We start from the raw sequence: 132,750 nt of genomic DNA on the forward strand, positions 1-132,750 counted from the left end.
TATGTGGATGAATCTCATGAAATGATTAGCAGCATTGCACTCATACTGCAAGAGTTTGAGGGCAACCATCTATTTCTGTGAAAAGATTTAATTTTCTGATCACATTATAGAGGCACAGCTTCCGGAATTCATGAGGTTAAAGGTTGCCATTTGTTTTCTTACTTGAATAATATTATGTATGAATGCAAATCACCTTTAAATTACGGAACCAGAGGACCAACAGATTAAAGTCCTTTCCTAGGGAAGTGGTACTGAGCATTAAACCCAAGACAATGGTGCTCATGTCCCCTTTATTATTCTCAAGGGGGGGACAAGGGCGGTCGTTATAACTTACAAGTCTTACATTAAAATGATCATGACAATTTATGCAGTATGATATTACAGTCTTTACAACTACATGTATATTTATTTTTTGAAGAACTGAATCAATGATTTGTTATGATCATTTGTACATCTCGAGTCTCAAAAGAAAAAAATGTAACTTGACTTTTTTCATATGGGACAATATATTTGTCACTTGTCACAAGCAGGTCACATTCTTGTCACAAGCAAATCATATTCTCATTATTACTTTACTTAATAACAATAACCTTGCAAGCAGTGGATCTCCATAGTATAAAGTGTGGAAGTCAATCAATTCTTCCTTCAAAAATTATTCTGAAGTCCTTCAATCTTGTATTGATAGCACCATAGTGTTTATCATGTCGATTAATCTATCAATCAATCTAAAATTATCTATAAAGTCAATAAAACCTCATTTGTGAACATACATGTGGTAGGCCTAATTCACAGAGGAACCACTGGTATAGCATGAATGGACAAACTCCAAGTCCATGTGCTAACTGCAATAGGCCCAATACAACAATTCACCTGAGGCTAGAACCCCCCCCCCCCCCACTGTTTCTTTACATATTTACACTGCAAAAACTCTGGTGTTGATATTTAACACCATCCCAGAATCTATATATGTCCACACCAGAGAAGAATTGAATCAACACCAGTTTGGAATCAAACCAATGCTGTTTTAATACTAATTGGTGTTGTATAAACACCTATCTGGTGTTAGACCAAAAAGAAACTGGTGTTGTTTAACACTTCTCTGGTGTGGACATATATAGATTCCAGGCTGGTGTTAAATGAACACCAGAGTTTTTGCAGTGTACATGTGTCCCTCTTTCCTTTCTCTTCCCTTTCAAAGTGTCAATCCCCCCCCCCCTCTCCCCTCTCTCTGTATGTCTGTCCCCCACCCCCCTCCCCCCCCAAAAAAAAAATATATATCCTGTACTGGTTTGTACCCAAATCATTTCAAGGTGGACCAACAGGATAACTCAATGTGACATGCCAGACATCTGAACATGCCCATCTCACTCATTTGACAGATCAGCTATGATCAAAAAAAAACAGTGAACAGACAGACTACCCCTCACAAACTTCCTAAATATAGTCCAAACCACTCATAAAACTCGGTGACATATGTTCAGGAGAATGGAGATGCTGACGTAAATGGCTGGAAAATCACCTAAAAAAATCCTGTGGACTCTATGTGTGACGTTAATTTGAATCACCTTTCTGAGAAACCATGCATTGTTTAATGCCAAATTACATCCTGCATTTTTTATTACAAATTTGTTTCCTAAACAATAAACTAGAGCCAATATATATATATATATATATATATATATGTGTGAAGCTATACATGTACAACAGCTTTGGCAACTCTTTTATTTAAATATTGTAAAGAAATGGATGAAGAGAACAATGGTAGACGTAGCTTAAATCAAGGTTCCCCAGAGCTATCTACCCTTTGGAAAAATTGGTTATGCCGAAAAAATGTCTCCGCCGGGAATCGAACCCGGGCCCCCAGCTTTGAACGCCGGTGCCTTAACCACTAGACCACAGAGACGGGCTAGTGGCTAGGCCGACCGAGATCCGATTGACCGTCAGAAAGACAGATTTTCGACACTATACCAATTACCTTTGTCGGGTGAAGGTGGGTTTTGAACAATGACAAGCCGTCATGCCTCAGCTGGATCAAAGCTATTGCTTCGATACAGTACACGTATGTGAGAAAGTATACAAATGTGTGAAGCTATACATGTACAACAGCTTTGGCAACTCTTTTATTTAAATATTGTAAAGAAATGGATGAAGAGAACAATGGTAGACGTAGCTTAAATCAAGGTTCCCCAGAGCTATCTACCCTTTGGAAAAATTGGTTATGCCGAAAAAATGTCTCCGCCGGGAATCGAACCCGGGCCCCCAGCTTTGATCCAGCTGAGGCATGACGGCTTGTCATTGTTCAAAACCCACCTTCACCCGACAAAGGTAATTGGTATAGTGTCGAAAATCTGTCTTTCTGACGGTCAATCGGATCTCGGTCGGCCTAGCCACTAGCCCGTCTCTGTGGTCTAGTGGTTAAGGCACCGGCGTTCAAAGCTGGGGGCCCGGGTTCGATTCCCGGCGGAGACATTTTTTCGGCATAACCAATTTTTCCAAAGGGTAGATAGCTCTGGGGAACCTTGATTTAAGCTACGTCTACCATTGTTCTCTTCATCCATTTCTTTACAATATTTAAATAAAAGAGTTGCCAAAGCTGTTGTACATGTATAGCTTCACACATTTGTATACTTTCTCACATACGTGTACTGTATCGAAGCAATAGCTTTGATCCAGCTGAGGCATGACGGCTTGTCATTGTTCAAAACCCACCTTCACCCGACAAAGGTAATTGGTATAGTGTCGAAAATCTGTCTTTCTGACGGTCAATCGGATCTCGGTCGGCCTAGCCACTAGCCCGTCTCTGTGGTCTAGTGGTTAAGGCACCGGCGTTCAAAGCTGGGGGCCCGGGTTCGATTCCCGGCGGAGACATTTTTTCGGCATAACCAATTTTTCCAAAGGGTAGATAGCTCTGGGGAACCTTGATTTAAGCTACGTCTACCATTGTTCTCTTCATCCATTTCTTTACAATATATATATATATATATATATATATATATATATATATGCATTGAAAACTTTGAAAATTGTCACAAATTTTGGAAAGAAAACCATGATCTGATTATGGTGTTTCCACACATAATACACTATTTAAAACCAATATATTTAAAGAGCAACCAAATATTTTTTTTATATTTTATACCTGAAAATTTAATAGATTCATATTGTCATATTGTGAGAATTCGATACATTACTAGAATAATAATAGTCTTTTTACTGCTGCTCTGTTCAAAACTGAACATATCACATGAAAAAAAGAGAGAATTTCATTCGAACATTTAAAAACACTCCTGTTTTCCAAAAGAGCAAGTTTCCATCGTATTTCCTAAAACAAAATTCAAAGTATGTAAGAAGAGGCTTTAGTATCAAGACTAATTCTCCACCACATGAATCTATAGCTCTAGAGAGATGACAGTCTCCCTTATATCTTGGCTCTCTTGGGTGTTTGACCAGACAAGCCGCAATCTGTTAATCACCTAAACCCGGGACCCTATGCCTAAACCAAGAGGTTTATGGACGTGGGCCAAAAAACATGCGTGACCAAAAAAAGAATGTTTCAAGGATGGGTTTTTTTTTTTAGTGTTGGACGCGGGCTGCGCGTGCATTAGAATAAGCATGGACCCTACATGGAATAAGGGTATCATAAACACCTTTTATTTTTAAAAAGGTGGTTTTGAAAGACTGGTCAGTAGTCAATCTCAGGGTCAAACATATTTAGGGTAGGCCTATGTTTTGTTCCAAAGCCATTTTTTAAGACTAGCATGTTTAGGGTTGTCCCCCCCCCCCCCCTGGGGCTTTTTCCCACCTCGTTTCTAAAGAGTGTTCGGGTTCTTCCCAATGTACAAAATTTGTTACGGGGTCATATTCTGGCGACAACTTGTTTAGGGGCCAAAATATGTATGAAATGAAGCCTGCCAAAAACTTGTTTAGGGGATTATTTTGCACACAGAGAAAAACTTGTGTAGGGGGTGTTTGGAAATAATTTGGTCACGCATTTGTACAGCAATACATTTGACTGCTCCCCCCCCCCCCCTGGGCCTATAAACCTCCAGAGACAAAAATCTTCCTTTAAAGGTCAAGTCCACCTCAGAAAAATGTTGATTTGAATCAATAGAGAAAAATCAGACAAGCACAATGCTGAAAATTTCATCAAAATCGGATGTAAAATAAGAAAGTTTCGCTTATTTTTAACAAAATAGTTATATAAACGAGCCAGTTACATCCAAATGAGAGAGTTGATGATGTCACTCACTCACTATTTCTTTTGTTTTTATTGTTTAAATTATACAATATTTCAATTTTTACGAATTTGATGATTAGGACCTCCTTGCCTGAAGCACAAAATGTTAAAATAATGGAATTCCACGTGTTCAGGGAGGAATGAAACTTCATTTCACATGACAATGAGAAAATCAAAATATTTCATATAATAAAATACAAAAGAAATAGTGAGTGATGTCATCAGTTCCCTCATTTGCATACTGACCGAGATGTGCATATAACTGTTTTGTGAAATGAAGCGAAACTTTAAAATGTCATAACTTTCTTATTTTACATCCGATTTTGATGAAATTTTCAGTGTTATGCTTGTTGAATTTCTCTCTTTTTATTCAAATCAAGTTTTTGTTGGGGTGGACTTGTCCTTTAAGGTATCTTGGCTCTCCTGGGTCTTTGACCTATGAAGAAACAAGCCAATATCACTCATCCAAACCAAGAAGTTTATGAATCAAGACTAATTCTCAAGCACAAGAGCCTACAGACCTCTCCAGAGATGACAATCTCTATCTTGGCCCTCCTGGGTGTTTGACCTATGAAGAAACAAGCCAAACTCTATCAATCCTTGCACTATTATTCATCTAAACCAAGAGGTTTATTAAGCGAGACTAATTCTTCAGCACAAGAGCCTACAGACCTCTCTAAAGAAGACAATCTCCCTTTAAGATATCCTGGATCTCCTGGGTGTTTGACCTATGATGAGAAAAGCCAATATCAATCTAAACCAAGAAGTTTATGAATCAAGACTAATTCTCAAGCACAAGAGCCTATAGACCTCTCCAAAGACGACAATCTCCCTTTAAGATATCTTGGCCCTCTTGGGTGTTTGACCTATGAAGAGACAAGCCAATATCACTCATCCAAACCAAGAAGTTTATGAATCAAGACTAATTCTCAAGCACAAGAGCCTACAGCCCTCTCCAAAGATGACAATCTTCCTTTAAGATATCTTGGCTCTCCTGGGTGTTTGACCTATGAAGAGACAAGCCAAACTCTATCAATCCTTGCACTATTAATCACTAGATGACACGTGAAGGTAGGTAAAGTCGTCATTATCATCACTGCCATGCAACAACATGCCTCGGCGATGGTGGCGGTGCTTCGCGCGGAACAGGCAAGTATTACAATCTATGGGGCAGAGACATGATCGAGCGGTGATTACCTCCAATGCTGTGTTCATACTTTCCTCTATCTGAATCTTGTATGTAGTATGAGCTGAATGGAGACAACATAACCCTTTATTCAAGTTAATGGTCTATTGATGTCATTTTGTCATCATGAACCGTTAATTATTGACACATGAATGCTCTAAAGTTTCCTCAATTTTGCCTCTCTCATTATCTATAATTTTATAATAATAATAATATAGGTATGTTTACCCAGGGTAGCCACTTCAGTTTCAAAAACTGTTCTACCAGCGGGCCCTGCTATTATTATTTCTCCCATGTAATTACCGGTAAACTCTTTTACAATTTTCTCCTAACAATTCCTTTTTATGCAACTGTTAATTATCTCTGTCATCCAAACAGTGTACATATCCAAGCTTGACTTAAATACACAATGTGAAAATACAAAGTGGTTCCTACATGTACACGTTGTGAAGTAGGCATAGATTATTAAAAGAAAACTGTAAATTATGTATGTAGTGAGCATTAACTATATAAGGTTACAGTCTTGTATTACAGTGGATTTGGTGTAAGTTTAAGAGAGAAAGCATTTATTATATTAAAGTTCAAAAGTAAAACAAAATGTTAAGTTTGTAGTAAACTTGTACTGGCATGGGTATATATTTAGAGTGAAGTACAAAGAAAGAGTTAATACGTTTGAGGGAGAAAATTGTGAAAACAGGTTTACAGTAATAATAATAATGATGATTATATTGTAATCATTGTTTTTACTATATTAGTTAGCAAATACAGGAATAGATATTCCTTCCATGTACCAAAATTACATACAAGGGTCAAGTGCTGCCCAATGTGGATGAAAACCCTTGCTGACGAAAATTAACGCCATTGCTGGGGCTCAAACCCATAACCCTCTGATAAAACGGCAAGCGTCAGAACCACAAGGCCACAACTCTTCCACTCTTAAAATGGATTAACCCAGAGTACATACAGGTATGAACAAGACAGCGCAATAAAGGAGACTGTATGTAACTGTAATCACGGCTAAATGTCACAAGCTAACGAGATGCAACAAATATTCTGTACTAAAGGTTATTTAATGTATACAGAAACCTGCATTTGTGAATGTGATGGAGAAAATTATTTAAGATCAGTGCATGCTATTAATATTTCATATCTTGGACAACTAAAATAATACATTATACATTTTATTTCTCACATTATCAGGTAACCCACATTTTATATTCAACAGGCTCTATATAATGTACTGAAAATGTTTAACGCCATTTGTCATTGATTAAACAGATGGTTATAAAATTGAGAGCACATGAGAATTTATTTTTTTAAATGTAGATTTTTGAGAAAATGAGCAGATATCAAATGGAGTGGAGTAGGAAAAAGGTAAGAGTTTCTATTTGGAAGCCACATCCTCACGAAAAACTCATCAGGATGGTTAATGCATTGCTGATCATCACGTTGGGATTTTTTTTCAAATGCCCCATTTACACAAGAAGGAAATCTACACAAAGTTTTGATGTGTATATAAAGGAATCTACAAGCAACGATTCGCATAAACTTTACAGCAAACTGTCAACAAAAAACATCAGGAAAACCATAAAAAATTCTGAATAATTCCTGGGGTTGCTGTTCACACCCACTGTGCCCATGATATACCCAAGATTATTCCCATTTTAATTTTGCATCATATACATAATATCAATGGGTGATTTCAAGTACGGTGTTGACCGTTTGGTGTTGGAGTTAGGTCAATTTTTACACGATTATAACACCAAACATAAAATGAAGATGGTCCTGAAAAGTAAGTCACTAGTTGATGAGGTGATAATAATGTGTACTGGATCACTTTTGCAAACTCTGAATAAGTTTTGGAGCCAGGGAAGCAATCCAAATTTCAACACCAACACCAAGGCCAACACCGGACTTGAAATCACCCATTGAAATAAAACAAGGTCAGTGTCACTTTGGTATTGGAAACATTTTCAGCAATGAAAATATAACTGATATTAGAATTATTTTCAAAGATTAATGTGTTACGTTTTTATATCACATTATATTCTAGCATTTCATTTCCAATTTTGTGATATGGTAAAAGGACTTGTAGAAGATTAATGTGTTACGTTTTTATATCACATTATATTCTAGCATTTCATTTCCAATGTTGTGATATGGTAAAAGGACTTGTAGAAGACAAATTTATTGGACAGACTGAGTGTCTCCATGCTGAAATGACATAAAGTCAAATGAAGTGAAGTACATAAAATGCAAATGATATTTTTTGCTCACCTAAAACTGTGAAGAAAATCTGGATTTAAATAAAGACGGTCTGAGTGTACCTCATGTACATGTAATCTAATTTGTCTCCATGTTCTGTCTCTAATGAATTATTGAAAGAATATACCGTAAAAACTGACAACTCATTCAACCTGGTGCAGGATTAAATCAACAGTTGGCTCGGCAAATCACATTTATATAGAGGATACCTGGGACCATGGTAATTTATTCACTTGCATTATTAAAGCTAACCATATCCTGTAAGGTATCAGTACATGTAAAAATTTCCCAGATTTTTATCATTCCGATGAATATCATATATTTAATATTGTATAAGGTTTGACTATCTTTAATAAGCAAAAATGTGGAAAATGTAGGGGTTCTTATAGAAGTATAACCGTCATGGATTTTAATGGCGTATTTTCATTTTATATAGATCTAGGTCTAGTGAAATAAAGTCAAGCATCTTTTCTATAATGTCAATACTCCCATAAGGCCCTCTCCAATTCATTACAAGCGGTGCTCCTGCAGCCAACAAAGTTTGAATACAACAGTGGTCTGCAAACTTCAAGTGTGTGTTGATTGGATTATTAATAAAACATAATCCTATTATGACTCAAGTCCACCTTGAATCTATCTCTTCCAAGGTTTGTAGCTGTGTCCAAAGTTGGTTATGACAAGGAACTCTAATACCCCTTTTATAAACCCAATTATGCGGATAATAGCCACATAAATTGGTCGTAAAATCGGAGGAGGACCAGGGTTATCCGCAATATTTCGATGCTGCTATTATCCGAATAATAGCAGCATCGGGACCAGATTTTGACTTTATGAACGCATTTCCAAAGTAATGCGGACAATTGCCATGGTGCGGTCACAAGGTCACCCTTTTCCAACGCAACCCCATCAGAGGGGGCGTGTGCAGTTGCCATGACAATTATCTGCCTTTTTCTGGTCGGGAGCTCGTAAAAAAAAGTGTGGATTATTTTCGTAGTTTTTTAACGCAATTTTTATTGAATTATCCGCATAACTCTTAGTCGGATAATTGGAGGATGGGTTTATGAAAGGGGTATAACACCGACTAACTCTTCAATTACGCTCATCAAGACCTATAGAGGGGGTCTATTAGTGCATTTTTAGTCATGTTCTATGAGAAACAGTATTGATAGGACCATATTCTTTACATTGGAGCAAAATTGGAGTTTTCAATCAAATAAATTGGCATGTCTCTATTATATTGGCTAATTTGGAAATCTTAAGAGTTAATTGTAAACTCAGATTATGATCGCAAAATGAATCAAAACACAATAAATTTTGGAAAGTACAGGTTACCAACTAGTGGGTATTTTCTTTCACGGATTATACGAGTACATAAATGTATCATACACATGTGTGTACTCATACAATCACTGAAAGAAAATACCCTTGTACATGTATGTATAATCTGCTTTATACTGGCTAAAATGTGCCTGGTATTTCATGATCGGAGTAGATCAGAGAAGATATCTTGATACCAGGTATTTTAAGTTTTTGAGTGGGTCTGGAAACATCTTATGAAAACTACACTTACAATACAGTAATGAAAACATCCCTCTATTAAAACACATGTCGTGTATGTATGTGCTGCTTTCACATTTTTCTTATCATAATGGATCACAAAAATACATTACATCCTTTCATCCTAAATAAATTCAGATATGTTCAATTATGAGCCCACACACAAAGCTATCCCAACGTGTATGAAAATCTCTGTAGTAGTCTTCCATTAATGACAGAAAAAAATGCTCTTGTGGACAATATTTCAGTAACTGTATGCCCAAGTCCACCTAGAATATACTTAACTTTAGAATTGGTTTTAACTTTATATGACTGAAGAATGAAAGGATATTAAACAAACTGATCACTTTATGAGCTGTAATGTATATAGTGTGTATAATCATAATTACTTGACTGTAAACTAGAAAAGTCCTTTTAGTAATGTTAAAATACTTTTTATATTTTGTTTATTTCTTGTTGCTTTCAGGATCAATATTCCTAACTTTTAATTTTCTAGCCAATGTCTGGAAGGGAAGACCTAAACTACTGTCCTGATTATACATGTAGGTCCATGTAATGAATGACTGACCATAAATAGATGGCATGCAGGTAGGGAATTGTTAAGTCACTCTCATCTATTTATTATCATAACAATCTTTGGCTTACCATACACTATAGTAGCGACATTGAGTCATCCTAATTGGTGAGAAAATTTGTTGAGTCGGCCCCTCCCACTGAGTAACAGGTGACACGCTTACCATACCTCATGCAAGGCCATATCCTGGTTCAACACAAAGGTTGACCATGACTATATCAAAGTCATTATGGACAAGGATTTTATTTTGCAGTATGATGTCATTCTAATGGTACTGTAGTTCATATTATTAACATTGAGAAAATAATATAATAATGGCTCTAAAGTGGTTTACTTCCCTTTTTCGTATTCATCAGATATTCACATTGACATTGCTGCGTAATAATGATCAAAATTTACCAAAGTACGGTGAGTGTATATTTCTGCAATGGCAATGATTTAAGGTAAATGCTAGTTTTGGTAACGATATCAAAATGAGTTCGTACAGAATCCAATGAAATGACCATCAAAGTGTCTGTTTTTATAAATAAAACGTATGTGCCAAAGGATTCTGGAAGAAATTGTGTAATTGCTGAGAAATCAGCAAATAAGCACAGGATTCAGGTAGAGCGTCGGGCCCGACATTCAAAGCAATAATTATACACTGTCCCACGTGCGCTTATCTGTGTTGGGGATCTTCAGTCTGAACATTTTTCAGCGTAGATTTCAAGATTTCACAAAGTTCAGTTTATGTAACTGTACCAGATCTAGATCCTCGATGATATACTGACAATTAAGCCTTGTTTTACAGACTTTCTCATAAAATCAGTGTTTACTGCAACTACTGGAATTTCTCTTTAATATCAAGATCATGCGTCTATTATAAAGGCTGCATTTTCTATTTTATAATTTGAATGTGGTTTCTAAATTGACCCTGTCCAGGAAGACAAGTTTACTATCCTAGGGGGAATTCAATGTTGATTTCCAAATTTAAACAGCAACATGAATCATGATTCAATATGCAATTACACAACACAACACAAACACGATTAACAACTCCATAATAGTGTAAAAAATTATGAGCTGGAATATGTCAATTGTCTTCAAATCCATCTCTCACAAAAAACTAACATCAGCATAGCTTCCACTGTGCAAGCACATTTCAAAAACTCAATCATATTCAGTGTTACATTTCATTGCATTCCAAATGCTAAAGCTAATAAAATCTATGATAATCGAGTTTCAAAATTCATCCTTTTTTCAGCATTTAAATTTTCCTACGAATCTACATCTGAAAGATGTTTACTTTGAACAGGAATGGGTGACACTGAACACACCCTTTGTTTTTAGGCATCTCTTAATTGCATTTTGAATTATGATTCATGTTGCTGTTTAAATGTGAAAATCGATATTGAATACACCCTACAAGGTACGTAGTCTCCCTTTCTACCTTTTAAAGGTTTCAGAATACACAAAGAAATAGACCATAAAAATCATGACTTTGACAAGATTTATTTTCAATAATAAAAAAAATAATAAAAGGCTCTACATTCATATCTTCAGAAGATAAAGAATTAGAATCGTTGAAACAGGAATTTCCTGTTTCCTTTACTCATTCCAACATAAGAATTAATGTTTTGGTTGAATTTACTTTACATAATGATCTATAAAGCTTAAAGGTATGTTCACGTACAGGAGCTATGACCAAAAATTATTTCTAAATATCAAGGAATGTGATATTGTTCTATATATATTGTTTATATAGGGTATAAAACTACCCAATGGACTTAGGGTCACTTGGTCATGTACATTTGAAACTTCTAAGATAAATTCCAGTTTTGGTAACGATCTCAAAATGACTTTTCACAGAATCTAATATAATGACTACCCAAGTGTCTGTTTGTATGAATAAAAAATATGTGCCAAATGATTCTGGGTGAAATTGTGTAATTGCTGAGAAATAAGCAAAATAAGCGCGGATTCGGTCACTTCCGTCGGGTCTTTATTCCAGCAATAATAATACACTGTCCCACGTGTGCCTATCTGTGTTGATGATCTTCAGTGTGAACGTTTTTCAGCGTAGATTTCAAGATTTCACAAAGTTCAGTTTATGTAACTGTACAAGATCTAGATCCTCGATGATATTCTGACAATTAAACCTGGTTTTACAGACTTTCTCATGAAATCAGTGTTTACTGCAACTACTGGCGTTTCTCTTTAAATGAAGGACATACATGTAGCAATAAATGAGGTGAACAAATCATTTCCAAAATGCATTTTACTAATTTCAAATACACATGTACATGATAGCATGAATATGAACAGCAGAGAAGCTTGATTTCTTGTCTACATGCAGATGTTTATAGACATGGCCAGGAGTGTCTCTAATATGAAAAATGATACTAAAACACGCAGAGCCCCAAATTAATTTATTTCAAGCAATTACATAAAAATTTATGTGAAATTTTAAATGTCAATCTCTGACTGTCATTTCTATACATTTTATCCTCAATCAATCTTCATCTAAACAGAATTCAAAGGTCATCACTTGACTTATTAATCTCTTTTAATCTCCTGCAAAGTATCATATTAAAAGATGCTGTAGCATTCAAGAGGTTAATGTTTGCTATGATTGTAATCTCTGTCATCATTGAAATAAAGCCAAGAGAGTACAAGTCTTGATCAGTTACTTCCATGGCAGTAATATCTCGAGATCCAATAATGTCACATGATGCCTGTATTACGCATGCATGTAATCAATCAAGTGTGTTTTATGGAACCGCAGCAGACATGTGTGTAATTTATTACATTTTTATACACAATTAATGATACCAAAGAACCATTATGAAACTGGAGGAATGGCAATATCAAAGTATACAACAGGTTCATTCACTCAAACCTGATACAAATGCATCTTTACAAGGGTTGAGAATTCAATATAAACTCAAAACTAAACACTATTTGGGGGTGGCACCAATCCAGAATTGCCTCACTCCACCCGGGTGTGCTAACCAGGTAATGTACCTGGCAGGTGCTGTGTTAATAGTGATTGCTGGGCCTTCTGGTGGAACCATGATGCTGCTATGAAGTTGTAGCCCAATTCACAATAAAATGTTGGAAAGTCTGACCTCTGTTTTTCAGCAGGAATTCTGCAAACATCTTTTTATCACTAGTATTTTCTCAAATTTCATCATACACAAAACAAAAGAATAGATCTGTAATGCATGAAAGACACTTAAGCAGAATTCTTGCACAAAAACACGGAACAGACTTTTGTACCTAGATGCCTAATCAAGAGGATCAAACCTTGATTATTATACTACAAAAAATAATCACTCAATTATGATTTTACATCAACTCAAAATTCAGATTCATACTATAAGTCCACAATTCATACATTCAACTGCTCAAAATGATGCTTTAAGACATGTATGTTTAATGCGCAAATCACAAATGTCTTAAATTCTGAGGATCATTTAATATTTTCTTTCTGCAAAAGTTCCTTAGATTGATATTTGATAGATCTGCTTAAATCTGCTTAAATAATCACAATGCACATGATGCAAACTGCATTACTGCAACAAACTAGTTTCTTTCAAAAAGGGGGAATTTCCCCTACAAATTCATGAGCGGCTATTGATCATAATCACATTACTCCCCAGACAGTTAATCCAGGGGCTAGATTTAGTAGAAAAGATATAACATTTATTTACTTTGGGAAGTCTTTGAACATAAAGTTTCAACAAAATCTTGAAGAGGGAATGTTGGCACATCTAAATCAGAACTTTAGATTACCTTAATTTTTGTAAACTTGTACATGCCATATTTAAATGACGATTAAAATTTTTACTCACATTGCCAAATAGCATAAAAAATACTATAGTATCTCTGTCTTTGGAAAATGTAAATATTGAGCATCGGTTTCTAGCTCCTATTTCCTAAATTTATCAAGTCAAAGCAAAGCAAAATTCTTTTCAAATTCACCAAACACCATGAAAATGATTGCGATTCTTATACAGTTTACAATATCGGGGTTTCAACAAGATTTATTCGAAAGGGAAGAGCTTTAATAGCAATTGTTAGATTTACATACGGTAGCCTTCAAATCAAATGCATTATGCATTATGGTAAAGGAAGATATGTATCAGATACCTATGCTGTACACCACAGGAAATAATGTTTTCTTGATGGCTTGTAAAATGCAAATGTATTTTTCAAGACTAGTCTTGCCTTTCAATATTTTGTGTTTTCAACCTTTTTTCCCACAATGGGGCAGTCCCTTTCTATAAGGGTAAAAAAATATATACATGTACCTATGCATTCTTTAATATAGAAAATAGAAACATAAATCCATCCCTTTGTGCCTTAGTTATTTTCATACATAAGTAGATCCTTGTGTCAAGGACATTTTGGAGGAAAATGTAATTGAACATGAAGTCACATTCACATCTCACATGCTGTGTGAATATTTACAGTGTTACTATAAACATGCAATGATTCTGAGATTCTACTATACAGTAAAAGGCACTAGTCAATTTCACCATGGATATACATGTACATGTAGACCTAAGTATATTCCTTGATCATTAAGACAAATTTTATTCAAAGGAATATCTCTTTCTATCTTCTATCATCATCAACATCAAAATCACATTTAACTGGTCTGGTAACAGGATATCACATTACAAATGTTCATCTACACTATCTCCTGTAATTTCACTCTCTTTTTTCTCTCTTCAGACATCCAGGCACGTAGGGAATGAACTCCAAATGAAGTCACTCGTTCCCTCGAGTGCTAAACATAAAAATTTTCATCTTCATTGTTCTCTTTCTCCCTGGCTAGAAAGTAATGAGATATGGAATAAAACTCAAGGAATTTCAGCGCTCCACTTCTCACCTCCCTCAAGGCACCAAACAATTTAATTTCTGCTCATCGCTTTGATATCCTCCATTCAATGGCCATGTTCTCACTTCTTCAATTTTTCACAAATCAAACATTGTATAAGAATTGATGTTGTATAGCAAATATTATACAAATACAAGCTATATGTGTGCTGAATCATTTTGGATTTGTTACAAGTGTATTATTTAAATGTGTTTATTCTTGGTTTACAACAATTCCAATGCTCAACAAAAGTTATGCAAGAATTGTATAACTCAAAAAGGTAATGTAGAATCTGTCAAGACAATCATCTACATTTCTCATCATTGCTGGTCATGTAGAGCCCGTTTGCAATACAAAAAGATTTTATCTAATAACTAATAGTTGGCAACTAAAATTATGCATGTATAGCAGTAAATGGCATGAAATCCCAACAAAATATTTAGTCATGTCACTTTTACTGTCCAAAGAAATCCCTACAGCTTATAATTGGATTTTATCCTGGTTTCACAACAGAAAATTTGCTTGGTAAGAGACGACTGCTCTATCAAAATAATTGAGTTTTTAGCCTTCATATCTCTTGCAGATAAAGACAAACATTAAATAATACATTGTAGCTGTAAAAGATGCCTAGCACCTTATAGGGGATTCCTGCAAAATAAATCTTGATATTTAATATTTTCACATGTGCATGAGTCTCATTAAGTATCATCAAGTTCATTCTGAATCTCCAAGAACATTCTAATTGCCCTTTCACATGGTAAAAAAATCGTGATTTGAATGATTCCAGTGAAAAATAAGGCTAATGCCACTACTAATTAATATGAATGTTTAACACGTGTGAAACCAAAAGAATCAGAAACGCGACAATCATGAATTCAAATTCTACTCTTGAGGCAAAGTCCAGTCAAGTTTCACTCAAATTACGGTACAAATTTTAAGTGTGAAAGGCTTGACCTCCACAACATCTTTTGGGGGCGGAGCTAATGCGTCCTTTCAAGCACTTCCGTAGATAATACAATTGTCATGCACTCCTCATATCGATGCAGTGCTTTGATTGAGAAGTCAACAAGGACACATACCGCCTTCGCTCAGGAATTCAAATTCAAACCACAGTTTTTGAGTGAGCGTGTGAAGGGTCCGATGATTCTTAAGACGAATTGCAATCATCAATAGCATGATGATTAAAGATTCAAGTGTGAAAAGGCCCTAAATCTCCAAGAAAATACGGAAAGAAAATTTTAAGTGTAGATGCATCTTTTTCACATTTCTTGTCTGCTGTATGCTGCCTATATTCCACCTGACTCTTTCAAGTTGATTACCAAGACCCTGGGATTGAGATGGTCTTTTGTCAAAGATCTTTTCTTTATTTGTTCTGTATGTCTTGGCAAAGCTACATATACATGTATCTCCCTCTCTGTTTCTCTATTTCCCTCCCTCTAGGGTCGTCAACCTGCACCATCCCAAGTTTTCAAATTAGCGCGCTATTTCAGATCCAGCAAATTCTCCCGATCTGAACAACCTCAAGATTATTTGCAATGGAGACGCAATTATCGCGCTAGTTCGTAGGATTAATCTCGAGATTGGAATCCCAAGTCAACTTGGGATTAGTTGCAAAATAGCACGCTATTTTACGAATTATCACACTACTAGTAATTCGTAGGTGCAGACGCACTCGGGGTTATTTATTCATGGCGTCAGACCATAATGCATCGACGCCTCGCTCGAGCAGTAATCGCTCTTCTTGCGAAGATGGAGACGGGGTTTCTTAAATCTCGAGATTAATCGCGAAGAGGGCCTATCGGGCTGAAATCTCATGATTGCACAAACTCGGGATGGTGCAGCACCGTCTTCTCTCATTCTTTCGCAGCATGTATCTCCCTCTCTCTCTCTCTCTCTCATCCTCTTTATCCCTCCTTCTCCAGACAATAATGCAGACACTCTTTAGAGCCTATTGAATAATCTCAACGATGCTTTAAACACTTCTTCAAGTACCATTGAAGGAGCAGTAGAGGCAGGACGTCCTGATATCAAGGGACAGTCCCGTATCTCAGCAATTTGTCTTGCGACCCTAACGACCCATTTTTCAAATTTTAAACACATTAATATGACAATATGTATAAACTAAAGTGAAAAAAAATTAAGAAAACCATGATGAAAATTTCCTAACTTTTTCTCCCCCTTCATCCTCAGTACGTCACTGACAGCGAAAATTGTGAATTTGTATTAAAAGTAATGAAAGTGATCTGTTTCATTACAAATGTTATCACAAATATTTTCAAGCTTTTAGAGCTTAAGATGCTCCATTCATGTATATATATATATAAAATGATTGTACTAATATGAATATAATGTAATGTTTAAAATGATGTATATATATGAATAAAATCAATCAATCAATCAAAAATATTCACATCTGTCTTGACTTATTCTAGGCCATTTAATTCCCATCTATTAATCATTTTCAATCACTTAAATATATAGACAGCAACCCAGACAGGTTGAATTTTCACCTCAAGCATGTATTTCACGTCAAAATCTGGTGACCCTAAACTTGTAGCTACATGTATGTGCCTTAATAAGGAGGAGATAGTAGTCCGACCATGGACTTCTTGATGTTTCTCTAATTTCCAATATACCTGTAATAGTGTAATGCAAAAAAGAATCCACCGCCTCTCGCACTTTCACACCATTATTCGGGGGGGGGGGGGGGGGTTCATGAAACAAACATGCCAGTGATTCTCACTGATTGTTACAAGGTATCCTTTCATTGCATTGGCTCACGGCAAATATGAGTGAAAATCACAGACTTATTTGTTTCCTGAAGCACTTCCCTTGTTTACGTCTATAAAGATATGTAAATAATCATGATCCGTTCATCACACATGTGACACACAGTAAATTCATGTAGCTTTTTTCATAAAATTCAGTAACATGAAAAGAACAAGAATGTTCAAGGTTAAGGCCAACAATAAAAATCTCCCAATTTAAAGATGCAATGACAAAAGTGTCATTCAGGCATTGCGGTGAACCCAGGTAGATGACGTGAAGTATTAATTTATAATTATCATAATTCTCTATATGGTTGATAAAGGCCTATACAATTTGCAATACAATACAACACATCCATCACTTTCCGATACACTTGACCATTACAGGTTGAAAGCAATCTCTAATGAGGCTCGGTTACCATGGTTTTTTGTAAGTCTAGCTGAAGCATCCAAATACTCCAACTCATCACATATAACATTTGGAGACGGTCATGTACATGTAGATATTATGGCAAGAAAACAATCCTACATCGACACATGATCGGCCATTCAAATGCTTATGACTTCTCAGACAGGTCCCTGGAATAACTCTTGAGAATAATTGCAAAGGCTCTAGAATTTGTTGGGTTTTTTGGAGAGTCACGGTTACTATTTCAGACACTATAGAGTGGGATAAGGATAGGAAATATTTTAAGGGTGTTTTCACATGGGGGTAATTGCTGAATTTTTCTGGCTATCTACATGTAATTTCAAGGAAAAATGAAGACTGTGATCTATCTTCAAACAATACAGTTCTTCTATTGGTAGTGCTGTAAAATAGCTGGCCATTTGAATTGGTTGCATGCACACATGTCGGTATAAACCAGGCCCTTGGAATGAAATCCATTTGCAAATGAAATAAAAAGATCCCTCGTAACTCGCCCTCCATCTTGCCAAAATGAGATTAAAGAATCCATACAAATCTTGTTAGTGGATCCACTACGAGCTGAATTAATGTCATTGGGGTGAATGTTATGCATCCAGCGTTAGGATTGTTTCATGTTTTGAATGCATACTACTCTGAATCAATCCAAAACCAAGCTAACACAGCTGAAGACAAACAAAAACAGTGAAGTGGAAAATATTTAAATTCCACGCTTTATTGGGTATTTCATGGACAGCTTGAAATACAAGGCACTCCTTATATATTAAGGAAATAAAATCATTTTAATGGATCAAAGGTAAAGGTAATGTTACTTATTAACATCTGAGCAAGACAAATTTCTAGAAACAATAAGACAGGTCCAAAATAAATGAATGAAATCATGGAGCGATGTAGAGCAAAAGTTTCAAAATTTAATACTCATTTCCAGAATTAAAGATTTATGTCTCCTCATGGTGCTACGAAAGGTTTATTTGAGTGAAATTAACTGGATTTTAAAGATATGTCGAAATGAGTGAAAACTTTATATTCAACTCATGATTTCCATAAAAATGTCAGTATATTTCTGAAACGGGTGTACTCCACTTCTCTTGCACCTTTGACCTGGACAAACTGACACATGGCTTCTCAACCAACAATACCATACATTGTACATACATCTAGCAATTAACAGAATATTTGTTGACAAAAAGATCTCTCATTTGCTTCAAGGATGCACAATGTGAATTTAATTCCAATCCATGTTACTGATAGCAAGGAAACAATAGGTCTGGCCCTTTTCTGTTTCACATTTGGTTAATATTCATGACTAAAAAAAAAATTGCTGAATGTCATTTTGGAAATGGCTGTTCGAGCATGGCAGTCATAAGCAAGTTTCAAGATTGGGTTATATAAAAGAATATTCAAACAAGCAAACCGTCTTGGCACTGGCAGAGTTAATGAACATCCGGGCATGTTTCATTGTCCTCTTCATCGAGGGTATAGTATGAGCTACCTTGGATGACCCACTTTCATCAAAGCCACATCTTTGATGGATAGAATACACACCCACTCTACCAGTATACATTAGTCTGCATGCACAGACCCTGATTTGGAACTTTGATCCACAAGTGGGTCTTCATACAAAGAATAGAACATAATGGTGTGTTGGCTCAGTTGGTAGAGCGTCCTTCTCACAACTGGGAGGTCGGGGGTTCAAACCTCAGCCGTGTCAGACCAAAAGACGTTAAAAAGATAGGAGTTGCTGCTACACTGTTTGACGTTCAACAGTTAAAGGGATAGAGTCTCGTCGATCTGGCTCCGCACAGAGGCTGCCGGGCCAACAATCAATTGGGCAAAGTAAATTTTAGGAGTACTTCATTTCATGTCTATTTCAAACAATAAAATATGGATTTTCATATAAAACCTGCTTCAGTACATAAGGCATTGTAGGTTGCATATTCAGACCCCTTAATTTGAGTGAAAGGTTTGCAAAGCAGACTATCTACCAGTCTCCATCCATGCAGACATTAATTCAACTTTCTACAGATTAAAAACCTTCATAAAATCCACAATCTTGGATGTGTGTTTATCTGCTGTTTTATTACTTATCAAAATCAATATAAAGAAAGATAGAGGATTTCGGAGGAGAGAGAAGAGAATGGAATAAAACAAGGGATGCATGAAGAGAAAAAGACAGTGGATATGAGAAATCTATTGATAAATCAAGAAAGAGAGAAGGGGACAATGATAGGTGAGGATTGATTGAACTCTAATGGAAGAGATATACATAGACAAACAGACGGACAGAAAAAAGGCAACAAAGGTAAATGAACTACAATAGGGAAGGATTGAGTTTAAATAATGACATTATTTTCTTCAAATAAGAATCATTAATCACTGAAGCTATAGGCCTACACTTTAAAGTTTACTGGGGATTCATTATAAACATTTCAAATCAATTCTAAGTGATATTGAATCAATCTCCTGAGAATGAATTGATTTTGGTAGCTCATGAATCACCACCAACTCTGTATGTGTACACAAAGCTAAACCAAACAATGAACCCTGGTAATCTGACTTTTCAAAATGTAGGGGAAACTCCCTTTTTGTAATTCAACTCCACATGAACTATTCTGGACAGAAGGCCTGTGAATATTTATAATAATACAATATCTTAGGCTCTAACCTGAAATACAGTGGTGCTTTTTATAGTGAACCCAACAAGAAATGAGCATATTTAGTTCTGCCATGTTTTAGATATATTGGGAAATCAGGTGATAAAATATTACATTTAAATTTCAATGAAGTTTTTATCTTTGGGTTCAGCGAACATTAGGTGGTTTCAAACGGCCTTGATCACAAGAATCCCCTTTAAATTACGAGAACTTTTAGGCTAAAAAAACCCAATAATTTATTCCTGCATTCACACCGCCCTGAACCATACCCTTCGGGATAAGTTCCTGAAGTTACGAGCATGCGCAGTATGGTCTGATAAACAGGCAAGGCGCGAGATTCAAAATCACTAGCCCAGCAGCCACACACGCCGCCACGCCCAACGGGATAAAAAGTTCTGCGGGATAAAAAGTTCCCGTAAATTGCTTTCACATTGCCAAAATACCTGCGACCTTGGAAAAATCCCCACAATAGTTCTTGTAATTTCGCCAAGTACCTACTATTTAGCGGGTATTTTCTTTCGGGTTGAGTGCAGCACAATGTGGATAAATTTCTTGCTGAAGGAAATTACGCCATGGCTGGGATAAGACCCCATCCTCATCCACAGATGGTTTCCCTTAATCCAGTTTAAGAAAATAGTTGTGTAAGATCGCTTCTCTAATGTCCACATCCCAATCTCTTGAACTATTTTCCAAAACCACTTCACATTTTGGTCTTCTTGGTATGGGAACACTCTTGGTGGAGTCACACATTCTGCACGAAATTTGAAACCACAGTGTAGACATTCTACAGACAGTGTATACTGAGTAGTATGCCCAACAAGCGCTTATTCTCGTACTTCAGTGCGAAGATCGCTTCAAGAAGAATTGTTATGTCCTCACCTACTTGCTTAAATCAGTAATGCAAAACAATCTTGAAAACCACATTGAAAGGTGGTCTTCTAAAATTGGTTTGGAAGACAACTTAATATTGCTTCCGAGATCACTTTGAGCGTCCTCAACTGGTTTCCACGATAGTTTAAGGACATATAGATGAGAACAGGGTCTAAAGTTTTCAGATGTGAACAGGGTGGGCTAGTGACTTCTAACTAATCAAATCTGATTCAAGATTTGGATTAAGAGTTACACCCCTTGATGTACCTCCTGGATTGTTTGAGGGGTATACTTGCGGGGTAGATCAATGGATAGCTATAAGCAATGATGAATGCCAATTTTAATCTCCTTCAATCAATATTCAAGGAAAACATGCTCACATTTTCAAAAATGTCATCTGTTTAATCTACTTTCATCATGACGCAGAACAAACAGTACATCATGATTTAAAAGGGAAATGGAGGATAGGTACATGGACCACAATAATCTCACGCTTTTTATTGTGTTGTTTGAAATGAGTGAATTCCCTGAGTGGGATAAACATTGGTCACCTTAAAAAATATGAAAAAATACCTCAACATTTTGTCTTGAAGTTGCTCACATATTACCAAGGTATTTGATCAATATAAAATGAAACAAGTTGTCAAATTGTAAATCAAGTCACTTCATCTTTCTAGTTGAATGATCACTTCTTTGTTCACAAAATGGTATCATTGATTCCTCAAGCTCTTTATTTAAATATCTTGGCAGTGTGTACATTCAGATGGCATTGTGGAATAGACACAACAACCACCAATATAGAAATCAATTAATTCATTACTTCCTGCAATTAAGGCATACTGGCAGACAGAAAGGAAGTTTATATCAAGATCACTTTAAACTTATCATATAATTTTCCTCATCTAATTTGATATGATTTTCTGCTGTCAATAACCTATGACGTCTTTGATCAAAATATGCTTCCTTTACAACATACATAGTACCTCCACAGAATAAACTTTAACCATTTTTTATTGTTGATCCCAACAATAAACATTACATGAATGGCATATCCAGTAGATATAGATGGTAATACAGCACAAAAATATAAAATGAAATGAATTTCATGGATTATAGAAGCAATCCTTGAGATCTAAAATGAAATGTCAGTGCATTCCATATTCTTGCAATAAACTCTCTACATTCATGGATTCTCGCAATGCCAAGGTTTAATCAATTTTGATCACGGTAGCTACCGAATGATTTTCAGTGATGTTGAAGAATAAACCTAATTTGGGCCTTTTTTCAGAGGGATGTGAATGTACTACATTCATTATCAAGAATTGAACCGATACTTACATGTACATGTATCAAATGCAAATAATTAATTAAAGAGCTCACAGAAAAATATGCCCTACAATGTTGCAAAAGTGCATTCCCTTGACTCATCACAATTAAGTTTCTACATAAAAAAAATGGGGGGGGTATTGGGGTCATTCTCACTCTCTCTCTTCCCTCTCAGAGAAAAAAATCATTGTTATATACAAATGGCTTACCTTAATTAGATGCATGGTAGGGTACAGCTAATTTGTCTGTACATGTACATCAGATCAGACTGGAAATTAAGGAAATTCAACATGAAGTTATAAAATATGAGTTAAAAAAAAGCACACATGAATAGACCTACAGTACATTTTGTATGAGTTTGCACATTTTATGAGCACATAAAGCATACTGCTTTACATCTTCAAGTAATCCAAGTAATAAAATGAAAATAACTAAAATTCACATCTTAAATTCACTGTGCCTTTCATTTGCCTTTGATATGTTTTCACCATTTCAATTTGTCCCATTTGTGCTACTGTATGTGCCTTACGCCCTATAGAAAATTAGTTTTGCCCTAAATCCTCTGGCTTGAAATGAAACTCCTTTCTCTTTGTGGATAATGTTAATACTACAGGTATATGTTTTGAGGACCTAATTTTGACTACAAATTTTCAAATTGGATATCTGTGTCATCAAATTGTTTGGTGGCTGATGAAAATTGCATTGCAGGCCTCCAACCATTCTTTCAAAGCATCATATCTGGCACAAGAACCAGTTTTTTTCGCCTCCTCTTCAATTTCAATACTAGAATAGCCAAGAGAATCTAATATCAATCTCTTCTTTCAAATCATAGGATATGAATGGCCATGAGATTCTTTCAAATCATAGGATATGAATGGCCATGAGATTGTCTAGTCTGTCTCCACTCATGATCAAATGGAATCTTACATGAAAGTACAAATCTGACAGTCTGACTCTTAAAACCGAGCCCCCATCTTAGCAGAGAGATACAAGATAGAGATATCGCTGGCAACTTTCCCAGTTTTCCCATTTTATTTTGAAAAGATGATGTCAATTTGTTTACTCCCACTCATGTTCTACATGTATCTAATCAGTGACTTCACACCCACAATTTAGAGTCTTGAAAAACAATAACCAACTTTTATTCATCTCACATAATCAATGCTTAGTTTTGGGAAATTAAGTTCCAAATTGGTTCCAACCTTTTTTGAATGAATGAATTAATTTTTTTGCCTAATAATCAGACATTTGCTTATCACTGGTAATCAACCAAAAAAAAATCCCCGCCAGTGATATTTGGATGGAACATGTACATGTACAGTATTCAATATTTTAAAGCCAAACTTTAAACAAAATATAAATAAGAGTCAATTACCTGAATTTTATCTAATTATCCCTATATTTGTTTTTTTTTTTTATTCATCTATTCATTCATTCAGTATTTCATTTAATTTTATCTATTTGATTTATTCATTTGGTACTTTATAGAGAAAACATTAACTTGTCTATTACTTGAAAGATTTTAGTTACCTCTGTGAAATGTTACAGGCCCTTTGAACTACACTCAGTATTTATTTATAAATGAAAATTGTACCATCCAAATAATTTACCCTTCCCATGCAATTAAACAAAAAATATATAGTAGAAGGCGACAAAGGAAATAAATATTTTTCAATTCCAACTTAAACATTTTGTTTTAAATAATCACACTCCCCTATTAGGAAATAAAGCTACATGTAAGAAGAAAATAAGACTATAAATGAAGAGCAATTTCCATATTCTTGAACCAATGTGATATCAACAAATAGAACTTCAACTACATCGATTACAGATACTTTGGTAAACGCAAGCATGGCAAACGTTTTTAATTTTTTCCACAAGCAGTTTTCATGCACATATGGGAACATGCCTAAGGAAAAGTTTAATGCACTGGATCTGATTCATACCAAGATATTAACCACCCATCCATCATCAAGATGACATCAAGCACATTAACATCTTGGGCTCTAAGAACACTAAACCTTGCACAATCTCTATGGGACTTTATAGAATCCAGCAGGGGACAGGTTAATGCTTCCTAAAATTAGCACCAAGAACAAGAAGCTGTGTCACATTCATTGTTGCTGTCATCAGACACTGGTATTACGTGTGAAACAGGGGGATTCTGACGATCCCCCTCCCGGCAACGTTCTGACGCATGGGATGCTGCGATCCTGGTGAATAAAGAAGATGTCAAGGGATATTCTTAGTCTTCTCTTCCTCCCCTCGTGAGGGAATCACCACGGTGACAGGATTCTGATTCTGGGCAAGCATTGTTGAGGAATCTCTCTCATCATCGTGTATTGCAGGGGATAGAGAATGGTAATCTTGCACTGTGTTCAGAAAAACTATAATATAAGAGGGAAAAATCATATTTGAGAAGATATATAGTATCTTCAAAATAGATATGCCATGAAACAGAATATTTGTTTCTTTGTTTAGCAGCTTAGATGGGTTCTTGTGCATCACACACATGCTATCCGATGAAACCAAGAACCAAAATCTTGATTAATATTCTCTGCCTTAATCGTTTTCAGGTAGAGGATCAGAGGGTACTAATACTCATTCACAGTGAAAAAAAAGAACCATTTCTTCTGAACCTGTAATTATTACTTTTTTTATATCATCAAGCTACAGATGAACACAGCCTCAGTTCAGTTCGGGGGAAACTTTGCCTTGTAGAGAACATTTTGGATGAGTAGTGTAGGGTAACTTCCCCCTGCTCAGCTGAATGTGACTTATAGATAGAGACGCCCTGTCGCGCTTGATGTATAAAGCACACACTGCTAGATCAACCGATGAAAGAACATTTACAGAGACTTTAGTCTGACTCCGAGACAATCCAGAGAGGCCAGATACCGTAAGTTCTCTCGTAAGATTAAGAAAACTTCCCAGAACCACTTCGTTGTATGAAACTTTTTTTAAAGTCCAATGAAACATAGAACGGAATGAAACAAAATATATGGTAACCATAAAACAGCGTTAAGAGGTTGAGTTAACATTGAAAACACAAAAGCTGAAAGAAGACAGGTTCTGAAAATTATGAACGGAATACTATCTAATCCATTCATACATACATGCAAGAAAAAAGCAGATCTGGAACTGACATTGATTCTTATTGAGAGTTCACACAAAAGTCCTATTGCATTTGAACTTCATTTTGAAGTTTTGGAGAAGCATGCAGGTTGGGAAAATGCTGGTATGATATCCTCCGATTCAAATAAACATATTAAAGCAATAATCTTAGGGTCTGATGAGGAGTCTAAATGACGGAGTGAGTCAGGTCCTTTTCTCAAAGCTTATCATGTTCCCAGCATGGCAGGTTGAAAGCTATGGACTCAGGGGTATATTAACCAGTGTTGAAAATGTCACTGTTTCTTGAATACAAGAAATTCACAAGATAAATTTAGAAACTTTTTTAGACAAGTGTTGAAGTTTTGAAAAGATTTCAGGCATTCTAAAACAAGCGTTACAACATCGATCTCCTTCAGTCTACTTCTTATCAAAAGGTTCAAATCATATTACAGTGTCAGACCTGTGCTCAAGTGCAGCGAGATCATTATTTGTTTTTGAAATCAAATATATGTAGACATACTTTTCTTATTCTATTTTTTGTACAACTTTCAAACAGCTAATTTCATCACCTTGAAATGAATTAACAAACCAAATGAATAGGCCTAAATTCAATCTAATGCAATTATAAAAATTGATTTTCCATCATAATTGTACAATATTATTATAAAATGATATTAAAAGAAAGCAAATATAGCAAATTGAAAAAAAAATAAAAATGTAATGATTTAATGAAGAAAAATCTTGGTTTTGTTTGTTTTTGTTATTATATATCTTGTGTTGTGATTTTTTTACAGATTTAGACAAAACATAAATTTTAGATGCTATCAAATAAGTTTTATTCTTTTTTATGTGTCATGTTTCTTTTTATAACAAATTCATACCAAAAATATATTGCTGATGCTATCAAAGCAATATCTGTGGTCTACCTTGTAGGGAAATATAGGTCTGGTATTTTCAGATAGAATTGAAAGGTATTGTCTGGGAGAAGTAAAGAATGACTCATTCCAAAAGCATACATGTATGCAAAGGAAACATTTGCACAAATAAAAGAAAGTACATGAACTTGATGCCCTGCTATTCACAAAGAATAAAAGTAAACAAAAGGAAATGCAGTTCAAAGAGTTCCAAAAGGACTCATTCAAACATGAAAGAAAGCAGATTAAAGATCAATAATGCAGATTATATCAACTCTTAGTCCAACATTCTAAGTTTTAAAAAGTGCAGTACGTTTTCGTTTTTTTATCAATTGATCTTCACATAATACACATTTTAATTTGACTAATAATTAGCTTCTCTTAGGGTAAAGTTATTTGCTAATATTTTCAAAAATTATGTTTGAATCTGTGGCCTGAAAACGGAAATAATGGTTTATGAATTTTTCATGCATTAATTATGTTTTCAAAATGCATACACTGAAACAGAGTCAATAATTCATTCATTTTTTTGTCACTTAGTGCTGATTTTATATTTTTTTCAATTCCATGCTTGAAAAGTAATTTGAAACAAGTTCCACCAATTCCTTCAATTCAGATGATTTTGCCACTCCCCCCCCCCCAAAAAAAAACTAAATAAATAAATAAAAACTATCCCATCTTTCCTACAATACTTGTTTTGGATAGGTCCTAATGTTTTATTTTACAAGTCAACGAAATATGAATTCTGTAAATCTACAAAAGTACATTCTTATTTTTCAATATCGATTACTAAATCAATACCTAAAATGAGCAGCATTAGTTTATCATCAAAATCTCCACACAGAACAGAAAATATGCTTCCGGGTTCATTTTATTTCGGTACTGTATATTTACACTGTCGGTGCCTTTTCATATTCTACAAATGATTCAGTTGAATTCTTTTAGCATAGAAAAAAAATTTCCAGGTACATAAAATACAATCAGACCAGTCATGTCAATACTTTGAAGCACAAAGGCTTGATACATGTATTGATGCATGAATCTATGACTACGTCCATGATGGAAGTGATAACATTATGGCAGCAATTTATAATACCCTTTATGGAATCATGTAGATATACAATGTATTTCCATTAATCACCAAAGATTAGAAGGAAAGCATTCTGTTATATACATGTACAGGATGGGTTAGGTTTGTTTTAGTTTTACAGTAGTGTTCAAATATGGGCACAGGTGGAGGAAATCCCAAACTATTAGGAGCAACATGTAGTATGTAGGAATGGATCTGTTTCAAATTATCACATCATTCGTGTGAAAACACAATGAATTACCTTTGAAGAAGGAAAAGTGTATTTCCTGAAAATGGGGGAAATAAAGACTATACAAAGCAAAATCTTGGATCATCCTCATCAAAATGTCATGCCCAAAGATGAGAAAAAATTTGCACAATCTGAATCTCAGATGTTGATCACATGTGGAAACTTCTCTCCCATAAAACTAACAAAGCAATAGAATTCTGTCAGCTTAGTTATAGTATTCCACATTGAACGATGAATATCAATCATGACATGATCTTTAACTGTAATGGTTCAAGTCAAAGAATTTTACCCCTTTCTCTAAGTTCAGCTACATGTACCCTCCCAACCATCCGACAAAAAATAATTGGCCCTCTGCTTGCTTTCAGGAATATTTTTTTTAATTACTGTAACTGAAAATAGAGTAGCAAAGCTACTATTAAAAGCAACATTATATTCCAATGATCTTAAATAAACCATGAAAGATAAAGCAAACTAATGATAAACATTCAAACCTGAAAATGACTTGTCAGAGCAATGCATATTCCACTTTTCCTTTTATCGGGTGACAACCTTTGGACTCGAGACGAAATGGGACTGAAGAAATACTACCAGGTCACGTCTAAACTTGGTACAATGGTTGGTCCCTTTCTTATAATTCCTTGTCCACTTTCACTGTCTTACAAGAAACTTCAGAAACTTTGAACAATAGAGAGCCAGGATGGGATCATCTTCCTGACACTCTTCCCAAGCTGAACTGTCACCGAGGTCTTGATGAAACAAGCAAGAGAGACTGAACGTCACTAGTCCTCACTCACGTTGATGGGAAATGAGTAAAGTCAAGAGGAGGCAAACAGCTCTTAACCCTTAGAGACTGACTTCCACCATATCACTACCTTCCAGACTGAAGTCAATGCAATGACAGACACAACAAAACAATGAGAAATGCTCTCGTTGTTGCTGATGCTACTACTGCCCCCTAAACCTTGCTGACATTGTTTCCTCCCTTCCCCTCCACCTACGCAGAAGATGTAATCTCTGTTCATCTTGTTCTATGTCTTGAAGATTTTCTTTCTGTCATGAAGATTTGTCTGTTATAATAATAGTTCAGCATCATCACTGCAAGAACATGAATAACATTAATCCTTTCAACATGAATTCTCAGGGATTCTCAAACGGCATGGTCAAAGGGTTGACTTGAAATTCAAAGTACTGCAGGGATACTCTAAACATTAAAGGTGGGCATGAAAATCATTCTTCAAGTGAAAGCTGCAAACGATTGCACACACCTATTAAAGTGAAAATTGCAGAAAACCAGGGACACATTATTGATAATAATAATAATATGCAACATTTATATAGCGCTTAATACAAATGTTTCTAAGCGCTGCATACTATTACCCCGGCTTTAGCACGGCTACCCTGATCGGGCGCATCAAGCATTCAAGGAATTTCTTCCTACCGGGTACCCATTTACTGCACCTGGGTCGAGAGTGGCAAATGTAGATAAACGCCTTGCCAAAGGACGCTAGTGCTGTGGTGGGATTTGATCCCCGGACCTTGTGGTTTACAGTCCGGAGACTTATCCCCTGAGCCACAACACCTCTACATGATATTGATACATGTAACTCCTATTACTTTATTAGAATTATCAAAGAATTAGGAATGTTGACTAATGGAAGAGTTTTGTGCTCAAGTATGAAATCATCAAATTCCCCATACATGTGTCTCTAGGCAATTAGAGAGACTGTATTACTCCTGAGAATAAAGAGCGTAAATATAGAGCCTTTTGTTTTTTTAACCAAGAAAGCTGGACTTGACACTTAAATATGAGCTACATGTACATGTAGATTTTGTTTCTCCTCAACTTTTGAGATAATAAGTTTCTTGATGAAGTTTCTTGATGAAAATGGACAAGGTCTTTCAATGAGCATCTATCAAGGTAGCGATATCAACACTGCAGAGACCTATCCTCAGAGACTCATGTTCGTATTTATCAGAGCCACCCAGACCAGACTACTAGGCCAGTATAGGGATGACAGACAACCAATTCAATCGCATAAACATGAATTTGCACTATGAAATATCAGCTTTAGGAATATGTATTAGTCATGCACCAACATACATGTAGATCTACTGCAGAGTTGCATGCAAAGATGTTTCGTATTCATACATGTACCAAGCTCATAAAGCTTTTCATGCAGCATGAATCAAAAATACAATTTACAAACCTCAAGTTTAAAATCTGAAAATCACATTATTTGACAATATACTATCGTAATTTGGCAAATTCTATATGGATTTCATTTACAAATTTTGGAAATCATATCTTGTGGGGGTTTCTACACTCCAGAAAGTCTCTGGGCAACAGAAATATACACTACATGGCATCATACATGTATCTTGGAATAATTGGGCAAATGCTTTAACTTGAAAACAAAATAAAATTCACCAAATAATGGTTAACTTACCAAATTCTCAAAGCATACACTGATATAAATCACACCATTACAAGGGAAAGAAAGCTGCCATAAAACTACTCTTGAATAAATCTGTTACAAAAAGTTGTATGAAAGCGGAACCTTCTTCGCTTATTCACGTCAAACCATGGCTACTGTTAAAAAGACAATAGACTATGTATCATTTGATCATGACCGTTATCGACCATTACCAATTCGAATGACAGTTTATTTCCTTCCTCATTTATCTCACAAGTAAAAGATGAAAACTGAGACCTAAAATTGATTCTGAGGTCTGCTACTTAAGATTTGCATTAGGATTCAACTGAGCACATAAACATGCAATTTATTTTCAGCTTATCAAAAAGTATTGAGAACTTACAAAATGATTTTTTTTAATTGCATCAAACACAAGTTTTTTGCAATGGGCACTTTTTCCTGACCTCACCTCCCTCTCCTAACCAGGTAAACTGGAAGGCTTTTCATTAACATAATTTGTCATCAGACATATCTTGTCAGACTTGACAAGTTTCTTACATAGTTTTGCCTGTCAAGCATAGGTGTTTGACTATCAGTTACTATGGTAACTGTTGGAAAATGACAACTTGTCAGTGCTAATATCTCTCATAAAATGGTAATTTTTCCTTTTTAAACCATGCTCATTTGGTTCTGTCAGGCATCTTAACAATTATCCTCATTACCAATATGAGAGGGGAAACAAGTTACAAAAAGTAACTGGGCCTCTGGTAGTCTGGTTGCTTTTAAAAATATAATATTATTTTAAAAAACAAACTAACAAGTACATTTTGGGGTATTAAGCTAAAGGGCAATTCAATAAAATGATCAACCTTTTCGTATGTCCGACCCCCATTTTTCTCAAATCTTATTTCATTTCATAAACTGATCAAGTCATGGTCAATTAGAGAACATTACAGACTGTCAAAAAAAATCGGAGACAAAAATTTCATGAAGGTCCCACATATAGGGGGTCAGACATACATAATTTATGGAATTGCCCTATAAATGCTTAGCAACATTTTTCTTAAACATTCTTGGAATATATTTTTATCCTTGGTATCAACATATGAAAGAATATCATAAAAAATACAAGTATAAACCTAAATGAATCAGCATTTATGGATAAATTACGCTTCAAGTTTCTCTTTCGGAAATAATAATCAAATATCATCTATCATCATTTGCAATGATGGATGATAATTAATGGGACTTTCTTTTATTTCACTTTCATTCTCATACATTGTCTTGAGACTGACTTGGCAAGGCTTGCAAGTAAATTATTGTTATAATGGCCGAACTAATTTTCTACTTGAGAAGTTGAAATGTTTTCATTCAAAAATCAAAACAAATCTTACTTTCAGGTGGAACTTTCAAGTTATTTTTCTGATATTAAAGCAAATAATTCTGAATACAGTTTGAAATTTGAACACATTTTGATAACAAAGTACATTTTGAAGCTGGTAATTTCCACTGACCTAAGATTAAGTGTATATACAAAGAACATAATATCTTCAACTTATAAATTGAAAAAAAAATGGAAAGAGTGGTAAGAAAGGACTGGGGGAAAGCTTGAAAGAACAAAAATGGAGGAAGTAGAAAATGGAAGGAAAGGGAAAGAGATTGAATGACAGAGGTTGGATATCAATTTTAAAATCATAATAGTTTTCACAGTTTCACACGTTTGCAAAGAGCTCTTCATATGAAACAGAGGGATTGGTCAGGTGGCAGAAAGTTGAAAGGAAATTGTTGAGGAAGTCTACTGGTATCCTCTCAGTTCCTCCCATAAAGCACATTCATCCGAGAGATATTGAAACAAAATTCAATTGGTATTGTTTTAAATTTGCACGCTTTGTTTAATACACGAAACAACCCAAGATCTATAGATTACTGCCACGTGAATGATACAATAATGGCTTGTTTATCGCATATGAACTTGAAGTCACAGGAACATTATAAAAGTTTATGATAATGTGAGTCAGTTTTGAACACTTTTTTTTCTTCATAAACTTCATATAGGACTACATGAACAATGCATGCAAGACATGTACTAAATTTTGAATCATTTTGTCTTCTGTTTATTTTGCATTTGCTCTTTTAAGAGAAGTCAAAAACTTAACCTTCACTCTCTTGTAAAGTTAGTCATGCCAGACTTTCATATAAACTTTCCTCTGAATATGAGACAGGTAGGTCCTAGAGTTTAGGCAATAAAAGGGAGGGTTCCCTGGTATGGAAGCAAGCACTTATTGGGCTTGTGAAATATAAACATCACTTTTAGGTACACCCTCCAAGGTTTAACCCAATCAAAATATGAGTCAGATTAGGGCCATTGACTGCTAGCCACAAATCCACTTCAAGCCCTGCCCTGATCACATTTGAAAGATTATCTTCAATGTGAACTTGACTCAGAAGCAATTCCCTGTTCACACGAAACCTTGGGATTATTTCATGGAGGACTTGCAGTTGCAGAATGGTTTCTAAATCTGAAAAAGTATGTATTATCTGACATTTATCACAGGAACTCCATGCGCTTCTCAGTTATTAAGCAAAATCAATGAAATATCTAACTTCTCAGACAAAAACTGTTCATAAAATGCTCCCAAGAGCTTCATGCACTACATGTATATAGGATTGCTTTCCTGTGGAGTTGATAATCATAACTTCACGAACTGTATGCAGGTCTATACCAATAGCTACATGATCCATTGTTTATAAGTACCATCAAGCAAAATTCAATTTGATACTTACAGTTACAAGTACGCTAAAACCAGGCTGCAAATCCAGGCAAAAGCTGCAGAGTCCATACACGTGTGTCACTTGACTTGCGTCACGAAATCATGTTCTGAGAGTAACAATGATGGAGGCATCTATTCATCATTATGGGCGCTATTCCCTGGACATTACTAAGTGGGCTAACTGACGAAGAAGGAGTCATGCCAATAAGATTTGCTTGTCCTTCGATATTTTGGGAAACACTAGATCCCAGAGATTATGAAGAGAAGGTTTCCTCCTCGTGTCCTCTCCCCCTTCTTTCCTTTTTTTCATGTCTTCTTTTCTTTTTCTTTCTCCCCCATCATCTAAACTTTTAAAAAGACCTCATTCCCCCTTCCTTTCCCTTTCCTGTACAATTTGTGAATGCAGACAAACATCCTTGCTTTTAAATTCTTTGCACACTTAGCCATATTCAATCTTTATCCTATAGCTATGTGATGCCCAAAAGTATTAATCTAATTTGTCTTGCTAATTAAAACAACAGCAATGACCAACTGACTGAAAATCAAGTTTGTTTCAGTTGTTATCATAGGCCTACATTGTATTATGTATCACTATTTATCATATTCTTCCAGACCTGTAGATTTATGATGCATTTTGATAAATGTTTTCTTTATGTAATGTAATTCAATATTTGTAACATTAGCACTTTGAATCATGAGTCTTGATTTTTCCTCTTGTGCACTCCAGGCTTAGATGTATCTTCTTAAAATAGATTGAAAGCTTTATCATTCCAATAATAGTATCCATCCCCATCCTCAAAGCTGACAATGTTTAAAAATCAAAACTGTTTTCTATGAAATATCTACAAACAAAGAATTACAGTTTTAAATAGCATTATTACATGTAAAGCACACATTGTACATTGTCACTCTGCATGTTACAATGTTTATGTATGAAATACAATCTGTGTAGACATGTATTAGGCCTAAGAATAAAGTGCATAATGTTTTTTTTTTCTTTTTTTACTGCATAAATTTCCCACATTTTGCGAGACTGACTTTTACAGGAAGAACCTTCTTATAACAATATTCCTTCATGGACATAAGTGTTTACATAAATGACATTAATAACAAAGCCATTGTTCTTTTTATTCTCCAAGATAAACCTTAATAGAAATAGTGCACTTTTACACTACACTGTAACTTGAGTAATGGGGTAGGCAGACAATGCCAATATTCACTTCCCTTTTAAAGTCCATGATCAAATTGACCAAATTAGCTGGATACAAACCCATAATTTCCAGATGTGATTTCCGAATGAACCTGCACTATGGAGGTCAAACTGTCATGAGATCAAAAGATGTTTTTGCACCCTTCACACTGAATAGGATGTTCCCTTATTTTTTTATTCTATTTTGGTATTATTACACTATACATAACAAAATATGTTAAAAATTTATTCTGCCTTTAAATAGGTATGTAAAACACAATATGATTTTATCAAAATGAATCATTATTGTCATTTACATATATGTAGTCATAGATTTAAAAAAATGCAGATGTGGCTTAACATACAATTTTAATCCATTTTTTTTCATTTTCCCCAATTTTGGTAGATATTATTCTCAAATTATGGAAATTCATACTCAAGTATTATCAATAACATTCCAATATTCCAAGTGTTGTTAGCATTGGATGTTTTTTAGCAGCTAGAATTCAAATTTGGCATTTTTTACAACCATTAAAATTGAATTTGCTTTCGGTTTGAATTTCAACTTCAAATATTTTGTGCATTAATTTAAGATTAAAAGGGGGAAGAGATGGTATTAAAGGGGAGAGCTCATTGTTCACTCAAATCACATACATGTATGCAAGAAGGTCATCTAACACCATTGACAATAGATGTCTCTTGAGACCTTCTTGCAGGTAATCAATGACCATATCTGATTGATGGCCTTCAATAAGTCATCTGGGAAATTAATTTGCTTTTCAAACTCTCACCCAAACCCAAGTACATGTATATAGAAAACCAGCAAGCACGTTAAGCCAGTCTGTATGCTGTAGAAAATAGTGCCTCTATCCAAGGAAACTCCTTGCTCTATCTATAGTTGACTAAATTTCACCTTGCTTTAAAAATCATAAGACTACGAAAAATACTGTTTTCATACAGCCAATGACAAAGTTACATTTTGAGAACAAAAGTGTTCCAAAGTGAGCAGAAAAATGCATTAAAAATGTAAATATTCTTTGAATTTGTAATTTAAAATCCATACACCTACATGTAGGCCTACATGTACAATGGCAGTACTGGAGTTGGTGCATTCATCTGAATTATATATATTGGTTTCCCTACAACTCAAAGTAAACAAACCAATAATTTGTCAGTTTTATCTTGAAACAAATGAATGCAATGACTGCGCACACACACCCACTAGAATAACCACAACAGATATTTGAATCATTTGTTTGTAGTTTGGGCATGTCAAGTCATGCAAGTTATATTATTTATTTGAAGAGGTAATATCTTTTGTTGATTTTATGATGATCATTCTTTTGTTTTTGATTGTGTCGATTGAAAAAAAAGATATATGTCACTGCACATTGACCCTGTTTATACTCATTCTCTATTCTTCTTTTCATAAACTAAGGTGTGCCATAAAGCTTAAATTGTAAATTGTGTGTAGCATACAGTACATGTATATGAACTATAAAGGTTTCATAATTAGTCTCTGTAGGTAATGAAAGGTCCTGGTAATGAATAGTTTACTACATTTAGTTCCATGAATAAAACAGAAGTTGAAAATGTGTTGAAAATCCACCTGAAGTACAATATAAACCACCTCATAATTCTGTGTTTCCGTGATCAAATAGTATTTCTGTATACAAAAGAAATAATGAATGCAGGTTATCCTCTCTCACTACTAACATAAAAAACAACTTTATGTTGATCATAATTCAGGGGTTTTGCATGATTGATTTTTTTATAATTTTAATAGCAAATCAATGTGTTGATATATTACAAATCTACTCCACCCACATACAAAAAATGTATGAACCTACAGATTGGCACATGTAGTCATCACAAGAAGGAGCAGCCCCCCCCCCCTTAAAAAAGAAATGTCAGTCCCTCTCCCTCTCTGGAGCCCTCCCTACCTCCCTCCCTCACGTGGCTTGGACCTAATAGTGGCTTCAATAGTCAGTACTCCCACACCATGGCATTTAAAAGTGAATGAGCTAATCATGCATACTTTAACAAAAATAAGATCCAGTTGCTTTTAAAATGTCTACTGTTATCAAGGGATCTGGGAGTGTGGGGGTGTTTCATCAAGAAGATTTCACTCCGTGGTTTCATAGTCAGCAAAGATGATTATGCCTGAACTCAATAAATTACAACATACATGTATGGAGACTGTTTCACGATCATTGCAAATATCAGATGAAAATTACAAAGAGTATGTGTATTTATGAGCTTTCTTGAATCATGGCCAGTAAAATGTATTGCTGTACAGACCTGTGGCCAAATTATTTCCAAACACCCCTAAATGAGTTTTTCTCTGTGTGCAAAATAACCTTATTTACAATTTTTGGCCCCTAAACAAAAGTTGTCGGCCAGAATATGACACCAAGGAAAAAGCTTGGGAAAAAAAACATACCCTAAACACGTTTGGCTAGTCTTAAGAAAAAAGCTTTGGAAAAAATAAAATACCCTAAATACATTTGACCCTGTGATTGACCATAGACCAGTCTTACAAAACTACCCCTTTTTTTTAAATCAGTGTTTTTGATAACCTTAAGGAGTGCACGCACGACCCGCGTCCAAAACTGAAAAAAACACTTCTTTTAACGCATTTTTTTAATCACGCGTGTGTACAGCAATATATTTGAATCCCTCCCCCCCCCCCCCCCGAGGGACCTACCATGCTTGAGTATAAAATTTAAAAAATAAAGACATCATTTATCACAACTGTAGAGAGTGGACCACATCTTGGAGGTCTAATGAAAAAGAACTGATATTATGGCAATTACCACTTCGTCACACTTTTTTCACATTGCAAGGACTTGTGTAGATACTCCCTTTAACTACTGTTCATTAATTCATAGGAAGTAATTATCTGCATCACACCCTATTCAGTTATGGCTGTCTAACCATGGAGATAGAGATTAAATATGCTACGTAATTGCTAGTGAATGCAAAACTATTTTACCTACAGTGTACTAGTGTTATAGATTCAGGTTCAGTTTCATGAGGAATGAATGTTTTTTTAATATAGAACAAACAGTATGTAGGCCTACATGTACATGTGCACCTGTATACTGTAGTAGAAATTGTCACTTTAATTTGTTTGCACATAATTTAAATGTCTCTTTTATGAATCAAGACAAAGTGCCTCTATAGTATGTCACTGTATTACAGCATGAAATGTTAAATTTATTCATGACAAAATAAAAATATCCACAAGTTTTAACTTCAAAAATAAAACAAAATGCCTATTATTGGGGAACTGAGAATACCATACAGTATAATTAATAAAATTTTCAGTGCACAGATGCAATAAATGATAATCAAAACCAAAGTACCAATACCACAATAAATGTCCAATATCTAAACTTGTTCTTGACTGTTGAAAGCTACATACAGCCAATATACATGAATTTATTACACTTGATCAAAAAAATACAGTACAAGGTGAATGGAAGGAAGATGGGAAGTATGGAATATATATATACTTGAATTGTTTTTCATACTTCCTCTTTTTCAAGGTGGCAATCCAAACAAGAAGACATCAAACAAATGATAAAAAGTATCATATACAGGTTGTTTTATTTTTAGCCTATTGTATGTAGGGTAGAGCAAATGGGATATGATTATGCAAAGTACATACTAGTAGTACATAAGTGCATTCGCATATTAACATCACCCATGAAATGATTAACAAATCTGTAGTCACTCACCATGAACAAATGACCTAATTTTTGTTTAAAAGAGGATATCTTAATCATTAATTAATTATTCTGTGTTTCAAGAAAACTTGGATGGCATATTGAAGGGAGTAATTAAAAAGTGCCAAATATAGACGGACCCTAAGAACGGAAATGAGTTTCTTTCCACCCGTCTCGGTTTGAGAACGCTTAGAATAACCAGATTAAGTTTGTTTTCCAGGCACAAGTCTTTCATAATCTAGATCAGGTTTGAGGGTCAGAAAGAGTTCCTAGACAAACTTCTTGCGACTGAGATGAAGAAAATATAGTCCTCCTAGAAATTAGTGACCATTTAATTGGCCTGTGGATGTTTTCTTCACCACACTGTATTTGTACCTCATTTTATAGTCTACATGTTCTAAAAAAGAATGTAATTTTATTGGTGATGGAATAGATAGAATTTGTTTTTTAAGAGGGTTCTTGTTGTTGAATTGGTGTTGCTTTCTCTGTGTACCAATCTGCTCTGCATATCAGTGTTTTGTGATTACAATAAAGTTAATGTCTTTCTCACATTACCAACTAAAAATATTGTCAGTTGTTTGAATTTCACTTATTTTTCCTTTCTTTTCTTCTTCAAATTAACAGGATGTTATACTCCTTTCATAAACCTATCCTCCAATTAGCCGCCTAAGAGTAATGCGGATAAGTCAATAAAAATTGCGTTCACAAACTCCGAAAATAAGCCGCATTATTTTTACGAGCGCCCGTCCTGAAAAAGGCGAATAATCGTCATGACAACTGGACACGCCCCCTCCGATGCGGTTGTGTTGGAAAAGGGTGACCTTGTGACCGCACCATGGCAATTATCCGCATTATTTGGAAATGCGTTCATAAACTCAAAATCTTGTCCCGATGCTGCTATTATGCGGATAATAGCAGCATCAAAATAATGCGGATAACTCTGGTCCTCCTCCAATTTTACGACCAAATTACACATGTACACATGTATGCTGCTATTAGCCGCATAATTGGGTTTATGAAAGGGGTACTAGAGTCAAATTTTTGTGAGTACTGTGACAGAGTGCCAGTCTTTTCAAGTCAAGTTCTCAATGAAACAGTGATAAGTATGACAGTAGTCATCATTTTAATTTGGAGTCTACTACTTAATATGTGTAATATGTTTTTGTAGTTTGTGGAATTGGAATTGTCACACACAATCAAATTCACTTTATAAATTATTCTTTGGATAATTCTATCAATCGGCAGTAATCAAAGATGTGTGGTCTTCTAAAGATGTATTATTTGGCTGATAAACTTATCATACCCTAAAAACAAACTACAACTTTGTTTATGGATGCCAGTCATGCAAGTTAAAAGCATGCGAATGATAATGATTAAACACATAAACACTGAGAGCAAACTCATCTGCTGTTCTAAAGACCTCATTCAAACATAAGTTCTTGCAATGTGTTACCTGTTTTCTTTGTCAATATCAATAAAGAGAAAGCATTTGACATTAAAAAACAATTACCTACCCTTCACAGTGTTACTTAGCATGGCACAGATCTCTACTCTCTAATGTGTAAAGTTGTAAACACTAGTTACAGTACAATGTACTTACAAAATCCCAATCCAATATGCATTTCCAGATATAAAAAAATGTTGGTGTTATAATATACTGTTTTTATTTGGATGTGCCTTCATCATTCTCTTTTTTAAATGTGTATTGTACTATTCAGTCAACGGCTCGATAGATACCTGGTTACCCCCAGTTCTACTGCTACTGAATAAAAATCAAAAATCAAGCTGAACGGCACTAGCTGAACCTGATTGGGAATAAAAAGTTCCTGACATACATGTACATACAGGTTATCTGCAGAGTATTTCCTCATCATTGTATCAATCAATGCACTATTCAACTAGTAGGTCCACGATTCAATGAACAACTGAACATTTTATAGGCCCTACCATTTAGTAGGATCATGGCTCTACATGTACACAAGTAGTTAAATAATTCAAAGAGAAATAAAAACTCTGTATTTAAAAGTATTTCACGAATTTTTGCCCATAGGGCTTTGTCAAGTGATTTATTGATTAAGATCAACTTTGAAAATGCGTCATGATCAACAGCAGTACAAAACATGAACATCTACGATCAATCCGACTTCACACCACAGGACTTCCAGTTGCTCATTATTTCAATCTTCCATGGCACTCCATCAGCAACTTCAGAATGTGTGGCATTGTGAGATGTTCTGGTGCTACAGATGAGGAGGAGAGGAAAATCCGGGAAAAACGTAAGATCCACCGCATGGGATGTCTCCAACCAAACGGAGTCAACGCAGCCTTTCGCTCCTTCCCTATGAACTCTTAGTTTCTTGTCAATTTTCTTTGCTTCTTTGTTTTCTGGTGTGTTGTTGTCATCTTTTCTTTCTGATATTCTTTCTCTCGCTCTATTTTCCCCTCCCTTTTTCTCTTTCGTTCTCTCTCCCTCTTTCTCTTCCTTAGCTGGTACAGTGTATATTCTTGCCTTTTCTTCTATTTTCTTTCTCCCACTCTGCCCCTATATTTGTCTCTCTTTTCTTTTATTCTTTTTTGTTTATCTTTTTCTATTTCCCCCCTTCTCTGTGTCTCCCTCCTCTCTCTCTTCTATCTCTCTCCTCTTCCCCCTTCTCTCTCTCTATTTTATCCATTTTCTGTTCATTCTACTCTCTGTTCCTCTTATGTTTGCTTTTTACCTAATGCTTCTTTTCTCTCTTGTTTCTGCTTTCCCGTTTTTCCTTTTCTTTTCATTTCTTTCGTTTATTCTCTGATCCCTTCTCCTTTATTTCCTCGCCTCCTTCCCTTTCTTTGTTACGTACGAGCGCCCTTCTGTCGGGTGCGCCTACATCAAGGAGCGCTCCTTGAGAGAATGCGCGCTTTACTGTTGTTGATCATGACGCATTTTCAAAGTTGATCTTAATCAATGAATCACTTGACAAAGCCCCATGGGCGAAAATTCGTGAAATACTTTTCATTACGGAGTTTTTATTTCTTTTTGAATTGTTTATTGGACCAACTCCAACCAGAACATTTCCACTTTGTTTATTTACACAAGTAGCCAACTTTCCAATAACTTTGCAGAAACGAATCTAGCAATATTAATAGCTGCTTTCATCATATTTTCACACTACTACCCACCCAACCAATTGGTACATTTACATGTATCAAAAGGACAAGTCCATCCCAATAAAAAGTTTATTTGAATAAAGGAGAAAATCCAACAAGCATAACACTGAAAATTTCATCAAAATCGGATGTAAAATATTAGAAAGTTATGACATTTTAGAGTTTCCCTTAATCTCACAAAACAGTTATAAGCACATCGTAGTTGGTATGCATATGAAGGGCCTGATGATGTCATCCACTCACCATTTCTTTTGTATTTTATTATATGAAATATTCTAATTTTCTCCTCATTGTCAAGTGAAACAATGATAATTCCTCCCTGAACATACTGTATGGAACTACATGTACATGTATATGGTTCAGTAAAGTTGGTCCTTATTGTCAAATCTGTAAAAAAAGGAAATATTGTATAATTCAAACAGTAGAAACAAAAGAAATAGTGAGTGATGAACATCATTGACTGACTCATTTGCATATCAATGAGTTGTGCATATCACTGTCTTTTGAAAAATAAGCGAAACTTTAAAATGTCATAACTTTCTTATTTTACATCACATTTTGTGGTGGACTAGACCTGTAATGTTTTAGCATCCAGTTAAATCTTTACTTTTGATACATTTGCATGTACATACACTTTACAGGATGTGAAAGTCTGTTTAAGTAATGTTTCAGCATCCAGTTAAATCTCTACTTTTGATACATTTGCATGTACATACACTTTACAGGATGTGAAAGTCTGTACAGGTTGCTACACTTTAAGAGTTTCATGATTTATTGTGTAGGCCTACATTTTACATGGTATCATCTTTCAGTATAGTTTCACTTTCAGAAAATATGACATCATTCTCACTACCATCCTAAAACTAGTTTAATGGAAACTACTTTTAATGTGGAAACTAAATAGCGTGTAATGAGAATGGTCAAAGCGGTCTTGGTAGCGATCTTCGATACTGGTTTCAGAAAACCACCTCGCGATGTAGTTTTCAAGTTCACTTTGCCTCGTTAAACTGGTTTTAGTGTGTGGACACAACCGTTCTTCGGGAAGCGATATTCGCACTGGGGCGTGTGGAGAATGCCTACGAGCTGCGGTTTCAAAGTTTGCGCGAAATTGAGAGTGTACCCATACATGTACCCAAACAAGATCGCTTTCCATGAAGTGGTTTTGAATACCACTTTCGGGTGATCAAATGGGAACGCTAGCAAAGCGATCTACCAAACTGGTTTCCTAAATCGGTTTCCAGTAAACTATTTTGGGGGTTTGTAATGAGAACAGTACCTATCACTCCTCAGTCTTCGAAGTGTATAAAAGTTACTCAATATACTTTATTTTAATAGTTTATTTCATTTTAATAACGAAATTAAAACAAAATGGAAGTCAAACTTCAGTAATAAAGTAGTGTATTTATATAGGACACCTGCTTTAATGTACATGTAATACAGCTGGTGTTACAATGAAAAACAAACAATACATGTATAAAACATCATATGAGCATGATACTATGGGGCTGGCTGGTATACCTTCATTAATCAATATGCACTAAGATCATATGATCAAAAAGACTGCACACAGTTGTTTGAAGGTAATCCACAGTTCAGCAATAGAGAGGAAGATCTTCATTAAAGGATATCCTTTGTTCAGTAAGATATTTCTAACCCAATCAATCTTATTCTACGGTTCTACGCATATTAGTACCATACACACACATACATGTACATGTACAAACACACAAGAGAGACTGAGTGACAATTCTCAAGTCTCAAAGAAATAAAATCAATTAAAAGTTTCTCTGGCAATCAAAGCATTATTAACATAATGTAACATTTTCTTGACAAATCAAATGCTTTCCAGACCAGTGAAGAGTTAGCTTTGGGGGGGGGGGGTTATCTCAACTTTTTTGGGGGGTGTCAGAAAAATTATTTTCCCCCATATTTGTTTTCCTTGGCCAAATAATGGACGACACCATACGTTCCATGGCCAAACAATGTTGCCCAAAAAATGAAAAAAATAATCTGCCCCCCCTTGAGAAATCAAATGCTGGATCTACCACTGTGCCAGATATAGAAACAAATAATACACAGATTTGAAAGTGATTCCAGATAGCACAGTCAAATTAAAATTCTAGAGATAAAGTTTCATTCCCATTCTCATCCCACACCAATCCCAAGTCTCTTTTCCCCCCTCAATTAAACTCTTCATTCTCCTTCAAATATTCTTCTTCGAATATTTTTTTTTCTTTCTTTTCTGAACTCTTCTACATAACAACCACCCTACATGTACATTATGTTTATTAAATCCACTGACAATAAGGAAAACTCAAGAAAAGCAGAGTTGTGAAAGTTGGGGATAGGAATAAGGAAGTTTAATGGAGCTCCTAAAAAATGGATAATAATGACTCTCTTTTAGTCATGTACTTGATTATCATCTCAGCATATTGTGATAAAGTGCACATAAATCTATTCTTTTTTTCCTTACATGAACTTAGTTGGCTTTCACCTGAATGCCTGAGGATTTCCCAAAATACACGAAACAAATTGAACTGCACTTTTTCTGCCTACCATATAGTGGGAAGTGAGGACTGTCTCCCCCCCCAAAAAAAAAAAAAAAATTGTAAAAAACAGCATTTTTAAATGCAGGTATGTATACTATGTCTTTTCAAGAGATTATTTATTGTGTGCCCAACCCCCTCAAAAAAGAAGACAATTTTAAGGGAATAAAATACACATTTTGCCAAAACCTAAAATCCAGTTGAATTCAGATGAAAAATAAATTCAAAGAAACAAATCAATGAAAATTTGAGGAAGATTGTTGAATGAAGAAAGCAATGAGCATTTGAATACTGAGTTCAATAATTAATGCTATGTAATCCCCCCCCCCCCCCCCCCTCTCCGGCAAAGACACTTATAAAACTTCCAAAAATGTCCATACTACACTCAAGTTTTCTCTGTTTTGTTGTCTGCCACAAGATCAGGGACGCATTTCATAAAGGACTTGCAACTGTTGTAAATTTGCCATAATGGCAACTACCATGGTAACAGGGCTCAGCAGCCAATCATAATCAAGGTTCATGTACAGCAAAATAATACATGAATTCTTTGGTTACAATTAAATGATAAAAAAAAAATTTAATGTGACATCACAGATCTTGTTTGCAGTTGCTAATGGGATTAGTGATCTGAATATTCAAATGCTTATAACTTTCATATTGTGTGTCCAATTTTACTTTGACTTTAATTGATGTTACTGCATGTATTTTTTTTTCTTGTTTGCTTTCACACTTGTAAGCTAACTTTTGCATGGTTTCATTCTCACATAGGACAACAAATTTTAAATTAACATGATCCCGTAACTGCTGTGTTTCTTCAATTTTTTTCCATCCTTTTTCCGTCATTCAGATTCACCAAACACGAATCGATCTAACGTTAGACCTATATTATAAACACATCAGGGGTCCTGTTGCAGAAAGAGTTGCCATAAGACACAACTTGATTGATGTTCAACCAATCAAAAGCATCTGAGTATTAATTTCAATGCAACTCTCTCTTCAATGGGCAGCTGATCCTGATCATGATTGGAAAAAGAAGGCACCCCGGCCCAGAGGCAGAGATTAGACAAGAGAAGCGCCGCCTCAAATAATCCCAGCATGAATGATGACCTCTAAAATAACCTGGTCTATTGACAAAGGAGTGTATCCATTTTTTTTAATGCTACAAGCTCTGTACAGATATTTGCTTTAGTTTTAGTGCTAATGCATTTCATAGTTCTTCAAGTTCTTCTTCAAGCTACACTGACTGCCTCCTTCAATTCTGAAGATTCTAGCAGTATTGTAGTACAGGGGACTGGTAGGTGAAATACACCAGGTGAACACCCTACTCTTTGATGAATAGTGTATTGGTTTTAACGTGGATAAGTTGTGACTCTCCTATGCACAGGACCTAAATTTGCGTCCTTTACGATGGACTGAGTGTTTTCCAACTGTATTCACACCCGCACTGAACACAGCACTGAGGCACGCTAACACACAATGCTAGCATCAGTTTTTTTTGTTAGACGTCTTCCGGCATGCTGCGGTAGTTGAACCCACACATGTAGAGATCTTATCTTATCTGGAACAGGCGCTCTAACCAACTGAGCTACGCTGCCTCCTCCTTACTTCAAAGACTATTTCAAGGCCAAGTCACCAGGGGGCTGTTTCATAAAGCTATTCGTAAGTTAAGAGTGACTTTATTAAACTTTAAGAATGACTGGTGAACATTTATTACTCACTAAACCATCGCCAATGAACCTTTCGGTGTAATACCACAAGAAATGATCACCAGTCGTTAAAGTTGCTCTCAACTTACAAATAGCTTTGTGAAACACAAATTAAGAGCAACTTTAAGAACGACTGGTGATTATTTCTTGTAGCTTTATGAAATGACCCCCCAGCCCAGGCCCAGGGCAGGGGCCTGTTGCAGAAAGAGATGCGTTTGAACGCAGTCAAAAATTTAAGCGCAAGTCCCGAATACGGGTGCTTCATTGGCTGAAAATCAAGTTGCGAAAGATATTTTGAGTTGCGTTTGATTTTGATCGCAACTCTCTCTCTCTGCAACGGGCCCCTGGTCAAGACCAGTTTTCAATTCATGGCGCATCAGTACACGGAGAGGGTCACGCTTCACAGTCACTCATCTCCCCCGATCCGTCGGCATGGATAATCTGCAACCTCCGATAAAGAGCTGGGCCTGACTGAAGTCACTGCGGTTAGCAATGTAACTGATCAGGTTCTCTGTTAATTTAACAGTTTTAAATGAAGCAAAAAAATCTTACCTTTCATCCAGTCCGCTACGTCTTTGGCTGACCATCTAGGGATATTTATGAACTCCATGATTCCTGATTATCAGACTCGATTCAAGCAGGAAGCTGCCGACGCGACGACGAGTTTGGATGATGATATGATTTAATTCGTGCGCGCTGCATGCCTCGCCTATGTACACTAGCGCTACGTGCGTGCGCGCGCTGGCCGAGCGCGGTGTGCGAGTACTGTCCAATTTCATTGAGTCCAGACGGGAATTCTAGAAAAATAATCAGTTTTATACCATATCTAGTATTCATTTTCCTTTCATTTTTCAAGGAGAATTGAACAACACATTTTTATAATTCATGATATATCACATATGACTTTATCATATAACCCAACGTCTCCGGAGTTATAGTTTTCTGTGATCCCATTTTTATCTTCACTTCAGTCCCATTCGTAGGAATTAGGATAGTGTGTACGGCCTACTGACGCCTTTAATTGACTCGATCTGGACTTCACCTTCATCAACAAACTGAGAAAGCTTGACGCAGTTTTTTTTTTCCTGAACCGACATGTCGAGACAAAGCAGTAGAGCAACAGACCCTCGTAAAATTGTGAGTAAATCTGAAGTAGACTAAATCTAGTTGGCCTTTTCTCCCTAATTAAATAATTAAGCCCATCTGCATGATCTGAAAAAAGTGAAAAACATTTTCATGATTTTTATCCATTTTGTAGATCAAGGCCTAGCCCTAGGGCCTAGCTAGGCCTACTTCTTTTCTCACTGTGTTTTACTTATTAGGCTCCTCCTTTTTAGCATACTTCCCACTTGTAAAACTGTGTGTTCTTCAAGATTAAAGGGCATACAAACCAGCAGCCTTAAAATAAAGGGATGGTCTGGGCTGAAAATATAGATCTATCTAAAAAGAGTACAATTCACAGAGCAAAATGCTGAAATTTTCATCAAAATTGGATAACAAATAACAAATTTATTGAATTGTGAAGTTTATCAATATTTTTAGAAAACAGGCCTATATGCACATTGGACATCATGAATATTCATTTGGTGGGCCGATGATATCACATCTCCACTTTCCTTTTTCTTATGTTATTACATGAAATCATAAAATGTTTAATTTTTTCATGCATGTGTAGATGATGCGTCTCCATAATGATGAAATAAGTTACGGCAGTAAATAACTGATGCATACATCAGTTTTAGTTCTTGGTAGAAAAATGTTGAATAAACCTAATTTCATAATACAAAAGAACAAGTGGGGATATGATATCATCAGCCCACCCATATCATATAAACCTTGTTCATTGAATGAGTGAGCCAACCTAATGAATATTCATATTCATAAAGACATGCTTCATCGGAATAATGCAAATCTTTATAATTCAATCAGTATTTGTTATCTGACTTTGATCAAATTTTCAGCATTTTTATTTGTGAATTTTACTCTATTTATTGAGATATGAATATCCCCAGCCTGGACCATTCCTTTAATAGCCCCACCTCAAGTCTACTTTGGCCAGGTTCCCTAACCATAGTGCAACATTCTGAATTGTTGTTCTGAACATTCTGAACATTGAATTCTTGAAAGTTGTAATATACAGACCCACTTGAATGATAACACACTAATTCACCACATTTATATTGCAATGTCAATGTTACCAAGTACTAAAATTTACTCTTCCTCTCAAAAAAAAAAACATTTTAATTTCTTCACAGAAATAAAATTATAGGCTATTTTATTATCTGTATTACTATTAAATAGTTATCTCAACTTATGTCCATACACACAGTCAGAGGCCACATTTTTGTCACAACTTTGATGTTAAAAAATATATTTTTAAGAATATTTGAACATTTTTGCTTTATATCTTTCTACATGGCTTAAGTTACAGTCAATCAATGAACAATCCATGGTTGTGGATGCCATTTTGCCCTTTTGATTGACCTTGCTTAATGCCCAGCCCCTATTGGTTTTCCAGGAGATATAAACTGCTCTTTTTAATTTATTTTTCCCTCATTTGTGCTGTAGTACACATTCACACTTAGAAAAGTTTCCTTGCTTGTGAAATATTGGAATTTTAAGATCTTTACTTATTTTGAATGATTTGTTGTTGGGGTTAACTTGAGTTTTGATCTTCAATTCTGTCCCTAGAGTCAAGAGCTGTTTACTCTCACGTATGGCGCCCTTGTGGCCCAACTTGTAAAAGACTACGAGAGCGATGAGGAAGTCAACAAACAGCTTGATAAAATGTAAGATTAGTGAAACTATATTCCATACTTTTCCCTGCTATTTTGTTCATAACCTTGTAAATGATGAGTTTTCTCAACAGAATACTCAATGGCGTGGGGTGCAGTCAGTCGGCAAGCCCCTGTGTTAATGAGCAAATGGGCAAGATTTATCCAAGTCCTCTCGTGGCTGAATTCATGTCCCTGCAAAATCTCGTGAATTGTGAGACTTTCTTTCTCAAAGAATTTAACCACTTTCTCCTGGAGTAAAATTGATTATTTTTGTACCATTGGGAAGAGTAAATGTTACTCTTTCATATTGGTTATTTCTTTTGAATAAAATATTTTGATAAATAAGTGAATTTTTTTACCAGAAAAGATGCATCAAACAGAATTTTTTAATTGTGCAACATTTTGTGTTTTAGGCACCAACATTATTTATATCATCAGAAAGCTCAAACTCTATACTTTCTTACAATGTCACTCTTGATATGTGGCATCTTTTAGATGGGTCAGCAGCCAGCTTTTTCCATTAAGATGCAAGACGAGATTTCTAAAATTTCTGAGTAACATAAAATCCAGAGTTCTGATTGGCTGAATAATGTTTTCACAACAACAGGCGCGGGTTATTTGAAGAGATTACCACATGGTGAGTGTGACCTTGCAGAGGCCCAGTGTGGGGAACATTGGAATTTGCGTGGGTGTGTGGTCTCTGATGACCAATCAGAGTGCAGTATTCTTGTTTTTGAGCTGCTAAATGTACTTGGCCTATGAAAAGCTGGCTGCTGACCCATCTAAGATACATCTTCTTATACAAATTATATCATATTAAAGCGTAGATCTTCAGCTTTATTATGATCTAAAAATCATTTGTGCTCAAACAGAAATCAAGTGTGAAAACAACAACATTTGTTGCATGAAAAAATCATTTTGTTTCATGTTTTATATCAAAAGTTTTCCCTATATTACAACATTTTTTAAAAATTCCAAACACATGACCTGAAAGAATGATTCTTCTTCTTTACAAAGATACCAAAAATATGATATTTGGTTAATATTTAGAGCAGCAATGGCAGAATAAAAAGAGGTGTTTTGGTTCGCACCAAGTTCATTGATAATGCAAAAATCCTATAGTCATGAATATCACTTGGATAAAAGAAGCTACTTTTTCAGGGCTTGCCGACTGACTGGGTGGGAGTAATGTATTTCATCTGTAAATACATGGTTTAGATAACAGAAATTTACTCAAAAAACCTTACCAGTTGTGCACCAGAATACTTCAAGTGCATTTCATAATTTCATATTTGTTTTAGAAAATACATGTACATGTAGGCAATCATATTTCCATTTTTGACATTACATTTTTATGGTATTAGATTAAAAGAAGTGAATTATTAATATCAATAATTAGTTAATTACACTTTATTTAATTATTGAGAGATGTCATACTGGAATGAGAAGAGCAAGAATAACAAAACATGATTTTAGAATACATCATTTTGAAATTTGACATGAAGTGTAAACAGCATTTCAAGAAATTATTAACAATTGATGCTGGTCATGCTATAGCTGTACATTTTGAGGCTTCACTTACATGTATTCAGCATCTTATTCATGCGTAAACCATAAATTCTTTTATTTGTGTAGGGGTTATAACATCGGCATTCGTCTTGTGGAGGATTTCTTAGCACGGTCCGGTATTGGTAGATGTAATGATTTCAGAGAAACAGCAGATATCATTGCCAAGGTAAAGTACATGTATGGATTACCAATGTATAAAAATCAAAGATATTTGAGATGTTGTTTTGTAAGAAACTTGGAAATAGACAAGACAAATTAAAATTTACTATTGAAACATGGATGTGAAGGTGAATTTGACATCAAGATGGTTTTGATTTAAAAACAAAAAACAAGAGGATTACATTAATGATGGTTTGGTTGCAATGGTAAATATCCATTGATCAGAAAATAACTGATTTTTTTAAATATATTCTTTGATTTTTAAAACATCATATTTGGCAGCTTCCCAATCTGTTGCATAATGAATTAAGCAAATTGCTCTTTTATTGTTTATAATAATGGTGTTTTTCTTGGAATCATGTCATGTTCCTGATTATTTATCAAATCATTGTCCATATTCTGAGAAATTTTCTTTTGATTATTGACATCTTGGACAGCATATCACATGTGATGTCACAAAATCCTTCACTCTGTTGTTCTTTGGTGGCTGTTGATCAAACCCTTAGAAAAACTTTATTTTCTGCTTTTATTGAAAACAAGATAAATTCCAGTTCCAGTAACGATCTCAAAATGACTTTTTACAGAATCTAATATAATGACCACCCAAGTGTCTGTCTGTACAAATAAAAAATATGTGCCAAAGGATTCTGGAAGAAATTGTGTACTTGCTGAGAAATATGCACAAATTCGGTCACTTCTGTCTGGTGTTTACTCCAGCAATAATAATACACTGTCCCACGTGTGCCTATCTGTGTTGGTGATCTTCAGTGTGAACATTTTTCAGCGTAGATTTCAAGATTTCACAAAGTTCAGTTCATGTAACTGTACCAGATCTAGATCCTCGATATACTGACAATTAAACCAGGGGCCTGTTGCATAAAACTTTTTACCTGAGAAAACTCAGGTTGTTTTTACCAGATTTTTTGCCCTGTATTAAAGTCAATGGCGGAAATAACACTAACCTTAGTTTTCAGTTTTTACCAGAGTTTTCTCAGGTAAAAAGTTTTATGCAACAGGCCCCTGGTTTTACAGACTTTCTCATGAAATCAGTGTTTACTGCAACTACTGGCATTTCTCTGTAATAAGCCAGTTCGGAGTTCCATTCTGCACATGATCAGAAGAAGGTCATTTCTACTGTAGGGTTGAAAACTAAACACCTACTTGAGAATAAAATAATCAGTTTTAAAGCAACAGCATTATTCAGGAACTTAACTGCAAACACAACATATCAGGAACAGAGAATAACTAAACAAAGAGACCGGATCTGTAGTGTCATATCTGTGCATCTGTGTCTGTGCATTCATTAAAAAACTCTCTATACCTTTGGGCCTTCCTCGGCCCCACATCAAAATTGTTGCGACAGAAACATAACATTATTTAACACTATTTAAACTAACTTAAATCTTACCAATGAAATTTAAGAAAATAGCAGAACCCAACTGAGATGTAGTAATCTAATTCATAATATAAACCAATGAGGAATAAGATGAAGGGGATAAATGATGTCTGGGTGATTATGTAATAATGGCATTAGAAACTATTAAGTGAGGGGTGGAATGAGTGGAACACCTGAATAGAGAAGGAATGAAGATGACAAAAGAGAATCAGAGGAAAAGAATCCAATCTGGAGAAGGATGAATGAAAACTGAATATAATTAAACTCAAATGACCTACATGTAAGTTCAGACTGCAAGGGCAGTGCTGAAAAGAAATGCCAATGAACTCAAGTCCAGAGGGAACATAATCAAGGTTTCTATGGTACATGTAGTTGCCATAATAGCAAAGTTACAACAGTTGCAAGTCCTTTATGAAACGGCCCCTGGTCTATGCAATTTCTGCATCCTGCTATGTAAGGCATGCATGCTTGAATAATATCTTGCTTTGAAATCTGTCTATCATGATGAAAGAAATGAAAGGTTATTTGACCAATATTGCCCATGATGTAACTTCAAACTGGTCTATTGTCAGGATGAACTTTTCAATACCCCATAAAAACAAAGAAGAATAAATATTTGCAATCTAATGAGCATTTAATAAATTTACTATACTCATTGCCAAGTGAAGTTATATTGTATCATTGGTTGATTAAGGAATGATTGCTTTTTAACTTATTTCCTGTGACCTTTCCATGAACTACATGTACATGTAATAACATAATAAAAAGCTATGAAACAAATGATATCTACAATAACACAATAATAGAAAATAGAATATGTAGTAAAATTGCATCCAGGTTATTTTTCATTTTGCTGTTCATTGTTGGTTATTGTCCTCGTTTGTACTAAGACCACAAAAACATTTTTCAATTGTAGATTGTAGGCCTACACAGTATAAAATACCAATACATGCAGAGATTAATGTTTCAGGGAATTAGACACATACCTGGATATAAACCTATTTCCATCTGAAAGACATACTTCCTGTAGGTCAGACTGGGCATCCTGAGTTTAATAGTACTGGTGATTACATTAAAATGTACGTTTGGTCTCGATACATGTTAATAATTGATAGGCCTGGCAACCAGAGATATTATCTTCTCTTGAGAGTAGTTGGTTTGATTGTAGAAAATAAAATGGTGTCAAACATCAAAATTGGATGATGCATCATGTTGTGAAACAGCATGTCATTGGCCCTGTTTTGATATGTACATGTAGTCTTCAATCGTATGAAAATCTATCTGCAAGAATCTCAACCTTGTCTTAAAGGGATGGTCCAGGTTGAATATCTAAATACATAGAGAAAATTCACGAAGCAAAATGCTGAAAATTTCATCAAAATCGGATAACAAATAACAAAGTTATTGAATTATAAAGTTTATCAATATTTTTTGAAAACAGTTGTATGCACATCATAATGTATATTCATTAGGTGGGCTTTCCTATTTCTTAATCAGTTGTCAATCCAATTGTTTTAGTTCTTGGTCGAAAATTTTGAATAAACCTAATTTTTTAGAATAAAATACAAAAGAACAAGTGGGGATATGACATCATCAGCCCACCTAATGAATATTCAAAGACATTCCTAGAACTGTTTTACTGGAAAAATGCAAATCTTTAAAATTCACTAACTTTGTTAAATTTGTTATCCCATTTTGATCAAATTTGCATTTTGGTATGTGATTTTTACTATATTTATTGAGAAATATTTCCAGCCTGGACCATCCCTTTGAATAATTAAAAAAATAAGGATTATTTTGACCCCCTTTGGTTGGCTGGCTGTGATATGTTAGTGCTACATCTCTCTTTTTGTCATTCAAATAAATTCAAGCTCTGAGACAATAGACCTCTGCTAGACTTACATGTAGATGAAAATTTGACTTAAAAAATACCACTTGCCAGGAAATAATTTTCCTGGTATCCCATCACAATTTGCTATGCATTTTTTTAATGACTGCAACATGTACATGAATACAAAATTGCTTTTGTGAAGAATTTGTTTTCGTACATATTTGAAAGCTTTTCTCTCTCAACCGGGAATGATGTAAAGTAAATTTGAGAAGTAAAATTATTCCCCGCATGCAAAGCATTTGTAATCTGATTTGAAGTTTTCTTCACCGTGGATGTGATTATTCAACTTATGTAGACTCAACTTTTATTTATGTTTCATTTATTTCATTTGTATTTCAAAAAAAATAAAATATGTAATCCGGCTTGTTTACATTCCACAGGCCCTTTAACTTTCAAAAGATAAATATGACGTGCATCATGTAATAGGGAGAGTAAATGAATTGTATATTATTTCCTTTTTCGTCTTCTTTTTCAATGATTAGTCTGGATTCCGCATGTTTCTTGGAGTGACTCCGAGTGTTTGTAACTGGAGTCCTGCTGGTGATGAGTTCTCTCTCCTGATGGATAATAATCCTTTGACTGACTTTGTAGAACTCCCAGATGATCATAGTAACCTAAACTACTCTAATGTCCTGTGTGGTGTCATAAGGGGTGCTTTGGAAACGGTAAGCTTTCAGGGGGCCCATCTTACAAAGAGTTACGATTGATCAGATCAATTGCAAAGTATGGAAAGCCAGCAAAGCCAACATATAAAATGCATGTTTGTTCAAAAACCTTCCTAGACTGTATGAATTCATTGTTTTCTTGACAATTTGGTGTCTTCTCCTTTGTTTACAAAGGACATTTTGCAAATTTCCTATATGAAAAATTATGACACTGATGGATTTCCATAGCGTTACTTCTGATTGGATCAGTCGTAACTCCATGTATTATGTAACAGAGAGGTTTATGTATGAGGAATGCAGGATTGGTTTATTTTTAGGTGTTGTACAGGGTTGTGATTAATTGACATTGACTGAAGTACCATGTGTACATGTAGTAGTAAGAGATTCCTTTTGTTATTGCCTTTGTTTCATTAGAAAAAAGTTAGGAATTCAATATTTTTTGTTACATTAGAGGTTTTCTTAAACTTTTTCAACTTATAACTCTTGTACATATTATGTAGATCACCTTTAAAAAAAAATAGGAAATTAATTATCATCTGAATTACAAGGATCTTTGCTACAATTTAATGCACTTCTGAAGAGGAAATAGCCAGTTGTAATTGCCCTCCCTGCCTACGATTTGCAATATTTTCTAGATTTAGATGTTGCTAACAAAATTGTTAAAACTGGGGTAGATGAATCTTTCATAGTGTTTCATTTCAAGTTAAAGGACAACTTATGACTGTTATGTGTATTTTTCTATCAGGTTCAAATGGATGTGAGCGTGAGGTTCGTCCAGGATACACTTAAAGGGGACAATCAAACGGAGATTCGTGTTAAATTCATCCAGAGGTTAGAAGATGCTTTACCAGCTGGAGAGGAATGAACCCCAAACACATCTCTTGTGTATAAAAGACTGTGTAAATATATAAATATAACCATGAAGATATGATGATATCATTCCGTATTATGAGTGTAATACACACAGTGAGTATGAGACCCTGTTTAAAAATTGGAAAAGCTAATGTGAAATACACACACAACATAATAACCAACGTTTATAATCATGTAGAGTTTGTAAAGTGCTCAAAAGTGCCAATTGTTTTAGTCAGTTGGCCATCCAGCACACATGTATTTTTTCAAGTAATTTATACCTGGGAGACTTTTCATAACTTAGTCATTTGTATGTTACATAATAATGCACAAGTACATAATGCACAATTACATAATAATGCACAAGCACAACATAATGCACAATTACATAATAATGCACAAGCACAAGTGACCTGTCCTTGGCTGCCAAGTCAGCCTCTTGATCATATTGGTTCCTGCAGCTGACATGGCTAAAGTTGAAATCCACAAGCATCTGGATGCAGAGTTTATAATTCATCAAAAGTTTGATTTGAAATACAGGAAATACACTCCTGTAATGTTAAAACAGGAAAAAGCTCACATCTCATTGAGCAAGAGAACATCCCACCCATCGTGCATGACTTTCATACTGCTTCATGGAACAAAACCTTGGGTAAAATGGAGCACAATGTGGATGAAATTGTTTCTGAAAATAATGTAAATGCTTTGGGTGGTTCACCATCCTATGATGAATGACAATGAGACAGAACCCCAATATTACATAATGCTCTATACCCTTCATAGTAATAGATACATGTAGGTGCAAAGGAAACAGACTCATACCAGTTTACCTTCTATACCCCACTATAGTCTTGTTAAGTTGCTGCTATGAATATTATGTTGTATTGAATTGTAGTACATGTTATGTTTGAAGAAAAGAGAAAGATAAATACTAGTTTAGTATTTACTTATTATTTTCAACCCTTACTGCATCAGACCCTCAAGCTCCATGAATAGTCTTGTGTAGATATCTTACACATACCACATAATGTAATTCAATGTTTTATTCAAATCATTAAAGCATAAGGGCTGATTTACGGGCAGCCTGCGCCTGTAAGTGTGAAAGTGCCGTGATGAACCACCCTGCTATGAGGGGATTAGCGGTGCCGCGCATGGGGCAAAGGGTTCGAGAGAGTCAGTCCTCCTTCTGTAATAGCTCTATGATTAAAGGTACATTGGTGTGAAGCTGAGCACAAGCTATGTTACCTTCACATTAGGCTTCTACAATGTATGGAACATGATACAGCCTTCTGTGTTCTTTCTCTAGCATAGACGATAGTTTGCTAATCATGAGAAATTGGTATCTTTATATTCTTGTAAGTTGATTTTATTATAGATTTATACATTTATTTGGTATAGCAGTAAAGAAATTAAAAAGTGCAATACTTTGTCCACTCTGTTAGATAAGTCAATCTCGATAAATGATTTTGATATTTTTAGGGGATACTACATGTAGTTTCAGGTGGTGATTGTCCGAATTCAGCGAACCTTTTAGAAGAACCATCCATTTTTCCTGCAGTCTATGATTCAGAATGTTTAAATTCCATTTTTTTTTCAAATTAAAAATAACTTCCATAACCACTTTGTGAGAATACATATAGTACATTACTTTCTGCCTGCCATCCATGTAGGTAGTTATCAGAGGCAATGGCCCGAATTCACAAAGGTGGTTTTGAAAATCCACGGTTGAGTCCATGGATTATGCAGATTTCCTTTATAAATTACTCTTAATTTAGCGTGTATCTGGCGTGCGTATAAAAAATTCTGATGCTGATGTGCGCTTTTGTCACAGTGCGCCAAATTCACGACTGTTACCATGGTTAGATACGCTATTTTATTCATGAGTCCACTGTTTTTATTCATGAGTCCACTCTTCAAATAGCGTATCTAACCATGGTAACAGGCATCACTTTGGCACAATGTGGCAAAAAATTTTATACACTCGCTAGATACGCGCTGAATTATGCATAATTTATACAGGAAATCTGCATAAACCATGGACTCAACCATGGGTTTTCAAAACCACCTTTGTGAATTCGGGCCATTATGTTTCAGGTTGTATATTCGTCCCATTTTCATTCTTGCAATCACATTCAAAGCATTTCATGGATAAACTTTATATAATCACTGGTCAAGGCAGGGTCCACAGTTCTGGCCTCTTTTCGGGCTGTGAATCAAACTGTCCCACATCATTGGATACATGTCCATACATGTATATCTCAACACAAAATGACATCAATCCAGATGCAAGTCTATTTTTAATTGGATGATTTTGCTTGTGTGTGTTTTATCTCGACACAAAAGTTTTCAACGCTTGAAATCACTCTATCTTTTCAGAGCAAGTAAAAAGAGTCTTTGACATACGTTAGATTATTGTATACAACCTGAAACATATTGATTATATGGTTTGAATTGCTTGCCTTTTACGAATTTACTTCCAACAGTGAAATAATTGGATATTAATGCATGAGAATTGTGTTGTATAGCTATCTGGTTTAAGGGACGTTAATTTCGCCCTTCGTGTCTGATATTCACAAATTTTTGTGAATTGTCCAAAATGTGTAACTTGTAAATGTTATTTTCCCCCTTTTTCTACTTTATGTTAATAACCTGTGAATTGCTAACATTCTTTATAATCATAAATAAAAAAGAACCCTAGTGAAAATATTTAGAGTCTTGAAATTTATTACAAGTGATAATTCAAATTTACATAGTCATTTCAAATATTTACAAAAACACATCAAAATACAAAATATCTTTACAAGAAATTCTTGACACAGAATTACAATTTTTTAACTCTATAATATAGAATAACATTCCATAATGTCTGTTATTTACAATTATACATATTATCTAAAATACAAAAATGATAAATATATCAACAACTCTGTTCAAAGTGACAAGAAATATTCACTTTACAAGTTGTAGGCAACATTGGAGTGCGTCCTAATATACAATTACAGAGTGATTCTTGCTTAGGTTGCTTTTTGAGTAGAATTGTATCTTATTCATATAAGATTACATCCACCTTCTCTTTCCATTTTAGAAGAGATAACTGCTATATTCTAGATTTTCTTGACATGCTTGATTTTATCAATCTGTGTGAATCACAGACAAGAATCTGGGGCCTGTTTCAGAAAGAGTTGTAATTAAACACAACTTGACTGACACCCAATCACAACCATGTATTTGGGACTTGTGAATTAATCTTTTAGTTGCAATTAAATACAGCTCTTTCTGCAACAAGCTCCTGGAAATTTCTAGTACAATAAAAAAAAAAGCTGCACAGTATCAATATCATTATTGAATATCAAAAGAATTATAAGGTCATGTACACAGTATATCAATTCGTTGATAAATGATGGCACCTCTAGTGGAAATCTTCAATAAAAGCACAAGATGAAATATAAGTATATTGCAGTTGCATTTGTGGTGAAAACAGTTGGTACAATTTGCATATAATCGACAATGGACACACACATTTGTATAAGGTGGAAATGAGGACGGAATGAAAGCTAGTCAAAATGAATATGAATCATAAATCTTTTATTCAATTTGTAATAACATAATAGGATGAATTGTCCAAGAGAAATAAAGGCACCTCTATTAAAGATTTTTTTTTTTCTTCAATAAATATGATGCATATCCTTTGCAAGACAGCCATGTTTCACAGTGGCAGAATATGAAAAAGTCTTTGCACTAAACATAAAATAAACCTTTCAGTCATTCTCTTCAAGCAATACCTTACGCATTATGATCCCTTTGCCTGAAAGTTCTTACCTATTAGGTAATTTCCATAATCCTGTCATGGAAGTACATGCTCGCATGTATGTTTACAGAGTAAGAATGAGCAGTGTGCACCTTTATAATATTGGAAGATGCCTTTTCGGTGGTAGATGCAAATAATATAAAATAGCAACATAAATGAAACTTTGACAAGAGCCAATGTAAGATACATGACTTTTCAATCCAGAGATCTTAAAGACAATAGAAATCAGTTTCGAATCTGTTAAGGTGTAGTTACAATCTGCAGAAGTCATGTTGCTTGTAAGTTTGAATAAGCATACAGATAAAACAATCTTCAAGAATTTCTCATTTCTTCTAAATAGCTTCAAATCTTGCTTGACTTTGGCTCAAAGAACATAAGCCCTTTCTAAACTTCAGTCTATCAAAAGAAAATGTAAATATATACCAGAAAAGTAATTCTGCAACAGATCAAATTTAAGTGTCGAGTAGAGGCTGTTTTCATAATATCTTTTTTTTTCCAGTTCAACTCAGTTTTAGACACTTTAAATGTCCCCTCACAGGCAATTATAATTCAAACAATTGTAGGGATTGAGCCATTTTCAGGACATCTGCATTCAAAGGCTTTAAACTTGCTTGAATCAATCCTATTGGCAGACGTACATGGATCTGAGCATCTCTGAATACACATAGATGTGTCCCTTCAGAACGTGAGCATTTACATAGCGACCAATGTTGATGGTGTGGGCTCTCTTCCTTTCAGATTGAGAAAGAGAAGCATCTTGTGATCAAAGTCAATAGGAAGCTCTTCGGGACTACGGGATCGTGGTCCCATCTGGTTGCCTAGGTAACGGATGAGTTCACAGTGCTCCTCAAATTGGTCCAGTTTCTTGCGGTACTTCTTGCGGACATAGTCGGAGCTCTTGGGGTTGTATGCTGGTGGGTAGAGAAGGGAAACAACAATGAAGAGAAAGATTATTACAATGAATATTACACAGAAAGATTAGTAGAATGAATATTACACAGACTGAGTGTTGGTGATGATGAAAGTGGATCATAAATGATGATGATCATATGGATAATGATGATGGCGACGATGACAATTGGCAGTGGTGGCAATGGTTATGTGGATGGTAATTATGACGACAATGATGAAGAAGGTGATGAACATAATCATAATGAAATAGAATAAAAAAAATAAAATTGGGTTCTATGATGATGTCTGCCATATTTCACACCCATTATCTTCCACCATACTAGTCACACATGGTTACACAACATGTTGCGGGAAAAAAAATTAAAGAGATCATCTGTTTCATATGATTTCTTTATACATTTTCACATTGCATAAATAAGAGATGAAATTCAAAAGATAATGATAAAGTATGTGTAAAACAATAGCATTATTAAGTAAAGATCAAAATGCAATAGATTTTGTAAATGCCTCCTTTGCAAAGACATCATTTAAGAAACCATTATACATGCATGAATTGGACAAAATGCGAAGTCTCACCTTTGAGATGGAATGCCAGATATAGCAACGCTGATCTTGAGGGTGAGACGAAGGGGAACTTTGGTTTGAAGCACCCTGTTGCAGTAAGAGCCTTGGTGATGGCCGTTGAGATTGTTTGTTCCATGTAACCTAACATAGGCAGTGAGGTAACTAGGAGAGGGTCCTTCCTGGGGGGTAACTTGTGAGGTAACTTCAGGTTGTAGTAACGTTCAGGATACCTGAGGAGGGATAATAAGATCAGATTGATTATGATTTCATTATATGCGATAGCTCAGTCGGTAGAGCAGAGGATTTGTATTCCGGTGACCCGGGTTCGATTCCCACTTGGTGCGCTAGTGCCCTTTGGTAAGGCATTAATCCCCATTACCAGGTCCTTAAAGAGAGGACCTTAAGCTGTTGGTCCCAGGTAAAAAAAAATCCTCACCAATCAATGAAAGGGTTGTTACGTTTTCAAGCTTTGCTTTTGTGACGACCCTTGCAACTATTCTACTTATTGTAACAGGAAATACCACTTAATGATTTTCATTTATGTAAGATACGTTTGAGGATTTATATACAAAACTATTGTTCATTATTTTGATGTCAAGTCTCAGATATGTATTTTGTTATGAAAAATGTTGCAAAAACCAATCAATGAAATGAAAAATGAAAAACATTATGATCATATTAAATTAAGGCCATGCTAAATCCTTACCTATCATCTTTCATTGTACTGCATACTGGTAATTCAGTCGCAATCATTATCTAAAACAGCATTATAATCACCATCATCATTTCATCATCTTCATTATTTTCTTCAATATCACTGTCATTATTTTCATAATCATCATCATGACCAATGTCATCTTCATCATTTTCTTTAATATCAGCCATATCGTTATAATCATAATCTTCAACTTCACATTCATGATATGATCTACTATCACACAACTTCCAAGTTACTTATCAATACATCTCTTTTCTTTTCCTTCAAATGTTTGATCGTTTCAGGAAAAATATCAAGTATTTATGGTGTGACATACCTCATGAATTTCTGCAGTTTTTCTTCAGAATCAAAGCAGTACATCCTTTCCCTGTACTCTACAATAAGATCTGGGTTGCCTGGAAGGATTGCTTCATACCTGAATGCAAAAATAAAAATATTGACCAATGAAAATAAATACAATACAATAAAAAACAACCAAGAGCTGGTGAACATTTGATGAGCATCTTGTTTGTCATTTCCACGAATAATTTGCTATTAGCTGATAATCAACAATTATTAGTACTAAATCACTGGCAACGAGCTCTATGAAACGTTTGACTGATATAGAATACAATGTACTGTACAAGGTATTCCATCTTTTGAGGGAATTAAAGTTAAGTTTGACGAAAACGTGTCATGCCATAAACTCAAATTTTTCTTTAAAATATTTTTTATCAGACTGGGGATAAGGAATGGCAGGACACTCACCTAAGCTTCCCATCCAGGTAGGTAACAGGACAGTATCCCTGCAGCTCAATCTGCATAGGAAACATCTTCTTAGCATCCATGGCTGTTCTCCTCTTAGGTAGGAGCTCTGGAGGAGGTAACGCCCTCGGAGCTTGAGGTGGCACATAGAGCTCTGGTCTGGCCAGGAACTCCTTGACCTTCTCAGGGTTCTCCATCTTATAGTAGCGACCACGGAACTCTGCAGCATTGTCCAGGTTGATCTGTCCAGCGCAGTCCACCAGCTCACCATCTTTGGCCAGGCTGACTGGACAGTACTGGCCAAAGTCACCAAGACGGGAGAAGAACTCCTTTGGAGTGATGCACATGTCGGCAATGGATGCTGCCTTGCCTGAAGCGTTCAACAGAAAATGGAGTATATAAAGCAAACACTGTGTAACTTGGGCTAGATTGTACCCCAACAATCTATGATTAATTTCTCCTCTCACATCATCTCCTTTTTTCCTATCTTTGTTTTGTTATCCAGTCCACCTACAACTCTAGAATTGTTAAGATCATTCTTAAAATCATCCTAAATTGCTTCTGAACGATGTCACTATACAAACTCTAAATTAATTCAAAGTAAAAAAGTGTGCTTGACAGAATCACTTCTCAGACAGAGGTATCAGAATTCGAAAATGGTACATGCATATATTGGGTAGAAGTTTTCTTTTGTCACCAACTCCATGTAGAGTTATGAGGAAAGATTCTGACCACGATGGTCTATAATTATTCAATCAATTACCCTGAAAGCCTTCCTAAAAACTACATTATACAAAGAAAGTAACAGACCAAACTGCAATCCTAAAATATGTGTTGCAGAGGTAGTAACGAGATGTGAATTGAAATGAATGGATTACATTTTAAAAAGAAAACATGAAATCTGTCTTGAAAGATAAAAGGAATTTAAACTCTCATGAACTGGACATCGGTGGGTATGAGGAAAATAAAAATGATGATCAAAGTTTAATGGATAAGATGAATAGAAAATGTGTGAGATTACTCCAGAAGAAGACATGAATTAAGAAAAGGTAATGTTGTATTGTCACAAACTTGTAAACCTCATTATAAAGGACAATGCTGACGTAACAAAATTAACAATGATATCCTTACCCTCTGATATCCTCTGCAGATAGTCTTGTATCCTACGAACGCTGTCCTTAGAATGGTCGGCAGCTCTGTTCCAAACCCACCACTTAGACTTCTCTCCTGTCACACTGACCCAGTTCTTATGAGTCTCTTTGTAATACTCCCTCACAGATGTAATCTCTTTCTGCCAGGCAGCAATCTTCAGAGCTAAGATCTGAGCGCTGTCATGGAGCGGTAACAACCTGAAAAGAAAAGGATAAAATTCTTATATTTAGCAAATTGGAGTGTTAATACTAATCATGCATGGTAAATCAATTGTGAATCAGCAATGTAGTTTTTTAAGGACTAAAGATGCATATAGTTTTTTTCCTTGGTGTGTCATGTGTGCTACTAAAATTAATAAAGATAATTATTTTCCACCATACCAGAGCCATATCCAAAAGGTTCAAAGCAATTGTACGAATGATTTCAATAATTCATTGCATATAATGGCCAAAGTAATCACTTGTATTAGTAAGCCACATGTTGCATCATTAAGCTCTGTGTTACAAGGCCCAATCCTATTTGGTAAAAAATAAACAAACAAAAAACAAATACTGCAAATAAAGAATAATTATTTGACAACTATCAAAGTCTTTGTTAAATTAAATTGCCTGATATAAGATTTGTATTTAATTATTCAGGGGACATACTGCATAGCATGAATTTCTTCATGGCATCATATAAATAATGTTTTAAAATGTTAAATGATAATTATCATGATTACAATAATGATAACAATAAAGAATACATCAAAATAACTAGAGTGTGCCTCTATGTGCTGAAAGGTATGTCCATATTTACCTTTCTGAAGAATGTCTATCTTTCATTCCTCTGACCATGAGTTCCCTGCTATCAACACTAAGCTCAAGAATAACCACTGGGATAATACCATGCTCTGTCATTAGATCAACCTGGTGTTTGGTGACTGGGTAACCATCAAGGACGTAGCTGTAATAGGAACATGAAATGGGAATGCATGCCATGAATCTAAACAACACAATATAGATCAGCTCTGCGAGAAAGAAATGATTTATTATTGTTTTATATGTTTATAATTATAATATGATTTTGTGACAGATTTAAAATATTATCCAGAAAATACTTTCATATTGTAATCTCTTCCCTCTCATTTCCATGTGTTTGTCTTTTTTCCTTTGTTTGTGAATCTTTTTTTTTTTGGGGGGGGCAATCGCCTTCAAATCGCTCACTACATGCACCCCTTCCCCCCTCCTAGACTGCAAGTACAGACTCAAATTTGATACTTTTACCATTTATACCATGTCTAGAGTTAAGACTAGACTCAAAACTCTGTCTGTGTCAAGTAAGAGAGGAAGCCACAGTACAAAGTGAATCTAGTCTCACTTCTTCAGACTCTGCATTATACACTATGCAAATTTCACGAAAACCAAAGGTCTGGGTTTGCACAATACCCCCCCCCCCCAGTACCTGGACTGTTACCATCATCACAATTCCCAATAACGCTTTCCTTTCTCCCTCTACTCACCCTCTGGTCGATGACCTTGTATCCAGGAGATTGACCTCTAAGGCTCGAATGGCAAGTTCATCAGGAAGTGGGATACCCTTCTTGATCTGAGCATTGATTAGTTTAGCAAGCTGTGTCTTGGGTTGTTGGGTCAAGATGAACCTGACTGCTTCACCGATTGACAGTCTCATCATACCGTAATCTGATGCAAACCGATTAGCCACTGAACAGAATTGAAGTTGGAGGAATAGTGGTTTAGCAGATGCTGATATTCAGCTAAATGATCAATAAAGCATGCTCCCCAAAATTTTCATAAAGATATGCTCCTGACAAAGAGTCTAAGTGCTGGAAACGTTGAGATCACCAGTTCTTCTAAGAACTATCATATGTAAAATTCCCCAACAGTCTTTCTCAGGACTGCCTTTCAAAGTAACACCGAAAATTTTATCATCTAAAATTACACCATGTTTCACAAAGCTTGATGTGAGTGACGTGTGCTATGATATTGTCTGAAATACGTTTTTTGTCAATAGGTTCATGTCAGTAACTTATACATAACAACTCCACCATTGCTACTCACATGAAGTTTTTCCAGACTTTGGTGGTCCAATGATGGCCATCCTAACCGGTACTACAGGCTTGGGAGAGGGTTGCTTCAGATACTTCAATGGATGCATGACAAACTCCTCCCTAGCTTGAGGGGTTGACATGAAGTAAATGTGCTGACGGTATACCGCTGGGAACGTTGGGTAGGTGTGACCCTGCAATTCAAAACCATTCAACAAATGCCGATTTAGTTTGTACCACAACAATGAAATAACAAACATGATGAATAGAAATTAGATTTGTATTCATTCATTTCCAACAGAAAAATCATCAGCGTAAATTTGATAGCATAACTGAGAATTAACATTATACACCAGTGTACAAAACTTGATTTGTATATTGCTATATAGACCAAAAATCTGAATACACATTGTAAAAGAAAAAGCTGTAATTATATGTGAACATTTACATGTCTACAACTTATTTTTTACTAAAATACTAAAACTTAGGATTATGATTTTGCGATATTTTTTTGTTTAATCGACAAATAAATGTCATTTTATTATGCACACAGTTTTGCAGCACTTCACAAAGCACCATCATTTCTCAATGACTTAATATACATAAGTTGTTATTACTGTATATCAAGACCCATATATCTATTTAATTCTTTTAACACTTCCATGAAAGGGTATTTATACTGAGTGGCTTGGTGGTAATTAAAAAATGTTGTTTTTTATGATTGTTTTTTTATTCAATTTTTTTTTTGTATTTTGAAATATATTTTCCCAAAAATATTTAGATTTCAACCTTATGTTCCAAGCCTACCTGCATTGGTTGTATACAGTCTCCTTCCAGCAGCTTAACAGGACACCATCTTCCAAACCTTGACTGATGTTTATAACCAATCTGAAGCATCTTCCTAGCTACCATCTCTCTGATCGGATACACCTTCTCAAAGAGACTCTCTCTGAACTCCTGGACGGGTCTCAGGCTCTGCTCAAGGGTGAAGCGGACAATGTGAGGCTTGCGACCTCCGTTCAGTTCCATCCGAGGGATCATGATCTCTTCAAGAGTTTCCTGTCCAAAACAAGATGAAGAAGAAAAAAAAAGAAAAGATGAGATGAAATCATTTTCATTGTTTCTGGTGGACAATTACAGTAATGTACTCTACAACTCTCACCATAATGAATATCTGCATCAACATTTGAATCATCCTCCCTCGATCTACAGACAAATTCCATCTACGAAACAGGCCATAGTGATTCCTTAAACCATTTTCTTCAAGAACATGATTCTAACCCCAACACAATGAAGCATTCACCCATGTCCATTTGTACAATGTGTTTCTCAATTTCAAGTATACTCTGATTACACACGATCCTAATCAAAAGAAATTCTCTTGGGCACAACATTCATAAATATGTGGGGTGTTTTCTGAATTTTTTTAGGACTGACTTAATTGTGATCTGAAAATTTCTGTGTAATCTCTGGTTTTGATTGAATGCAAAGCACTGATCTCTGTTACAACGCTTTGCATCCTGTGGAAATGTTATATATACACGTGTATCCATTATTATTTATCATTGTTGTTATTATTACTATGGTAACTGTCAGAGAATGACAACTTGTCAGTGCTGTCAAGCTTCATAAAGTGGTCCCCTCATAGATAGTACTAAACAAAACAGGCATGTCAAATCATAGGATTCATCGTTGGGTGATAAGTGATAAAGATGTATAAGGGGTATTATCAAAACAGGTATGCTTAGTGTTTTCTGCATCCAAATATTGAAAATGAAGAAAGCATACTTAAAAATAATGACAGCAATATTGTGAGGGGACCACCACTTTCCATTTTGTAAGAAAATCTTTTTTTTTTACTTACCTGTAAGCCTGAGATGCGACTTGTATCGTCATCATACACCTCACCAATTTCATTCTTCAGTCTCTCAATGGCGTCTTCTTCCAACTCCTCCTCCTCTTCCTCTTCTTCCTCCTCTTCTTCAAACTCTTCAGCCAGCATGGCCTCGATATCTTCCTCTTCTTCATCATCAAATCCTTCTTCATCTGATGGTTCGGAGTCATCACTGTCTCTATCTGCCGCTCTCTGAGCCTGATCAAATTCAAGCAAAAATCAATGTATTGATATTCTTACAAGGGAAAAAATATAAATGTATACAGAACTGTCATGTGTACGCTATTTTGATTCATACATTTCCAAATTCATTAGTGTTTTTTTTTCATAAAACTCAGTTTATGGAAATTTCATGTGAATATTTTTTTAATCATATCAACATCTCCACATTTGTCATGGCACAGTTGAATCTTATGGTATAACTCTTCCCTTTTTTCTTTTTTTAACAAATATTGCGAACCCAAAGCAAAAGAACATTAATATTTAAAAAAAAAAAAACATGTCAAATACTATTTGCAAAGTATAGGCTTTCGAAAATTCTTGGTTAAACTCTTCATTTTACAGGATGGTCATTGATGGGAATTTGAGAGAAGAGAATGGATTCATGCATTTCCTAAAGCAAATCATTCAATTTTGAGACAAAAAATATTTCAAATTAAACCTAAAAGTGAGTAAATGTTACAAACTTCAAACTTCTAGAAAAAAAACTATTAAGCATTATGGATTGTGATTACAAATTATTTAAAAAGCAAAACAAGAATCAAACATTATTTACTTTTCACTCCAATACTCAAGCAATTAAGGCAAAGCAAAATCATTATTACATCATTGCAGATATCTTTACATTGATGATAATTAGCAACGTGTATTTTACAGAACATGCAAAAAACATTAATGGGGGTTCTGGACCATTAAACACACAAAGAAAAAGATAGGTGAGAATTAACATAATCAAGATATGAGCAGAATTATCATAACCAGGCACTTTCTCCCAGTATGGTAATACTACTCTTGAATTGATATATATTAATTCTTTGTCACTTAAGTGCAAAAATACTGGGTTTTTTTACTATTCAACAATTCATCATTTTTATTACCACCCCCTCCCCCTCCCGAAAAATTATCTCACGAGACTGGGTTAAAATAAGCATTCTGATTACTATTAGTATATTATTTCTTGCTTAGTTAGATTTAAAGCTTGCTACATTTAGTGTTAAAGCTAGCTACATAATTAGGTAATATTCCATAATTGATGTATATGTACATCTGACCCCATATATTTTGGACCTTCCTGACATGATTTGTCTGAATTCTTTAAAACAATTCTTTAAAATCATCATAACTGGAATACATGTAGTTCATGAAGTGAAGTAAGAATGGAGGAAAATGGGGGTTGGTCTTACAAAAAAGTGTATTTACATGTATTTCTACAGTTGATCATACTTTTAAATCTACTGAAGAAAATAAACTATTAAGTTTGTCAGTTTAATGCAAGCTTGTGTTTCAATCATATGTTTATAAAAGTGTTTTTTTTTTGGGGGGGGGTGCTAGCATGTTAACACGATTAACTATTACTAGTTTCACAGCTATGGGAGTCATTCATTAATGTAATTTTATTTCTGCTCTCTTCAGTCTATTATACTTTTAACTCTACAGTTCAAACAGATACTTGTATAGTTAGTAAACTTGATGCAAGCTTGTGAATCAAAATAGCTTTAGGATTTTGTGAGCATGTTAACATAATTGCACATTACTATGCTCTTAGTATATAGTTCATTCATGTCAGAGAAGACCTCTATAACAATAGAGTTATTAGTTGTAAGGTTCTCAAAGCATTAACTGCATTGTTAGATTGTTATATTGTATCGATCTACTTGTTAATTAGTCTATTCAAATGCGATTACACAATTAAGGTTTATTAATTGTTTTGTCAAGGTGTACTGGCCTAATTGTGATGTTAGACACGATTTTATTATTATTGCTTTCAGTCTCTATGTATAATGTAAGCGTGATTAATTATTAGCTCTCTTTTTTTCTATTTTTATTCATCGATACCCCTTTCACATTTATCTTGAAGTACACATTCAGCACCAGGGTGTCTCAAAGTTATAATCCAGGTGGTCCCAGATTAAGATTAGCCCTAGATTGAAGCAGGAAGACATCCGAAACTGCAAATTATCCAGGATAGACTGTACCTGGGTAACTTTCCTCAATGTGAAAGGGGCAGTCAAAGCTTCGGCTTTCAAAGAACTTTGTTAATAATCTATCTATACTTTATATGTTATTGGTGACACTAATATAAAAGTGTCAAGATGTTGATATGAAAACCTACCCTTAACTCTGCCTGCTCGTACACAATGATGAGAATAATAGAGATGAAACAAACAAAGGTCATGAAACAGTGTGAAACAATAGCACATGTTTAAAACAACAATGAAACAAGAGAGTCAAAAATTTATATGCACCATCTTAAACAACCAATTAAAAGAATCAAAAGAATTGGGAAAGGGGTGCACATAATTCTTTGTCACTGACATACAGAAAACTGTAATAAAAACAATGGGTAACCATAAGATAGATAATGAAATAAACTGACTGAAAGGATATGTATAAAAAAATGAAATAACATAAATAGACATTGACTGCATATTGCTGAATTTGAGAGGAACAAGATAAATACAAAATCTTGGACTTTACAAAAAAAATATCAACAACAAAACAATATGCACGCTCTGTTCTGCTAGTACACAAATAATACACATTATCAAGGGATAGCAAGAATTACACACGTGAGATAACTTTGAAACTATTCTAACATGCCCAAAACATAGACGTTTGGACTGTTTCAAAGGTAACAAGTGTAATTACTCTGATGCCCAAGCAAAATCATATGTATTATTTGTTTTATAAGATGTTATGGATCCTTATCTGACAAACCATCCTCATCTCATACCCATGACCGGTCAATAGAACAAGTCATTAGTACCAGTCATTAGCAAGTTTGCCTGTTAGCTAAAAGAAATGACTGGTCACATGATAGATTTCAGTCAATCATGTGATAAGGATCCATACCATCATTTTATAGAATTCATATCTAATGGAGATAAGAAGCAGTGTACCTTGTGAACACGCAATGTTTTCGCCAGAAACTTCATAATAAAACATGATGGTGAACAAATTGAATACATGGAAAAAATAATACTAGTGAAATATTATTAATACAATAATGGTGATGATGATAATGAAAATATACAGGGGAGTGATATATGTTTGTGTGATCACAAAATCAAATGGCACAAAATATGAAAGGTCTTGGGATATATAATAAATTTCAATGGAAATAGGTATAGCAAAAATATATCAAAATATTCCTGGGGTAACTAATAACTACTAAGGTGTTTTATGTTACTACATTTCAAAGATGGATACGGATATCAAGAGTATGTTGTGTGGTGAATCAAATGATGTAAACACATGAATTATTGACCAATAATAATAGGCATGCAAATGAAGAAGTATCCCTATCAAACTGAACAAAATCCAAATGAAATCCCACAAGTTTGTCTTTGAGACAGCATAATGTCATACACAATGTTTATCAATTAAATCCTAATTTCTTTGGTTAGTATTTCAAAGGGATGAATGAATAACTTGATCAATAAAAGTAGATATCATGTTTTCATATGGCTGACCGCAAGAGGTGACCAGGGTCCCGTAACACAAAGATTAGCAATTAATTGTACACTTCATTTTCACAATTGGTTGTACATTGAAGTCAATGCAATCAATCGTAGAATATTGTTGTACGTTCATTGCTAAGTTTTGTGTTATGGGCACTTGGGCAGTGTTTCATGAAGCATCTAGTCAGTGATTTTCACTTACAAATTTGATCTGAGCCAGTCAGATGCAAGGATTTCAGTAGCTTATAACAATTGTCAGTGAAAAACACAAATTAAGTGTTCCAGGGAATGCTCCCTAGAAATGTACAACATTGCACAATCTCCTACCTGTCTCTTTGCTTTCCTATCATCCGCCTCTGAGATGAGTTCTTGACGTCGCTTCTTGATCGCCTCCTCTCGCTCCTTCTTCTTCTTGGCCTTACGCTTCTCTCTCCTGGCCACCCTGCGATCCCGTCGCTTGCGCCACTTCTCCAGCTTGGGCGGGAGCAATCTGCTTGTGATGTCTGAATCTTCTACATTGAGCAGGATAGCAGCGTCCGGGAAGAGACCGTTTTCAGCCATGAATTGAGCTTCCTCAGAGGTGCGAGGGAACCCTTCTAAGATGAAACCAGTTGATCTGTACATCAACAAAAATTATTCATCAACATTATCAGTATATCACAATAAATCCATTTTAAGAAATAAAATTCAACTAATAGAAGGCAAATATCAGAGAAAAAAGTCGAAAAAGAGGAACCAACCAATCTAAATTTTCATAATGTATCAATTAAGTGAAATACCCATCATGCTGATCTGATAACAATTTGCTTTAAACCATAAGATGGCTATCAATTGACATTAAAAAAAATAAACATTACTTTAAAAATATCTGGAAAAGATGATTTTTATGACTTTCCAGCAAAATTTAACTGTCAATTTACAAAATTGCTTTCTTTTTTTTTTGCTTCAGGTAGAGTAATTTGAATTCCTGAAATTCCATGACTGCAAGGGCCAAATGAGGTAAACTACATAGGATATATCTTTAATCACAAGAAGAGGTAATCAGTCTTGCATCAAATCATGCATAACTTACACACCGACATATGAAACGAACCCCAATACTTACTTGTAAGGTTCTAGATTCCACCAGTCTGGTATAATCTTCTCCAGTGAGTCTATGCTGAGTGATTCATCACCCATCAGGTTACCCTTGATGTTCTCTTCAAACTCATTCAACTCCACCTCCTGCTCCTCCTCTCCCTGATGGATGGATGGATGGATGGAAAGAAAGAAAGAAAGAAAGAACGAACGAACGAACGAACGAAAGAAAGAAAGAAAGAAAGAAAGAAAGAAAAAATTATTATCAATGTACATTAATATGACTATCATGTAAAGGTGTTGTGGTTTGGTGGATAAGTCTCTGCACTTTGAGCTACAAGGTACCTGGTTCAATTCCATGCCGCAGCACTAATTTTCTTTGGAAAGACATTAATCTGTATTTACCACACATTTACTCACAATGTGGGTGTACAAATTCTAAATTACATACTGTTCATACAAATGAAAGTGCTCATCACAATCTTAACAAATAAAGCAATAAATGTAAACCATGAATCAACATGACTTCAATACCAGATTAGAAAATAATTTAACAATATAAAATGATTTAGCATGACTTACCCCTTCTTCATTGTCCTCCTCAGTCTGTTCTGCAGCAGCAGCTGGTATCATAGTGACAGAAAAGAAAATATTTTACAAATAGACCGAAAGACTTTAAATAACCTGCAGTTAATACCTGTATATAACATTGAAATTACAGATAACAGAAATAACTGCAAGTAGCAATAAGCTGCCATCCCATTGCTGATGAGAATTTTTAAAGGAATTTAGTGATCTTTAAAGCAACTACTGGATGAATCATTGAATTTTTGAGGTTTGTAGCACAAGATAATCACTTTTGCAATTGACTGCACTGGTCACCATGTACAATCAATCATTAAAATCACCAATGTGTAATTATGTGTTAATGTGGTGAAAATAGTCAGAATAATGAGTTTTATACAAGTCATCCATCACGATCCTTGGGAATGTTTGTTGTGGTTTTTTGGGGGGAGGGGATGGTTGAAGAAGAGCATTTGAGAAATATTTTTTTTCATTAAATGATGTTTATGATGAAAACATATATTCAGAGTATTATTTATATCCATCATCATCCTTGGATATTCTTATTTTTGTATCATTAGCAAAGCATTCATGACCTGGCACATATTCCACTCGGTGATAAAGATGCAACCATTAGCCAACGTAAGAAAATATTTACCATCATTTGGTTCTGATACAACTGGTATTCCATCCTTCTGTCCTTCTTCTGGCTCTTCCTCTTCTGGCTCCTCCTCCTCCTCTTCAAACTCTGGTCCTATCTTCTTCTTGGTCTTCTTGATGATGAGTTCCTGAAGCCGATCTTTGAAGCTGATGTGGAACAGGCCTAGTTTGTCTGCCATAGCTCTGGCATGGAGGGACTTGCCTGCACCCTTGGGGCCAAGCATTAACAGCCGCACAGGAGGAGGCTGAACAATAGAAATAAACAAAAACAAACAAAATTTGAAAAAATAAGAAATTGTGATACATGCATATCTCTGTGGATCCTGGGGACAAATGCTAAACTAAAAACTAAATGACTTTATTTTTTTCTTTTCAAGTTCTATTGAATGGGTTAATGTACTCTGTAACAGGTGATGACCTTTCAATTACTTTTTTTTTCAGAGTGGCCCCAACCTGTACAACCTACAGCTGTGACTGCACCATGCAAATATCATCCTACAAGAAAATAGGTGTATTTCATACAGATCCCTTTGATGGTAACATATTTCTCTCAAAATACTTACAAAAGTTAAAGCATGTCCAATTTCCCATTCAACAAATCAGTTAAAAGATAATAATACCTAATCCTGTCTTTATTTTCTTTCTTTCTTTTTTCTTTATTTACTTCTTCACTGATTTATCTTCCCGTCTTTCTCTAGGCCTTCCTTCCTTTTTGTCCGTCTGGGTTCATTTTTATCCAATCTTTACAGGGAACATAATCTCACTATTCACTCTCTTCACTTTCCTTCAAAGCGTCAACACAATCTCACCTGAAACGGCCTTCCTTTAGCCACAAACGTGGTTGGTTCAGCGATGAACTTATCCCTAGCCTCTGGGTTGGAACAGTAGTAGACCTTCTCCCTGTATTTAGCTGCTATCTCTGGGTTACCTGGCCATAAAACAAACTTCTCCTTCAATGCTACAGGACAGAAGTGCTTGGTATCACCAAACTGCTTCTTCTTATTCTTAGTGACTTCTTCATCCTGGAATAAAACATAACAATTAGAATACATCAATTTAAAACAGGACTGCCACTCCTTAAAGTTAGGGAATTAGTAGAAACAACCAAGAAAAATGCAAGTAAATATGTAATATTTTCAACAGCTCAGCATGAAATATATTTACAATTCATCAACAAAAATAAGGATGCAGCATCTTTTACACAGAAAATTACACTTCACTTTCCACAAAAATATAACAACTTGCAACTGAGCACTTTCTATATTCTCACATTCTTCACATGGCATGACCAAAGATATGAAGATGAGAAAATTTGTTGAATTTCTCAGGCAAAAAAAATGAAACTTATGTATTTAACCTAATAGAACATCAGTACGAGGAAGGGTTTCATGTTTATAACTCCCTCTGCAAACTCATACAAATGAGAACAAATTTGAGTTCCACGCACAATTAGCCCTGGCAACCTACTGGCATTGTATTATCAATAAACAATATACCGTAACTGTTTCTACTGTTATGGAAAACACCACACCCCAGTCTAACTATTGTGAAAGTCAAAATCAACAGGGCTATGTAAAACCAGCATTGCATGGCAAACATCCCTCCAATATATCCATCATCTTACCTCTTCTTCCTCCATCTCATCTCCTTCCTCATCAGCTTCAGCCGCTGCATCTTCATCCTCTTCATCCATATCAATACTACTATACTCCCATGGTCTATAGGTGTATGGTTCTATACAAAGAACAAACAACATATCAAATGTAGGATTATGGCACTCAGAAATAATCCAAGATGCTGAACTATGATAAAACACTCATCAATTTTTAACTTGAACTCAATAACTACATGTATTTACATGTTAATTCTAAACACATTGAAACAATCATTATGATTTTTTTCAACAGTGCTTGACATTAATGGAAAACACAATAATAAACAATATGTATTAGGGCACTGAGCCATGTCATACAAAATGCCATGGTAACAGGACTTCTAGCCAATCAAAATTAAGGCTTCCATGAAAAATACCATCAATGGAGAGTTATCATGACATAAGATCATCGAAATGTAAAAGCTTGGCAGAACACTTGAGCAAGACGATGAATGTAACGGAAAATCAAAGCCTTTTTTCTCTCACTCAAACTCAATTTGTGAGAGGTATAACTTACGTTCCACCATGGTGTGTGATTCCTTGATGATATCCTCAGTCTTCTTATTCTCAATCTCAATCTGGATCGGTTCAAGGTTGATAGTCCCTGTGAGAAGAGCTTGGATGGACGGCCACTCCCTCTCAAACTCATTCCTCTGATCTTTGAACTTGCTCGTCTCTGGACCATCGGGAGGAAGAGGATCTTCTTCAGGGATGGGGATGGGAGGAGGTTGTTCCTCTTCTTCTTCTTCTTCCTCAGTCTTAGCTACAAGAATAATCAGGGGTAATTATATCATTTTGATATACTAGACCAGTCAGCAATAATAATTACATTTGTTTGTTGTGCACATGACACTAGTTTTATAAAAAGAACAAGTGAATCTACTTCATTCAAACCTCTTGTGGCCACAGAAATCTGTTCGTCTTAGGAAAAAAAATTGAAATAGAAGTAAATAGTACAATGTACTGCGTAATCTGTTCTCAAATGAAAATTCAGGAAGAGTTAACTTTGCATAATTTTCTTTCATATTTAAGACTGTATTTTCCTCGAGAGGTTATACATATTTTTTTTATTTTTGCTGAATCTTCCCTTGCAATTGTCATTTTTGGGGATATTCAAGTAATGTTATTAAATCAGAACAATACAAGGAATAACATTTAAGGGTTGATAATGGTAGAAAATGTGTGTGAATATAATAATTAGAGCACGAACAGATTGACAGAAAATGATGAAAAACTGCGAGCTATATTTGTAAATATTGTGGAATTCTCGAACTGTAAAAAGAATTCAAAGTTTGCCAAAAATTAATTTGAATCCTCAAGTTTGAGAAATCATACACATTTGATTCTTACTGCATTCCTCCCCTTTATCAGGCGGAGATAGCAAAAATACTAGCAATATAATCACACAATGACAACAACTCTGTATACCTTTCTCTTCATAAGAAGTTACAGTAGTAGTAGGGTCTGCATCGGTTGTGGTGCCTTCTGTATATATGTAGCAGTGTGTTATGCAATGCAGGTATAGTTTTCAGAGGGATAGATGTATAGATGTTTGGTAGTTTGATATATCAGGAAAGTACATAGGCAAGTGTACAATACAGTAAAATAGAAGTGTGAATACATGGTGTAATTACAAGACGGTGCAAAGGATGGCAGTATAGATAGCGGCATTTATGTGAAATGTAAGTCATGGTAGTGTTAGTGACAAGATATTGAGAAGGCAAAGGATTTGGTTTTCAATGAACATGATGGATATGGAAAGTGAAATAATGTGCATACTCAATACAGTCAAAGCAGAAAATATGTGAAATGAATACATATATTACAAATATGCAATATAAAGATGAATACATGTATACAGTGGATAAGATAAGATTGAAATGAATATAGGAAAAGGTTGGTGAAATGAGATGAATATGGGGAAAGGATAAATAATATAAAGCATTAGCATAAAACAATATATATTGCATAGCAACTAAAAGCATACTGGTAAGAGCTATGACCTTCAGAATTCCACTATATAATTTTACATAATATCGAGTCAGGTACATGTAAGGCATATGAACTTATTTCCAAATGTGAATCTTTTATTTTTTACTATGCTATGGTATACTTTAATCTGCATTCTAATAATAATAATTAGTAATTCAAAGTATCATGGTACAATAAAATTCAATACTGCATGAACTACACAATTCTTGCATGACGTTGACATTTTCATACATTTAACAAAATAATTTTCATTACACTATGAATAATATACTCTTTCCAATTTGTCATCAGTAATGAAAAAAAAATGTTCTTACTACAAAAAAAAATCTACAAATCTTCAAAGTACTAAGTAATATATCTTCAAAATCAACACCCTCAAAATGATCCCAAACACCTAAAAAGACACAGCCACACCCAAATCTTATCAAAGAGGAATTCCACGAGACCAAAATTTCATCTCAGAAAAAAAAATCTTTAATCACAGATATAAATACTCCTCACTACAAGATCATAAATATATATTTGTAATGGCCCAATTAAAATCACTGCACACGTGTTAGTAGGCGCTCTACCTTTGGGTTTTTGTTCGCCATCAGACACGCCCGGTGCTGCATCACCCTCCACCCCTCCACCAGAAGTGGGAGAAGCTGATTTAAATTCATGAATATTCAGCAGATTAGTGATACATATCATATAATGGGTATACATAATTGTTAATAAAGCAACATGCCCCAGCGTAACCAAGATAAACATGAACACCATCCATCACAAATAACTTCAGTTTAGAGAAATTAAAAACCGCACAACCCAGAAAAAAAAATATTTGGCACACGCAAACATTTTCTCAATTTCACTGTCAAGTATATATGTTGCATGGGGCAACATGAAACTTTGACTCTTTATTCAAATCTTAGATACACTTGGAGCATAAAATATATAGATTGATCATCAATGAAGAGAGGGATATAATGAAAACCCAGTGGATTTTTAATTCACTATGATGCTTAAATCTAATATATCTGTCTACTTTTTTCTTTCCCCTTCTTCCTCACATTCCTCCCCCATCCCTCCCTCTTTCTCTTACAATAAATAACTCAGTGTTTCACTTCCTCCCTCTGCTTGATATCCGATTCAATTCCGACATTTTGTTATGCTTCATTACCTAAGTATAGACATTTAACACTTATTTTAACCCCATTTTTTCATATACATCCAAGATCTCTTTCATTGATTGCCTGAGTTTTCTGGGTGTTCTGAACATTGTCTTTTCTCCATATTTTATCTTTTCTCAGAAATATGACAAAATCGGTATTCTGGTGGATGTCATAACTTTTGTCACAAAAATTGTCATAAATTTTGTCTCTTCTCTTTAGCGCACCAAAAATATGCGGCTTTAAATGCGCGTAATCCTTTTATACTTGTAAGCAAAAGATATGACAAAAGTTATAACAGGGGGTAGCAGTCATAAATTTTGTCATATCTTTTAGTACCAAATATCTCAATACCCTGCCGAGTGATTAACAAACATATAATGATATTATTACGATTTGATTGTGGTATTAGTTTCACTCATCATCCATGACAATTTTCAATATTATATTTTCATACTACAATTAGTCAGTCCCTACATATCAATTCCTCCTTTTTTTCTCTGTTTTCCTTCTTTTTCTACTTCTCTTCTAAAATCCTTCACAGCTCCCTGCTCTCTTTGTAATTAAGCGCATCGATATTCGCGTAGTTGCACGATGCCAACCTGTCCTACCTGCCACGGGGCCTTCCTATTCACTAGAATGGCTCCCACTGGGAACTAACGATGATTTTGATTGGTTTGCTTCCGAAAAGATGGGCGGGAACTTTTAGAGATATGACAGGGAATAGATAATGTTCAGAATACTGATTTGTGACATTCATAGCAGTGTCACATCTCGGATAGAAATGACAAAATTTATGACAAAAATTATGACAGTGTTCCAGAATACCATCCCTGGTCTTAATGTCTTATCCCATTCTTTCTTCTTTCTGTAAAATGAGAGGAAGAAAAGAAAAGTTAGTATTCTGAACAAGTCCCATAGATGATGCACAGCAAACAAGATGAATGATGAACGGATTCTACCTTCTCCTTCCTCTCCACCTCCTGCTCCTCCTTCTCCAGCTGCCTCTCCATCCTTCTCTCCATCCTTTTCTCCTTCTGCTTCTCCTCCCTCTTGGTCTCCGTCTTCTTTCTCTCCTTCAGGTTTCTCTTCCTGCGTTTTTGCCGCTGCTTACGGTAATAAATAGTGTTTGGGTCACATTACAGATTTTATTTGACTGGTAATATATTTTCTGCATACGGTGACACAATTCTGTGCAATATACAATTCACATATAATATATCAGGCATAAGTATTCATTAAGAGTATGCATGAGTATCATGCTTTTGTATGTATGTGTTTACAGATAAATTTGTGTCCATGACTAGAATCTAGAGCTAGATAATAAAAGTATTTGGAATTGCTATAGCTATAACTGCTACTGCCATTCTCTTTATCTGCTGCTACTACTTCAATATTTTACTGCCATGACCTGCAATGACCATTACCACTACTATCCCTGCTATTGCCACTTCCACTTCTACTAGCACTCTAACCTACCACTATCACTACTGCCATTGATTTATACCGCAACTGCTTCAATTTAGTACCTCTACCACTACTACCACCACCACTATCATCATCATCGTCGTCAATAGTGCAAATGTTTTTATACTTTATCTTCAAACGCATGCTTAAAATTACTTCTTCTTTTTTCATTCAATGTATGTTTATACATGCAGATGAATTGGTGCACATAACCATAAAATAGCCCAAGATTTATACTTAAAATGTTAAAAATCTTTTAAATCTAAACTGCCAATATCAACTACCACTAAACTACCATTACAACTCCCATAAAAACACCAACTACTATTACCACATTGACTAATACTACAACTTCCCTACATTGTAAGTTCCTTTCCAACAACCTTTACATGTATACCACATTTAAGAAAAGATTTTGATTAAATCAAAAGCAACTACAATTTAGATCACTTTTTTGCAAGTACAGAAGGTAACATGAAAACAGTATTAACAAGATTACTGGTTGCAACATATAAACATAAACTAGTGATTATATAAATAATTTTTATACTGTTAGATGCATTTGTGAAATTCTTGATATTTTGGCTTCATGCAGGAGCTTTATATTTAACTAAATATAAAAAAATATTTACGTGTGAAAATACAGAACTTATGTGTCTCGTGTGCTAGGAGGTCTAAAGTATTTTATATTGTGATTCTGTCCTGTCTATTTGTCTGTACATCTGTGTTATTGTGTCCATCAGTCTGCCTGTCTTTTTGTCTTTTCACTGAACTTACCATCTTCATCACCACCTTCCTCTGCTGCCGCTGCTGCTGCTGCTTTAGCCGCTTCTTCCTTCTCAAGTTCCTCTTGTATCCTGTATCAATATAAATGTCACAAAACAAATTACATTTGAATGGTATGGAATTTATATTCAGCTCTCAATTTTTTGAGCTTTTTCATATAGGCAATACTGACAAGAAGTATGTGTCTCTCTACCTTCCAAATAAAGCAATTATCAATGAAGACTTAATTGTGAACATGAATAGCAAAGAACAAAAGTGCAAAAATTAGAAATTCATAATTATTTTTTGAAAATTGACTTTGTATGTATATGTTGACAATTCAATGAATCAAAAAAATATTTAAGATGTCTCATATTTTTCAGGTAGTTCATTTAAATTTTGATAACCCGAGTAACTAAAAGAGTTGCGTAAAAGGCTACTGATTGTCATTAATTCATAGTCAAATAATTAATTGGAATGTGAAAAGAATCTATTCATGCACCAAATCTCAGAAAACAACAACAAACTCTAATAGGATGTTCAGTAATACTTGATTAACCTTATGGCCAAGTGTCATGAACTAGGTCCATATACTTTCTAAGTTATGATGTCATTTCAAAAACTTAAAGGGGAAGTTCACCCTGAAGAAAACTTTGTTGTGAAAATAGCAGAAAAAATAGTAAAAAATATTGGTGAAGGTTTGAGGAAAATCTGTTAAAGAGTAAGAAAGTTATTAGAGTTCAAAATTTTGGATTTGTGACGTCATAAACGAGCAGCTGCCCCATGTGTTATGTAATATAAAATGTATGAATTTCAAATTTTGTATGGTTCCTGATGACTTAATTTTGTTTTCTTTTCATGATCGGGTGTGAAATGATTTGTCTATTGATATACAAAAGTTACAGTGAAAACCATTTTCAATTTTCTGAGAAAATGACATTTCATTGATTTTTTTACCATTCGCTATGTAGGAATGCTGCTCGCATATGACGTCACAAATCAAATAATTGAAATTCTAATAACTTTCTAATTATTTGATGAATTTTTCTAAAACCTTCGGCAATATTTTTTATTATTTTTTCTGCTATTTTTACAATAAACTTTTTTGTCAGGGTGAACTTCCCCTTTAACCTCAGGTTAAGATTTGATGTTGACGCCGCCGCCGCCGCCGCCGTCGGAAAAGCGGCGCCTATAGTCTCACTCTGCTTCGCAGGTGAGACAACTAGGACAATCCATAAACTGCAATTTTCTAATTGTGTATAACATTCAAATCAATGGACTGAAAATTGTGTACACAGGTCCTCACTCTGACAACTTGAATATATGTTCCCCTTTACAGATCTATGTGTGAGACCTTCAAAACATGTGCATTTGGAAATACTGACTGCAACGAAAAGAATGCACAAGCAAAAATTTCTGCTCATGAATTTCGGTGAAATGTGTTGAACTAGTGTTGAACTAAGATGACAATGAATGTGCAATATCACAAAAATAGATCTCCAGAACTCTTGTTTCTTTTTTTTTTCATGTGTGATTTTATTGGATGCTACAAAAGAATATTGCTGTATGGATGGAAATAATAACCTGTATTCAGAACTCTGGTTTAACTTGAACTGTAGGGCCCGAATTCTGAAGTCGGGTTAAACTTAAACTCAGGTTTAAGGTTGTGGTTTAAGTATTGGAAGCCAAAAATATCAATTTTTTTTATTAAGTCGTATGTTTCCTATGTTTACTGTGCTCTTTCCTGATTAATCTATGGTGAAGACAATCTATTTATACTTTCTCGACAATTATCAATGATTTGAGAGCCAAATGAGCTGAAGTATGAAATCTCTACTATTAGTGATTTAGATAACAATTGGCTGTCCATACTTAAACCACAACTTTAAACCTGAGTTTAAATTAAACCTGCTATCAGAATACGGGCCTAGTTGTTTAGTATTGGTATATGCTTTAACTACATGAATGGGTAGAGATTTCATACCAACTACTATTAGAAAAAGTCTGAAGAAAAGTTCTTCAATTGTTTGGGATGGTTACCAATAAAGCATGAGCAAAGGAGCAAGAAGCATTTAAAAGGACACATACAGATTATTTTTTTTGTATACAGACATTTTTGGTCACGAATAGTAAAGAACAGGGCTTGAGTTAAACTAGAGTTCAGAATACAGACCACAGTGATTGCAAAATGGAACGCTAAATTGAAAGAATGAATGAATAAAAGAACTGCAAAGTGAAAATGAACGGTTCAAATTGAATAAATTTGTTTTAAAAAAACAATGTGAAAAAAAACAATGGAAATATGAGTGCATTGCTTTATGAAAGGGTAACTGCTATATTACCTGTTGAGTCCAGTACTACCAGTAGGGTCCCTAGATGTATTACTTTGATTAGAAGAGTATGGGAAGGAAAGAGGGATGATTTTAAGCACTGATAGACAGAAGGATTAACTTGGTTCCAAATGGAAATTTGAAAAATGAGATTTAGCACCAATTAGTCACATTATGCTCGCTGAACACTGCTGTCCACATAAATGGGAGAGGCAATATAAACAATTCTCGTATTAAGGAACATCACAAAAGCTTACGAAGAAATCACAGAAATGGAAAATGGAGGATGAATATTTTTATGATACTGTGTTGAGTACTGCAGAAGCAATGGTGGCATTTTAAATATGATTTTATTGGCAATAGGTATTTTTTGGTTGGGGAACATGTCACAGAAGCACACTGAAGAATCCAGAAAGGACATAGAGAGCACAAGTTTCAAAAAGGTGGGAAAGACAAGAAGTTAATTATGAACTTTCACAATTATATACATGTATAAACAAGCATATAATACACCATGAACCAATTATTACCTTATGACAAGCAGCAATAAAAGCAGATAAAAAGTTTGCTTCAAGAAAAATATGGAGAGTATTTATTCTCGTGGTACAATATATAAGCCAATGATATTGAAACAGGACTTGATGACAAAAATACAGATGTAGTTAAAATAAGCATAGACTCTGAAACCAGTCACTTTCTCTTACCTTGCATCTTCTAAGACCCTTTGTTTCTCTCTCTCTTCCGCTTCTTTCCTCTCTCTCGCCTTGGTGTCCACCTCATCTCTGTTGAGTCTGTACCATCGCTTCATCAGGTAAAGACCGTTATCGCTGCTGTCCTTGAGGCATATGACTTCATCAGGGGCCAGACCACGGTCAAGCAAGACTGTCCAGTGGTCCCCGGGATTGAGGGAAATTATCAATGATCCATCCACCGGCACTGGACAAGGAAAGAAAAATGGACTTGTGGTTATGCTAAGATTTTCATGGATCTTGAAAAAGAAATTTCTCCGACAGCATAACACTTGGCAAGGAAATATAAAGGGTTTCATATGAAATATACAAGGAACATATTATAGAGCTAAAAAAGAATAGATTGATTGACAGTAATTAATGAGGATCAAGAGGATTCAAGTCTCAATCTGTATTTTTCATAACTATCAGAATTGTTATGATCACTTCACCATTATATCAATCAAAAGGGGCTCGTTGCAGAAAAACTTCAATCATATGCAACTCATGAAATCAAACACAACTTGATTTTTAAACTAATCAGAAGCGCATATTTCGGGCTTTACTTACTTTAATTTTGGGTTGAGATTAATCACATTGCTTTGTGCAATGGACACCTAGATCTCCAGACCTTTCTATCTGAGAAATATAGATAATTTCAATGCTTAAGAGAAATAGCATTGCCATAAAAAAGCATGTCAAGAAATTATCAAGAAAAATGTTTAAATCATCTGGAAGAGCTTGAAATGGTCAACATTCAGATTCTTTCCAACAAAACTTAGAATGGTTTGGAGATTAGGGGAGAGTTTTATCTGAGCCGATAAGATGAAAGGATTTCTGCAGCTTCCACAACAAATAGTTAGTGAACATAGTGGGTGATTTCATGACATGCTCCAGTGGTATGAACTCACCTAGGTCCATTAGGATCTTTCTTTCTGAGTTCTCTATGTATCTCAACTACTGCTTCCTCTACACAGTCTACATATTGATCAGCACCAATGGGGTAGGAGAGCTTCTCAGCTTCCTTTACTGCAGCTTCTACCATTTGGATCACCTAGGAATCAATGATTAAGAAAATGGTAAACTCATAAATCAATTATAATCATCATAACAGTTAAATACACTAAAATATTGCAATTGGATTATGATGTTAACATTAATATACAGTCAAGATCAACATGATGCGAATAACATCTTAACATTTTATTGGCAAGGGGTATTTTGTCATCAATTTATAAGCTCAAATTCAGGCAACCCATTCATGACATTATCTGCAAATATCAACCTTCACTTATGAAATTTGCCTAGTACCTCACTAAAAGTTCATTCCTTTACTTTTTTCTTGCCTTTTTGTCTTTGATATGACGTCGATAGGGTCATAAGAAGATAAAGAGAGGGTGAGAGAAGGTACAAGGAGAGGAGAGAAAAGGAGTAAGAGTAGAAGAGAGTAAAGTTGTGGGGTAAGGATTACCTCTGGGTGGTTTTCATCCACATCTTCAGATTCCTGTGATACAGTAGGAGCAACCCCGGTAACGGTAGACAGGTCTTCGGTGGGATGCTGTGACGCAGCAATGGTCTCTGTACCGTCTCCTTCAGTCACTCCTGTTACAGAATCCTGGGCAGTGGTCTCGCCTAGAGTGAAACAGATTACAATAATTATGATGATTATAATAATAATAATATCATATTTACCCAAGGGAGCCACTTCAGTTCAGAAAACTGTTTCCTCAATGAGCCCTGCTTAACATGATAACTTAAAGATTGCATGATGAATTCATCATAAAATACTTTATATTGAACTGCAAAGTATATATATCAAAGTCTATTGGTTTCAAGTCTAGCCATTTCATGAAATGATTTCAAAAGGGAGTTTGCAGATATCCCTCAGTAAGAGTTTCAAGTATATCACACATACCTTTTGGTTTGTTAACAAGTTGGATCAGTGCACGTTTGACAACAGAGCCTAAAGTTTCTGAAGCAAATTGGTTTCAGAAAAGGTCATACAGTGTACAAAAAATGCTTACAATGTCATTGAAGAGCTGCAATAATGAGATTCCCTGTCTGAGTCAGTTGAAAGTGCAAACAGTCTGAATCAGTTCATACCATATATTCAGACACAACCATGCTCTTACATATAGATCTTACCAAAGATTCCAAGATGAATGAGAGACACACAAGCATTGCTTTACATCTCACCATCCAAGGAAATCTAAATCATCAAATAATTAGGTAAATCCCTATTTGGACGGATAATCAACAAAACTCATGCTGTCCATACCTTCTTCTTCTTTCTCCTCTGAAGCCTCTGCCTCTCCTTCTTCCGTTTCTTCAGCTGCCTTTATTCTTGATTTCTCTGTGCAAATAAAACAGGCTGGTATTAGCCAACTTGAAATGATATGATCTCAAGATTGAAGGTCACTTGACATGATATAATAGTCACATGATGGATACAGTCACATGATATAGTTGCTTAAAATAATAGTGACCAGATCGTCCATTCCAATGGATCAAGTACAAAGATGATACTTAAGAAAGTTAAGTTATACTTAAGTATAACTTAAGTTGTACTTAGATCCTGATCATCTGACTGACTTGTTTTAACAAGAAATATCCTATAATGTGAACCAAATAGAATTTGACACAATTCAAATTTCTATGCAAGGAAATTTTATCAGTCAGCAAACATTCTGATGAAATAAATTTCTATCCTATGTATTAATTCAGGTAGTATCACACATTATTCTATTAGTGACAATAGTTAGTTACAATGAATGGTTATTACGACAAAGGTACATACAATTGTACATGGGTTAGAGTTAGGTATCAGTGATAGAGTACATTTATTTGTCACTGTCAAATAAATGTATATTTATGAAAAAAAATTAAACATACTTCTAGCTACCAAAGCATCAACTGGAAGCTGATAGCACACATTTGACATTTTTGTCCATACAAAATGGCAGCTGTCAAGATTTTTTTTCTTTAAGTGAGATAATGATGACCATGACAGTATAAGTATATAAGGTAATCGAAGTATATATCAAGAACACTACTGGCTCATGATTTCTACAATGCAGAATGATATAAACAATATTTGATTGAATAACTTTTTTCAGCATTTCTCATTGCTCACTAAAATATTGTTTCTATGAAGTGAATTCCTCAAAAATCATGAACATTCCTAAAAGTTGTTTTGAACGGTTTCAATAGAATGCCTTCATTGTAGAGATATGATATTTCTATTCAGGGGGCAGAAAATCATAACAAAAAATAATATTTTGTGTAAAAGATCCTAAACTACATGCATTGCTTCAAGTTAAACCTCCAAGAGATTTACTTTGATATTTTGCCTCAAACCAGGCATCTTTCTTAAAAAGAGAGAGATTAAAGATTAAAATAGAGAGATCAAAACCAATCAGATGAGTGGAAATGAGGCAATTGTATCATAGTAGATATCACAATGTGGTTTAGTTGAATACAGATAATAAGATATTTCTTTTGCAGCTGTAAAAAAGGGAAAGTCATTGAGCAACACAGAAATGAGAAAATAATCACCACCACCAAGAAATACAAAGTTCAGAACCAGCAAATATGCACAAGGAGATGTGAAATACCACTACTATATGGAAAAGAGGATAGTTCTCTTGTATCACTATACTATGGCACCATGAGGGTTTCACAAAACCATCCAAAGACTAAATTTTGTGGACATCCTATTCAAATTTCATTTGTATGAGATGTCCGGAAACGTAGCCTTCTGAATGTACTGTAAAAGTGAACCTCGTAAAGGATGGTGAGGATGTGGAAGGCCAAATCATAGAGTTTTTGTGAAGAGAGAATATTGATAGCAGGCATGAAAGATAGATCACTCTCAAACATAATACCTCCATCTTCTTCTTCTCCTTCTACTCCTTCCCCTGCCCCCTCCTCCTCCCCCTCCCCTTCCGCTCTAGACTCCTCTGTATCTGACGTCTTTGCTTCTTTCTCTTCTGATGAGCGGCAATAGGGGAGGGGCACAAGGGAGGACCAAGGGGGTGGGGTCAGTCCAAGGTGAATGGGTATGATGTGTGTGTGTGGACCATGATGAATGGGGGCGGGGTGCAACCATGATAGGAGGGGTGGTGCAATATATATATACGATGTATGGGAGTGCCGATGCGTCGAACATGCAAAGCGATGGAGGGAAGGGAAAACAATAAAATGGAAACGTTAACACAAACTCAAATTAACAGAGTACCATCCCATTGTACCCACATCATTAAAAAGTACAACAAATCTTTAATTTTTGTGATGAATACCATATTTTTGAAAATTCTATGCCTGTATATAAGCCCCAGGCTTATAGGCCTATTTACAAAAAATTTTATATTTTCATCTTATAATTATTCTCAAGGTGGACTGTGCATAAAAAAATACCAAAGATATAGTCATGAACTTGCAAAGTGTGTGCTCCCTTTGAATGTAAAAAATCTGAAATGTATAATAAAGTGTACATTGAAAAACAAAAAGTGCATTCTGAAATTACTGTAATTATTGTAATTTCGAAAGAAAAAAAAATATGAATATCTTTGTAACCACTTCTCTGGAAACATAAACATGTTTATTTCTGTTCATTATAGATACAAGTGGATTGCCTCTGGCCGTCTCACCTGCATCACGCGGTTCAATATAGCAGCAGTACTGACTTTGAATACTACTCTAACTCACACAAGATGTTCAGTGATACATGGTTACTCTTATGTCCACTTTTTATGAACGAGACCAATAAACTTACAGAGATATGATGGTTATTCAACAAAAAACCCCAACATAGCCAAAGTTCATTGACCTTACATGACCTTTGACCTTGATCATGTGACCTGAAACTCGCACAGGATGTTCAGTAATACTTGATTACTCTTATGTACAAGTTTCATGAATCAGATCCATAAATTTTCAAAGTTACGATGGTAATTCAACAGATACACCCAATTCGGCCAAAGTTCATTGACCTTTGACCTTGGTCATGTGACCTGAAATGCGTACAGGATGTTCAGTGATATTTGATTACTCATATGTCCAAGTTTAATGAACTAGACTAATAAACATTCAAAGTTATGATGGTAATTCAACAGATACCCCCGATTCAGCCAAAGTTCATTGACCCTAAATGACCTTTGACCTTAATCATGAGACCTGAAACTTGCACAAAATATTCAGTGATGCTTGATTACTATTATGTCCAAGTTTCATGAATCAGATCCATAAACTTTCAAAGTTATGATGGGAATTCAACAGATATCCCCAATTCGGCCAAAGTTCATTGACCCTAAATGACCTTTGACCTTGGTCATGTGACGTGAAACTCATGCAGGATGTTCAGTGATACTTGATTAACCTTATGTCCAAGTTTCATGAAATAGGTCTATATACTTTCTAAGTTATGATGTCATTTCAAAAACTTAACCTCAGGTTAAGATTTGATGTTGACGCCGCCGCCGTCGGAAAAGCGGCGCCTATAGTCTCACTTGCTTCGCAGGTGAGACAAAAATGGAATACATGATGTGATAAAGTATTACATACTAAAATTTTGAAATGCAAGGAATAGAATTAGTTGACATAATGAAAAGGATTCTAATTAACCTGCTTACCTTCATATTAAATAATTTGATAAGCACCAACTTATCACATTCAAACACAATACAATCAATTCTGCACTTATATAAATGTTTGTTAGTTTACAACTGACATGTCAACAAAATTAAGTGCATCTAGTGCATCAACTACACTGTAGACTGATGATGAAAATATATTGTTACTGACACACGTACAGATCAATAAACTGGACCAGTTCAGCAAAAATTACACGTGTATGATAAAAGTAAATCAGAACATTATGCACGCCCACTTTAGGTTCATCTGACCATAAAAGAAATTCTATTTGGTAAGATCATACCCGCATTTTGCAGACTTCATCAGGGGCCTGTTTCATAAAAAACTTGCAACTGTTGTAACTTTGCCATAATGGTAGCTACCATGGTAACAGGGCTCAGCAACCAATCAGAATCAAGGTTACCATGGTAGTTTCCATAATAGCAAAGTTACAACAGTTGCAAGTCCAATATGAAATGGGCCCCAGACCTTTGTCATAGCTGGGACAAATCTCCAATGCACAATCCTGTTCAAACACTTGTTTATCTATCACTGGTAAAAGGTTTTCCCAAATAGATTTTTTTCCTCTTTTTTTCCTGATTATAATTTTGTTTTTCTACTGGGCATTCTTTTGAATATTAAAGCATGTATAGGTAATTGAATCTCATTATGAAACCAGCTAATTTCAATAAGCTTGCACTTTCCTCAAAAGAATAATAGAAACAAGGAAAAAAAAACATTAATAAGCCATTTCACATAAAATGTCATCTCTCAACATACAATAAAATGTATTAAAGACAAACATTTCTAACCAAGACTACTACTTGCAAAGAAAAGTAAAGAATCCATCTTAAATGTGTTTGCTAAGAAAGAAATTTTAAAGAAGAAGGAATTGCTACTCTTGTATCAAAAGTGACATGTCTGATTGACACCAAACAATCACTGAGTGTTAGTCCATGACATGGAGCACCGGGTAGTTTGCAATGTGCAACACTAATACTACAGGGATGAGGCACAATGGCGTGGTGCTGTGGGCGTGGCACTATGAGTATGATTGACTGGACATTTGGGATACTGGTTGAAAGGTGTGAGAATAAGGGTAGGGGTGGGGTGGGTGCATTGCGCAGGAGATGGTGCACATAATTCTACCTTCAGGGGCATCATCGTGATCATCAGGACCATCCCCTTCCGATCCAGCTAAGAGTTTGATCGTAAGATTGTGGGATAGAACAAGAATATAGAAGAGTTCCATTACACCCTGCTAAGTTTGCATACTCTAGAGCACGACAACACAAACCTCCTGTGATAGAGTCCTGTATCACAAAGCTAAGCCATTGATCAGACGATTGATATTCAAGATTGACTGTACATTATGGCCAATGCAATCAATTATAAATTAAGTTCTATGATCAATCACTATTAAAGCTTTGTGTTACCAGACTCAAATTTTCTATAAAACAAAAAAGAGGAAGTTGCAAGGGTGGTTCATATGAATACAACTTATCCTTATTGACAATCTAATGATACGGATATAAGAAAACCTTTCATAATCCATTCTAGACGGTGAAAAGATACTTAAAGCATATATTCGGATATTCAGACATTCCTTTTCTTGAAGATGTACCAATTTATGTACTATATTCTTCCTTGGAAAGAAAATAGAGTGAGTTTTCTTTACTATAGCACACAAATTACAAATAGCTATTTTTTAATGTGTGATTACTGATAAATGTGAGAAAGTCTGTGATTTTCAAAGTGTATCTTAGCATCAATCCCAGAACATACAAAAAAATAAGATAAGGATTTGAAACTGTATGATAAATCAACAACAAAAAACCTAATTTAATATCAAGAAAATTTGGAGCAATTTGTATAGATTTGAAAATAAGATATTTGAAAAACAGCCATAGAAAGTAACACTCAGGATGAACCCCTTAACAATGAAAAAGTATGCAAGTGAAAAGTATAGCCATTCGAAATCACATACACTAATAAAAGAGGAGAATATATCCCCACCAAATCCCCAACCCCTCTTTCTTCAGAATAAAGATCACAATTACAAGATTGATACAGGGATACGAGTACACAAAATATTATTCTAGTAACTTGCCATCCAAAGGTAACTTCCTTGATTTTGATTGGCTGTTGAACACCAAATTACCATGGTAGTTACTTTTGGAAGGCAAAATTATCACAATAGTAGATTCATGTAAAAAAAGCCCTGCTCAAGATGTCTGTACATGTATATACTGTAACTAAAAGTACATATTTACATGTCATACAGTGTGTATAGTGTTTGCTACATTCAGATAATAACCTTCACTGTGCTTAATAGGGAGATCAGTTTGAGAGAGAAAAGTTGTGTATTTACTCACTTTCTTCCTTTTCTCTGAGTTTGGCTTTGATTGTCGCTACAGCTGACTCTATAGCTTCTTGTTTAGCTAGTTCAATCTGTTTAGCTTTGTGAGACTCCATCCGTGATTTGATTAGTTCATTCACATCTAGTACCTAAAATACAGAATGAGATTGAACAAATGAAATAAGAAATCAAACAGAATTGAACAAGTGTCATGACCACAATAAATACAATAGGCCTACATATTCTACCTGTCATGATGATAACAATAAAACTTAAAATCGTTCAGGGTGGTGATGATGACTACCATGTGACAGCGATAATAATGATGATCACTTTGTGGTGGTGGTGAAAATAATGACAATTATTTACACAGCAATTGAAAAAATGATAAAGACTATATAAATGACATGAATATAACAAATATCACCATCATCTTCATCTTCATCATTATCATCATCATCATCTTCATTATCATCATCATCAAAACCACCACCACCATCATCAACATCTGATAGTGTTGATGGTGGTCATCAACATCATCATGTCATGATAATCATCATCATCTTCATTATCATCATCATCAAAACCATCACCACCATCATCAACATCTGATGGTGTTGATGGTGGTCATCAACATCATCATGTCATGATAATCATCATCATGTCATGATAATCATCATCATCTTCATTATCATCATCATCAAAACCACCACCACCATCATCAACATCTGATGTTGATGGTGGTCATCATGTCATGATAATCATCATCATGTCATAATAATCATCATCAATATCATCATTAAAATGCAGGCCACAGTGTCGATTTCAGTGATTATAATGGTGACGATGACAAATGCCACACTGGTCAAAGGATGACTTTAAGTAAGGTGAAAGAAAATCAAATCCCTCAATGATACTGACCCTAGCATTGAACTTGTGAGAGAGCAGATGACATAGTGATGTCTTCCCTGAAAGAGGTGGTCCTACTACGCACAGCTTACAAGGTGGTCTGGGCTGAGGACTAACTAGGTATGGACGAGGGTTCTTCAAGAAGGTCTCCATAGCATCAGGGCCTGACATTACATAGATCTTATCCAAGAATCTGTGAGTAGAGGGAGTGAAAAAAAAAATTATTGTCATACAAACACAAATTTCATCTCAATTCACTCTTAAAATATTTATAATGGACAACTCTTGTTCAACAACACAAAGGTGTAATGGTTGCCAAGAGGGTAATTTTAAATAATTTTTTTTGTTTCAATGTTTTTTTTAGTATTCTTATTTTCTTGGATAATCCATAGAAATTTGTTTAATCATTATTAACATATTGCTACAGGGGATAAAACAGGCCCCCATTTCACAAAACCATTCATTAGTCAAGAAGCATTTTAAAAATCTCAGAATATGTACAATTGAGAAAACACAGTTTTCTCTGTATAGAAACTTTACATATAACAATCCAGTGAAAAATGCCTCAGGCTGATGTGAGACAAGGAATGAGATAGATCTTACCCAACTGCGAATTCCGGCTTTCCCTGGACAACATTCCCTTTCTGCAGCTCAACAGGACACGCCCTCGCCCACTTGCTCCTCCTCCACCTGTATCTCGGGGCAACCATGTTGGTCCCGCCCAACGTCCTCATGAGTTCTTCTGTCTCAATATCATCAGGGATGTCTTCTTCCTCGGCGTTCTGGAGGCGGATTGGTACGGCAGCCCGACGGAGTATGTAGGTATTGAGTTTGTTCATGAGTTCTCTGAAGAGGAAAGGAGCCGTTTTGTTCCCGTCCATCTCAATCAAATACTGCTGATCATGATCTGCCATATAATCCTACATAAAAATAACAAATTGTATTAATACAGGATACCAACACATTTTCATCGATACATGAATAGCCCATGCATTACAAAATTAAACAAAAATTTTTGGTGATAGCAAAGACTGAAATTTCTTAGTCCAATCATAATTCCTTACATGGCTGAAGGAGACTTGTCAATTTGAGAGTGAAGTTTACCCTATAGCGGCTAGAAGGACATTACTACTCATAAACTTTACATTAACTTAGTAGTTGCATCTTAGTTAACACCCTTCTGCTTTCTGCACTCCAGTTAACGTCCTTTACCGAGGGGAAAAGATGAAATATCTCTGCAGTGGAAAATACCTTCAAGGAAGTTCAATGATCATTAAGCATGTACATCTCAATAGAAACTTAGAATAATCCATACCTCAAACATCTTGAGTAATTTATCCTTGTAAGCATTGATACTCTCAGCAGCATGGGGCTTCAGATCTTCAGGTCTCTGAACCAATCTCTCAATAATCTCCATCGTCAATTCTATCTTCTCTTCCTCTCCCTGATAAAGAGATCAAATCAAACACAAATAAGTAGATACTCACCAAAAATTTAACTAAAACCATATCAGTTTTGAACATTAGAATAAGGTCCACCTTCTTTCTTTCCATGCCTGAAAAGGCCCACTGAATAATTTGAAAGGAGCTTTGCATTTTATCAAAGCAGAGAGGAGTTTGTATCACTTCATGCATGCAATTCATACATCCTTTTTAAAAGCTGACACATGTGCAGTTTGACCATATACATGTAAAAACGATTTTACATAGATGATATCACAAAGCCACATTATCACTTGATGACAAAAAATACAAGACAAATACATTTCTACTTGTATACTTTGAGTTGAGTGAATACTGTACAAAGTACTCACTAGTGGACTTAAATATCCCAGTGAAGCTATAATACTGAACTTCTAATAACCCCAGGGGCTTGACCATTGATTTTGAAATAGGTAGAGTTACAGGATTAAATATGTCTGCAGAGTGACACCAGCATGTAACATAGATCTCTTGCGCACTACACAACTGTAACAATAACATGCAAAATGTCCCTCTCTCTCATATTGCAATAGACCAGTTCGTAGTTACTTCATGGACAATTTTGGTCAAATGACCTTTCATTTCTTTCATCATGATAGGCAGATTTCAAAGCAAGATATTACGTAAGCTTGCCTTACATTGCAGGATGAAGAAAGTGAATAGACCAGGTGACTAGAATAGCACACCAATGAACACCTAATTTGTTGCATTCCTACTTTGAATGCATATCATAGCAAGTTGCACAATGTACTTGGCAAACTGTGAAATACCAGTCGTTCGTGGATGCATTGTTGTTTTTTCTGGATGTACATAAAAAAAAAAAATTCAAAAGAATAAATGCATAATCAAGACATCAAAGTTGGTGCTTATCTCATTAGATTTTAAACCACCATGTCACTTTAGTACAAATGACCTTTCTCTGATCATGCGTAGAATATTTTGATCATGCGCAGAAAGGAACTACGAACTGGCTTATTGTGTGGTGCTGAAGTACAATGTGCAGATGCATGAAGCAGGTCAGGGGATGACTGACATATTCATATTCAATCTCCTTGACTTCAGTAAAGACAAATGCAAATATACCATATGGCCACAACAGGAGCATACAACTGAAACAGGAACTTGAGAATAGGTCTTTGATTCTTGTATCGATTGAGCTACAAAAATTACAGTTTTCAATAAATTCATATACAGTGGGTGGAAATTGTGACTAAAATCATAACTTTCTTTTTCTCTTTTGATGGCCTGCCAGTGCAATTTCACAGACATGGGTGAACATATTAACCTGCTACAATCAATGTTACACTTACAGATTTCCTTCTTTTCAGTTTCTCAAGATAAAGTTTTAACTTGAAAGTTGAAATGACAGTAAATGAAAGAGTCAAATATTGCAAATTATAAAACAGGCTAGATAGTTAATATTTGAAAAAAATAGTAAACAGGAGTCAGGATAAACATTCACTTATCACATAATTGGAAAATGAGGAGAGAGTAATGATTATCTGTGTAATCTATTTTTAGTGAGCACCAAGCTTTGACTATCAACAAAACATAGTTGATGCATATTAAGTACACTTCTCTGATTAAAAGGGATTATAAAATAATATTTTGAATAGATGATCAATTCACTTTGGAGTTATTCACTTTAGGACCATTTCTATTGAAATATAAATCTCATTCAAGCTTTATATGATATTACAAAAAGTAACAAAACCTCACAAGGATTATTCTACAAAAATCTGACCAAATATTCTTATCTCTGCTTTGAATGCTATTCATACTTAGCTGCATTCAAGGGACACTTTAATTGTAAAAATAATTACAGTATTTATTAAAAGGGTTTCTCACCATTTCAGGGTCTAGATTCATTTCTGGTTCTTCTTCCTCCTCCTCTTCTTCCTCTTCCTCCTCTTCATCTTCTCCTCCACCTCCTTTCTTCTGCTGTGGTTCTGGTTTCTCAGGGTTCCATACATCCTGTGCATACAGTGTGTTGTTTAGTGAATCTACTCGTTGTCCAATCCGCCTCATCTCAAGGTCTTCATCAGGTATCTGCAGCAATAAGAAAAAACGCAGAGCTTCAGAGTAAATTCATAATGAGCGATGATAAAGTTACAATATTGTGCCAATTAAACATAGAGGAACAAAATAATCTCTGTATGCACATCCGATTTTACAATGATGATCAGCATTTTTTGTTTTGTAACACTCTACAGAACATTCTTTAGCCTGCATGTAATCTGAATCTGAATGGTTGGGTCAGCAAAATGTCATTGATGGACATATCCACCCTATGGATGCAGAAAGAAACAAAATCCTTCTAAATCAAACTCTTTGGAAAGTCAAAACTAGCAAACTATTATTCATATATATGAAAAGGTTAAACAAATAACAATACATTATGCCTTCAAGTCCTCATAAACGATTTTCAATATGTACTGTTTTACAGCACATTTTCATTGCACAAGATACATTTATTTTACTTCATTCCTCTGCTGGCTATCCTCATTTAAGATCCCACGAGCCTTTCAATGATTATATATCACATACCTCTTGGAATCACAGAATAATGTCACAGAAAGTAATTGATATTTCAAAGATATAGACTTACCCTTAAGTTAATGATGAAATCTGGTTTAAGTTTCCAATTCTTGACAAATTCTAGTTGATCTGAAACATTCATGTACTCTTCATTTACACAGGGGAAATCATCCAAGACATAACCTGAATAAAAAAAAAACATACAAAATAATCAGCAAACAGTGATCTGAATAAGAAAACATGTTTTTCAAGGCTTTCAAATAAATCCCTAACATCATATACATAAATTCTGAATTACTAATTGAGACCACTTCATCGATCATGTTCTAGGATTTATCACAAGCAGCAAATAAGGATTTTAAAAAATCACAAGAATGAAAATTTTATTCCAACTGGGTTTGGAATATGACCGAAAATTTCTAAATTTAAAGTGAACCTTTAAGGAATTAACCCTAAAAAATGTTTAAACATCTAAAAAGAGACATGATGCATCCCCTTCCCCCAGTCTATTTCGTCACTGTGGAAAGACATGAACCTTGAATGAAAATAAATAAGCAACATCAGTAATTCAGTACACAAGCAAAGTCATGAAGTAGTTTTAAACTATATATTTGTGTAACATACAGACAGCTGACTAAAAGCATGTCACCTTGTTCAAATTATTCCTGTAGCCCAAACAGAGAGATTAAGGAATGCTTCCTTAAAGGTCAAGTCCACCTCAGGAAAATGTTGATTTGAATCAATAGAGAAAAATCAGACTGGCAAGCACAATGCTAAAAATTTCATCAAAATTGGATGTAAAATAAGAAAGTTATGACATTTCAAAGTTTCGCTTATTGCTAACAAAATAATTGTATGAACGAGCCAGTTACATCAAAATAAGAGTCGATGACGTCACTCACTCGCTATTTCTTTTGTTTTTCATTGTTTGAATTATTCAATAATTCAATTTTTATGAATTTGACGATTAGGACCTCCTTGCCTGAAGCACAAAATGTTAAAATAATGGAATTCCACGTGTTCAGGGAGGAATGAAACTTCATTTCACATGACGAATGACGAAAAATGAAAATATTTCAAATTCATATAATAAAATACAAAAGAAATAGTGAGTGAGTGATGTCATCAGTTCCTTCATACCGACTGAGATGTGCTGTTTTGTGAAATGAAGCGAAATCTTAAAATGCCATAACTTTCTTATTCTACATCCGATTTTGATGAAATTTTCAGTGTTATGCTTGTTGAATTTTTCTCTTTTTATTCAAATCAAGTTTTTGTTGGGGTGGACTTGTCCTTTAATAATCATAGCAACAAGTGGAGTTTAAGACTTTGAAAATTTTAAACAAATAAAAGATAACTTTTAAATTATTACTGTTCACCCACCATGATGTGCCACCTCTGGTGAGTTAATCTTATCCTCTATCAGCTTGACCGCAAGCTCCTCTGGGACCGCTCCACCTTTATGAAGGATCTCCTGGAGTCTTACACCCATCTCCGTCTGGAGGTCAATATGCTGGAGCATCAGCTCTGTGACATTCACCATCTGACATCTCCATGCCTGGGCTAACCTCTTGGCTAAGGTGGTCTTCCCTACCCCTGGTTTACCCAGGATAATGAAGCATGTGGGCTTAGAGTGGAGGAAACGAAGCTCAGTCTGTGGATAGAAATTGATGTCAAATTTTAAACTCGTTGTGTAAAAAAAATATGTGAAAATCGCACATAATACAGTTCAATAATACAATGTATATTCCACTGTGCAAGTGATAATGTGAAAATAATTTTTGTTTGTTATGATCCTTTTCATCTTTATTAAAATTTCATGTAAAATAATTGTCTAATCCTTTTAAATTTATACCATGATCATCTGACACAGAATCAGAAACAACTTGAGATTGATCTGTTTTCAAATCTTGAAATGACAAAGTCTACTTTTTTTGCCTTTACAAGCTGAGCTGTACTGTCTGTGCAAAACAGTCAAAATTTTCTCAATATAAATCGAGTCTACAACTTCCATGACCAAAAAATGCAAAATGATTGCAATTTTCAAATAACCCAAAAAATTTTCTGGGGGAGGGGGTTAATTATTTTCTTAAGCTTGCACCAGGGATTTTGTTAAATTGCAGATAGAGTTAAAAGACTAACTTCAAGCAATCACGACAACTTGTAAACATTGATTCTTGTTTATTTGTGTGTGTACAGCAACTCACCTGGTCTTCATCAAAGGGATCTTCCTCCATACGTTTGATCATATCCGAGATGTGACTTTCCTGGGCATTGCTTCCACTCACGACACTCAATGCCCTGCTCACAGCACCGCCTGCAGGATCTAGCCTACTGGCTCCTCTATGTATACCTTCTGCAGCTGCTGGCGTCACTGAATCCAGCAGAATGTGAGTGTTTGGACGGGTCTCTAACATGTCTATTGTTACACTTGGGGTTGGGGCCCCAAACTGGGGTAAATTTGTTTCTTCCTGCAAATAAAAAAAAATTGAATTGTAAAAAAATACAGTGTACAGGTAGAAGTATATTCAAAACCATGTAAAGGAATTCAATGTTGCTGTAAAACAACTTTTTTCTTTTTAAATCATGAAAGTTCAATTTTTTTTAATGCTTGCACACCAATCAGATGAACCTTTTTTTATCACAGCTACTTGTTTATGCAACCCCTCCATTGTCCATGATGAATTGAAAATGGTAGCACAATCGTGATTGGCTGTGCATTTGTATGCTCATGGTGTGATAGGAACATGACGATGAACGATCGATGGACCCGAGACCGCCTCGTTGGAATTAACAAATTTTTAAATTTACATCACATATTTCAAGAAACTGGTAAGCTGATTGTTTTGTTAAAATGTTGATTTTCATTCATATGCTTTGTTTTTGCCGTCAAAAGGGGGGAATTAAGGAGTAGTCGAAGAGGGTGCAGTAGCGCACCCTTTTCTCCATAACACTATAGTTAAGCGTCAGTTGAACCTCCACTATTACGAGCCCCATGCCTATGGCCAACAAAAAAAATCAAAAAATGTAAAAAAAAAAACTCCAAAACAGCAGATATATCAGTCTGCATTTTTGGATGTGTGAATGAAGCGCAAACGAGGAATTTCTGGTAGCCACAGCCAGGCATAGACACTACATGCGCTGTCACGGATGGGCACAAAATTTTTAAGTGCCCGTCAGTTCACTTGTCAATCTGTTGATGCCAATATTGCATTATAAGGCAATATCACAGCATATCACTAACATTAAAGGTCAAGTCCACCCCAGAATAAGATGGATTTAAATAGAGAAAAATCAAACATGAATAACGCTGAAAACTTCATTAAAATCGGATGTAAAATAAGAAAATTATGACATTATAAAGTTTTGGTTATTTTTCACAAAACAGTTCTATGCTCTCAGAAATGAGAGAGTTGATGTCACTCACTCACCATTTCTTTTGTTTTTTGTTTGAATTATACAATATTTCAGTTTTTACAAATTTGACAATTAGGACCTCCTTGCCTGAACCAAAAAATGTTAAAATAATGGAATTCCACGTGTTCAGGGAGGAATGAAACTTCGTTTTCACAGGACAATGAAAAGAAAACAAAAATATTTTATATGACAAAATACAAAAGAAATAGTGTCGTCGTTCCCCTCATTTGCATACCGAACAGGATGTACATAAATGTTTTGTGAAATTTGAAAATATTATAATTTTGTTATTTACATCCAATTTTGATGAAATTTTCAGTGTTACTGTTATGCTTGTTTGAACTTTCTCTTTCTGGGGTGGATCTTCGCGATCGATCACATGCAATGTTTTGAAATCGTTATCAACCGTGAATAATACGTGTGAGGAAAAATAAATTGGCCCAAAATCACCAATTTTGAGGATAACTGTAGGATGGACACGGATTAAGGATGAAGAGTAATAAAGCTATTTTTTTCTCGATTTTACTGGTATTTTTTTTATAATTTTTTCAATAAACCACTATTTGATCCCACCTTTGTCACAAGGTAGGCCTATATGGTTCACCGTCCCAAAGTTCGGGTAGGACCATAGGTGAAGTGGAGTGGAGCCTACAGTACGAACTTCGCCCGAGGTAACGTTACTATACTAGGCCTAGACAGTTTGATACCAAATTTAGCTTTGAAATCCACATTTTTTTCATATCTTTTGAAATTTGGGTTTGAATGGGACCAAATTTAGTGTTTTCGAAACTTTAATTGTTGAAGTTTCGGTGTGTGGCCATAAAACGGAAAGAGGGCGGGGGGGGGGGGTGAGTAAGACTACATTAGCTCAGCAAGGCCTTAGCGAAGTTTGAGCTCAGCTTACGCCCGGCCCAGCGGGCCAGCTTACTGCCAATGAAAGTCTTCCCTTCCTCGGTCAGTTTTCTGTCGTTTACGTTACAAAAAAACTCTGCATTTACGTAATAAATATTAATTCACAGCACTAAAAAATCTACATCCTAACACACACTAATATTTTCAAATTGAACATAACCACCAATGTTTCGGACATACTTTCTAACATAATATAAAAGGGACAAAAGATATGCATTTATTACCTCGTTCTCCGCCATAGTTTTCACGATCTCCATGGAGATTTCAGCAGCGACGTCCGCGTGTGCCGTAATTGCGTGTGCTCAATGCACTCACACGTTATAGTTGACGCGCGCGTACGAGTGCTGAAGATCATAGCGCCATCTTGAGTTATATACCTTATAACACTGATCTGTCATTGATCAAGCATAGTCCAGTCAATACTGACATGACAAAAGCAATCTTACTATCTTGTGGTCAATAGGTATCATTTGCCAATAGAGCACTAGCGTACCTGGGGGGAGGGGGGAGCAGTCACAACTCATGCAAAGGACCTATCCCTGCCTCCCCCTAACGAGCTTGAAAACCTCCCCCCCCCTTGAAGACCTTTTTGCCCCCCTTAATATATTCAGTCTCAAATCAGTGTTTCTACATTTATTTGAGTAAGAAAAAAGCTATATTGCACTTTCATTGACTATCGGAAGGCATTTGACTCAATAAATAGAGTCAAACTGAGGAATCATCTAATTACTTATGGAATTAATTGTTAAGTCCTTAATATCATTATTAACATATATAAGAAGGCTAAATCTTGTGTTTAAGTCTAATTCGGGTCAACTATCACTAATGTTTCCTTCATTGTTTGGTTCAAGACATGGTGACAACTTATCACCCCGCCTCCTTTTTCTAATTCATTGATTTGAATGACCTTGCATGAAAGGACTCTCTTCTGAAATCTTGTAAAGGACTTGCTATATTGTGTCAAATCTAGCATAATTAATTATTATGATGTACTTTAAACTGAGGATTCAGTTTTTTATCTAAACCTTATTACATATGCTGACGATACCACAATCTTAGCAGAGTGAATAGAAGACATGCAAAAATCCCTAGATATTCTTTATTTCTATTGTAATGAAAGGGATCTAAATAACAACATTTTAAAGACCAAAACTGTAAACTTTTCAAGAAGCAAAACGAGGACCAAAGTCGCTCATTGATGGCGTAAAGGAATACGTTTATCTACAATGGTAGTTTCGCTAAAGTTCAGAAGAAATTGTACGATCAAGCCAGCATATACATGATATAGCCAAATGGAAGAGACTTGATCTCCTGATCGATGTTCAACTCAGCCTTTTTGACAATCTAGTATACTTACGCTACGGTTGTGAGATTTCAAGTTGGGGCTTTTCTCAATGCCTTCTTGCTGAAAAGCTTCATTTGAAATCCTGCAAGATAGCTCTGAGACTTGCATGGCTATATAGAGGTTAACTTGGGCACTTCCCAATAAAAAATACAAAAATGCAGTGAATAGTAAATTTCTCGGCTAAAGTTGTAGAAAAAAGTGAAAATATTGCATTTACTTTGTCTACTCTCATTTTCTGGATGGAAAGCACTCAAGGCTACCAATCAAACTAACTGAACTGTGATAGAGGAATTATTATAGATTGTGGTTTTAATTGACAGTTAGACCTAAAAATGGGACACTATATTTTGGGGGCAAATCATGAAAAGGATGGGTAGTTGGGTATGCTCCTACAGTAATATATGCGGCCTAGATACTGGGCATTCTAAATACATTTATTTCATTATGGAAGTCAATAATGCGAGCGCGAAGCGTAAACTGAAAAAAAATGATATTCCGATCTGAAGAAGGGTCAATTTATGCACTATTTCAAGCACTGTGTATGGAAATTGAAAAGTGGATATGGATTGCAAAGAACAGATGGTATGAGCTGATATATTATTAGTGTTATTTTGATTTAGGACCGGGGTGTTTTAAAGACAAAATGTCATCTTAGATGATGACTATCTTCGTATTCCTTTTCCTAAGCTCGACATGAAACTTGTCGATATTCCATTCTAAAAAACGGACAATTTGATTAATATGAATTCGAGGATATAGTTATCATCTTATTTATTAATCTAATAAGCATAATGAGAACGCGAAATTTGTTAATAACAAGGTCTGAAAACTGGACATTTTAAGCACTTTTATAACTGTGAATATAGGATGCATGGATTAATATATTTTCAATAATTGATGCGAGCGCAAATCTCGCTCAATTTGATCAATTGTCATGGAAAGGGTTTTTAGTAGTTTGTTAGAATTTAATTTAGATATATACATAACTCACATGGATTCGCCTATGGAAAAGGGGGCTTGCCATTTTCTTGTTTATTCATTGGCAGAAAATAATCCTATGCCTATGATTCCTGCGTAAATGTAGGGCCTACCTTAATAAAAGTTGCAATGATAGATGGAATCATTTTGTACTGTACTGTAGATGAAAAAATAAATTTAAAATTAAGTTTGTTTTATTTGCTGATTTATGTATAGCATCGCATTTTTGGCATTTACGGAATTATGGGGGGGGGCAAATCGATAAGCGTGCCACCCCAATATTTTCATTAGCCGGGGGGCGATCGCCCCCCCCCCCCCCCGATCGACGTCCCTGCCTTATTCCCCATCATTCCTGCACCTCCCAGAGGTTTGGAGGGCAAGGGTTCATTGCTTTTGTTTTTATGTGTGTGGTTTTTTTTTGGTGGGTGGAGGGGGCTTGGCCCATGGAAAAGGAGTCCATGTTTTAAATCACCTTCGTTTTTGGAGCAAAATCCTTGTTATGTTTTTCTCGTGCTTGTCATTTTTTACGAGCAAAATCGCCTTCATTTTTAAGTGAAAACCTTTTTTTTTTTTGCTTTCATTTTCCCAAACCAGCACCCCCTCGCAAAAAATGTACCAAGTCCCGGGAGGGGCACTTCTGTTATGCCGATTTGTTGTTTCATTCAAATAATAAATACAGACCAAAGTGTTCTTCTCGGTTGATCTTCGGAAAATATAATCTCTATATCATTTCAATAGGCTTCACGTTCTCTGCAGGGCCCTCGGAACGATTTTTGCAAGGGGTGCTGGTTTTGAGGAAAAATTGACGAGCAAAAGAAATAAAAGAAGACCGCGTCATTTTGAAAAACTAGGATGATTTTGGTCAGGAAAAGCTGACAGGCCAAAAAATTAATAATGATGAAGGGTCTCGCTCCAAAACGGAGATGATTTTGGTCAATTTCTACTTTTTAGCATACCAAACTGACCCCCCCCCCAAAAAAAAAAAAATCGTCCGATCTTCTAAGGGCCGCTTCCCAGGCCCATGATTATCTTTCTTTCTCTCTTTCATCTCCCCCCCCCCCCCACTCTCGTAAGGGCTTTCTATTTCTCACTTTCTTTCCTAGTCATTCTTACTCTGACGCAGTAGTGACGTTTGGTCTTTATTATCATGATTATAACGTATAAATTGTCATAAATGTGATCTGTTAAAAAAAATGAGAATGCTTATACCAACATGCCTGAAAGTATTTATTTCTAAAGATTGATATGTTGCCATCATTCTTTTTTTTTAATCTAAAATCGATTATGTTGTGAGACTATATTAAAGCCCTATACACGATCGAACATTGTATGGGCTTGATGGGTAAGACTTGTGTGGCTTTGATCCTGTTGGTGCAAAAATGACAGGGGTAATAACGGCAGCTCAAGAGTTAACCTCAAGGCTTGGTATATGTTCCCATCAACATGATCAAATCGATTTACGATGGGGACCACCATTGCCCAAATCTCTCTCGATGAGTTGTAGGCCTATAATGATGCGGAACAAGCTCATTTCGGTTACCCATATGAAGCCATATTCATAACAAATATGCTAATATTTAATACTAAATTTCAAGTAAAATGCCAAACTTGATTCTGGAATGCCAACTAGCCCAAGTCTTCAAAGATTGACTGTCCCATATGCCATATGGGAATAGTGGACCAAATTTTCATTTTGCCATTACGATTGAATGAACACTTTTCTTTTTGATAATTAAATGATATATTTATAGTTTGATATGAAAGTTCATTAACCTTTGTAAAACTAAAATTATCGTCATACACCCTATCATTAGCTGATGTAAGACCAAACACAGCAAAAACTGTAGTGTTAACCGGTGTACATAGAGAACCACACCAGTTATTTTACACCGGTGTTAAATTGGTGGTGTTAGTTTTACACATATAGGTGTTATTACAACACTTTTTGTTGTTACATTTACACTCTCTCTAGGGTGTAATTTTAACACCTCAGGGTGTCGTCCGTCCTCTATATGCACCAATTGGTGTCAGTTTTAACACCGCAGTTTTTACAGTGAATGTACACTGTTAGAAAATTTATCCTTAAAATAAAAGAAGTTCCTGCAGCAAAGTCTCGAGAACACCTGTGATCTTATATTACATCATGTAAAATTACAGGATATTGGTACTTGGTGTATGAAACCTTACAAACTTCCTTAAATAAAACAACATTTTCCCCTTTTTAAACAGATCTGTTCTGTTAAATTGTAGAAAAATTCATGTTTTATGAATTTGCAGAATGATTCTGTTATTGCTTTCTGCAAAATTTTGTTTTCTTTCTGTAAAATCAGGTTTTGTTTAACAGTGTAGGGCCATAATGGTTGATTATGTACAACCGCCCCCATCGCATCCCCTCCTCTGTGTGATTTTTCAAATAGTAAATTAAAAAAGAAGAAAGGGAGAAACGGGACTTATGAAAAGAAAAGCCAGTATCACATTATACTTTCCCTATCGTTCAACTGATAAAATGACGTCACGTTTAGGTCATCACCCCCCCCCGCACACACACACACACTAAAAAGAAAAAAAAACTGATCAATACTGTACTTTGGTCATGTTTGTGCGTGCAGCATATACATGTACCACACAAAACATGATACCGTATAATACGAGAGCAAAAAACACTATGGTGCAAATTATGTAATTACGTGTAATGACAATCTTCTGTTTATGAATGGGTTTGCAAATATATGTAGTCATTATTTTTCAATGCAGGAATATACTTCTTTATCATGTGAACTGGATGAAATAGAGGTTTATACGCAAACAGAGGTAGGGTGAATAACAATTAATTCATTTTATTAAGAAAAAAAGAAAAATGCACATCGACATGGTCAGTATGTATACGTTGAAACAATTATGTTTGTTATCAAATTTCCTTTTCGATTCAAATGATTAAATATAGCGATGCTACATCATAATAATTTTCATGATCATGTTTACTCGCTATAAAATTGCTTCACACATAGTTAAACAATGTTAATATAATTATAATAGCAATTTTGGTGTCCTACAAAACATACCTTATACACATATTTATTTATACAAGGTATGAACGCAATATCCTGTTAAATGACCTTCGGACAAGTGCCTGAATCGAATATCAAGACTATTATATTAAAAATCACCGTATATATATTTCTTCAAAAGAACGTCATAAACAAAAGCAACAGTAATATAAAGATGCATGATGCTTTATGTGCGATTCTGTATTGCAGCATGGCGTTCAGACCAGGGAAGTTCAATCTCCCTGGTCAGACCGACATCAGTGTACGTATTCAGGTCCAAAATAATTCATGGCCATACGGAAATGGTGTTTATCATTCGAGAAACAAAGCACAACCGAAAATATTAAAACAGACATTCCTTATGAAAGAATCAAGAAACGTCCATGGTAAATTCAAATTTTGAAGATATTGATATTTTTCACGAGACGTCCTTATTTAGGTTGTTTGTTGTGTCTGTGGCCGTTTCATAAAGCTGTTCGTATGTTACCATGAATGCATGTATGTTACCGTGCATATGTTACCATGTTATGTTACCATGCATATGTTACCATGCGTATGTTACCATGAATGCATTCTTGCACTGAATCAGATCTACAAGATTCCCATTTTATCATAAGGGAGTGAGCCTCCTAATAATTCTCATCAAAATACATGCTTACCATGAAAAATGTATATAAAAAAAAATCGGATTTGAAATTATTGAGACATTGAGAATAATAAAAAGCACAAGAAAGGGTTCGTCACAAGTCATTCGTAAAATCATTATCAACTTTTGGACAGCTTTATGAAACACCGACCTAGAGATAAACATGGAAGACCTAATTTCTGCTATCTTTATTAATTTTATTGATTCTGGTTTCTTGAATATCGTCGAGACTTCGCTGTTTGCAGAGCAATTTTATTGTATTAAAAAGTGCAGTAAATTCTAAAATGTTCAGTTTTGAAATAAAAGGGTACATGTATCTCGGATAGCATTTATACTGATCGCTATTTTCGTCAATCCCATCCTTCACTATAACTTTATTTAAAGTTTGTGATATTATTGCTTTATCATTTTCTGAGCATATATAACCAATAATAATCAATATTATCGTTATCATTACCATCTTCCTTTTTTCTCTACTATTTTTTCAGCTTTCATTGTTGTCATCATAATTTTTATTCATTACAACATGTATGTCTTAAATTATTTTGTGTTATTCTCTTGTTATTTTCAAAAGTATTGATTGATAGATTCGTCTGTCATTTTATTTCCTCTATACACACAGTAAATTTACAGAAAGCAAATTCATCAGAAGGGATAATATACAATAACTTAATCTTTTGACGACAAAAATCAGATCTCCTTTACACTGCAAAAACTCCGGTGTTGATTTAACACCAGTCCGGAATCTATATATGTCCACACCAGAGAAGTATTGAATCAACACCAGTTTGGAATTAAACCGATGCTGTTTTAATACGAATTGGTGTTGTATAAACACCTATATGTTAGACCAAAACAAAACTGATGTTGTTTAACACTTCTCTGGTGTGGACATATATAGATTCCGGGGCTGGTGTTAAATCAACACCGGAGTTTTTGCAGTGTAGTCGCTCATCAAGTTAATCAAAAGTGATATAGGGCAATTCCATGGAAAATGTTCACTTTACAGAAAAAATGAAGTTTCACGTTTCACTTAAGCAGTCAAATTTTCTTAAAAAGTAATCTATAAAGTCTCAATTTCCAATAGAAAAATCGCAATATTGATAAAATTTTGTATTTTTTTCCATCATCAAAAAAATAGAATAGTAAATTGCAAAATGTAAAAAATGTGGCTATTTTCAAACAATTCATCTTTCCTGTCTCTACTAAAAGCAAACAAGGTCCCAGAGGTCTCTTTTAACTTTTGAATAGTTGATTAATGTTTAAATCAACAGAAAATAATCGTTAAATTTTATGCCATTCATAAATTTTAGAGAAATCTGTCTTCAGATTTGTGTGATTTCTTTACCATTATCAGTGTCATGTCCGTTACGTTTTTCACTTAAAGTTTTCACAGCTTACAGGAAATTTGTCTAAAGATACTGCAGATTCAGATTCTATGTTAGAATTAAACCCCCTAACATGCGTAGCAATCATTTTCCCTTACCACTTCTCATTTTCAAAAAAATGGCGTAACGGACATGACAATTTGCGTAACGGACATGACGCCTTGTATATGGCAAATGGCAGCATTCACAAAAACAAAATATTAGGCTCAGTGTCACAGACTGAGGTCAGTCTCAATTGTTTGAGGGTAGCTGAATGTAATATTTCCTAGAATCTGCATGTCATTCAAGCTATTTTTAGAAGTTGGTGAATGATGAAAGTTCAGCTCTTGTTCTGGTAGATTTTTCTGAGAATTAATGGTATGCCACATAATATTAGGATAAGATGCAGCTAGATCTGGCAACATACTCAGATCACAATCTGCATCATTTGTGTTTGAACAAACATTTGATTATCTTAGGTTTCTGCACTGACAGTTTGGAGCATGATGAAACTCAAACTTGTGAATTCATGATCATTGATGATATTACTTCAAAGTATCTGACTTTCACCAACCTCTACATGTACTTCTTCAGTGATGGCATGGGCTCACATTTAAAAGCAACTTTGTATTCGGATATCTGTGTTTCATGATGTACCTGTAGCTCTATGAATCCATGAATCTACAGTGGCACTTCTTTGCAGTATCACAAAGCAAAGGGGCCGTGGAAAGAATGTGGCGCGATCAATAAATTATATCATCACAGTATTTTTGTCAGCCATAATCACGATTTGAATGATGCATCTTCAATTGTACACAATCAGCGTGGACAATACAACAAAATTAGATACAGCCACATTTGTCAGCAAGCAAGATCATAAGATTTAGAACATCCAAGATTTGATGAAAGGATGATTATACTCAGGATGATAGTTATTTTGAATGAAAAAAAATCTCAGAAGCTATTTATAAACATTCCGATTACCGTTCAACTCATACATAATCGATAATGAAAGACCGGTTTCCAGGTACTGCTATTAAATTTTCATTAAAATACTTTTTAATACCATTTTTTGTAATCTTAAAACTCACATTAATACTAGTACATGTTCTTTATCATAAAATACATTCCATAATATTTTCTTCTTGGATTTATATAGGTCTGGTACATTTTGTTTTCTTCTCACGAAAAATGAGATTTGGTCTTCTCAGTGTGCCGTAGTGGTATGATAAACATTGTATTCAATATAAAATTATCACTTAGGCTATAGCTATTGAATTAATGATACCTGCTAATAATATCTACATATTTTTCTTTAGAGTGTTAGTAAAGGTACTTTGCTGTTACGTAATTACATTCATTATTCATATTTCTTTCATTTTCAAACTAAGAAGTGCCGATGGAGTTCACTACGTAAGGGTGTCATGTCCGTTACGGTAGTATATTATCAAATATTAGGGCATGAATAAAAAATAATCTTTTCTATCAACCTTTTCTCCTTTAATTAGGTGTGGTGGATGGTAGTAACTGGAAAATACTCATTAACTGTTGTTAACCGGTGTAAAATAAATTTTTCTAAATATTTTTTTGTTTTATAAATATTGTACAAAAAGACCCCCTCTCAAATTGCAAAATAATAGGAGATATTACAGATTACCAGTTATGATATGTGTCTCTAACCTCTAGCCTTAACATGTAAACAATTAGACTTGTACCATATCTTGTAATAAAATAATTATTTTCGCTTACAAAAAGTGGACGAAACTGTCATGTCCGTTACGCTTCGTGTGTCATGTCCGTTACGCTACATTTTGAGCTAGGAATACAGAATGCACTGCAAAACTGTTGTTAAACACCATTTTATGGATAGAACATGATCTTAAGGTTAAATTAACACCAACGTCAGGTGCATGCAATCTAAGAATTCACAGGAATTTTGATAAGCAATAGGAGGTAAAAATGCTTCGTCCATTTCGTGTCATGTCCGTTACGCTCACAAAGAGTGCAATTTCTCCGCAACTGTTCAATGAAACGATTTGAAATTTTATGTGTATGTAACTGATACTTAAATGTGTCTGATAAGCTTAGTAACAATTATCAAAAGACTGCTAATTCTAATGTATAAACCTTTGAATTACAAAAAATTGTCTGAATGTCATGTCCGTTACGCTGGAATTGACCATATGATAAAGGTGATAATTGGTGCATTAGTGCAAATGAGGATGAAACCGAATGCCTTCTGCTATATACGAACAAGCATCCATCGACATTATCGAGTTATCTAATAATTACTCTTTATTAGGAGCAGGTACTCCGTAATTAACCCTGAATGGCAATTACTGGATCTCATTCTTACATCCCATCACATCTACTTGTCTACCTCGCTTGCATTTTGTTCTTTGGAATGTTTACGAAACATAATTTCACGCAGCGTGATTGAGGGACAGAATGATTGTGAGTGGAAATTCGAACAAAATTCGAATCTAAGATATAATTTATCATATTCAAAATTATAATCAATCCAATACTAATGTGTACTTCTGATCTTGTGATCTACCCTAAGGATTCTAATGAAAATAACCTCCATAAAATTCAGCCTTTTTGCCCAATTTTAGCGAATGCCATAGTTATGTCTATATACAATTATGTTTGCGAGGACTCATGGGAAAATCATCACCAGACTTTACGAAGTAATATTTGCGGAAAACAGAGAAAATTTGATGGGTGCTTGCAAAGTACAGATTGCAAAGTGCAGTCAGTGTCCAAATTCAGAGGAATTCCCACTAATATCGAATTTTCTTAAAATTTCCACCGATGTTCGTCTACTATGTATATACTTCCTTGCATTTATGTGTCACAGTTAGAACAGAGACTGCTTTGATAATGTTGTCTCGTCCCCGGATATTCTACAAGCTCATACAGAAGCAAGGTCAGAAATTGTGATAATTATCAGCAATCCTTGATCTTAAACCAAGGTCTTCCAATCTTTATAACTTGGTGTGATATTAATGAATGATATATGAAACTGGGCTTCCTTTCTCCGCTTCTCCCACTCAGTCCCCCCCCCCTCCCTCTCTCTGAGATATATATTTCCTTATTCCCTATCCCTTATTCCCTATTAATCTTAGCTAGCAAAACTAAGTGGGTTATATGGTGTTACAAGTTACAAGAGATCAAATGCAAACGCTTTAAGCTTTAAACTAAAGAAAATCTATTCATACTTTTTTCGAAGGGAAAGGACCAGCAATATATTTGGTTGAACAAACATTCTGTAGCATCTATCGTTGTTTTCAATAATCAATTACATCACTTTTTGAGGGACTTATACCACATTAGCGAAATATCTATCAAATAATTTACATTGAACAAAAATATACAAAACACCTGAGGTTCAAAGGGTGTGAGGTTTTGTTTACAGTGGGGAACATCGCATGCAACAACAAAAGTGGATAGACAATTTATTTTTTCATATATACATAAACTTTGAAATCTATATCATACAGAAATTTATACAATGTACATCTCCGAACACAAGGCCAGTTTTTAAGCATGTAACAGTTTCAGTCTCTTCATTTATTGTATGTTGCTTCATTTTGCGACAGAAGAGCCTATTGCACTTGGATTGGTGCCCTCAAAGCTACTGACAGTAGTTGTCCATTTCTTACTACAAACTGCAGCCCGAAGTGCCTTCCGGTACTGCTTGCTCTTGAAGGCATATATGAAAGGATTCATACAGCTATTACAGAAGGCGACCAAAACAGTGAGATGGTAGTACCACTGGTCAAAGTCAAGGTTCCAACCACAGTTGTACGCGAAAAACACGAACTGGTTCGGAGCCCAACAGATGGCGAAGGTCACGACAACTACGGCCAACATCTTGACAACCTTCTTTCTGGCGCTCAAGAGCTCCAGAGACATTGGTCCGGACTTGCCTTCTCGGGTCTCCTGACGAAGCTTCCGTGCACTGGCTTGGAGATTGGACATGATCAACCAATAGGAGATCCCCATGACTGTGATTGGGATGACGTAGATGACGCAAAAGTTGGCCACGCCTACGAAGGTCTGGTAACCGACGTTGGGCCATCGGAGCATGCAGGTCCCGTCATCATTGTAGAAGACATACAGCATGTAGCTATTCATGACGAATCCAAACACCCAGACACTAAAGATCATCAGCCCGGCCTTCCTGGCCGTGAAGACAGCATCGTAATGAAGAGGATGGACGATGCTGAAGTATCGCTCCAAGGTCACGCATGTGAGATTGAGTACTGAAGCTGTGAAGGCCGTCCAGAGAGGAAACTTGGACAAGAGAAGGCGACAGAGGGTGTTTCCTCCTGCGCCATCCGGAACTGGGATGTCGATTCCTGAAAGAAAGAGAAGAGAAAATGCGTTCTGTGAAACTGATGAGGGATAGTAGGTGAATCAATATCATTGCAAATGAGCTGCTTTGGGAATTCAAGTAAAGGACACGAGAAAACTTGAGCAAGATAATTCGACACAGGGTATCGTGCACATCTGGAGCTGGTATGTCGATTCCTGGAGAAAAATACAGAAGACAAATGTGAAACCTGTAATTAAGAAGAAATGCTTTGGGAATCAAAGGCATGGACAAGAGAAAAATTGGTCAAGAGAAAGGGTCTCTACTTTTGAGTCATTATTCACATGTAATGTTACTGCCCTGAATACATAATCCCCGAACAGAAAACTGAAGCAGACAAAGCCAAACTTGTTCTGTGAAAGCTGTTAATGAAATGTATGCAAATTCCAAATCAGTTGTAGAGAACATCGGGAAAGGCAATCAAAGAAATGGATAAAGGAGAACATGGCGGCTACCTTCAGAGTATAGATCCATCTGGGGGAAAGGGGAGATTTCACAAATAAGAACACAATTCTAAGTATATACACGGCGAGATCCGGTTACAGAGGTATTTCGACTGTGGTAACACGGTAAGGAGCACGTAGTCAGACGCGACTTTCAATATTGGAAATGCTTGGGCATTTTTTTATACCAACAGAATGGAAAACTACGTTTTCCCCATCCATTGGCGGCGATCTCACCCCATTTTCGAGGTTTGTACAGCATCCTACGTGATAGGGTCGTTTTGATACCCCCATGCGTCCCCCCCCCCCGCTCTCTTCCATATATCAACCCAAATCTTACGAAATCACCGCCTTTATGCCTCCATCCATAATCTTGACAAAAGTGTAAGATTTTAAGTATGGTACTTTTTAGCTACTTTTTTGACCAATTTTGTTTTAATGGTCCATATAAAATATAAACAAAGATAAACCACGTTATCGTCAACTTATATGGAATTTATATTGAAAAAAATATCATCTTCAATATAAGAGCACAAATCGCTACCATTGCGACATCATTATTTCCTTTACTGGCCTTAGGTGCCTTTAAGAGAAGCTCTGTTGGTAATCATAACTACATGTAATTGCAAACATGCATGCTTAATAGCAAAGAGGGGGAATACATACAGAATGTTCAATATGCTATTTATAACGGTATAATTACATTTTTTTCCTGAATTCATTTTATTGGCTTTTCAGGTTTTTATCACAAGCTTCTTTGTAATGAAACCACACATAACTAATTAATATTAGAAGTAATGAACATAAACGTAACAAAATTGGTAATATCGATACAATTGCAACTCATAATATAGACCAGAATATTTTTACTCAGAGCAATGGTGTGATAGATTTAAACGTTTGAAACATATCAGGATTATGAAAAGACATGAAATGAATAAGAAGTGAAAAAAGACAAGTAAAGCAAATCTTGCCAAAACGCTGGCCTCTGGCCAAATGTTAATTGTTAAAGGGGAATGAAAGCTTTGGAACAAATAGGCTTGTGTAGAAACAGAAAAATCAAAGAATAAGAATAAAGAAACTTTGAGAAAAATCGTACAAATAATGAGAAAGGTATGAGCATTTGAAAAATATGCATTACATGCCCTCATGTAGACAGAACACATGATTTATGGATAGATGTGATAAAAGAGGCAATTCTAGTGAAATATATACTAGAGTAATGGGGAGAGTTGTTCACAAGTGACATCACACATCTTTGTCGCATTGCCAATTTGCTATCTCCATAGCATTAGTGATCGCAATATTCAAATGCTCATAACTTTCTCATTATTTGTCCGATTTTTCTCAAACTTTCGTGATCTGTTTCTTTGATTTTTCTGTTTTCACACAAGCTATCTTGTTCCAATTGTTTTATTCTCCTTTTAATAGTAAAAGCAGTTGACTTTATTGGAAAAACATTCTCGCCAATAGGATATTTTTTTTTAACAAGTGCACACCTAGTTACCAATAATGCATATATCATTTCCATTTATTTGAAAGCAGGATAAAAGAGCATTGTAGATTAAATGCCTTGCTCATGGGCATAGCTGCCGCGGTCGGGGATCGAACTCCGGATTTTGCATGTATAGCCAGGCGCCTTAGACCACTCGGCCACGGCACCTCCATGATATAATAGCAAATGATACCGAAGAAGATGAAAACTACGAACAATTATGTTGGGGGAGGGGAGCTACGGGGGTACACAGGAAAAAAAAAACAAGATGGAACATGGTAAGTTGGCCATGGTCATGATGGGGACATTGAACAATTCTTAGTTGTATCAGTATCGCCAGATTTATCCAACGAATATCGTTTCCTTTAAAAATATTACCATGATTACTGGAATCAGTTCAATTCAATTCAATTTATTTCATATTGAAATATGAAACAATTTAATTTCCTAATTATTTTCATATTGAAACGTGATGTTGCATTTACTTTCCACAAAGCAAATCGATGTACAATCTAAGATAGGCTACTTTAATCATACCCAAAATACAAATACATACCGGATTTCAACTTATAAGTCGGTTTTCGTCTTGAGCAGTAAATTTATTATGTCAACAATATTCAATGTTTTCCTGATGTCTATCATCTTTACAGCACTCGGCATATAGGTTAGGCATTGCTGAGAGACAATTCATAAAATGACTCGAGAGAAGGATATATGCTCCTTCTTACACGCCCTTGAACTTAATATAAAGCTTCCGTTGCAGATAAGCCATAAAAGGTGGATTTTAAACGCAGAGGATTTTATGTTTTTATCTGTTTCTAAGAATAAATCGTCACCGAGTCAGTTAACGTATAAAGGGCAAAGCGATAAAATTACATTTGGCAGTCGTGGTGCATGGTTTTAATACAAATTCAGAAATCTTAATTGAAAACAACTCTTTGTTGTCCTTTCTCTCTCTCCGTCTCCCTCCCTCTCTCTCCCTCTCTCACACACACACACACACACACACACACTCTTTCTATTTCTTTCCTGTCGTTCTTCATCTTTATTTCCTTCCTTCTTTCTTTCTTTCTTTCTTTCTTTCTTTCTTTCTTTCTTTCTTTCCTTCTTTCCTTCCTTCCTTCCTTCTTTCCTTTCTTCCTTCTTTCATTCTTTCTTTCATTCTTTCTTTCTTTCCTTCCTTCTTTCTTTGTTTCTTTCTTTCTTTCATTCTTTTTCTTTTCTTCCTCTTCCGCCTCCACCTTTTTTTCTTCTTCTTCTTCTCCTTCTTCTACAACTTTTCATCCTTTATGTCTCCATCTTCTAATATTTCTTGTACTACTTTTGTTTTCCGTTTTCTTCTTCTCATTTAATTCTCTCTTTCTCTACCTCCTTCTATTTCTTTCTCTTTCCTTACAGTTCTATCTTTCTTTATTCTTCTCTCTGACTTCTCGTCTGATGATATTTCTCCCAATGTATATGATCTAAATTTCATAACTTGATATGTAAAAAGGGGATGGCGACAATGACGATCACAGTGCATAAATGTAATCCGAATTCTGAAATAGAACGAAATACTTAAAAAGTTTTGCTTGCACGCCTACTTCAAAAAACATATACCAACATAAATGAATTACGTGCACCATGAATACAATTTGCACAGCCGCAGTTCAGCAGGTCAAGATCATTGAAAAACATCGCTGAAAAAAATCAAAATCAATAGTGGCGCATGAACATATTTGAAAACATCAGTTTATTCTAGCAACGTGGTCAATTTATAATGGAAAACGACATTGAAACATGTTGGCGCAATCAATTTTTGATGTATAATCTCCAGAACAGGTTATTGATTACGTTTTGGAGAAACAACATCCTGTTTTATGATACTGGCTTTCCAAAATACAAAGTAAAGGATTGATCTCTTCCATTAGAATTGGATCCAAGGAGCCAAGGGTGTGGCCATGTGGATGTGTTATTTTATTGAACTTTTGTAGAATTCTAAGTTGACGTGGTCATTATCATTGGAAAATCAATCAGCCAACGAGAGGCCCTATATACCTACAGGGAATGGATATCCAATTCAAAGCTTAGCAATATAAATCGACATTGGACTTGATCTACAGGCCTCCTAAGATATCGTTTCATACCTTAAAGGGACACTAAGGGTGAAATAACTATCAATAATTATAATAATAACAACAACAGCATCATCAATAACTATAATTATCAGGAGATAAATACCCCGCCCTCCGCAGTTACCATGGTAACATTTTCCAACACATGAAAAAATATGTCTTGCCCATCTTTACCCCAAGACATGTGTGAGCAAAATATCATGAGAACTGGTTGTAAACCAATCAAGTAGATAGATTTTTACCTAGTTTGGGGCCTATAATATGTTGTGACCATGGCAACACGATTTCCGACACACGCAAAATATGTGTCTCGGACACTTTGACCTCGAACCCAATGTGTGAGCCAAATTTCATGAAAATTGGTTGAAAATTGATGAAGTAGTTAAAACTGAAGTTTTTAGCCAAGTTTTGTCATAAAATATGTCGCAAGATTATGTCTTGAACGTCTTTACATCAATACTAATGTGTGTACCAAAGTGTATGAGAATGGGTTAAAAACTGAGGAAGTAGTTTGAGCTGCAAGATTTGTACCTTATTTTTGCCAAAATATACCTTTACCATGGAAACACAATATTTCCGCCACAAGCAAAAAGTGTGTCTTGCACATCTTCAAACCAACACCAATATGTGTTCAAAGTTTCATGATAAGGTAAATTGCCAATTTTCTACTGCCAACTCGTCCACTCACCACACGGTCAACTTTCATTTAGTCTAATGCCATTCCGTCCATCAACATTTCGTCCAACGACCATTTGGTCCAATCATCACTTCGTCTAATCGCCATTTCACCCATGACCATTTCGTCACATAACCAGTTGGTCTATCTGATCCATTTTATTTTCATTCATTTTGCACAATGAACACTTAGTCCATTTAGACCAAGTGGTATATGGACAAAATGGCTATTGGACCAACTGGTTATTAGACGAAATGGTAAGTTGACAAATTGGCAGTTAGACCATGTGGATAATTGACGAAATGATGGTAGACCAAATGAACAGAGACGAGTTGGCAATTGGACGAATTGGCATTATTTAGACGAATCGGAAATATACCCGTGAGAATCGGTTAAAAACTGAGAATAGTTTGATGCGCACGATTTGCAACCGACAGACCGACCGACGGACGCTGATTCCTATATACCCCCTTCAAACTACGTTTGGCGGAGGTATGAAAATAATAACAATAATAATAATAACAGGAATAATAATAATAATAATAATTATTATTATTATAACAATAAGTCCATTTATATTACGCAGTTACTATGGGCATATACTCAACTGCGCTTTGATACTTGGTATCATATTTTTACATCAGCGGCTAAGCATCAATTGATAAATCCTACCTGGTACAAATTCACCTTACCACAACATGGGTAAATATCTTGCTGGTTGGGATTCGAACCAACGTCCCTCTGATTGCAAGACGAGAGTTTTAACCACTAGACCACGACGCCCTCCCCCCCCCCCCCATTAATTATAAATGCATGAATAGCCGCTACTCATAAAACGGAAAAGTTATCATTATTCATTAAGGCATAACGATTGCAGTCAGTCTTACTCGCGAGCAAAGGTCCTACTCCAGGCATGCCAGGGGTATGAGCTACACCGAAATTTTTGGATTGGTGAAATAGAAGTTGACAACAGTTACAAAATAATTAAATGTGAACTTGTCATTTGCATCCTGGAATACTTTATGGTTTAGAAGAAATTTTTAATATCCTTGACTTTCTTATTATCATTTGAAGAACATAGTTCATTCCTTGCACTGTAAAGACAGAAAGAAAAACAAACAAACATGCATGCCACAGACTCAATTCAAAGAGCTTCAAGCCGCCTGGGAAATCACTGAAAGAGAAGTTGTATGTGATCGTGAACCATTTAATCAAATTACACCACGCAAGGAGGAATGGAAAGGAATGTTAGCGATCTAGGTTAGATGTAGACTTATAAGTGAGTGCACAAGGCCCATCTTAAAAAGAGTTACGATTGATTAGATCAACCTCAAGTACATAGAAATTTATCAATATCATAATTTTGGGGGGGGGGTTAGGAAATTTGCACAATGTCCTTTGTTTTTCCTTTGAAAACAAAGAGAAGCATACTGAAATGTCAAGAAAACAGTGAAATCTATTAATATTAAAATATTCTAATAAAACATGTATTTTAGATGTTGACGTTGCTGGATTTAACTGTTTGTAAGACTGGGGCCTGGAGTGTTTCCTCTATAATTCATCATGGTTTAAAACCTTGTGCAAAGGTCATATCAATGTCGATGTGAATAGATGAGAGGAGATTAATTACAGGTTACAATGTATACCAGTCTCTCGATTGTCCATTAAACGTAGAAACACTATACTGATATAGAGGAGCATTTCCTATTATCACTAAGAAGTTGGAAGGTGTATCACTAAGCATGCTGGCAAAAAGGGTTGTGTATTATGGATCGAGCCAGGCGCGGATCCGGGGGGACGTGCCCTGCCCCCCCCCCCCTTGAGAAACAGAATTAAAATTTGTAATGTAAAAATGTCATTGAAACCGAGGTATGCCCGCTCTTTTGAAAATGAAGACCTTTTTTTATACAAATTTTGCGGGTACGAAATATCCTTAATTTGTGGTTGAAAACCTTTGGGGGGAGGGGGAGGGCTTGTCAAAATTTTCCTCCGAAAAAAATTGCCGCCCCCCCCCACCCTTTGGAAAATCCTTGATCCGCCATCTCTTGGTCGTTTCTGTAACGTTTATTACTATCTCTCACTTCATTTCCACAAGGCATGCATGTATGCCTATACTGATCCAATGGGAGAAAGGCGCAGGGGACATGTACACCATCCCCGTCCAAAGTCTTCGGGCAATACCATAAAATACCTTTTTGTACGCCCGACCCCCGTTTTCTTCAAGTTTTACTTTACTTCATAAACTGACCACGTCATGGTCCTTTCATAGCACTACAGACTGTCAAAAGAACAAGAAATCGGAGACAGAAAATTTCATGAAGGTCCCACATAGTAGGGGGGTGGACGTACATATTTTATGGAATCGCCCCCTTTAACAAGTACTAATGTCCCTTCTTGCATCAAGCCATGAGTGAGAATGGCAATGTCCATGCTGGTTCCCTTTTAATGCAGACCTATTCCATTAGGCCTATTTACTTATCATTTTCCTTGGCGTCAATTGGGTCAAGTTTTATGCAAACAAAATAAAGCAATTATAATAATTATGTGCATCCCTTCAATATCAAATCTCAAATCAATTAAATTTTTTCCTCAAGGTAAAGATCTAGTTTGAAGTAACGCAAAACGATCTTTTATATTTAAAATTTGATATTATATAGATTACTTTAGAATTCGACAGAGCATATTTTTCAATGTCAACATTGATTTTATACTACCAGTACGAATCATGTTAGAATGGACATTTTAATTTTTTGCTTTCAAGTCATGTTCTCGTCATTTTTTGTTCGTTTTAATGTGACAAGGTCATGAATATGAAGGCAAACTCAATTCTACGTCTGTCGCGGAGGTGCTGTTGGTATTCTGGCAACCACTGAGAGTTGACTTTTCCACTAAAAAAAGGAGTTACATATATATCAAAATAAGGAGTATTCAATATCAAAAACAAAGTCATCGGTTGATCGTTATGTTGTTATAAAATGAGGTCATGTGCATAACTGATTATCAATCAGGGAATTTCCCTCCATCCAGGAGTTATTTCATACTTTAAAATTTACATTGGTTGAAGTGGAAAGCAATACTTCTTCGGAATACTTCAGATTCTCGAGAGAGAAAAGGCGAGAAGGAAGGTGTAGGAAAGAGGGAGACGGATGCAGTAGGAGAATAATGACCATGATGACGATAGAGGGAAAAGGAGGTTAAAAATATTGTTGTTCTTTATTTCATGTAGAGAAGGGTGAAATTCATGTCTTTTTGACATTATTCATATAGGAATTATGATCCTTAATCCATCATTTAATGATAGTGAAGTGATATACGGTCCGTGTAATCGGGAAATAATACAACTGAGGGTCTGCGAGAAGAAGAATAATAATAAAATGTTGACACCACATATAGGTTGTTACTCAAGAACAAGCGGAAGTCGAAATTTGCTTTATATTCTTTAATTTTTAAGAGGATTGATGCCTGTTTAGGTCGTAAACAGGCGAGGCGCCACGATTTCTATACCTGATTGCCTGAAACATACATTGATGGATATATATCTACAATTTCATTTCTTATTTCATCGTCTTATATGACACTATAATACCTTTTCTCTGTTACTTAAGGGATGATATATTGTCCAGGAGTTAAAAATACCATTAACTCTGACCAAATCTCGAAATAATGTAGGAGTCACACCGTCGAAACCTATTAAAGACCGAGCAAAATCTATTTTACAATATTTCTATAGGTGCCTTTACACTGGAGCGACCGGGTCGCACGTCGTGAATGATGTAATGATCACATTCTTGACAGTTCTTGGCCGTAATGATGTCATAATACAATATAGCGGTATATTGCAATACAGACATTGCATGTTTTATACAACTCCCAAGAATGTTCTGTAATCTGATTGGTCCAAATCGGATCACATGATATTCAGCGAATCGCGCTAAATTGCATCCAAAACGCACTATCCTGCACTCTGATGACGTCATACAAAAAATACTATCCCGCACTCTGACGCCAGAGTGCAGGATAGTGCGAGGTCTGGAATTATCTAGAATTATCTAGAATTTAGATAAAATATAGCATACGGGGCAACTCAGTAACATGGGGGTTGTATAAAACAAACAATGCACGCATTCTTGTACATGGAGGACCTAAATAATTAACTCTGTGCTCGACTCGCCAAATGGATATACTGCACCCGGTCCTGCGCAGCGGACCTCGGTGCGGTATATCCATTGGCTTTTCTCGCACATCATTTTGCACCGGACGAACATTTGCAAATATGTAGTTGTCCAGAATCAAGAGATTCCGCTGCTCTCCTGACCACCAACTTTCGACAAAAGCCTCTCAGCTCTCCATTGTGAATTGACTTGCATTTTCAAAGGAATTGAAGCGTTGTGGAGTTTCTCCGTAGTAAATGCGAAAAGTTCGGAATGACTGACTCTGAACTCATACTATCGGTCGGTTTGGAACGAGTTTTATTTATGTAACTGCAGTAATAAGTGATATCACTCTTGCTAATTTTCCCTTTCATTTTAGATAACAACAAGCTTTGCGCTGTAACTCTGTCACGTGGGTTTGATATACAGGCCCTCTGCCGACAAAATAATCCGATAAAATGTTTCTTTGTCCAAAAGCTTGAAATTGCATCCATCTTGTCCAACCTATTTCCGTTGCTTTGTTGCGAACGCCTAAAAAGCTGTTATCTGCTGGAGATGGCTACCTGCATTTATTTCTAATTAAAGAATAAACGGTTTATTAGCAAATGTGGTTGGGGATAGGATGACACCACAAAATCAGCCAAGCTAGTTTAAAAAAAAAAATTAGCACCAGAAAAGTCTTTTTGTGAGTTACGAGGGAGGGGGTTTAATACCAAGATAAAAATCACTCGTCTGAATATTTGTGCGGTTTTTTTAAAATCTTTTTTTCAGTTCAGTTAATAACGAGTCGGATATTTAAGTGCCAAACTTTACCACTATGCTTCAAAATAATGCCATTATTTCATAAATATCTAAATGTAAAAGTTAAAGAAAAGGTATCAACTGTTGCTAAAGTGGTTTCCCTTATTAAAAGGGTATGATGTTAGAATTGTTCTACGCAGCAAATTCAGAGCCTTTTTTTAGCTCGGAAAGTCCGTTTTTTTCCTAAGAATAAAGTAAAAATTCGAGGGTACATGAGCACATTTCCCCAAAACGCTATTGGGTCTTGCTCTACGACTTTCCCCCGAGGAATTCGTGAATCGTTAGATCCTATTCCCAGTGATTAAAGTATAACAATTCGGAGGCTATTTTCAAGGTCAAGATCGAGCAACAAGCGAAAGTGTTGATTCAACTCCCTCAAAATCAAATATTTGTTTCACCGAGCTAACGTAGAAGGAACGTGATAATCGATAGGCCCTGCTGAGAAATGCAAATTTACCGGTGGATTTATGGGAGAAACGTGAACTGTGTCAGGGACTTTAAGGTGTAGAGTATTCCCTATTTAACTGTTTTATGGCCACCACCTCATAACCCATTCACTCCTTCAAATACACTCACATACCCACACGCGCATCCCTCTCTACCTCAATTTTTCTTCTTCTAGGTCTTTTCTCTCTTTCTGTTCTTTTTTCATCGATTCATTTGTTTCTCTCCCTATCTGCCTTTCACTTAATATGATGGTGGAAATGATTACGAAAATGAGGGCAATAGTTAATAATCTTGATTAAAATAAGAAAAATAATGGTACTGATGATGATGATGATCATCATCATCATCATCAACATCATCATCATCATGGTGGTGGTGATAGTGGTGGTGATGATGATGATGATGATGATGGTGGTGGTGGTGGTGGTAGTGTTGGTGATGATGGTTTTGGTGGTTGTGATGGTGTTGGTATAGTGGTGGTGATGATGGTGGTGGTGGTGATGATGGGGTTGGTATAGTGGTGGTGATGATAGTGATGGTGGTGGTGACGGTGTTGGTATTGTGGTGGTGATGGTGGTGGTATAGTGGCGGTGATGATGGTGGTGGTGGTGGTGTGACTATCAAGTGCGAAAGCAGTTTTGTAACTGAAATCGCGATGAATAATAAACAATAATTATTAATATTCAATGGTTGATGACGGCGACTACGAAGACAACGATAATGACAACGACAATGATTACGATAAAAATAAATATTTTATTGATGATTTAATTCAAAGATGCAGTTGTTGGTGGTAATAAGGGAAAACATTTTACAAATTGCTATGAAAAATGAAATTTACTTATGAACATCAATTTCGTTTTCATTGCAATATGGATGGCATCGAAAATGCATTAGATAGTCAATTTATTGTGCAGCTTGCATGCAGGTCAACAACAACTCTGTTACTAAAGTCAATATTCAAAGAAAATGTGCACATATGGATTTTAACGCTTCGAATAACACTTCACCGTAGCTTGGAAAATGAAGAGAATTTTTGCGTGTCCAAGAAAGGTCGTATACAGAGGAAAGCAATTATGCTGATTAGCTGGTCAGTGATCATTTGTCGAACTTATTGTAATGTATGTAGGTTTCATACAATGAAGAGTGAGAGAGAGGGGAAGAATAATAAGTGAGCGAGTCGATGTTTAATTTCTTGATATCGAAAATCTAAAGAGATCGGGAACAGAGCAGAGGAAAACAGACGTCAATAATGAAAATAATATATGAAGACATGCATGGAAATGGGACATTTAATTGACAAGATGGGGAGAAAGATGGAAGGATTATAAATGTGGAGAGGTTTGATAATAAGGGACGTGGACTGTGAATGAAGAAAAGAGGACAAGTGAGCTGGGAGGGAAAGGGGAAACAAAACTAGAAGGGCGATCACATCATCTCAGAAAAAGATCGCAGGTTGGTCAACATGAACCTATCACCCGTTGATAGGTTTAAAAAGTTAAAAAGTATTTTATTGAAAACATCCCGCCTTGCTCACAATTACAAACTGAAATGGACATTAATCGCCACAAAAAAGTCATTAAATATATACGCACAACGTTTTATTAAGAGGTCATTCTTGCACAGCCCTCTACTTCATTATTGAGAAATTTAAGAAGAAAAAAGTAGGGAAAAATAGGGAAAATTTTCAAATTTTTATATGATGTAGTCGAAAAATTTTCTACAAATAACGTGTGAACATTTTTCACTTTTGACCGCAGCATCAATGTTTTGTGACCTGTTTAATTTTTTGCAAAATTTTTCTGGGCCTAATTTTTGAGAATTTTTTAGAGAAAATGTTTTATTAATCAATTTTACGGTCTTCCTGTAAATTTCAAGCCCACTGGTTTTGCGCTTTTTCATGTAAGACATTTTTCGTAGTTTTTCCGGAACTTTTTAAGAGGTAATTTTAACATTGTAAAACATCATTTATGTATTTTCTTAGTAAATTCTACAATATTGAAACGCTATTTGGTGGAAAAAATTCATTCCAGACATATTGTGAAAATTCCCGGATTTTTTTTGTTGTGGTCATTTTTATTGAATATAATGTATAACAAATTTGCAGGTACCTTATATGAAATAAAAAAAAATGCAATTTAGTTAATTACACATTTTCCCTAAATTTTGCGGGAAAATTGCTTTTATTTTAATCTTTTACCTTACTTTTTTTCACTAAAAATCATCACGAAAGAATTTTCAAGTAAATTTCAGTCATACTCAATTAATCAATGGATATTGAAAATTCTTGACGGAAAAAATGTGAAATGTTTAGAAATTTGCAGATTTGCAAACTTTTACAACAAAATTCTACGTCATTCTTTTATAGAAAACATCACTGATCAATTTTTAAGTGAATGCTCTGAAACTGAAGCATTGTGATTCAGAAATTTCTAATTAAAATTATTGAAATTTAGCAGAAATTTTGAACAAAAGTATTAAACATATTTTAGTTTTAAAAAAGTATCACCTATGAATTTTCACGTATTCTGTGAAATTTATACCCACTGAAATTGTGAAAATTGTTGCTTGAAATCTTGAAAAAAAGTGCTAACAGTACAAAGGATTTTTAAAAAGATTTTGCATAAAAAACTTAAAACTGTCGATTAAAAATTAGCTGCTGTGAAAATTAAGGCGCCTTTCATTGTGCAATTTTAGAATGTCAATTTTGGTAAAAATCGTCTGAAAATTTTTGAGGAGTTTTTAAGGCGTTTTACGTGCTCCAAACTTAATTTCATATTTACCGTATTGTATTATCACCACCATCATTATAATCATCACGATTGTCATCACCACATTAATAATCACATTTAGCAATGGTCCAAATTTAGTCCTATATGTCTATGATCAAGATTATCAATCATATCTAAGTAATTCATTTCATACAACATTAGCCGACACTGAATGAAAATTCATGACAGACCACCTAATTCGTCCTCATGACGAATTAAAATCTAGTTGTAATGTATGTAGGTTTCATACAATGAAGAGTGAGAGAGAGGGGAAGAATAATAAGTGAGCGAGTCGATGTTTAATTTCTTGATATCGAAAATCTAAAGAGATCGGGAACAGAGCAGAGGAAAACAGACGTCAACTAGAATTTTAATTCGTCTTACGGACGAATTAGGTGATCTGTCTGTGAATCTCATGATCACGATCACGATCTATTTTTTTAATCATGATCATCATTTCAATGCAGATCAATATGAATATCATCACAATAAACGTAGTTTTATCAATGAAAGGACCTGTTAAATACTGTTGAAAAACATTAAAATAAAAGGTTTTATAAATCTTGTTTTTCTAAAGAATGTCAATTCCAATTTAGCAAGTAATAACACGAAATAGTGAGCATAGTGTTGACGAAAGCAAGATTCTAGAATCCAGTTTTGAAAAAAAAATTAAACCAGTATGCATTGACCAGTATTTAGTTGCCTCATGAGCAGTAATGACTAAATGACATTTAGTTTCTTACATGACGATATGTAGATTTCATTGCAAGATATTATACAAGCATGCCTTACATAGCAGGTTGGAGCAATTGCATAGACCAGGTGAATAGAATAGCAATGCAATGAACACTGACGGAGGCATTTGTTGCATTTCTTTCTGGAGTGCAGCGTTAGCCGTGTTCTTATAACAATACATAGCCAACTCTGAAATACCAGTTGCTAGTACACGCATTGTTGTTTTTTGCATGTATTGAATCGCACAATCTAAAAGAATAATCAAGACATCAAGGTTGTTACTAATATCTCATTAAATATAAAACAATCATGTCACTTTAGTACCAATGAACTTTTTCTTATCATTTGCAGAATGAACCCCAAACTGGCTTATAGGGGTTACACGCAAAATGAGACAAAATTTAATTAAAAAAAATAATAGATGCTGATGGGTTTCGATCCAGGGACCCTCGCATTACAAGGCAGATGCACTAACCATCAGACCATAGTAACTGCCATACACTTGCAAGGCAACGATAAAATATAACCTCAAATTGAATTTTTAAGGTGAAAGTTATATCATAAATTATACTTCTATACATTGTTAATATTTATGATGATCTCCTGCTCAAAATATTACAAATGTAACATAATTTGGAAGAATATATAATTAACTACAATATGTCGAAAACCGGGCGAAAAACGACCAATGATTACGGAGTTATAGTCATATTTGCAAAATTATTAAAACGACATGAAACAAAAATTGAAAATTTTAGTTCTGATGCCAATTTCAAGACGTTATGATAAAATGTATTGTCAAATGTGACATGAAATCACATCTATAAGTCCTACTCTATCCGAATATAAAAGAAAATTTGGGGGTCAACGGACTATCTGAAGAGTTATATAGAATTTTGTAAAAGCATGTTTTTGCACATTTTTGGCCTATTGTGAACGCGCGCTTGCGCGCGTAATTCAAACTTTGACGGAGGCGCATTCCTTCATTACTGGTCGTAGAAGGTCGGTTAAGGTATCAAATTATTGGAAATTTCATAAAGAATGCATTGATGTAAAATAAAGTGCAGTTGTACGTTGCGTAAGGACGTTACGCGCGTAAACGCGCGCGAAAACCTGTGAGCGCGCAAATTTCTGAAATGCTTAGAATGACCTGATTCGTACTCTACTTTGATCAAAAAGTGATTTTGAGCATTTTAAAATTTTGACGCGCGCGTACATGCGCGTCGTGACCTGTAAAATGACCTTTGATGACATGGACAGTTGACCCTTGATCTGAAGTTGATTTCATGTTAATATTGTTAACTTTTGATGACTGATAATGAAGATATGATTGATAATGTGATTTTACAAAATGGCGCGTAGATGACGTCACGATGACCATTTGACGTTGAACTTGTTTCGTACACATCGTATGATAACTGTCCATAATTGATAACATTTTGATGAAAATTGATTAATTAGTTTTGATGATTTTGGTGGAACAAGAAAAGGGTGGAAAAAGAAAAATAAATAAAAAGAATAAATAAAGAAATAAATAAAAAAGAAAATTCGTAGAAACATAAGAGGTGATCTGTCAATTGACAGATCACCTAATAATGAAAATAATATATGAAGACATGCATGGAAATGGGACATTTAATTGACAAGATGGGGAGAGAGATGGGAGGATTATAAATGTGGAGAGGTTGATTAATGGGGATGTGGACTGTGAATGAAGAAGAGAAGAAAAGTGAGCTGGGAGGGAAAGGAGAAACAAAACTATAAGGGCGATCACATCATCTCAGGAAAAGATCGCAGGTTGGTCAACATGAACCTATCACCCGTTGGTAGGTTTAAAAAGTTAAAAAGTATTTTATTGAAAACATCCCGCCTTGCTCACAATTACAAACTGAAATGGACATTAATCACCACAAAAAAGTCATTAAATATATACGCACAACGTTTTATTAAGAGGTCATTCTTGCACAGCCCTCTACTTCATTATTGAGAAATTTAAGAAGAAAAAAGTAGGGGAAATTTGAAAAAATCGCTATAAGCAATGCATCCAGGCGCTTCATATATAGAGGGCAATGGATCATGAGTAAACATTTATAATAGATGTCAGACGAATAGTTCCCATTTTACTGACAAAAATTATGTCAAAGTATCTATTCAACTAGTAGAATGCATGTTTTTAGAGTACAATACAGTAGGGGGGACAGATAGGGGATCGAAGGCATGTGAAGAACACCCGGAAGAACAAAAATACAGACAGATACAGTGGGGGCATGGGGCATAATTACCCCCCCCCCTCCGGTTAGGGGCATTGCCCTCCCCTTGACCCCCAGCAATTTTCAACATTCAATGTATTGTAAATGCGCTACCCCCCCCCAAAAAAAAAATGTCTTTTATATTAATTATGCAAACAAACAGACAGATAGGACCGAGCCGAGTGACTCGCAATATCGAGCATAGAGAGAGAGAGAGACCGAAAAAGTGAGAATAATGAATTGAAAACAGGCCACAATATAGTAAATACAACCCCCTTAAGAAAGGGCGAAGGTCGCTTTCCATTTCTCGATCATCGGTGGCCAATCAATAATGCATTACTTACGTATACGAAAGACTTTATGGTATAATATTCGCAAGATGAATCTTTATACCCCAAACCCTACTTCATACTTTTGTTTGTACTCCAATTTTGGAAGGTCATCAGTAATCGTTATATTTACCTTTACAAATGAATTATAAAGCCAAAAATACGTTTTTTGATTTTTAAGTCTTTATTATTTTAAGAATCAATTTATTTAGACATGTTTCAAACTGGTATCCTTAAGTATTTCCATTCCATATTGTCATATATCGACGTAATTCAAAATTCATGTTTTATGCTACATAAAGCAAAAATCAATAGACATAAACGTTTATGAATATATTCTTAAGAAATAATAGATGTGCAATAATTTTGCTAGGGTAGAGAAGAAAACTCAGAACTTATTTAAGGTTTCGATAAAAATGAACACCATCTCCACATGCTACGAATTTTTGTTAACCATGTCATCGCGACTGTTATAAAAAATATCCCCATTGACATTATGATTTATGTTTCAATCATCGGTAGGTTGGTTATGTTAACTAACCTGGGTTTTTTTCAAATAAAATGTATTATTAGCTAGAGATTACAAATTTCATCATAATAGAGGCATGCTGATTATTCCTTGTAATTGTATCAATGAGGGGAAATATTATATGCTCATGCATGCACTCTAATGTAGCTTTGATTCCCATAAACAATGCACACCGGGCAATATAGAAAATTAGACACGGACGATCAGCGGTCTGAGATTTCATACCTATCTGCCTATATTCAAGCGGATATTAATGAGCTTTTTCATCGGTTGTTGGTCTTCGCTCCGATTGCGTGTCAATTGAACCTTGTATGCTGGAAAAGCATCAATATTGGATTAAAATGAGCGAGTAAAATCCGATTCGGCACGGATGTCTCTTTATACCTTTTCCGGATTCTAAAAAGTAGAGTTCATACATTCAACCTTAGTTTAGGCGTTAGGGGAAAAGTACTGGACGGATGCCTGCGAATGACGTCACTGAAATCATATATTCAACTAGTTATTAACTGAAATTTATATACAACTTCAAAAGCCGATTAAGTGTAAACACGGTATATATCAATAAATCAAGTGCGCGTCCGTAATCCGCGCGCTTCATTGGTTGGAAACATGGTTGAAAATAAAGTTGTGTATGATTTTTAAAGACGCGATTGATCGCAACTTTTTCTCTGGAACACGCAAAAACATGGAAAAGAGGAAATTCTGGGTGAAATCTAATGAAAAGAACATAGTGTCATACAGTGTGATCACAGTGTGTTCACATAGAAGACTATGTGAAAATATTCACACTGTTAAAATGCTTAATTTTACAGTGTGAATATATTTTCACACTGTGGACACCTCGACAGTGTGGATTGTTCACAGCGCGTATACTATCATGGTTGAATATGTGAATATGTGATACTGTTGAAATGCTCAAATTATTTTTTTATCGTTATTTGATACTGTATTCCACAATGTGAGCACACTGTGTCACACACACTATGGGACAATGTGTTCTATCCAGTAGGAATGATGGGAGGGAGTTGTGGGAGTGAAAATGGAAGAGAAGGAGGGTTGATTTGATAATAACTATGCACATAGGCATATCCTGTCAAAAAATATCATTGTTACTATAATTTTCTTTTCAAGATTTCTAGATGCAGTCCAAGAGAAATGACTCTTTTTGGTGTGCAAAATGAAGATGATTATCAAGGCCGTTGCGCGATTAATTTTGACGCACGCTTATCTCATTTACATCTTATATATAGGATAATACACGGATTACCACTACACATGTAGACCTCATTATGACTATTAGGTTTCACCAGAATAAGATATTACAAGTTTCACAAAGACATCATCTCAATGATGGCGGTGATTAGCAACATATTGGTAAAAGATGGTGCGACTAAAACCAGCAGCGACCTGATTTTTAGAGGCATCATGACAATAGCATTTTGGTTCTTAATTAGTGATTTTGATTTTCTCTCGAATCAGCTGGCTTTTGTATCCAACAAAATATAAAGGCACGAATGACAAAATCGTGTCGTAACAAAATCATGGTCATTTAGCGTCTCCATGGAAACCGATGTCATGTAAAATTCATGTTATTTTGTAGGTAATTATGAAGAGGACGTGAAGCACATTTCATTAACGGCGGGTTAAAAATCAGAGTTTATTCGTGTTCATCCATTTTGTTGTGTGTGTTAAAGTCTCTATTGGTCCATTTTCTTCCTTTTCTCACTTCTTTATATTTTTCATTTCCTTCTGTCTTTTCTTCTTCTTCTTCACAATTGTTATTATTATTACTATTACTATATTATTATCATCATCATCATTTTCCTTCTTCTTCTTCTCCTCCTTCTCCTCCTCCTTCTTTTTCTTCTTCTTTTCCTCCTTCATTTAAACATTAAAATTCAGGTATACACAATTGAGTTGTGATATATTGATAATGATTAAAAACTCTCCTCGATGAAACACGCCCCCCCCCCCCCACCCCGAAATAAAACACACACAAAACAAAGCCTTACATAATTTCCTGTTCACAAGACAGGTAATATCGAAGCTCGCGTTTGAATAGGTTACGAGCATTGAATCTCCAAGTCACAGGATATTATCTAGCGATTGATTCATTTCGGTTTATAATCAATTCCGATGATGTCATCCTGGGCATCTTTCAGGCCGCAATGACCATCTGCATGGCCTTCCTACATTATAGGTTACTTATACCTCGATTTACTTGCTCTATTTAACACATTAGCATCTGCCTATTCACTTCATTTAATCTATGTCAAAAATCAATTCCTACATATTGAGATCTCAATTTCCCCTATCGTATCCTGCTCTAAGTAATTTAGTGTTATTGCTTGAAATTGACAATAGAAAGGGAAATTGATTACCTCATCGAATCGATCTTTCAAAAGATGATTATAGACTGTTGTGAAGGATTTCGAGATTGACGGTGTGTTTGGATGAAATAAGCTTAGCAAGAAAAAACACCATGATTATTTTAACAGTAAATGGATTATAGAATTTTGCAGCTGTTTGGTATACAGAGAAGGGAATGGTCGGAAACAAACCATAATTATCAAAACAATATTATCACTAATCTCCTTACTATTTTTTGTATAACTCTTATTATAACTAATACATTCTTAAAAAGTTTTGGTCAAAGTTACCAATCCGTTTAAGTGAATATAGTGTCCGACGGATGAGAATCGCTAACATCAATCAACAGAATTCGGCAATTTGTACAATATTTATACAATATTTATAAATTTGTTCATTTGACCAATCATTTACTACTATACTACTACTACTACTACTACCTACTACTACCATACAACTACTACTATCATGACTATATACCACCACAATAATTATGCAGATACCATGGTGGACGTAACGCCCGCCCACCCCTCCACTATATTGTATATGAAAAAGGGGAAGAGACCAAAAAAAGGAAAAGAAGATAAGAGAAATTATAATAACACAAATATGAGAAGGAAAAATGAAATAAATCTGAACCGGCTATATATAGCTTTTCTCACCATCGGAACAATCGATTTAGAATTGAAAGTAAAATATTATAATTTTAGGCTTAACCTTTGAATTGAAATCCATTGAAATTCAAATATACATGACCAGACCACAGCTGCGACTTTTTTGTCAATCTCTGTAATTCAGAGTTTAAACATGTTAAATATGCGAGATGATGTGATGAGATAGGGAGATATTCAAATTCAATATAGATATGATAGAAAGAGCAAATGTCTGCAATCTCCGTTAATTGATTGAGTGATTCGTTCATATAGTTTATGGACCACTATAATTATGTTCCCGGATACTCAATCAACCATTTATTAATCTTTCAGAAGATACACCACTCAAACAATTAACACATAATATAATTAGATCATGAAACTATGGAAGTAGAACTGTCACCATGGTCAAACTACCTATTAAAGTACATACATGATTACGTATTACTTATCAAATTGAAAAAATAGAACAGGAGAGAGATTCATGCCCCCCCCCCCACTAAATTTCTGCCGTTTGAAGAAGTCATTACCGGTGTGTTGGCTCAGTTGGTAGAGCATCCGTCTCACAACCGGGAGGTCGGGGGTTCAAACCCCGGCCGCGTTAGACCAAAAGACGTTAAAAATGGGAGTTGCTGCTATCCTGTTTGGCGTTCAACGGTTAAAAGGGCTAGAGCCTCGTCGATCTGGCGCTGCACAGCGGCTGCAGGGCCCACGATCAATTGGGCAAAGCAAATTTTCGGAGTATTTCATTTCATGTCTATTTCGAACGATAAATTATGGATTTATTAAAGAATATAAAGAGCATAATATCAAATCGGAAGATGCCCAATTCGGCATTGTTGATATAACATTCCCTGGGGTCTTGCATGATGTACTTGATAACTCAATTCAATCATTTCATTTGATTTAGAAGGGCGTTTTCATACAGCCCTCAGTCAATAAGATCGTCCTTAACGTCATGTAAAAGTAATTTCATGTGATACATTGTCATTTATAATTAGATTAGGAATTCCCATCAATTTTAAGCCGCTGGATTCGCTGTATGTTTGATCTTCACAGTCTTATTTACATTAATATTATATTTACTCATGTGATTCAAAAAGAAATCAATTGACACACATTCTACATGATCGTCCTCCGTGGATCGAATCCAAAATGTCACGTTTGAGAGTCCCACAGTTTAACCA

General features: G+C 35.2%; 3 protein-coding genes across 3 annotated transcripts; 1 reads left to right on the plus strand and 2 right to left on the minus strand.

Annotated features, from left to right (window-relative positions):
- Positions 1–46,320: 46,320 nt before the first annotated feature.
- Positions 46,321–54,959, plus strand: LOC121413572 (trafficking protein particle complex subunit 3-like). The gene is made up of 5 exons (XM_041606436.1): positions 46,321–46,713; positions 48,268–48,365; positions 49,989–50,088; positions 53,851–54,033; positions 54,779–54,959. The coding sequence occupies exons 1-5, from the start codon at positions 46,672–46,674 to the stop codon at positions 54,896–54,898; spliced, it is 543 nt and encodes a 180-aa protein (XP_041462370.1). The 5' UTR covers positions 46,321–46,671; the 3' UTR covers positions 54,899–54,959.
- Positions 54,960–57,597: 2,638 nt separating this feature from the next.
- LOC121413571 (adenylate kinase 9-like) lies at positions 57,598–100,336 on the minus strand. The gene is given in 38 exon segments (XM_041606435.1): positions 57,598–59,604; positions 60,182–60,399; positions 61,204–61,302; positions 61,635–62,001; positions 62,763–62,980; positions 63,582–63,728; positions 64,285–64,486; positions 64,844–65,024; positions 65,638–65,889; positions 66,695–66,922; positions 69,057–69,068; positions 70,732–71,020; positions 71,510–71,643; positions 72,064–72,104; positions 72,704–72,950; positions 73,515–73,727; positions 74,330–74,439; positions 74,877–75,122; positions 75,788–75,844; positions 76,924–76,998; positions 78,465–78,611; positions 79,747–79,826; positions 82,077–82,118; positions 82,769–82,959; positions 82,961–83,000; positions 83,704–83,846; positions 84,264–84,424; positions 85,071–85,145; positions 89,573–89,620; positions 90,799–90,931; positions 91,704–91,884; positions 92,295–92,611; positions 93,007–93,135; positions 95,021–95,221; positions 95,781–95,893; positions 97,094–97,364; positions 97,918–98,181; positions 100,264–100,336. Coding segments are annotated over 38 exon segments (6,123 nt in total). The 5' UTR covers positions 100,297–100,336; the 3' UTR covers positions 57,598–59,386.
- A 10,674-nt stretch (positions 100,337–111,010) lies between these two features.
- Positions 111,011–112,505, minus strand: LOC121412876 (substance-P receptor-like). Its single transcript, XM_041605639.1, has 2 exons — positions 112,481–112,505; positions 111,011–111,786 (listed from the first exon to the last, which is right to left on the minus strand). Exons 1-2 carry the CDS (start codon positions 112,503–112,505, stop codon positions 111,011–111,013), a joined length of 801 nt encoding a protein of 266 aa, XP_041461573.1.
- Between the last annotated feature and the right edge of the window lie 20,245 nt (positions 112,506–132,750).

This window comes from Lytechinus variegatus, chromosome 4 (assembly GCF_018143015.1).
Source record: "Lytechinus variegatus isolate NC3 chromosome 4, Lvar_3.0, whole genome shotgun sequence".
NCBI lineage: Eukaryota > Metazoa > Echinodermata > Echinoidea > Temnopleuroida > Toxopneustidae > Lytechinus > Lytechinus variegatus.

Excerpts from the sequence above, each read along its gene's own strand:
- LOC121413572 (XM_041606436.1), top strand. The coding sequence starts at position 46,672 with ATGTCGAGACAAAGCAGTAGAGCAACAGACCCTCGTAAAATT. Across the intron at positions 46,714-48,267 it reads CAACAGACCCTCGTAAAATT|AGTCAAGAGCTGTTTACTCT; the intron begins GTGAGTAAATCT and ends TTCTGTCCCTAG. Across the intron at positions 50,089-53,850 it reads CAGCAGATATCATTGCCAAG|TCTGGATTCCGCATGTTTCT; the intron begins GTAAAGTACATG and ends TTCAATGATTAG.
- LOC121412876 (XM_041605639.1), bottom strand. The coding sequence starts at position 112,505 with ATGCTGTACAAACCTCGAAAATGGG. Across the intron at positions 111,787-112,480 it reads GTACAAACCTCGAAAATGGG|GAATCGACATCCCAGTTCCG; the intron begins GTGAGATCGCCG and ends TCTTTCTTTCAG.